We start from the raw sequence: 128,972 nt of genomic DNA on the forward strand, positions 1-128,972 counted from the left end.
AGCTCCCTCCTTGACCTCTAGCCATTGTTTGGGTGTTGTTGGGATTGTGTGCTGTGTTATAGGCTAGGTACCTCCCGTGGTGAATGCCCATCCTGACCCTGTCGGTATTGGTGGGGTAACCATGAGGTAACTGAGGAAGGCTAGACCCAGGACCAGGCGTTCTATGAATCCAGTCACCAGGCATTAGACGAGACCCTGAAGGAGAAGACAGACCTCCTGTTAGACTACCACCAGGGGGGTCTCCCACCAATCTCTCTGAAGGCTGAAGCACAGGGTGACCTGCTCTGATCATCATAGATACTGTGTTTGTATCATAGGAACAGGAGGGTCTATCTCTATCAGCCCCAGGCCCTGCTTCATCCCCGCACTGAGACTGTGAAGAGAAGGGTCTGGGCTGCAGACTGGATCCCTGATTGGAGCCTCTGTCTCTCTGATGACCACCAGGACTGAGGTTGTTCAGTCCACCTGTCCACTGATTGTGTTCTGTGTGGTGGTGGAGTCTCTGTCCCTCATGGTTTGGTCCCGGTTCCGACTCAGAAAGGAAGAGCGACGGCTCCTGTTCCAGCATTCTGATCCGTGACCAGGGTTTGTGACAAGACGATTTAGACGTCCAGTCTCTCCCTCCAGCAACCCTGGATATCAGCAGGTCCTCATGGACTGCAGACTGTAATAACAAATTGAACAGGAAAGTATAAAGGTTTATATAAGAAACTCTTTGTTGTACACACAGAAACATGACATTAAAATGTTTTAACCACAGTCAAGCCCATCTCTAACACTGATTCAAGTACCCAACAATATAGAGCGATTGGAGAGTATTATAAAAACATTCCCACGTGTTGATTCCAGAATTAAACACATTTTGGTTCGACTGAGATAAGGGAAGTCCACACAATGACACAAAAATAACAAGGGGGTCAGCACAGTCAATTTTGTATTTAATTTCAATAAAATGGTCAAACACTCACATAACGTGAAGTACAGTACGTTTATTGCACAAAATGATACGTGACAAGTACAAAAACTTCACTTCTCACTATGGTAACACCCTTTCTGTAAATCTGGTACCCTCGCTTTGATAAAATTTATTTTAGAATACTTTGGAAAAGGTTCAACATTACATTACACACATCTTCACTACTTCATGTAAAGTAAACATGAATTAAGGCACTATCATTTCCTCATTATAAAACACCAGCATCAAACTACAAGACATAGTTGTCACTTTTCATCAGTTAAGCATTTTTACAGACACCATCACACCAACGATCACCATATCATCAACTCTGTCTCATCACACCAACCATATCGACTCTGCCTCATCATACTCATTCTTTCCTCAGTTCACCTCATCCACTTCCCTACTACATCCAAAACCAGCAGAATGAATTTCAAACTAACTAGTACTACATGTGCATTTTCTGCTGGTGCATCCTGAGGTAGCTCCTCTCTGAGAATCTCTTCCCTCAGTGGTTACAGGTGCTCTCCCATGTGGACCTTCAGGTGCATCTTCAGCTGGTCCTGGCGTGAGAACCTCTTCTCACACTGGGGGCAGCTATAGGGTTTCTCCCCTGTGTGGACCCTCTTGTGCCTCTTCAGGTGGTGCTGGTGGGAGAATCTCTTCTCACACAGGTGGCAGCCAAAAGGTTTCTCCCCTGTGTGCATCCTCTGGTGGATCTCCATCTGTTTGGGGAAATTGAAGGATTTCCCACAGAATGAACACGGAAAGCGCTTCTCTTTGCCACCGGATCTACTGATAGCGTTAATACTACTATCATGTGTCAATGGGCTTGTGTAGCCATTAAGTGTTGAGACACAGGCATTGTCTGAGGTCTGGTTTAACATTAGGAGAGTGTGAGGAGGATGAAGGCCAGGGAGTGTCTGTGTCGACGCAGGGTCCATGTTCCAGTTGATAGATCCTATAGAAGGCAGGCTGAAGGCAGCATCTGTTTGGTGGTTAACCTGAGGCGCCATCAGTCTCTCTGAATCACAACTATAGGAGCAGGACGGAGCATCGCTGGCCGAGTCAGTGTCTGTTCTTTCCAGCCTCATACCAACACCACCCCGTCCATGCAGATCAAATCTTCGCCTCGCCCTGGTCTCAGCCAGTCTGTTGTCATGGAGCCTAAGTTCAGTTGTTGTTTTGTGTTCCACTGTCTGTTTCTGGTTGTGGTTAACAGTGTTGTTCCCCAGCCCAGAGTTGAGGACGCTGTTCCATCCACTGACCTCCACTATATCGCCACTGGTCCTGTCTTGCTCAGTAATGTTGTCCCCCAGGCCCTTGGCTGCACCCGTCTGGGTCTGGGAATGCAAGATGGCTGCCCAGTTTCCTCTGTTAGCCTCCAGCCAACCAACTGCAGGAAGAGGTTACAAAAAAGACTTTACAAACATGGCAGAGAAAACTATTTTTGGGGGGTCAATTACCTGGTCAAGATCATACATTATAATATGTGTTTTTGTATGTAAACATAAACTGTTCTGATCTCATTTTATTTTGATTTTTTTATTTCACCTTTATTTAACCAGGTAGGCTAGTTGAGAACAAGTTCTCATTTGCAACTGCGACCTGGCCAAGATAATGCATAGCAGTGTGAACAGACAACACAGAGTTACACATGGAGTAAACAATTAACAAGTCAATAACACAGTAGAAAAAAAGAGTCTATATACATTGTGTGCAAAAGGCATGAGGAGGTAGGCGAATAATTACAATTTTGCAGATTAACACTGGAGTGATAAATGATCAGATGGTCATGTACAGGTAGAGATATTGGTGTGCAAAAGAGCAGAAAAGTAAATAAATATAAACAGCATGGGGATGAGGTAGGTCAAATTGGGTGGGCTATTTACCGATAGACTATGTACAGCTGCAGCGATTGGTTAGCTGCTCAGATAGCAGATGTTTGAAGTTGGTGAGGGAGATAACGAAGAAATTATAATAGCCAGGCGCATCACTATTCCCATTGAAAATCTATTACTGTATGGAGGCTATATGTATTACTATTCCCATTGAAGATGTATTAATGTATGGAGGCTATATGTATCACTATTCCCATTGAAGATGTATTACTGTATGGAGGCTATATGTATCACTATTCCCATTGAAGATGTATTACTGTATGGAGGCTATATGTATTACTATTCCCATTGAAGATCTATTACTGTATGGAGGCTATATGTATTACTATTCCCATTGAAGATGTATTACTGTATGGAGGCTATATGTATTACTATTCCCATTGAAGATCTATTACTGTATGGAGGCTATATGTATTACTATTCCCATTGAAGATCTATTACTGTATGGAGGCTATATGTATTACTATTCCCATTGAAGATGTATTACTGTATGGAGGCTATATGTATTACTATTCCCATTGAAGATCTATTACTGTATGGAGGCTATATGTATTACTATTCCCATTGAAGATGTATTACTGTATGGAGGCTATATGTATCACTATTCCCATTGAAAATGTATTACTGTATGGAGGCTATATGTATCACTATTCCCATTGAAGATGTATTACTGTATGGAGGCTATATGTATTACTATTCCCATTGAAGATGTATTACTGTATGGAGGCTATATGTATTACTATTCCCATTGAAGATCTATTACTGTATGGAGGCTATATGTATTACTATTCCCATTGAAGATGTATTACTGTATGGAGGCTATATGTATCACTATTCCCATTGAATATGTATTACTGTATGGAGGCTATATGTATCACTATTCCCATTGAAGATGTATTACTGTATGTAGGCTATATGTATCACTATTCCCATTGAAGATGTATTACTGTATGGAGGCTATATGTATCACTATTCCCATTGAAGATGTATTACTGTATGGAGGCTATATGTATTACTATTCCCATTGAAGATCTATTACTGTATGGAGGCTATATGTATTACTATTCCCATTGAAGATGTATTACTGTATGGAGGCTATATGTATTACTATTCCCATTGAAGATCTATTACTGTATGGAGGCTATATGTATTACTATTCCCATTGAAGATGTATTACTGTATGGAGGCTATATGTATTACTATTCCCATTGAAGATCTATTACTGTATGGAGGCTATATGTATTACTATTCCCATTGAAGATGTATTACTGTATGGAGGCTATATGTATCACTATTCCCATTGAAAATGTATTACTGTATGGAGGCTATATGTATCACTATTCCCATTGAAGATGTATTACTGTATGGAGGCTATATGTATTACTATTCCCATTGAAGATGTATTACTGTATGGAGGCTATATGTATTACTATTCCCATTGAAGATCTATTACTGTATGGAGGCTATATGTATCACTATTCCCATTGAAGATGTATTACTGTATGGAGGCTATATGTATCACTATTCCCATTGAAGATGTATTACTGTATGGAGGCTATATGTATTACTATTCCTATTGAAGATCTATTACTGTATGTAGGCTATATGTATTTCTCCCATACCTTGCTCCCCCATCTTTACTCCACTCAGCAGGTCAATGCTCTCTGGTTCGTCTTCTATTGTCTCCTCTTTGACTAGTAGCAGATCAGGCTTCCCATCCTCCATGTCTACTGACTGTAAGAGATTACAGAGTGAGAGGATGTTGGACCAAGACATCTGATATGAGCACCCTGCTATGGAGCATCTTCTGATTGGGCAATGAGGGATTGCGATGAGTACTATGCAAACATGTTAGTTGATTTGATACTATGCAAACGTGCCGATCGAATATCTTTCCATATAAACTTATTCATTATGATTTAAAAGGTAAAACTGATCCTAGATCAGCACTCCTACTCTGAGAGGCTTTGTGGATATGGGCCCTGACCTAATGCAATGCAGACAGTTGTTTACAGTGGGCTCACCTCAGTGAGACTGTGTGTGGTCCTGTGCTGCTCAGCTGGTTCCTCTGTGGGTTCAGGAGGTGTAGTCTGGTTGTCCTCCATGACCATGTTCCCCTCAGTGTTCCCCAGACCCTCCTCCTTCACCAGCAGCACCTCTGGACCCTCCTCCTCCTGGAAGAGAGGTGATACAGATTATACAGATTACACAGACATACACTCCCTCGGGTACATACACACAGATAATAAAACACACTTTCAACATTGAGTGTATATCCATCCCCACTACGTTTGAGTCCTATACTGTAGTTACAGAATGACTTCATTGTTGTTAAATCCATCATGGTGGACATAAATACACTACCATTCAAAAGTTTGGGGTCACTTAGAAATGTCCTTGTTTTAGAAAATAAAGCACATTTTTTTGTCCATTAAAATAACATCAAATTTATTAGAAATACAGTGTAGACATTGTTAATGTAGTAAATTACTATTGTAGCTGAAAACGGAAGATTTTTTATGGAATTTCAACATAGGCATACAGAGGCCCATTATCAGCAACCATCACTCCTGTATTCCAATGGCACGTTGTGTCAGCTAATCCAAGTGTATCATTTTAAAAGGCTAATTGATCATTAGAAAACCCTTTTGCAAGTATGTTAGCACAGCTAAAAACTGTTGTTCTGATTAAAGAAGCAATAAAACTGGCCTTCTTTAGACGGGTTGAGTATCTGGAGCATCAGCATTTGTGGGTTTGATTACAGGCTCAAAATGGCCAGAAGCAAAGTACTTTCTTCTGAAACTCGTCAGTCTACTCTTGTTCTGAGAAATAAAGGCTATTCCACGTGAATAATTGCCAAGAAACTAAAGATCTCATACAGCGCTGTGTATTACTCCCTTCACAGAACAGCGCAAACTGGATCGAACCAGAATAGAAAGAAAAGTGGGAGGGCCCGGTAAACAACAGAGCAAGAGGACAAGTACATTAGAGTGTATAGTTTGAGAAACAGACGCCTCACAAGTTCTCAACTGGCAGCTTCATTAAATAGTACCTGCAAAACACCAGTCTCAACGTCAACAGTGAAGAGGCGACTCCAGGATGCTGTCCTTCAAGGCAGAGTTCCTCTGTCCAGTGACTGTGTTCTTTTGCCCATCTTAATCTTTTCTTTTTATTGGCCAGTCTGAGATATGGCTTTTTCTTTGCAACTCTGCCTAGAAGGCCAGCATCCCGGAGTTGCCTCCTTACTGTTGACGTTGAGCTGTCTGGTGTATGCAAAATAGGGTGAGATCAGATGTGATGTATACTGAAGAGAGTCTCAATGAAAGTCTTAGAACGAAAAGTCCCATTTTGTGTTTATTAACCATCCATATGAAAATTACACACACACAGCTCAACAAAATCTGCATGAACTTGATAAACTACATACATTTTCTCATTAAAAAGTATTGGGGGAAAAAAATGAAGCAAAAAAAGGAAGTTGTTGAATGGAAGTAATGAAACAGGCATTGTGAACATCTTATAGGCTACACAGTACAATGTTGAAGACATTTTATGCTTATAAACTGAACATAAAAATAAAAAAGCACCATGCAACTATTTCAACGACTTCACTGAGTTACAGTTAACATAAGGAAATCAGCCTATTGAAATAAATGCATTATGCCCTAATCTATGGATTTCAAATGAATGGGGTGCCAGGGGAGCCAGGCCCAGACAGTCGGACTGACTTTTACCCAACAAAAGGGCTTTATTACAGACAGAAATACTCAGTTTCATCAGCTTTCCGGATGCCTGGACTCAGATGATCTCGCAGATTAATTAGCCGGATGTGGAGGTCCTGGGCTGGCATCGTTACGCATCGTCTGTGGTTGTGAGGTCAGTTGTACTGCCAAATTCTCTAAAACGACATTTGAGCCAGCTTATGGTAGAGAAATGAACATTCAATTCCCTAGCAACAGTTCTGGTGGACATTCCTGCAGTCAGCATGCCAATGCACAAGGTGCACATTTGTAATGATAATGCCGTTTAATCAGCTTCTTGAATTTATTTTACCTTTATTTAATTAGGCAAGTCAGTCAAGAAAAAAAATACTTATTTACAGTAGTGACGGCCTACCGGGGAACAGTGGGTTAACTGCCTTGTTCAGGAGCAGAACGACAACTTTTTATCTTGTCAGCTCAGGGATTCGATTCAGCAACCTTTCGGTTACTGGTCCAACGCTCTAACCATTTGCCATACCTGCCAAGTGGATGGATTATCTTGGCAAAGGAGGAACATTCACCAACTAAATTTGAGAGAAATAAGATTTTTGTGCGTATGGAACTTTTCTGGGATCTTTTATTTCAGCTCATGAAACATAGGACCAACACTTTACATGTTGCGTTTATATTTTTTTCAGTATATATGCCTTATATCACACAATGTCTGGATGCAATATTCTACCCAGGAATATTCTAAAGTCAAATCTGTTACTCTCATTATTCCAAATGCATCTGTGGCTCTTGTATGCTGACAACAATGACAATTAATCTGTCTTTACTGCAGGGCTTGATCTAAACGTCAAAAGCTATTGAGTGGAATGGTTACTTTCTATTTTATGGAGTGGAATGGTTTTTCTGCTGGTGTATCCTGAGGTAGCTCCTCTCTGAGAACCTCTTCCCGCAGTGAGTACAGGGAAACAGCCTCTCTCCCGTGTGGACCTTCAGGTGCATCTTCAGCTGGTGCTGGCGGGAGAACCTTTTCTCACACTGGGGGCAGCTGAAGGGTTTCTCCCCTGTGTGGACCCTCTGGTGCCTCTTCAGGTTGCCAGCCTGGGCGAAGCGCATATCACATTGGGTACAGCTGAAGGGTTTCACCCCTGTGTGGACCCTCTGGTGGACCTCAACCTTCTGGGGGCAGCTGAAGCCTTTGTTACAGAACATGCAGAGGAACCGTTTCTCTTTACTATTGCCTGATGTGGCTCCTCCTCCCGGAGCCTCATCGTTTGAATTCAATACCTGATCAAAAAGTACACGGCCATGTGAATCAGAAGATGCCATCGACGTTGACACTGGGTCGCAATCCCTGAACATGTGTACAGGGGAGTGGGTCACAACATTTGTATTTGTCTCTAAGCTTCCCCTGTAATCTAAGAAAACTCTGCCCTGTGATTGTCCTTCCACTTGGTGACAATCTGCATTCCATGTGGGAGGAGCATCGCCCTCCACTTTCACCTCATCTACCACTACAACCTCCCCTTTCTTATCTAGACATGCTTTGGCGTATACACTACTACTGTACTGGTTCCAGTCACCTTGAGACAGATCAGTCTGTGTCTCTAAACCAAAGGGCATGTTGCCAGGGTCCATCTCTGTAGCGTAAGAACAAGACAGATCATCAACACCAGTGTCTAACGTGTCACCATCTCCACGGGAATTAACTGTCCTCTGGCTCTGGTGAAATACCGGTAAGTATTCCGAGACAGGAGCAGGAGGACAGACCAGTCTTCTCAGCACCAGTCTCTCAGGGTCTGATCTGTGGTCAGATCCTGTATGTAAGAGCCTGTGTTTTACAGTTAAAGTCTCTGTGTCGGTCTCTGACTTGATGACGGCGTTCGGCGCTCCACTGACCTCCGTGATGCTGTTTTGAGTCTTGGCCTGGGGCATGGCGGCAGTTGCGGTGTCCTCTGTGGCTATAGGGGGCGATCCAGTCTGGATGTCTCTGCTGTGCCGTGGGTCCTCCTCTCCTTCAAACGTCTCCTGCTTAACCCCAGGACATGCAGCCTCTGCATCTGCAGACTGACACAAGAAGAGGAGGTTATTGAATTGGAAAATAGGGAAGTAGGTAAGTCTCACAAGTAGGGCTGTTGCGGTGAGCGTATTACCGCCACACCGGTGGTTACGAGTCACAAAGGCAGTCCAATTGGTTTCTCCAAGCTCCGATGCTGCCGATGGTCATTAGTAGAATACCAAACTTGCTAACTGCCTGGTACTCAGCACTCTATTGTCCCTCTAATCACTCTGACACTAATGCTAGGCCTACTATATTTAATTCAGGTTTCCTAATATTAAGCACATTGTTTATCTTTACAACAGGAGTATAATCTACCTGGCTGGCATGAAAATGAACCACGGGACAATCGTCCTCCATTCGCTGTTTAAGTGCATAGATGACATGTATTTTTTCAGCTGCCCCTGTTGAGACAGGTGCATGATAATGGGTCCATTCTAAATCAGAACACATTTCACACATAAAGGGTCTGAATACTTTCCAAAGGCACTGACTTTTTCCACATTTTGTTAGGTTACAGCCTTATTCTAAAATTGATGAAACATTATTCCCTCATTAACCTACACACAATAGACCCATAATGACAAAGCAAAAATAGATTTTTAGAAATTAATGTTAATTTACAAAAAATAAAACAGAAATATCACATTTACATAAGTTCAGACCCTTTACTCTGTACTTTGTTAAAGTACCTTTAGCAGTGATTACAGCATTGACTCTTCTTGGATATGACGCTACAAGTTTGGCACACATGTATTCGAGGAGTTTCTCCCATTCTTCTCTGTAAATCCTCTCAAGCTCTGTCAGGTTGGATGGGGAGTGTTGCTGCACAGTTATTTTCAGGTCTCTCCAGAGATGTTCGATTGGGTTCAAGTCCGGGCTCTGGCTGGGCCACTCAAGGACATCGAGACTTGTTCTGAAGCCACTCCTGTGTTGTCTTGGCTGTGTGCTTAGGTTCGTTGTCCTGTTGGAAGGTGAAATTTCGCCCCCAGTCGGATCGCTTTGGAGCAGGTATTCATTAAGCATCTCTGTACTTTGCTCCGTTCATCTTTGCCTCGATCCTGACTCGTCCCCCAGTCCCTGCCGGCTGAAAAACATCCCCACAGCATGATGCAGCCAAACCCATGCTTCACCATAGGGATGGTGCCAGGTTTCCTCCAGACATGACACTTGGCAATCAGGCCATAGAGTTCAATCTTGGTTTCAGCAGACCAGAGAATCTTGTTTCTCATGGTCTGAGAATCTTTAGGTGCCTTTTGGCAAACTCCAAGCGGGCTGTCATGTGCCTTTTACTGAGGTGTGGCTTCCGTCTGGCCACTCTGCCATAAAGGCCTGATTGTTCTTCTGGAAGGTTCTCCCATCTCCACAGAGGAACTCTAGAGCTCTGTCAGAGTAACCATCGGGTTCTTGGTCACATCCCCGACCAAGGCCCTTCTTCCCCGATTGCCCAGTTTGGCCAGCTCTAGGAAGAGTCTTGGTGGTTCCAAACATCTTCCATTTAAGAATGATGGAGGCCACTGTGTTCTTGGGGACTTTCAAAGCTGCAGAATTGTTTTGGTACCCTTCCCCAGATCTGTGCCTTGACACAATCCTGTCTCTGAGCTCTACGGGCAATTCCTTCGACCTCATTGCTTGGTTTTTGCTCTGATATGCACTGTTAAGTGGAGGACCTTGTATAAACAGGTGTGTGCTTTTCCAAATCATGTCCAATCAATTGAATTTACCACAGGTGGACTCCAATTAAGTCGAAGAAACAACAAGAATGATCAAAGGAAACAGAATGCAACTGAGCTCAATTTCAAGTCACATAGCAAAGGATCTGAATACTTATGTAAATTAGGTGTCCGTGTTTTATTTTGAATACATTTGCAAAAAATTCTAAAAACCTGTTTTCACTTTGTCACTATGGGTAATGTGTGTAGATTGCTGATGATTCAGTTTAGAATAAGGCTAACGTAACAACATTTTGACAAATTCAAGTGGTCTGAATACTTTCCAAATGCACTGTATATTATTTAGTATACGTAATGACGAGATAAAATCAAAAATAGTGGGATGGGTGACAATATTAGCCTATCACTTGTGAATTATATTATCACTTGTGAATGATGCCCAGCATAAGGCAAAAGACAATGTTTTTCTTGAACTACTTTTTCTAATCATTGTCGCACAACTCATTTTTTATTTATTTTTCACCCCAATTTTGTGGTATCCAAGTGGTAGTAGTTACAGTCTTGTCTCATCGCTGCAACTCCCGTATGGACTCGGGAGAGGCGAAGGTCGAGAGCCACGCGTCCTCCCAAACACAACCCAACCAAGCCACACTGCTTCTTGACACAATGCACATCCATCCCGGAAGCCTGCCGCACCAATGTGTCGGAGGAAACACCGAACACCTGGCGACCTGGTCAGCGTATCACGAGTGCCAAATAACGTCTTAAAATGAAGCACATTAATCTGCTTTACAAGGGGTGTAGAGCCTAACTGACATACATAAGCAGCGTGAGAGTTTCAAGTTTGGGGGAGATCATTTTCACCATAAAAATGCACCTTTATAATAAAAGCATCATCTCATTTGCGGTCACTTTTGATAATGGTGTTTTCCCGCTAATGGAACATTTGCGCTTACAGCCTGCTGCAGTGTGCACATTGCTGCGCTTATGTGAAGAAATAGCCTAATAGTTTATCAACATTTAAAGCTGTTGCGTCAGCCACATTGTATAAAAAAAGTTGTTTTTTTTGCTAGTGGTTGTATTAATTTGGGATCTATCGCATCCCACAACTGTCCCAGACTACGTTTGGAATATTTATTTCTCGCACAGAATAGGTCAACTTTTGCACTATTGGTGATAGTAGATTGACATAGGCCTAACAAAACGGCAAAAGCACTAGCCTATTTATCTTGTTGGCTGACAAAGTAAATGTGGACAGTTCTTCCAAAATCTTTAATATGCACCTTGGAATTGGGTAAGAATTCACGCAGTTGCGTCCACGATGTCGGTTTTCATTTGTAGTCTATGACAAAGACCCAATCATGTGTTGGAGAGCCATGTGAGTGAGAGGTGCTTCGGATCGTGCAGCACTCAAGATGAAGGGCACAACGCAGCACTCGGGCCAAGGGCTCAACCGCCACTGGCCCTAAAAGGTATGGATTTTTTTCAAGGATGCATTATGGCCACACAAAGGGGATGCCGCGGTGAAATGAGAGACTGATAAAGTGTGTACTGCGCAAAAAAACTAAGTAGAGTTCATGCCTTTCAAGTGACTTAAAGAAAAAAATCATAGAGTCGCATCATGCAGCCTTACAATGTATTACAATTCAAAACATACAGCCCAACGTTTGTAGAACATCTAAAGTTATATTAATAACTCTAAATTAAGAATATAGGATTACTTACTTATTTGTTAACCGCTCAACACAGAATAGCCGCATGTGCGCACTCCATCAAATAGTTGAGAAAATATCCTTTCGATTTTATTCAGCTTTGTTCAATTGTATTGTTCATACTATAAAACGATGCCACGGAATCCTAAGCAAATCTTGTCTGCTAAATGAACTAGTGTAGCCCACAGCCATTTGGCAACCTCAGGAGGCTGAAGAAATTCGGCTCGTCACCAAAAGCACTCAAACTACTACAGATGCACAATCGAGAGCATCCTGTCGGGCTGTATCACCGCCTGGTACGGCAACTGCTCCGCCCACAACCGTAAGGCTCTCCAGAGGGTAGTGAGGTCTGCACAACGCATCACCGGGGGCAAACTACCTGCCCTCCAGGACACCTACACCACCCGATGTCATAGGAAGGCCATAAAGATCATCAAGGACAACAACCACCCGAGCCACTGCCTGTTCACCCCGCTATCATCCAGAAGGCGAGGTCAGTACAGGTGCATCAAAGCTGGGACCGAGAGACTGAAAAACAGCTTCTATCTCAAGGCCATCAGACTGTTAAAAACAGCCACCACTAACATTAATTGGCTGCTGCCAACACACTGACTCAACTCCAGCCACTTTAATAATGGGAATTGATGTAAAATATATCACTCGCCACTTTAAACAATGCTACTTAATATAATGTTTACATACCTTACATTATTCATCTCATATGTATACGTATATACTGTACTCGATACCATCTACTGCATCTTGCCAATGCCGCTCTGTACCATCACCCATTCATATATCTTTATGTACATATTCTTTATCCCTTTACACTTGTGTGTATAAGATAGTCGTTTTGGAATTGTTAGTTAGATTACTCGTTGGTTATTACTGCATTGTCGGAACTAGAAGCACAAGCATTTCGCTACACTCGCATTAACATCTGCTAACCATGTGTATGTGACAAATAAATTTGATGTGGATTTGATTTTGACTCACAAGCTCCCCTATGGCAGATAAATAACGATGTACTTGTAATCAAATTAATAGCTGTAGGTATAGGTGCCTGAGCAATGGAGCAGCTGCACCCCCACTTTCAAAATAGGGGTGCAAACTGGTGTTTTTGCGCACCCACTTTTATACCAGAAAATGAATTTGTTGTTTTCAATGATTAGTAACGTTTCTAGCTAGTCTGTATTAAAATAGATATACTAAATATACAAAAGTATGTGGACACCCCTTCAAATTAATGGATTCGGACAGTTCAGCCACACCCGTAGCTTACCGGTGTTTAAAATCGAGCACATCGCCATGCAATCTCCATAGACAAACATTGGCTGTAAAATGGCCCTACTGAAGAGCTCAGTGACTTTCAACGTGGCACCGTCATAGGATGCCACCTTTCCAACAAGTCAGTTTGTCAAATTTCTGCCCTGCTGCCCCGGTCAACTGTAAGTCCTGTTATTGTGAAATGGAAATGTCTAGGAGCAACAACAGCTCAGCTGCAAAGTGGTAGGCCACACAAGCTTACAGAACAGGACCACCGAGTGCCGAAGAGCAAAAAAATTGTCTGTCCTCGGTTGCAACACTCACTACCGAGTTCCAAACTGTTTGTCGGAGCTTAATGAAATGGGTTTCCATGGCCGAGCAGCCGAACACAAGCCTAAGATCACCATGTCAGCATAAGAACTGTTTGTCGGAGCTTAATGAAATGGGTTTCCATGGCCGAGCAGCCGAACACAAGCCTAAGATCACCATGCACAATGCCAAGCGTCGGCTGGAGTGGTGTAAAGCTCGCCGCCATTGGACTCTGGAGCAGTGGAAACTAGTTCTCTGGAGTGATGAATCATGCTTCACCATCTGGTAGTCTGATGGATATATCTGTGTTTGGCGGATGCCAGGAGAACACTACATGCCCCAATGCATAGTGACAACTGTAAAGTTTGGTGGAGGAGGAATAATAGTGTGGGGCTGTTTTTCATGGTTCGAGCTAGGCCCCTTAGTTCCGGTGAAGGGATATCTTAACACTACAGCATACAATGACATTCTAGATGATTCTGTGCTTCCAGCTTTGTGGAAGGCCCTTTCCTGTTTCAGCATGACAATGTCCCCATTCACAAAGCGAGGTCCATACAGAAATGGTTTGTAGGACTGGCCTGCAGAGAGCCCTGACCTCATCCCCATCTAACACATTTAGGATGAATTACAACGCCGACTGCAAGCAAGGCCTAATCGCCCAACATCAGTGTCCAACCTCACTAATGCTCATGGCTGAATGGAAGCAAGTCCCTGTAGCAATGTTCCAACATCAAGTGGAAAGCCTTCCCAGAAGAGTGGAGGCAGCAACGGGGGGGGGGGGGGGGGACCAACTCCATATTAATATCCATGATTTTGGAATGAGATGTTCGACAAGCAGGTGACCACATACCTTTGGCTATGTAGTTCATGTCCATGTTATATATAGGATATAATAGCTCACAGATGGCATTTTGCACCCCCTCCTCCCGTCGCCTCAAGATGAATGGTTTTGACCACTAAAGTTTTTGCTTCGTTTCCACGTGCCACTGTTTTGGTTCAGTGCAGTTAGAAAGCACTAGTTCCACCACTGGTGTTTAACATAAAAAGGAATCTGCAAAAGACAATTGTTTATCTATTTTGCTGTGCTGTTGTATCGTTGTTAGAGTAGGAGGCTACTAGTATGCAGTCTGTATATGAGTACATTTCTTTTCGTATGAAGTAGCATTTATGAATGAAAAGGCGATCTTTTTTTGTCACAAATAATGCAAATTTAATGTGCAATTTGACAATGTTTTTTATTAACCTGGCAAGTACAACATTTAAATCCTTACTGAATAAAACAATATCATTCCTCCCATTTTTGATTTCATTGTTATTCTTTATCCTTGACAGTTTGGCCTGTCAATCAATCACGGTGGGTGGGATTGTCAGGGGAGGAGCAGAATATTTGGAAGTCACAGGCTTGTTTAGGTTTCAGATCTGTCAATTAATTATTAGGGGTGGGATTTTCAGGGAAGGGAGAAGATGAGTACTAAAGTAATTAAAACACATTTTCAATATAAAACCTAAGAAAAATAGTTATGTTCTGTTCATATGTATTCCCCCTGTTAAGAAACAAAGTAGAATGGCAGGAATTATTTTTTTTAAATGCTAAGAATTTCTTGGAGAGATCCCCCAGACGCCAAAGCTTTTGCACTGTCACTTTCAGAAAAAGTCAGGCACCCATGGCTGAGGGGAGCATTTCTGAAATAAACGGGCCATGTTTGATTATCTGTCATTTTTTATGTCACACTATGACACTAACCTCTATCACGATAACCTGCTGAGTTGAGGTTCCACTCCCCTCATGTGGAGCTACGGGTTGGTCATCTCTCCACGCTGGTTTCACAAAGCTCCTGTGGCTTCCAGTGAGATGTCCTTCACCTGAGAGAGTGATTGAGGAAAAAGGAGTGGTTAAGTTAGGTACGGTCAATGCTCAAAGCTATATTGTACACAGTCTACAATTGGCAAAGATGTAAGGAAACACCTCATAACTTCTTGATACACTAATTATTGATTGACTTACTATGTTCCATGCTCACATTCTTTTGGGTATGACAATAGGACATTCAGTAAATCAATAATATTGTTAGAATATTATATTGTGTCTTTGTGCAATAATAAAAGTGTTCTTAATTGACCTGCCTGATAAAATAAATAAAAATGTGCAAGATAGCCAAGTAATCAGGGGAAGTGACCAGAAACTGACCAAGACCCAATTCTGGGTAACGCATCTGAACACGTGGTGAGGGTAACATGGCAACATCCCCCGACTTCTGCAAAATCAAAATGTACCTCTTGTCATTCCTTTGTATCGTTCGAGAATCTTGACACTATTGGGACGACTTGCGAGGACGCGCTCCCGTGCCACCTTCAGTTCCACTAGCTGTAGTTTCCTCCGCAATGCCCTGTTTTCTTTCTGGCTTTGAGTTATTTCCAAACGAAACACTGCATAGTCGTCGTCTACGAGTTTACAAATCTCTGCCACAGCTGAATTCGCTAGAATCTCCATGATGGAGGCTATTTGAGTGTGAAACACCATACAGTTAGCCATTGTTAGCAGCTACTAGCTAGCGTTATCGAGATAACATATATCAACCAAGTCGAACGCGAATTAAACAGTACATGGGGTACGTATGTGATGCTGTGCAGTTACATTAGTCATATTCTGAGTTCCAGGGTGTTAATAAACGTCTAAATAAAACCGCTAACGTGGAAATGGTTCTTGGTCACAGGTCGCTTCCGTTTACACTGAAGAGAAAGGATCTTATTGGGTGGCGTCATACGCCACAAAGGGTGTGGTTAAATAAATACAAAAATATGCGTACCCTGCTTTGAAATACGGTACTGCTTAAAATTGTAATTATGTTAAAAATCATTTTTTTTTGCGTTAGAATGGTGTGAACATATACCGGTCGTTAACATTTACGCGAGTAGCTCATCCTCTATAAGGAAATAGCAAGCTTTTTTAAACCTTTGATTGAGAAAAGTTTAAAGTGGGGTTTTAAGTGGTTTCTCAAATGTATGTTTTGGCCACAAATACGGTTATTCGAATATCCACAGTATGCGAATAGTTGTGAGTATAAATACATTAATTAAAACATCCGTCTGACAATGGGTGGGTATAATTTGTAGAACGTTGACCGGAATGTGTTCCAAAAACTTCGTATGTACAAGGTTGCCAACAAACAACACATAATACAGAGTAGATTTGCCAATTCACGTCGCAACTAGCTGCCGAATAGGCATCAAATCACCACGTAGCTTATTCTTAATGTTTGTCCATAGGCTACCAGAGTGAGGACATACATTTTTCGTAATAAACATGGTGAGTGAAAAATTAAATAGCAACTTTGTATGCGTTGTTTGTTGGCAACCTTGTTTACGAAGTTTTTGGAACTGTTGTAACGTTGCACAAATTATACCCACCCTCTGACAATCATTTTAAATTATTAATTTAATAAAACAAACTTTTCAATGTAGTTATGACGTGCGCCCCGTAAAGACCAGTAGCCAACGGGTAGACTTCACGTGTAGCTTGTTTATGTTGGCCAATCAAACTGGCAAATAGGCTCAATGTGTCTCAAGTACGTGACAGTTCACTACTGCAATGTACAATGGAATACAATTACGTAATTAAACGTTTTTAAAACGATTAGGAGTTGGCTACAACCAGCAACCAATAGGTAGTCTGTTGTTTACAGAATGGGGTTGAAGATAGCACCTCAATTAACCTACCTTGCCAAGCTGTCTAGGATACTCCAGTGAAGACAGGCAAATATGGGTGGTGTTTGTTCTTCACTGGTTGCCCTTTTCTTGTGGCAACAGGTCACAAATCTTGCTCCTGTGATGGCACACTGTGGTATTTCACCCAGTAGATATGGGAGTTTATCAAAATTGGGTTTGTTTTTGAATTCTTTGTGGATCTGTGTATTCTGAGGGAAATGTGTCTCTAATATGGTCATACGTTTGGTAGGAGGTTAGGAAGTGCTACTCAGTTTCCACCTCATTTTGTGAGCAGTGTGCACATAGTCTGTCTCCTCTTGAGAGCCAGGCCTGCCTACAGTAACCCTTCTCAATAGCAAGGCTATGCTCACTGAGTCTGTACATATGTAACATTATAACTTTAGACCATACCCGGGCGCGAACCACTGCACACATCAACAACAGTCACCCTCGAAGCATCGTTACCCATCGCTCCACAAAAGCCACGGCCCTTGCAGAGCAAGGGGAACAACGACTTCAAGGTCTCAGAGCAAGTGACGTCATCGATTGAAACGCTAGCGCACCCCACCGCTGACGAGCTTGCAGTTTCACATCCGTTACACATAGTCAAAGCTTTCCTTACGTTTGGGTCAGTCACAGTGGTCAGGTATTCTGGCACTGTGTACTCTCTGTTTAGGGCCAAATAGCTCTGTTTAAAAAATAAAAATCCTCTGTGTCAAGTAAATATATTTTAGTTTTCTCATGATTTGGTTGGGTTTAATTGTGTTCCCGTCCTGGGGCTCTGTGGGGTCTGTTTGTGAACAGAGCCCCAGGATCAGCTTGCTTTAAGGGACTCTTCTCCAGGTTCATCTCTCTGTTGGTGATGGCTTTGTTTATAAGGTTTGGGAATCGCTTCCTTTTAGGTGGTTGTAGAATTTAACAGGTCTTTTCTGGATTTTGATCATCTCTCTCTCCCTCCATCTGCTCGCTACCATCTCACCGGCCCCTCCGCAGCTGCAATGGAGAGCCATCGTCTCTTCCTCATTCAGCAGTATCCGTCCAAAATTCATACTATTCGAATAGTGAAATTATTTCAAACCCCCATCTCTAACGACTATAGGATGAGTCAACAACATTACCTGGGTATGGGCTAACATAAGGTTTCCCAAACTCGGCACGAATTGCCATTTTTACATGTAATGAATTTGCAAAACGTATGATATGTTACGAACTCCAATTTGTTGTCGCTAATGTTCGCTAGGCTAGGGGTCAGGAGTTTTGTTATTTATTTATTTTAATTTTACCTTTATTTTACTAGGCAAGTCAGTTAAGAAGAAATTCTTATTTTCAATGACGGCCTAGGGAAGGGTGAAGGGTTAGCTAAGTAGTTGCAAAGTAGCTCAAAAGTAGTATGTAGTTGTCCGTGATGAGATTCAAACACCCAACCTTTGGGTTGCTAATGTTTGTTTTATACTCCAACCCATCTTTAGTTTTTAGCCATAAGTAACCTTCTGTCTTATGTAACATACCAAATGAATATACTATATTGAACAAAAAATATGAACGCAACATGTAAAGTGTTGGTTTCAATAGCTGAAAGAAAAGATCCCTGAAATGTTCTATATGCATTTACATTACATTACATTTAAGTCATTTAGCAGACGCTGTTATCCAGAGCGACTTACAAATTGGACAAAGCTTTTTCTCTAAAACGTTGTGTACAAATTTGTTTACATCCCTGTTAATGAGCATTTCTCCTTTGCCAAGACAATCCAGCCACCTAACAGGTGTAGCATATCAAGAAACTGATTAAACAGCATGATCATTTCACAGGTGCACCTTGTTCTGGGGACAATAAAAGGCTACTCTAAAATGTGCAGTTTTGTCACACAACACAATGCCACAGATGTCTCAAGTTTTGAGGGAATGTGTAATTGGCATGCTGACTGCAGGAATGTCCACCAGAGCTGTTGCCAGATAATTTAATGTTGATTGCTGTATGATAAGCCTCCTCCAATGTCGTTTTAGAGCATTTGGCAGTACGTCCAACTGGCCAAACAACCGCAGACCACATGCAACCATGCCAGCCCAGGACCTCCACATCCGGCATATTCACCTGTGTGTCGTTTGAGATAAGACACCTGATGAAACTGAGGAGTATTTCTGTCTTTAATAAAGCCCTATATTATTAAGATTATGGAGGATTTTACGCACTTGCAAACTTCTGATTGGCGTGGCCGTGCGCCACAGTGGGTGGGCCAGTCTCCCAAGTGGGTGGGCCTATGCTGTCCTATGCCCACCCATGGCTGCGCCCCTGCCCAGTCATGTGAATCCATGGATCAGGTCCTCATGAATTGATTTAAATTGACTGATTTCTTGATATGAACTGTAACTCATTGAAATTGTTGATTGTTGCGTTTACATTTTTGTTCAGTATAATTTGAGTGTCCCGGATTTATGTTTACTATGTTACGTCTAGTCTAAGGCTTTTAAATATTTTGGACATTATTTTTGTCCTGCTTCTGTGAAAAGTTTGGACACATGTGCCATGCCCATTGCATGAAAGGTGTCAGTGGTTGCAGGAAGCCTGTTTAGGAACATCAAGCTATTTAAAATGACTGCTTGTTTTTTGTTTATTATTTTGTTTAAAAAAAAACATCCTCCACTTTCCCCTGTTGGACCAAACTGTCAAATCACAGGAATTTTGATCGCTGTCCGGGGTTCTGAATCCGCTTGAAGGCTATATTAGCATGTTTATTTATTGACCTTTAATGTGGCAAGTCACTACTGGCCATATCAATGGCAATGGTAGGATATATATATATGTATCTCACATGCAAACTTTTCACAGGAGCTGGAAAAAGATCCCGTATAAAGAGAGGGGGGAAATGTCAACTCACCTTTATACTGCTCATATATATTTATGTGTGTGTGTATTCTCTTTATACGGGATTTTTTTCCAGCTCCTGTGAAAAGTTTGCATGTGTGTAAAATCCTCCATAGTCTTTGTTATCTTAATAATATATGCCCAAGGGGAGCAATTATGGTGCCTGTAACTATTTAGACAACCTATTTAAAACAAGTTCCTGTCGTTTTATAAAAATTTGATTAGAATTATTCACTGTCTTTTCAGGTCCATGCCAATCAAAAATGGCACATGTAGAACTGACCCGAATTGCGGGCTGCAGTTGCACACTTCTACAATTCATCTTCTTAAAATCTAACATTAATCACACTGATAAATTATGCCTAACCTTAAATTAAGACCAACAATTAAAACAAAAGATTCATGAATGTTTACGATATGGCCCATTTGATTTGCCATTGCGTTACTTCCCCTGTCACAGCCGTAAGCACACTGTGGGCTACACTGGGAGCTGTGACATCCAAGTAATAAAATATCACAAGTGTTTGGAGATGCCCAACTCACCACAGCACAAATATCTCCTATAGTCAACCCTTTAAACAATGCCCAAGTGATCGCATACACCGCTAGGTAAACATAGCCCCTTGCTGCTATATGCCCGGGGGGGAGCTGGTCATATAACCGGATATCCCTGGACGTTCAATGTATGTGCATAAAGCTCTAAGGGGACACAGGGCACGTAACCGCTGTTGCTATTCAGAAGCAAAAGGAGGATGTGAAAAGGGAAAGAGCTATAAAAAAAACTAGGACATAGCCATGACTTTTGGGGCAAAGGTCACATTTGGACGCAATATCACCTTAAGAGTTCCCCAAGGCGAACTGAGTACAGGGAGGGTGTACAGATAACACGTGGAAGTCCCCAACACATTCAGCCGAAGCCATGAGCAGGGAGGTGTTTTAGGAGAGGATCTTCAGAACCATCAACTCCAAAGGCTCAAAGGGGGGCAGCACACAGTGCCTCCAAAACCAGCGCCAAGTCCCATGTGGGCAAATGGGTTTAGAAACCGGTCTGAGACGATGTACACCTTTTCAGGAACCTCACAATCGGGGTGGGCCCCCGGTGAGGCTCTGTCAATTCCCACGACACACTGAAATAGCAGCCATGTACATACAGTGCTTGCGAAAGTATTCGGCCCCCTTGAACTTTGCGACCTTTTGCCACATTTCAGGCTTCAAACATAAAGATATAAAACTGTATTTTTTTGTGAAGAATCAACAACAAGTGGGACACAATCATGAAGTGGAACGACATTTATTGGATATTTCAAACTTTTTTAACAAATCAAAAACTGAACAATTGGGCGTGCAAAATTATTCAGCCCCTTTACTTTCAGTGCAGCAAACTCTCCAGAAGTTCAGTGAGAATCTCTGAATGATCCAATGTTGACCTAAATGACTAATGATGATAAATACAATCCACCTGTGTGTAATCAAGTCTCCGTATAAATTCACCTGCACTGTGATAGTCTCAGAGGTCCGTTAAAAGCGCAGAGAGCATCATGAAGAACAAGGAACACACCAGGCAGGTCCGAGATACTGTTGTGAAGAAGTTTAAAGCCGGATTTGGATACAAAAAGATTTCCCAAGCTTTAAACATTCCAAGGAGCACTGTGCAGGCGATAATATTGAAATGGAAGGAGTATCAGACCACTGCAAATCTACCAAGACCTGGCCGTCCCTCTAAACTTTCAGCTCATACAAGGAGAAGACTGATCAGAGATGCAGCCAAGAGGCCCATGATCACTCTGGATGAACTGCAGAGATCTACAGCTGAGGTGGGAGACTCTGTCCATAGGACAACAATCAGTCGTATATTGCACAAATCTGGCCTTTATGGAAGTGGCAAGAAGAAAGCCATTTCTTAAAGATATCCATAAAAAGTGTCGTTTAAAGTTTGCCACAAGCCACCTGGGAGACACACCAAACATGTGGAAGAAGGTGCTCTGGTCAGATGAAACCAAAATTGTACTTTTTGGCAACAATGCAAAACGTTATGTTTGGCGTAACAGCAACACAGCTCATCACCCTGACCCCACCATCCCCACTGTCAAACATGGTGGTGGCAGCATCATGGTTTGGGCCTGCTTTTCTTCAGCAGGGACAGGGAAGATGGTTCAAATTGATGGGAAGATGGATGGAGCCAAATACAGGACCATTCTGGAAGAAAACATGATGGAGTCTGCAAAAGACCTGAGACTGGGACGGAGATTTGTCTTCCAACAAGACAATGATCCAAAACATAAAGCAAAATCTACAATGGAATGGTTCAAAAATAAACATATCCAGGTGTTAGAATGGCCAAGTCAAAGTCCAGACCTGAATCCAATCGAGAATCTGTGGAAAGAACTGAAAACTGCTGTTCACAAATGCTCTCCATCCAACCTCACTGAGCTCGAGCTGTTTTGCAAGGAGGAATGGGAAAAAAATGTCAGTCTCTCGATGTGCAAAACTGATAGAGACATACCCCCAAGCGACTTACAGCTGTAATCGCAGCAAAAGGTGGCGCCACAAAGTATTAACTTAAGGGGGCTGAATAATTTTGCACGCCCAATTGTTCAGTTTTTGATTTGTTAAAAAAGTTTGAAATATCCAATAAATGTCGTTCCACTTCATGATTGTGTCCCGCTTGTTGTTGATTCTTCATAAAAAAATACAGTTTTATATCTTTATGTTTGAAGCCTGAAATGTGGCAAAAGGTCGCAAAGTTCAAGGGGGCCGAATACTTTCGCAAGGCACTGTATTTATTGTGGAGAATGCCTACCTCTGCTCAAAAATCTCCATTAGGAACATAAGGATGTCCCTCACAGAGCACTGAAAAGGAACAAGTCCTTTATCTTGGTACCAGAGATCAAACATTTGCCACTTATACCATATAGACCTCTTGTGGAAGGTAGCAGACTGAATGGATTAATAACATTCAGCGGTAAACCTCTAGCCATCAGATTGGCCCTCTCAGGGGAAAGGCCTATAGGAACCAAATCTCCAGCCATGCGTGCCTGGTACAACAGGTCCCTCCCGGCACACCTTCTCCAATGTGGGCTGAATCAGAACCACTGGCGGAAACATTTAAAGGAGGGTCCGAGGCCACTGGTGTGCCAGAGGGTCCATTCCCAATTGGGGGAATGGGGTCACTCATTGCGAAAAATAGTCGACACTGCGCTTTTTCTCACGATGTGTAAAGATCTACGTCTGCCCTGGAGTCTCCACTCATGCCGTGACCACCTTGCGGGACAACACCTGAGAACTCCTTGCGACAGTAGCTGGGGATCCCTCCGCTGGAGGCATGTCGGGGACACCTGAAATGACCAGTTTAGGTGGTGTTGTGACTTTTGGCTAATTAATATTCAAGATAATTTACTGATTTAATTAATTGATCAGGTTTATTTGATGAATTTGGTTATCCAAATTAACTAATCATTTGTCAATTTACTATATTCTCATTCTCAACAGTTGTCGAGCTCTGAAACCTCAAGAACCAAATCGCTTACAAATTAACTCAATGTCACAAATAAGTCAAGGTTTTATTTGCTAGACTAAATGAATTGGAAAATTAGGTAGTTAAAGACACAATGTAAGACAGGGTACAATGGGGTACAACAGTTATTGAGGTGAGAAGCCCCACAGGTCTATATGAAATAGGTTTCCGTACTCAACCCAGACAAATACAACAGGACATTCACAGGACTTCTGAGAATGGCATGATCTTACTCATTGATGGAGAAAATGTCAACATAGGCTTTCGCAACTGTGAAACTCTAGAGCTCCCCAACCAGGAATCGACATGAACTAGGCTACCGATTAGCAGCTGACGTGGACAGTCCCGGGATAGTATTGACCATGGGTTTGTAAATTAGACCTACTGTCTTACAACACCCAATGACTTCCACCACTTTAAACATACAAAGCACCACTTTCAGAGGAAATTAATAATGCAATGGGGTAATTTACTTGTATGTTGCCTGCCCAGTAGGATTCCGTTAGGATAGGATGAAGCCGGGATAGAGACGAAAAAGGTGTGTTGTCCAAGACTCTTTCTCCCTCTCAGTTCTCAGTCCAGGAAACTAAAGTCTATGAGAGCTCTTCTGTGCAGTGAATTCTTCCTCTGCTGCCAGCTGGGATGGATAGCGAACTCGGTCAGTTAGTCTCAAATGCAAATAGTGCGTTCCTGCAATCACCCGCAGCAAAAGCGACATCGTTGATATATACAGAGAAAAGAGTCGGCCCGAGAATTGAACCCTGTGGTATCCCCATAGACTGCCAGAGGTCCGGACAACAGGCCCTCTGATTTGACACACTGAACTCTATCTGAGAAGTAGTTGGTGAATCAGGTTAACATATTGTTCATCAGGTGCAATGGAGAGATTAAAAATACTGATGGCCGAACCTACCAGCACCGCAAAAAGTCAGGTAAACAACCTTCAACCGCCAAAAGGACCAACAACATGTACAACTGCGAAAGTAAGTAAATATCATTTTACTCAACATTCTGGCTTGTAGAGACTACTGCATCTTTTGTAGGGTGACTTCAGTCAGACCAAAAAAGCCATGCAGTAACCATGGTAAGACAAGGTAGCTTCCAGCTTTAATTAAGCTAACTTTCCTTGCTAGTTTACAGCTGAATTTACTACCCTAGTTCTTTGTTTGTGATAATATGCAAACCATAATGCAAAATATGCTGATTTCAAAGACGATTGTCACCAAAAACGTTATTAATTCACTTTGTCTCCCTCGCCCCAAAAAATAAATGAACTTGTCTTCCTTCCTTTGTCTCCCATCTGGTTTCCATTCGATTCCATAGCAACAAACTCAGATTCTAGCCACATTCTGCCTACGAATGACATTAATTTCGTAGACAGTGCACGCTATTATAAAAGAAGAGATTGTTTCTTCTATGCAAATGTTGTTAATCAGTACAAGAAAATAATATTCTCTTAGCTCTTGCCAATAAAGTCCTAAATGGAAAGGAAAACAAGCTCAATTACTCAATGCATGCACACACTCCTATTGAATAATATGCATTCACCTGTATAGTGAATAGATCTAGGCTACATCTTGATTTACCCAGTGTATCAATACAGATTTTCCATTCAAATAAAGGATTATCATTATGTTGTTTTCTAGTTAGATTGGTAAAAAAAGTACATTTGAATATAATTGTTGAAATATAATGATATTGAACTCAAAAGATGCCCAACGATTGAACAGAGCAGTATCTGAGTTGATCTGACCGGATCAAGTGCCATTCTGTGACTTTGGCAAATACGCCTTTTTTTTGTGGTATCGTTTTGGTATCAAGTGTCGTGATACTAAACCTGGTATCGATGTCGAAGTCAAAATTCTGGTATCGTGACAACACTGAATGACATAATGACAAACTGAAAACATGTTTTTAGAGATTTTAGCACATTTATTGAAAATTAAATACAGAAATATGTGATTTACATAAGTATTCACATCCCTGAGTCAATACATGTTAAAATAACCTTTGGCAGCAATTACAGCTGAGTCTTTCTGAGTAAGTCTCTCAGAGCTTTACACACCTGGACTGTACAATACTTCCATATTATTCTTTTAAACTGTATCCAAGCTCTGTCAAGTTGGTTGGTGATCATTAAACAATGGATGGGACTAATCCTGGAAGCTGTTTAAATCTGCATTTTCAGTCTTTCCAGCTTCAGTTTGAAGTGATTGTGTTAGCTGTGTTGTTAGCTAGCTCCTCTGAACAAGTGTCCTCATGAGAGCACATTTTCTATGCCAGGTGAAATCGCGCCTCATTTAGCTCATTGTTATGGATGTATCCAAATAAATGTCACTAAAAGACAGCTTATGTAAATGCAGCTACTTTGTTGTTATTCTGCCTGCATTGTTTAATGTGACTAAGTTAGCCATAGTTGGATAGCTAGCAAGCAAGGGATAAGAACATTGAAAATATGAAGAGTGGTAGGTACTCAGTGATGTGTTGTTGGATTTGCCCCAAACATAACGCTTTGTATTGAGGACATAAAGTTTTTAAAAATGCCACATTTCTTTGCTGTTTTAATTTAGTCCCTAATTGCAAACAGGATGCATGTTTTGGAATATGTTGTATTCTGTACATTTCTTATTTTTACTCTGTCATTTAGGTTAGTTTTGTGGAGTAACTACAATGTTGTTGATCCATCCTCAATTCTCCAATCACAGCCATTAAACTATAGCTGTATTAAAGTCACCATTGGCCTCATGCTGAAATCCCTGAGCGGTTTCCTTCCTCTCCGGCAACTGAGTTAGGAAGGACGCATGTATCTTTGCAGTACCTGGGTGTATTGATACACCATCCAAACTGTAATTAATAACTTCACCATGCTCAAAGCAATATTCAATGTTTTTTTGTTGTTGACCTATCTACCAATAGGCGCCCTTCTTTGCGAGACATTGGAAAACCTCCCAGGTTTTGTGGTTGAATCTGTGTTTGAAGTTCACTGCTCAACTGAGCGACCTTACAGATAATTGTACTGGGTACAGAGAAGAGGTAGTCATTCAAAAACCATGTTAAACACTATTATTGTGCACAGAGTGAGCATGCAACGTACATGACTTGTTGAGCAAAGTTTTACTGCTGAATGTATTTAGGCCATAAGAAAGGGGTTGAATACTTATTTCAGCTTTTCATTTTTAATTAATTTGTAAAAATGTCTAAACTTAATTCCACTTTGACATTATGGAGTATTGTGTGTAGGCCAGTGACACAATCTCAATTTATTCAATTTTAAATTCAGTCTAACACAACAAATGTGGAAAAAGTGAAGGGGTGAGAACACTTTCTGACGGCATTGTACGTCTCAACAAAAACTCTGCATGAACTTGATAAACTGCCTTCATTTTCTCATTAAAAGTGTAGTTGAATGGAAGTAATGAAATAGGAATTTGTGAACATCATATAGCCTACACACACTAAGTAACTGGGTTTTTAGGCTTATATATATATATATATATATATATATATATATATATACACACACCTTCATAAATCACACAATTGCTGGATGCAGTATTCTACCCAGGAATATTCAACACTGAAATGTTACTCTCGTTATTCCAAATGCATCTGTGGATCTTTTCTAATAACAATAATGAAAATTCATCTTTGACTTTGAAGCAGGGTTTGATCTAAACGTCAGAAGCTATCTTGTGGAATGGTTACTTTCTATGTTGTAGAGTGAATGGTTTTTAAGCTGGTGTATCCTGAGGTAGCTCTTCTCTGAGAATCTCTTCCCACAGTGCGTACAGGCCAACAACCTTTCTCTCGTGTGGACCTTCAGGTGCATCTTCAGCGGGTTCTGGTGGGAGAACCGCTTCTCACTCTACTGGCAGCTGTAGAGTTATCCCCTGTGTGGACCCTCTGGTGCCTCTTCAGGCTGTACGAGTGGGAGAAGCGCATCTGACACTGGGTACAGCTGAAGGGTTTCACCCCTGTGTGGACCCTCTGGTGAGTCTTTACATTCTGGAGGCAGCTGAAGCCTTTGTTACAGGACATGCAGATGAACCGTTTCTCTTTACTATTGCCTGATGTTGCTCCCCCTTCCTGAGCCTGGGCCCTTTGGTCCTTTGAGTTCAATACTTGATAGAAAAGGATGCGGCCGTGTGAATCGGAAGGCCCCATCGACGTGGACACTGTATCGCGATCCCTGAGAATGTGTAAAGGGGAGTGGGTCGCAACATTTGGATTAGTCTCTAAACTTTCCCTGTAATCTAAGACATCTCTACCTTGTGAGTGTCCAAGTCCTAAGTGAGTCTTGTCTGCATTCAGTGTCAGAGGAACGTCGCCCTCCATTTTCACAGTCACTTCGTCTATGACTATAACCTCCCCTTTCTTATCTAGGAACCCTTCAGAGTATACACTACTACTGTACTGGTTCCAGTCCCCTTTAGACAGATCAGTCTGTGTCTCTAAACCCAAGGGCATGTTGCCAGGGTCCATCTCTGGTGTGTAAGAGCAAGGCAGATCATCAACACCAGTATCTAACGTGTCACAACAGGAATGAACTGTCCTCTGGCTCTGGTGAAATACCGGTAAGTATTCCGAGACAGGAGCAGGAGGACAGACCAGTCGCTCCAGTCTCTCTGGGTCTGATCTGTGGTCAGATCCTGGGTGTAAGAGCCTGTGTTTTACAGTCTCTGTGTTGATCTCTGACTTGAGGAATGCGTTCGGCGTTCCACTGAACTCCGTGATGCTACGTCGGGTACTGGGCGGCGCTGGGGCGGAGGTGGTGGGGACCTCTGTGGCTACATGGGGAGCTCCAGTCTGGATGTCTCTGATGTGTCGTTGGTCCTCCTCTCCTCCAGTCCTCTCCAGCTTGACCCCAAGACTTGCAGCCTCTGCATCTGCAGACTGACATAAGAAGAGAGGAGGTTATTACCGGCACATGAGACTAATTGGATAACAATGTCGTAGGGAAGTCTCACAAGCTATACTTTAGACCGTTTGCTATATCGGCATCGAACATGTCACCCTCCCTAGGAAAGGGGGTGACCTTGATAATTTATTGTTAAAATGAGAGGCTGCCTGGATCATTAATTTAAAGGTTCTTGCTCCCTTTCGCCCTAACATAAGAGTTTGATCTGAAACCATTCTTGTGATTGTGTTTTTGCTATCCATTATAAATAATGTTTGTAAGCCTGTGTCGCCAAATTACACTACGTGGTCAAAAGTATGTGAACACCTCTTCAAATGAGTGATTTGGCTATTTCAGCCACACCCGTAGCTGACAGGTGTATAGAATCAAGCACACATCCATGCAATCTCTATAGGCAAACATTGGCAGTAGAATGGCCCGTACAGAAGAGCTCAGTGACTTTCAATGTGGCACCGTCATAGGATACCACCTTTCCAACAAGTCAGTTCGTCAAATTTCTGCCCTACTTGAGCTGCCGCGGTCAACTGTGAGTGCTGTTATTGTGAAGTGGAAACCTCTAGGAGCAACAACGGCTCAGCCGCAAAGTGGTAAGCCACACAAGCTCACAGAACTGGACCGCCGAGTGCTGTAGCACGTAATAATCGTCTGTCCTTGGTTGCAACACTCACTACCAAGTTCCAAACTGCCTCTGGAAGCAGCATCGGCACAATAACTGTTTGTCGGGAGCTTCATGAAATGGGTTTCCATGGCTGAGTAGCCGCACACAAGCCTAAGATCACAATGCCAAGTGTCAGCTGGAGGGTGTAAAGCTCACTACCATTGGAGTCTGGAGCAGTGGAAACGCGTTCTCTGGAGTGATGAATCACGCTTCACCATCTGGCAATCCAATAGACGAATCCGGGTTTGGCGGATGCCAGCAGAACGCTACCTGCCCGAATGCATAGTGCCAACTGTAAAGGTTCGTAGAGGAGTAATAATGGTCTGGGGCTGTTTATCATGGTTCGAGCTTGGCCCCTTAGTTCCGGCGAAGGGAAATCTTAATGCTACAGCATACAATGGGGCGGCATGGTAGCCTAGTGGTTAGAGCATTGGGCTAGTAACCGGAAGGTTGCAAGTTCAAATCCCCGAGCTGACAAGGTACAAATCTGTCGTTCTGCCCCTGAACAAGGCAGTTAACCCACTGTTCCTAGGCCGTCATTGACAATAAGAATTTGTTCTTAACTGACTTGCCTAGTTAAATAAAGGTAAAATAAATAAAAACAATGTGATATTCTAGATTATTCTACACTTCCAACTTTGTGGCAACAGTTTGGGGAAGGCCCTTTCCTGATTCAGCATGAAAATGCCTCTGTGCACAGAGTGTGGTCCATACAGAAATGGTTTTTCGAGATCGGTATGGAAGAACTTGACTGGCATGCCCTGACCTCAACCCCATTTTACACCTTTGAGATGAACTAGAACGCCAAGCTGCGAGCCAGGCCAAATCGCCCAACATCAGTGCCCGATCTCACTAATGCTCTTGTGCTGCGGGGACTTGCTTCCATTCAGCCAATGTTCCAACATCTAATGGAAAGCCTTCCCAGAAGAGTGGAGGCTCTTATAGCATAAAAGGGGGGACCAACTCCATATTAATGCCCATGATGTTGGAATGAGATGTTCGACAAGCAGGTGTCCACATAGATATACACTACATGTAATCCATTCGTGCTTTTCATATAATTCACGTACCCATAGCAATAGTAAACATTAGGCCATAGCAATGCTACAAAAATAAACAGACATGCACACTCCCAAGGCAGGTGCATGTCTAATGGTGCTTAAGTAATACAAACATATGCTCCTAATGCACGTCTAATGTACCTCACTGGACTAGGTAATGGCTTCCCTTAGCCTAATGACCTAGACACATATAGAGTGCACTTATTCTGCTTACTACTCTAAGATGTATAATGTGTACACATGTACTGGAAAATTTCCAACACAACGTAAAGTAAACACTGCCCGGGGGAAATAATGTGAGGCTGTGCAGTTAAATTAGTCATATTTTGAGTTACATGGTGTTAACAAACGTCTAAACAACAACAAACGCTAACGTGGAAATTGTTATTGGTTCCTGGTCACTTCCGTATCGACTGAAGAGAAAGGCTCTTATTGATTGGCGTCATAGCTCAAAGGATGTGGTTAAATGAAGTATTTATGTGTATTGTTCTTTGAATGACGGTACAGCTTATTACATCAAATCTCCTATGATCAATATCTTTCAAGATGACAGGAGACTAGCTTAGAAAGAACAGTGTGATAGCGAGACAACAATAGAATGTAGATTCCATCTACGTCACCTCAGTAAGGTAAATATTCAACTGTCCTTGTGCTTCGGTCCTTCTTATGATAATTATTACAATACAGTGCGTTGGTAGTGATTACAGCGTTGAATCTTCTTGGGTAAGTCTCTTGAGAGCTTTGCACACCTGTATGCTAATTGTGCAATATTTGCCCAATATTTGCCCAATATTCTTTTAAATTCTTCAACCTCTGTCAAAGTGTTGGGGATCATGGCTAGACAGCAATTTCATGTCTTGCCCTAGATTTTCAAGCAGATTTAAGTCAAAAATGTAACTTGGCCACTCAGGAACGTTCACGGTCTTCTTGGTAAGCAACGTCAATGTAGATTTGGCTTTGTGTTGTAGGTTATTGTCCTGTTGAAAGGTGAATTCCTCGGAGTGTCTGGTGTAAAGCAGACTGAAGCAGGTTTTCCTCTGGGATTTTGCCTGTGCTTAGCTACATCCTGTTTCTTTTCATCCTGAAAAATCCCAGAATTTGCTGATGTCAAGCATACCCATAATGCAGCCACCAACATGCTTGAAAATAAGGAGGCAGTCACTCAGTGATGTGTTCTGTTGTATTTCCCCCAAACAGAAGGCTTTGCATTTAGGCCAAAACGTCCTTTGCCGTGTTTATTTTGTAGTATTACTTTAGTGCTTTGTTGCTTACAGGATGGATGTTTTGGAATATTTGTATTCTTGTCATTCTGTCATTACCTACAATGTTGATCCATCCTCAATTCTTCCATCTCAGCCCTTAAACTCACCAATGAGTTTTAAAAATCACCAATGGCCTCATGGTAACATCCCTGAGCAGTTGCATTCCTGTCCTGCAGCTCAGTTCAGAAGGATGACTATCTTAGATGTGTCTGGGTATAATTATGTCACACAGTGATTCCTTATGATCACATATGTGATTTGTCTAGAGAAATTTACTCCTGAACTCATTTAGGCTTGCCTAAACAAAGGGGGTGAAAACTTATGCAATGATTACTGTATTATTTTAGTTATCCAATTTGTATATTTAAAAAAATCTTCCACTTTGACAGAGTATAATGATTAAATTGTTGACGAAAAAAATTATAATTAAATCCATTTTAACTCCAGTTCGTAACAAAATTAGGAAAAGTCTAAAAGGGGGATGAATGTTTAGTTTACCCCTTATTTCGCTATAAGTTACCACAAAAATATGCAGAACATTTGATTGTATTGATATATTCTGATTTTAAAATACCAACCCAACAGGGTAGAATGAAGCACAACAGGGTATTTGGTATTTTATTAGGATCCCCATTAGCTGTTGCAAAAGCAGCACTTACTCTTCCTGGGATCAAGATGAAACATAATACAGAATGACATACCGAACATCAATAGACAAGAACAGCTCAAGAACAGAACTACATACATTTATAGAAAATGAAAGCAATAGGGTGGAACAAACAGCAATAATGAATAGATGATTTAAACAATGAAATATTTGATTTAAGGTCTGAACAAGGTCTGAACAAAAATAGTTTTAAAGATTTTACTGAGTTACAGTTCATATAAGGAAATTAGTCAATTGAAATAAATTCATTAGGCCCAAATCTATGGATTTCACATGACTGGGAATACCGATATGCATCTGATATGCATCAGTCACAGATACCTTAAAATAAGGTAGGGGCGTGGATCAGAAAACCAGTCAGTATCTGGTGTGACCACCATTTGCCTTATGCAGTGTGACACATCTCCTTCACATACAGTTGATCAGGCTGTTGATTGTAGCCTGTGGCATGTTGTCCCACTCAATGGCTGTGCGAAGTTTCTGGATATTGGCGGGAACTGGAACACGCTGTTGTACATGTTGTTCCCGAGCATCCCAAACATGCTCAATGGGTGACTTGTCTGGTGAGTATGCAGGTCATGGAAGAACCGGGGCATTTTCAGGTTCCAAGAATTGTGTACAGATCCTTGCGATGTAGGGCCTTGCATTATTATGCTGAAAAATGACGTAAAGGCGATAGATAAATGGACCACAATGGGCCCGACAGGATCTCATCACGGTATATCTGTGCATTCAAATTGCCATCGATAAAATGCAATTGTGTTCATTGTCCGTAGCTTATGCCTGCCCATACCATAACCCCACCGCCACCATGGGGCACTCTGTTCACAACATTGACACGCGACGCCATAAACGTGGTTGGCGGTTGTGAGGCTGGTTGGACATACTTCCAAATTCTCAAAAACAACGTTGGAGGTGGCTTATGGTAGAGAAATTAACATTCAATTATCTGGCAACAGCTCTTGTGGACATTCCTGCAGTCAGCATGCCAATTGCACACGCCCTCAAAATTTGAGACATGTGACATTGTGTTGAGTGACAAAACTGCACATTTCAGAGTGGTCTTTTATTGTCCCCGGCACAAGGTGCAACTGTGTAATGATCATGCTGATTACCATGACAAAGGAGAAATGCTCACTAACTGGGATGCAAACAAAGTAAGTTTTTTGTGTGTATGGAACATTTCTGGGATCTTTTATTTCAGCTGATGAAATATGGGACAAACACTTTACATGTTGCATTTTATATTTTTTGTTCAATGAATGAAATGGTTGAAAAATATTACACCTATAATAATAAATGAATATTGTGCATTAGTTTACTTTCTATTTATTTGATAAAATAAATAAACTTTTTAAACATTGTCAACCTGAGTTTGTAAAACATGAACAGATTTATTGTTGCTAGCCAATAACATTACTAATTACAATTATATATGCACATATCATTACTTACATTAGACTATGTAACTAATGAATCATTGTAATGTTATTAGCAAATGTATCTAAATATGTATAAAATATATTTTTCAAAGAGAAATGAATATTGACATTGGTCATTTATTTGCCATTTTTTCAGACAACATTTTACAACCGTTAGGATTATGCACCTAACAGGGTGGAACCTTAGAGTGGAATAATTTTGCTTTACACTGTTTTTCCCCCCACCAACAAATTATACTTCCTGAACATGGTGCCATTGTGGGAGGGGGCTGTTTTTTAAAGGGGGAATTCAGTTTTTCCTCTATATTAATTTAGCCACCTCCGCAAAAGATATGTACATTTAGTTTTTATATTTTTGGAGAGACAAGTTTTTAAATGGATAGTTGTTGGCCTAATGCCTGGAAGTTTACGGGAACAGTTAGCAAGTATTTGTGCTAATGCTAGTAGCGATGCATTCCACCTCCCGGCTAGGTTTACTCTGTAAAAATTAGGTATTTACACAAGCCTGTTTCAAATAACTTAAAAGGATTAATGAGGGGTATGTGGTTAATTACCCCCTTATCCTAAGACACTTCACATGATAACTATAATATTTAATCTAAATAACACTTCCAAGACATCCCCATTGTACATTTCAAGTTATATGATTTCTCTCAATTATTAGACACAACTATGTCTGATAAAGCTACTCCTGCAGTGCATACAGGGACACTGCCTCCCCCGTATGGACCTTCTGGTGCACCTTCATATTGTGGTGGTGGGAGAACCTCTTCGCACACTGGGGGCAGCTGTATGGTTTCTCCCCTGTGTGGACCCTCTGATGCCTCTTCAGGTTGGACGATCTGGAGAAACTGGCAGGGCAGAGATGGCAGCTGAACGCTTTCTCCCCCGTGTGCATCCTCTGGTGGACCTCCACCTGTTTGGGGAAACTGAAGGATATCCCACAGAACGAACACGGAAAGCACTTCTCTTTGGAGCTGCCACCTTTACTGATTCCGTCTCTACTACGGTCATGTGTCAATGGGCTTGTGTTGCCATTTAGTGTTGAGGCACGGGTATGTTCTGAGGTCTGGTTTAACATTAGGAGAGTGTGAGGAGGATGAAAGCCAGGAAGTGTCTGTGTTGTCGCAGGGTCCATGTTCCAGTTGATAGATCCTATAGAAGGTATGCTAAAGGCAGCATCTGTTAGGGGGTTAACCTGAGGCGCCATCAGTCTCTCTGAATCACCACTATAGGAGCAGGACAGAGCATCGCTAGCCGAGTCTGTGTCTGTTCTCTTCAGCCGCATACGGACACCTCCCAGTCCCCGCAGACCAATTGTACGCCTCGCCCTGGTCTCAGCCAGTCCTGGTCTCAGTTCAGTTGTTGTTTTGTGTTCCACTGTCTGTTTCTGGTTGTTATTAACAGTGTTGCTCCCCAGCCCAGAGTTGAGGACACTGTCCCATCCACTGACCTCCACTATGTCATCTCTAGTCCTGGCCTGCTCAGTGATGTTGTCCCCTGGGTCCTTGGCTGCACCGTCCTGGGAATCCAAGATGTCCGCCCAGTCTCCTCTGTTAGCCTCCAGCCAACCACCTGCAAGAGGTTACAAAATACTTTCCAAACGTGGAAGATAAAATGTAACGTTATGACTATAAATACTGTTCCCTGAAGGAGGGAAACAAGGTACAACATACTATGGGGAGTCGCACATTCGCCACTTCGATCGAAGGATCTACAATCCCGCCTGACAAGGACAATGAAATCCGCGTAACGCTGGACACCCCGCCTTCCACAGGATTCATTCCTTCCTTCAATTTAATCTCTCTCAAGGTTTGACAAACTTTTTTAGCCACAAGTAGTGCAGATGTTTTACTTGTTCGAAAGCAAACCTGCCCATATGCCTGGGACAACAGGACTCTGCGCAACGTGAGTTGTCCTCGCCTAAAGGGCAAATGATCTCCCGAACCAAGGCTGCCTGGGCCAACAGAGAGGCACAAGAATCAATGATAAGCCCTCCCAGCGCACCCTCTCCAACGTGGGCTGAATCAGAACCACTGGCGGAAATGCATAAAGGAAGGTCAAAAGGTCACTGGTGCGCCAGAGAGTCTTTCCCAACGGGGCGCTTGGGTCCTTCGTGCAGAAAGAAAGACGACAATACGCAGTGCAAGAAAATGCGCAAAGATCTATGTCGGCATTGCCGAACCTCTCCCATATCTGGGCAACCACCCAGGGGTGTAGTCTCCACCCTTGACGAAAAGGGGCCCCCCTGGATAGCAGATCCACCCGAGTTGAGGTAACCAGGAACATGCATCACCTGATGTGAGAGCAAATGTGCACAGCTCCACCACAACAGGGAGCGAGCCAAGGTGAGGAGGGGGAGGGTCCGCCCATGCCTGTTGATATATTATATATACATTTAAGTCATTTAGCACACGCTCTTATCCAGCGTGACTTACAAGAGTGAGAGCGCACATTTGTGTACCATTTTCATACTGGTCCCCCATGGGAACTGAACCAACAACCCTGGCATTGCAAGCACCATGCTCTTCCAACTGAGCCACCATCGTTAGATATGACCAACACACAGTGATGTAAAGTACTTAAGTACAAATACTTCAAAGTACTGCTTAAGTAGTTTTTGGGGGTATCTGTACTTTACTATTAATATTTGTGCCTACTTTTACTTTACTATATTCCAAAATAAAATAATGTACTTTTTACTCCATACATTTTCCTTGACACCCAAAAGTACAGGAAATGTGTCAAATTCACACACTTATCAAGAGAACATCCCTTGTTATCCCTACTGAGTCTGATCTGGCGGACTCACTAAACACAAATACTTAGTTTGTAAATCATGTCTGAGTGTTGGAGTGTGCCCCTGGCTCTCGTCAATTCAAATAAAAAATCAAATTCTGCCGTCTGGTTTACTTAATAAGAAATTTGAAATGGTTTATACTTATACTTTTGATACTTAAGTATATTTAAAAGCAAATACATTTAAACTTTTACTCAAGTAGTATTTTACTGGGTGACTTGTTATACTTGAGGAATTTTCTATGAAGGCATCTTTACTTTTCCTCAAGTATGACAATTTAGTACTTTTAACACCACTGCCCGCACATGTCTGACAATCAGAAGTTCCAGGTAATTGATATGCCGGGCTCTCTGCGACACCGTCCATACTTCTCGAATTCAGTAACCCTCGCACACCGCGCCCCGTCTGTCGTGATCTCCTTGCGGGACAACACCTGGCCCATGAGAACCCCTTGCGACAGTAGCCGGGGATCCCTGCACTGGGCCAGTGCCTGAAGGCATGTCGGGGAGACTGGAATTGACCGGTTTAGGTGGCGAGATGCATCCAAGCGTGTTGCTAGCACCCAGAATGACCACCATCCATAGAAGCATCCTCCCCAGTAGACGCAGGAACTGGTGAAAACATACAGGAACTGGTGAAAAACAAAATTGGGCCAAGCAGAGCTGGAAACCCAACAACCTCTCCGGGGATAGAAAAGTGCAATTTAAGGATGAGTCTAACTCGAGACCCAGGAATGGAATGTGCCGAGACAACTCTTTTTCTGGTTTACAATAAAACCTAGAGAATGAACATGGGGCATTAGCCTCGGTGTGTAACACTGCTTGTTCCTTTGACTGCCATCAGCCAATCATCCTGATAGGTCAACACACTCAGCCCCTGGCCCCTCATGGAGTACCAAAAAATGATGCTACTTTCATAGCGTGAGGAGGTGGCTGTCCCCAAACTAAGTCCTCTTCATCACCCGAGGAAACCCCCGGAAGTGTCCAGGGACACCATGGCGTCATCCGAACATGGGCCCTGTATGTCACTGAACCCACCGGCTCACCACCTCCCTGCTGGGAGGCTAGTTCCACCTTTTCCGACAACAGCCTCAAGCCCCTCTCCGCTTCCTGCACCTCGGTCCCAGCCAAGTTGCCGGATTCTTGGAAAGGAAAGTCGCAAAGAATGCTACATCGTCTTTCCAGGGTTTCCAGAGTTTTCACACATTATGTGCCAATGCGCACACAGACTGGTTCGCATAGTATAACCGCATGACTGGTGGCGTGATCGTGACCCTGACCCTGAACCCGGCTTAGCCATCGTCGTCTCGGTCGCTTTCTTAGCCATCTTACTCATTGCTCCAGAAAACGGAAGAATAATTAACTGTTTGGGATTAGGAAACTAACGATACCAAATACAAACTTCAGCACACAACGTCCAGGGAGGTGAGCACACTCTACCACAGTCTCATTTTCCAATTGTTTGTTTTAGTAACGTTACTTGTTCCTGTTCACACCAAGGTAAAGAGTGGAATAGTTGACGGAATAAATCCGAGCCTCGCGATTATCACCTGTGGAAGGACAGGGCTTCCAGCGAGGTACAGATTTCATTGGCCTTGTCAGGTGTGATTGTGGATCCTTCAACCAGTCATGAGAGTGCGACTCCTCATAGTATGTTGTACCGAAGTTGACTGGCTGACTGAAGAGGAACTCCAATACATTTTTCTGTCAATTACCTGGTGAAGTTCATGTTTTTGTATGTCAACATAAGTTGTATTCATTTCATTTTATGAATGAAGAAAGAATCATATACAGGCGCATCACTATTACCATTGAAGAGGGCTCTATGCTGACTTTATAATTTTAGAAGGAGTATGTAAGTTGAAAAATGTAGGCGCACAAAGAAATTTAGGAGTACAATTAAACATACTTCAGGTATTAAAGCTAGAATATTACATTTTTCTAGGCACACTGGTAGTAAATTAAAATTCCAGGTTTCAATACAAAATATTTAGACGCATATGTGAGTAAAATGGTCGCACTGTAGAACCCTGTTGAGGATCTATAGGTTATATGTATGTCTCTCTTACCTTGCTCCCCCATCTTTAGCCCACTCAGCAGGTCAATGCTCTCGGGTCCATCTTCTATTGTCTCCTCTTTGACTAGCAGCATATCAGGCTTCCCATCCTCCATGTCTACTGACTGTAAGATATACAGAGTGAGAGGATGTTGGATCAAGAAATCTGATATGAACACCCTGCTATGGAGCATTTTCTGATTGGGCAATGAGGGACTGCTATGAGTATTATGCAAACATGTTATTTGATTTGATTACTTGACACTCTTTAAAATGGTTTGATAATTCAGGCATGGTCCCACCCTTTTGACAAAATTAATCAAGACCTGGGCCAGTTTCCACAGTCTTAGTAGGAGTGCTGATCGAAGATCAGAACTCCTACTCTGATAGGCTATGTGGATACGGGCCCTGACCTAATACCATTCAGACAGTAGTTTACATTGGGCTCACCTCAGTGAGACTGTGTGTGGTCCTGTGCTGCTCAGCTGGTTCCTCTGTGGGTTCAGGAGTAGGTGTAGTCTGGTTGTCCTCCATGACCATGTTCCCCAGACCCTCCTCCTTCACCAGCAGCACCTCTGGACCCTCCTCCTCCTGGAAGAGAGGTGATACAGATTACACAGACATACACTCCCTCGGGTACGTACACACACACACACACAGATAATAAACCCACTTTCAACATGGAGTGTTTACCCATCTCCACTACGTTTGAGTCCTATACTGTAGTTAGAGAATGACTTCATTGTTGTTAAACCCATCATGGTGGACATACATAAATATGTTGTGGATAAATCAGTCAGCTATGATAAGTCAAAAGTCATCAGACAAACCTTAAACTATTTTGAAGTGTACAATAAGTATTTGACTTTCACAGTCACTTCATCTAGAATCAGATCCTCCCCTTTCTTATCCAGACGCCCATCAGAGTATACACTACTACTGTATTGGTTCCAGTCCCCACTAGACCGATCAGTCTGTCTCTAAACCCAAGGGCATGTTGCCAGGGTCCATCTCTGTAGAGTAAAAACCAGATGGTTCATCACCACCAGTGTCTAATGTCTCACCATCTCCACGGTAATGAACCGTTCTCTGGCGTTGGTTAAATACTGGGAAGTACTCTGGGCCCGGAGCAGGAGGATAGCCCAGTGGCCCCAGCCTCTCTGAGTCTGATCCGTGGTCAGATCCTGTATGTAAGAGCCTGTGTGTTCAAATCTATGTCTGTCTCTGACTTGAGGACGGTGTTTGGCGTTCCACTGACCTCCGTGATGCTGCGTTGGGTCCTGGGCCTGGGCGGTGCTGGGACGGTGGTGGGGTCCTCAGTGGCTTCATGGGGCACTCCAGCCACTCCAGTCTGGATGTGTCTGCTGTGCCGTGGGTCCTCCTCTCTTTCAGACCAGGCATCTGCAGGCTGACAAGAAGACAGGAGGTTATTACCGGCAGTCTAATTGGATAACAATGTTGTAGGAAAGTCTCACAAGCTCCCCTATGGCAGATAAATGAGGATGTACTTGTAAGCAAGTGAATAGCCAAGGGGAACGTTTCTGAAATATACTGCCCACATTTGTTGGACTGTAATTTTTATGTAATACTATTACACTAACTTCTATCACGATAACGTGCTGGGTTGAGGTTCCACTCCCCTCATCAACAGTGATTGGTTGGTCATCTCTCCATGTATTGTCTGTCACTGGCTTCACAAAGCTCCTGTGGCCTCCAGTGAAATGTCCTTCACCTGAGAGAGTGATTGGGGGAAAAGAATGGATTAGGTTGGTTACTGTCAATGGTCAATGGTATATTGTACACTATTGTTACTGTCTAGAATTGGCAAGGATGTAAGGCAACACTTCTTGATATACTATTTATTGATCAATGTATTAACCCATTTAATCACGAATTTTCCCCAGACATGAAAATATCCAAATCATGTGTCATTAGTAACCCTTTGAAGTAATCAATCATTTTTTTATTAAATTAGAATGGAAAAGTAGGTGATAAGGTCTGTTTTATGGTCGGTCACAATTGTGACCGGTGGGATAATGTTACGTATACTAAATGAACATATTTCTCCTATGCAGTTATCAATGTTCTTATAAATCCCAACCCAGTTATTCACACATTTACAACTCTGTCACTGGCAGTCCCCAGCATTGCTACTAGAATGCCCCGTAACATTCTAGTGTGACTATTTTACACATCAAAAACCCTAATACAACACGATATGAATACTGAGAGCAAAGACAAAAAAACAAACAACCATCAACGCATTTCAACATTGTTACTTTAGTGCAACATGTATTGAAACATTAATATTGTAACTTTACTGTAACATTTTGACTTGTACTTTAGTGCAATATTCATTGTAACATTGTCATTGTGACATTTTAGTGAAACATTCACTAACAACTGTATAGCAGTCGTGTGATTCATTTCCACTGAACATAAAGGTAACATTTAGGATAGAGGTAGCCTGTAGAATATACATTCAAATAGAGGCCTACACTGAACAAAATACAATATATATATATATTTAAAAAGCGCCACTGCACAATGAGTGCTTATATATATATATATATATACGCTTCAGATCCAAGTGCAAGATTAATTTGTGCATCACTGTCTTGGAACTATGATCAGTCAGTCCTGGTACATCTACTATCATACAGTATGCCTTGAATCAATTGACCTTTCTTTTCCAAAAACATTTCAGTCATTTTGATTGTCTTGATCGTCCACTTTTCTTTTCTTCCTAGTCTGTTGTACTGCTTCATCTCACCCTTTATCGACTTTTCTATTTTTCTTTTATTGTCTTTTTCAGCCCTTTTTCATTCGCTCTCATCTCCTTTTCTAATGTCCATGGTATATCTTGAAGCACTCAATGTGCAGTGGCGCTTTGCATTTCTCACATGCATAGGTAGTACGTCTGTCACAATGACGGCTTCTCCTGAACCGGAGCATCGTGTTGATTGGCCTTGGCTCTTTATTACCAACAATGGAGGGGATGGGGGAGGTTGTGGATGGGGGGGGGTCATAATCACTGATAACGTTGTTTCTGTCATGATCTGTTTGCATAGGTTCAGCATATGCATTCAACAACCTGGCTGGCAAATGGCCTGTCCATAGTCCATATCTGCCCCATCGCTATCACAATCACTCAGGACAGCATCTCATTTTGAGGGATAACTGCAATGTTGCATGCCTTGTTTGGGCAGTCACCAAGATCAAACATATCCAGAACTTGACTCAAAGTGAAACTAAAAGAAAGAACAGAGTAGAAAGTTAGTTATACACATACATAGTTCTTGTTTTACCTATGTGTATACCTAGATGCACTGTATTATCCCCCGGTCACTATTGTTGCCGTCAACATGTTTACACACTCTATGACCACACTGAACAAAGTTGAGTAATTGCAAATGCATATATCAATACGAGACACCTTAAAGATGATGTGTACCAAAACTCTTTGTCCTATCTTTATGTTAACATACTTTACTAACCTGTTGTTTGGGAGCCTTGATGCAGCCATCCTCTTCTCATGGTGCAACCAGGAAGTAAACAGCTCTGGTCATGTGACAATTTACAATAAACATGTGACACTGCACATCATTCATTGAGACCCTCGATTATTTCAATATTTGCTGTAAATGCATTGATAGATCATTCAGTAAACGTTTTAGAGCCTTATAACTGAAAACGTTTTTTTCCAGTCACAAAATGGGATTAAATAGGTTAAGTTTGATGCATCAAATTGTTTTTAATTAGTAAATAATAGGAAAGGCAGTACATCAAATATTTAGTTAGAATATGATATGTTGTCTTTATGCAAGATAGCTAAGTAATCCGGGGTAACTCTTGCATACTATCCAAAAACTGACCAAGACCCAATTCTAGTTAACACAGTTTCCAAAACTTGGTCCTAAGAGATGCACTTTTTTCCCCCCACCAACACTGCAAAGCTGATTTAAATGATCAAATCTTGATGACTAGTTTACTATTTGTATCAGATGTGTAGTGCTAGGGCAAAAAAAAAAAAACCTGCACCCTTTAGGGTCTGGAGGACCGAGTTTGGGAAATGCTGAGTTAACACATCTAAAGTCACACATGTGCATAGGATAACGGGGCGACAAGCCCCGCAGCCTCCGTCTTCTGCAAAACGTACCTCTGGTCATTCCTCTGTTTCGGTTGAGGATCTTGACACTACTGGGACGACTGGCGAGTACGCGCTCTCGCATTGTCCTTTCTGCGCGCTCCCGTGCCACTTTCAGATCGAGCAGCTGTAGTTTCCTCCGCAATGAGCTGTTTTCTTTCCGACTTTGAGTTATTTCCAAACGAAACACTGCATAGTCGTCGTCTACGAGTTTACAGATCTCTGCAACGGCTGCATTTGCTAGCACCTCCATGATGGAGGCTATCTGAGTGTGAAAAACCATACAGTTAGCCATTGTTAGCAGCTAGCTAGCGTTAACTAGATAACATCGATCAACCAAGTCCCGTCTCCAACGAGAATTAAACACTACCTGGGAAAAGTATGTGATGCTGTTCATTTAAATGTCATGAGTTCCACTGCGTTAATAAACGTCTTAATAAAAACGCTAACGTTGAAATTGTTCTTAGTCAATGTTCACTTCCGTTTAAACTGTAGAGAAATGATCTTATTGGGTGGCGTCATAGCTCAAAGGGTGTGGTTTGAATAACGGTCCTGTTTTACGTTACGCATCAAATCTCATATGATCGAGTATCTTTTAATACCTGTGTTTGGTTTGCTACATGTTTGATGAAGCAATGTAAGTTGATTTTTGTATTATGAATAATAAAAAATAAAATATATATATTTTTTAAACTTAAACAAAAAAAAAGTATCTTTCAAGCTGAGAGCAGACTAGTTTAGAAAGAGCATTGTGTTAGCAAAAATAGAGTAGAAAATAATAGAATCACTTCAGTAAGGTAAATATTAATCTGTCCGAGTTCTGTTTAGTTGACTGCTTCTATCTCTACAAGTTACCACAAAATATACACAACGTTTGGAATAGTTAAATTATGATTTTAAAATACCTACCCAGGTAGCTAGCTAGCACTCACCTGGCTAACTTGTGTGCTGTCATGAGGGACGCCCAACAATATGACTTTTTTCTAAGTATTGAGAACGCTTGGAAGCAGGCAGTGTTGAAAACTCATCTTCAGACATGTTGTACAGTGCCTTGCGAAAGTATTCGGCCCCCTTGAACTTTGCGACCTTTTGCCACATTTCAGGCTTCAAACATAAAGATATAAAACTGTATTTTTTTTGTGAAGAATCAACAAGTGGGACACAATCATGAAGTGGAACGACAAACTTTTTTAACAAATCAAAAACTGAAAAATTGGGCGTGCAAAATTATTCAGCCCCTTTACTTTCAGTGCAGCAAACTCTCTCCAGAAGTTCAGTGAGGATCTCTGAATGATCCAATGTTGACCTAAATGACTAATGATGATAAATACAATCCACCTGTGTGTAATCAAGTCTCCGTATAAATGCACCTGCACTGTGATAGTCTCAGAGGTCCATTAAAAGCGCAGAGAGCATCATGAAGAACAAGGAACACACCAGGCAGGTCCGAGATACTGTTGTGAAGAAGATTAAAGCCGGATTTGGATACAAAAAGATTTCCCAAGCTTTAAACATCCCAAGGAGCACTGTGCAAGCGATAATATTGAAATGGAAGGAGTATCAGACCACTGCAAATCTACCAAGACCTGGCCGTCCCTCTAAACTTTCAGCTCATACAAGGAGAAGACTGATCAGAGATGCAGCCAAGAGGCCCATGATCACTCTGGATGAACTGCAGAGATCTACAGTTGAGGAGGGAGACTCTGTCCATAGGACAACAATCAGTCGTATATTGCACAAATCTGGCCTTTATGGAAGAGTGGCAAGAAAAAAGCCATTTCTTAAAGATATCCATAAAAAGTGTCGTTTAAAGTTTGCCACAAGCCACCTGGGAGACACACCAAACATGTGGAAGAAGGTGCTCTGGTCAGATGAAACCAAAATTGAACTTTTTGGCAACAATGCAAAACGTTATGTTAGGCGTAAAAGCAACACGGCTCTTCACCCTGACCACACCATACCCACTGTCAAACATGGTGGTGGCAGCATCATGGTTTGGGCCTGCTTTTCTTCAGCAGGGACAGGGAAGATGGTTAAAATTGATGGGAAGATGGATGGAGCCAAATACAGGACCATTCTGGAAGAAAACCTGATGGAGTCTGCAAAAGACCTGAGACTGGGACAGAGATTTGTCTTCCAACAAGACAATGATCCAAAACATAAAGCAAAATCTACAATGGAATGGTTCAAAAATAAACATATCCAGGTGTTAGAATGGCCAAGTCAAAGTCCAGACCTAAATCCAATCGAGAATCTGTGGAAAGAACTGAAAACTGCTGTTCACAAATGCTCTCCATCCAACCTCACTGAGCTCGAGCTGTTTTGCAAGGAGGAATGGGAAAAAAATGTCAGTCTCTCGATGTGCAAAACTGATAGAGACATACCCCAAGCGACTTACAGCTGTAATCGCAGCAAAAGGTGGCGCTACAAAGTATTAACATAAGGGGGCTGAATAATTTTGCACGCCCAATTTTTCAGTTTTTGATTTGTTAAAAAAGTTTGAAATATCCAATAAATGTCGTTCCACTTCATGATTGTGTCCCACCTGTTGTTGATTCTTCACAAAAAAATACAGTTTTATATCTTTATGTTTGAAGCCTGAAATGTGGCAAAAGGTCGCAAAGTTCAAGGGGGCCGAATACTTTCGCAAGGCACTGTAAGTATGCGCCCGCAACCCATGTTCTCCGCAAAATGCTCTCATGGTCAACAGAGCTGATCATGGACTGTTGGATATCAGACAAACAGCAGCAATACATAATTGCAAATCTATTGTTTTGTAACTAATTACAGAATACAAGTCACTGATACACTTCACAATAATTAGTAAAGGCTGAGTCACCTTAGAAGCTTAGACATAAGAGAATGTACATGAAAACAGCATACAATACGTGTACTGGACAATTTATTGCTTGCCGTGCATTAGCATTATCAATGACAATGTGTTCAGAATTGTATGAATTGATCAGACAATTATTTGATCATTTACAATAGGCCAGCATAGCTGATATATTGAGCAACATGAACACTCATGAGAAATAAAGGTGAAAAATAATGGCGAGACAACTGACAAACAGTGTGCAGGAACCCATTGACTCGTACAAATTGTAACACTCATCTCCTGTCCAAATGCTTGGAAAAACAATACAAAGGAACATGTGATGTCACCTAAAAGTGAATAAGTTATGCTTTAGGAAATGCAAACAACTGCAGAGATTGATGGGGAGGGCAGCGGGAGAGGTGGGTGACCCATGTACCCCGCTTCAATCAAGCAGGCTTCAGTCACCTCCAAGATTAAAGCGGGAGACAAATCCAGCCATGGCTTCCTCCTTGTCAGGCCTCTCACACTGGGCAGATGGGTCCTGGGATGGACAGCTCACACAGCTTCCCCACATAGAGCGCTGGATCAAGGGTGATCTTGTTGAAGAGGAGATCCAGGAGCCTGTCTACATAGCCTGTAATGTTTTTGAAAAATGGGTAGTGTAATGCAGTAATGCTTGTTAAATGGCTAGTGAATTTCATTTACATTTATTTACTGTTCTGATTTATGATGCTATTAATTTGTTGATGTAGTGATCTATCCATTCTACAATGTGTTTTCTTGTGTATTTGGTGTTTCTGATATAGATATTACTGAGTTGGACCAAGCCATTAAACAAATGCCTATGCCAAAGAAGGACACTCTTTACCTGGACAATTGGAGACCAATCACATTGTTGGCAACTGACTATAAATTACTAGCCAATGTCTATTCCAATAGGCTGAAAAATGACCTTGATAATATAATCAGTGAAACTCAATCAGCCGCTATTAACATAAAAAAGTCTATTCTGTTATGTTTAGATTTGTTTTGAGGAGTAAAACATATTATATTCAGAATCACAATTAGTGAAAGGCTTTAATCGTGGAGGTTTTGTTAATGTAATTTATATGTTTAAATTAATGATTAGAATATTCCACCCTGAAACCATATAATTGTATAAAATTGAGTAGTCAGTAAAATTATATATCTGTGAGTGTAGTTTTAGTCAGAATTAGGGTAAAACAATATATCTACAATATGTCTTTATAGTATCTTAAACAGACTGTCTGAGCAAAATTCGGTGCCGATTTGACTAGAGATTTGTGAGAGGACAGGGAGTACGTCTCAAGGTCCCAAAGTCTCCCTAATCTCGGCTGGGTAGTGAGACAGTATGTGAGTATGATACCTTCTGTTTGTGTGTGAAAGTATGTGCGTAAGGAGTCTGTTTGTGTGTGAAAGTATGTGCGTAAGAGCCAGTATAAAAGGAATGGTTTTGTACAACGAACCAGCGCTCTCGTAATTAAACTTTCTGACTATCGTAGCTGGGCCTCCGTCTGTTTCATTCAACCAGTATCTTACAGATTCTGGGTTGCAGGCTGAGTAGTTTAATTGAATTGTGTTATGAACACTGAGAACATAATTCTCATGACAGGTTTACAAGCTATTGATTTTGAGTCGTTAGTGGGAGCTTTTAGAATTAAATGGTTGAAATGATGTCTGTCTAATCCTACTTCTATGTAGCATCATATCCCTAACAGTCTGTTTAATAAACTTGGTGGACTTGAATTCCTAATGAAATGTGATTTTGACCCTCCAAAATTACCTGCGAAATTGTTTAAGTTTCACCAGCAAATGTTATTTTTCTAGAAAATGATATTCAACCACAATTTTTCCCCCTACAAAACATTGATTTGGAATAATAAGAGTTATTCAAATTAATAGGAAATCCATTTTCAAATGCCTTTGGTTTGACAAGGGTATTAAATTTGTATGTGATTTGGTAGACAACACTGGGGAGTTTGAGTTCATTGGTAAATTTCAGGTTAATATTACTCAGAGAATATATGAAGGTTTTGCAAAGCAATTCCACTTTCTTTACTTGGATTTATTAAGAACACTTTGTTATATTGTGAGGTTGTTCTCTCTTTTCCAAGTTTACAAATTAATAACTTGAATCTATTGGATAAAAAATGCAACAATAAGTGGATATGATTGGCAGTTAATTAAGTCCTTTTTTGGTGATTATAATTCAATATACTGCTATGAAAGTGACCAACCCATGCTATGGTCAAAAGCGACTACCTTTTCCCTCACTTGTCCAGTTATCCCAAAAGTTAAAGAAACTAATTTTAAAATATTTTCTTCCATCTACCCTCTTAATGATTTCTTGCACAAAAGATTCCATTTTGACAAAATGCCTTGTGTTTTTTGTTCCTCTGATTCAGAATTAATAGAGCATTTATTTTTTACATGCCACTATTCTAGTAAACTATGGATTGAAGTTCATTAATGGTTGTGTATAAAATCTCCAGAAATACCTATGTTTACCTTTGATGATGTTGAATGACATTATGCTATCCTTGTAATTCCGATCATAAATATTTTATTAACATTATTATTCTCTTGTCCAAATATTATATTCACAAATGTAAATGGGGTGGAAAAATCCCCTATTTTGTAGTTTTTTTCCATTGAACTGTTACAATTTTATAAATCTCTCAAACTTGTGAAACTTAAAAAGTTGGAAAAATTATTAGAAGTCATGACTCTGAATGTCTGTTAATGTCTCATTGCCTTGTCATATATTAATGATGTCCGGAATTATTATTATTATATATACACTGCTCAAAAAAATAAAGGGAATGCTTAAACAACACAATGTAACTCCAAGTCAATCACACTTGTGTGAAATCAAACTGTCCACTTAGGAAGCAACACTGATTGACAATACATTTCACATGCTGTTGTGCAAATGGAATAGACAACAGGTGGAAATTAGAGGCAATTAGCAAGACACCCCCAATAAAGGAGTGGTTCTGCAGGTGGTGACAACAGACCACTTCTCAGTTCCTATGCTTCCTGGCTGATGTTTTGGTCACTTTTGAATGCTGGCGGTGCTTTCACTCTAGTGGTAGCATGAGACGGAGTCTACAACCCACACAAGTGGCTCAGGTAGTGCAGCTCATCCAGGATGGCACATCAATGCGAGATGTGGCAAGAAGGTTTGCTGTGTCTGTCAGCGTTGTGTCCAGAGCATGGAGGCACTACCAGGAGACAGGCCAGTACATCAAGAGACGTGGAGGCCGTAGGAGGGCAACAACCCAGCAGCCGGACCGCTACCTCCGCCTTTGTGCAAAATGACCTCCAGCAGGCCACAAATGTGCATGTGTCTGCTCAAACGGTCAGAAACAGACTCCATGAGGGTGATATGAGGACCCGACGTCCACAGGTGGGGGTTGTGCTTACAGCCCAACACCATGCAGGACGTTTGGCATTTGCCAGAGAACACCAAGATTGGCAAATTCACCACTGGTGCCCTGCTCTTCACAGATGAAAGCAGGTTCACACTGAGCACATGTGACAGAGTCTGGAGACGCCGTGGAGAACGTTTTGCTGCCTGCAACATCCTCCAGCATGACCGGTTTGGCAGTGGGTCAGTCATGGTGTGGGGTGGCGTTTCTTTGGGGGGCCGCACAGCCCTCCATGTGCTCGCCAGAGGTAGTCTGGCTGCCATTAGGTACCGAGATGAGATCCTCAGACCCCTTGTGAGACCATATGCTGGTGTGGTTGGCCCTGGGTTCCTCCTAATGCAAGACAATGCTAGACCTCATGTGGCTGGAGTGTGTCAGCAGTTCCTGCAAGAGGAAGGCATTGATGCTATGGACTGGCCCGCACGTTCCCCAGACCTGAATCCAATTGAGCACATCTGGGACATCATGTCTCGCTCCATCCACCAACGCCACGTTGCACCACAGACTGTCCAGGAGTTGGCGGATGCTTTAGTCCAGGTCTGGGAGGAGATCCTCAGGAGACCATCCGCCACCTCATCAAGAGCATGCCCAGGCGTTGTAGGGAGGTCATACAGGCATGTGGAGGCCAAACACACTACTGAGCCTCATTTTGACTTGTTTTAAGGACATTACATCAAAGTTGGATCAGCATTTAGTGTGGTTTTCCACTTTAATTTTGAGTGTGACTCCAAATCCAGACCTCCATGGGTTGATACATTTGATTTCCATGGATAATTTTTGTGTGATTTTGTTGTCAGCACATTCAACTATGTAAAGAAAAAAGTATTTAATAAGAATATTTCATTCATTCAGATCTAGGATGTGTTATTTTAGTGTTCCCTTTATTTTTTTGAGCAGTGTGTATATATATATATATATATATTTATATTTATTTTTTCACCGGGCATTGCCTGGTGTTTTATTTTTTATTGTATTCACCGGAATGTCCCTGTATTGATGTGTAATATTGTTATTATTGTTGCAATACATTTAAAAAAAATATGGATAAGTCAACGTACAAGTGTAAGTAAAAACAAATTCTAATAATTTAGAAATGGTGCTACTAATGCACACGACGGCACAAACATGTCTCGTAAAAAGTAAAAATGTTTCTGTTTGGCTAATTTTTGGAAATTGCAGAAAGAAAACATTTTCTTGCTTAAGAAGTTCCAGCTGGGCAGGCTAACGTTAGTTAGCTAATTAATTTGCTAGCTATCATACAGTAGGCGTATATTAATAATTATATAGTTAATGAGTAGAAATTGACATACAATCATAATTGACTGTTGCGCATATAAAGCAACCACTAGCTATCGTGGCTGAAAACACAATCATCGCGAGATGAACGAGTGACGAATTTCTGGGCAAGGGCGGTCCATTTAAAAAACATTCTTCCTCTCTTGCCCTGCAAGTGTATACTCGTCAGACGTTATCAGAAGTGTCCACTTAATTTGTGGGCTGAGGGGATAGGGTGTGTCTTTTAAGTGTTTGGAATGGAGCTGAGATTTCAGTCTTTGAGGTGTGTTTCCTGACCGATTCCGCATTTGGTTAATAAATGTCCCCCATGAAACACTGTAGACGCGGAATCCTATTTCACGTCCTCAAAATCCCCAGAATGAATCTAACTAAGATAACAACAAAAAATCTTTAATTCATTTTGACGTTTTAGTTGCACAATTTTACATAATCTAATGAGCTACTCTACTGGGCATGTCTGTCTCACTGTCTATCTATGCTATTGGATAGAACACAGCCACTGCAGCTGTAAACCCCATGTTAGTGGGCAAATGGACCGTGTCAAATCAAAACCCAACCTTCATTTACCTGTTGTGATGCACTGATGTTCCAAATGCCGTTTTAGAAGAGACGGACTTTATGACCAAAATAATCCTATTTACACCATGTAGTAAATTTGGACAATAGTATAATGTTTTTTTGACTCATATCGATGCCACATAGGCCGTTTTCAAAATGAGTCATTGCTTTTTAATGGCAGTCGCTCTTGAACTCTTACCCTATGTGGTCTGGAGCCTGCTGGTTTTCTGTTTTACCTGATAATTAATTGCACACACTTGGTGTCCCAGGTCTAAATTAGTCCCTGATTTAGAGGGTAACAATGAAAAGCACATTGGAACTGGCTTCGAGGTCCAGACTTGAGTTTGAAGGGCCTATATTATGTTCTGTATATGTACAGTCACCTCCATAATTATCATCACCCTTGATTAAGATGAGCAAAAAAGACTCCAGTTAATAATTAAAATATTGAGCTACAGTGAATTCATAAAGTATTCACACTCCTTGACTTTTTACTTTTTTGTGTGTTACAAAGTGGGATTAAAATTGTTGTAAATCATCATTTTTTTGTCAAAGATCTACACAAAATACTGTCAAAGTGGAATAAAAATGCTAACTTTTTTAAATAAATGAAAAAAACAACAATAATATATCTTGATTAGATAAGTATTCAACCCCCTGAGTCAATGCATGGTAGAATCACCTCACAGCTGTGGGTCTTTCTGGGTAAGTCTCTTAAGAACTTTGCACACCGCGATTGTACAATACTTGCTCATCATTCTTTTTTAAATTCTTCAAGCTCTGTCAAGTTGGTTGTTGATCATTGCTTGATAGCCATTGTCAAGTCTTGCCATAGATTTTCAAGCTGATTTAAGTCAAAACTCAGGAACATTTAATGTCGTCTTGGTAAACAACTCCAGTGTATAGTTGGCCTTGTGATTTAGGTAATTGTCTTGCAGTGTCTGTTGTAAAACAACTAAATCAAGTTTTCCTCTAGGATTTTGCCTGTGGTTAGCTCTATTCTGTTTATTTTTATCCTAAAAAACTCCCTAGTCCTTGCTGATGACAAGCATGCCCATAATATGATGCAGCCACCACCGTGCTTGAAAATATGAAGAATGGTACTCAGTAATGTGTTGTGTTGGATTTGCCCCAAACATAATGATTTATATTCAGGACAAAAAGTACATTAATTTGCCATATTTTTTTCAGTATTACTTAAGTGCCTATTGCAAACAGGATACATGTTTTGGAATATGTTTTATTCTGTACAAGCTAACTTATTTTCACTTAATTTATGTTAATATTGTGGAGTAACTACAATGTTGTTGATCCATCCTCAGTTATCTCCTATCACAGCCATTTAACTCTGTAACTGTTTTAAAATCATCATTGGCCTCATGATGAAATCCGGGTTGGTTTCCTTCCTCTCTGGCAACTGAGTTAGGAACGGCGCCTGTATCTTCAAAGTGACTGGGTGTATTGATACACCATCCAAAGAGTAATTAATAACTGCACCATGCTCAAACAATATTCAATGTCTACTTTAAAAAAAATCCTTCTACCAATAGGTGCCCTTCTTTGCAAACCATTGAGATTGTGTCACTGATCTACACATAATACCCCATAATGTCAAAGTGGAATTGTGTTTTTATACATGTTTAAAAACCAGTAAAAATGGCAAATTATATTATTTTATGTAAACACAACTGGTCAGAGAATGAAAAATACTAAAAAAAGATAGGTGCCAAAATATTGTCACCCCTGTTTTCAATACTCCAGCACCCTCCCCTTGCAAGGACAATGACACTGGGCCTTTTTCTAAAATGTTTTATGAGACTGGAGAACACATTGGGAGGGATCTTAAGACCATTCCATAAATAATCTTTCCAGATCCTTGAAATCCTTTGTCTGCGCTTATGGACTGCCTTCTTCAATTAAACTATAGGTTTTCAATGGTCGGGAGACTGAGATGGACATTGCAAAATGTTGATTTTGTGGTCAATTTACCATTACTTTGTGGATTTTGATGTGTGCTTGGGTTATTATCTTGCTGGAAGATCCACTTGCGGGCAAGTTTCAGCCTCCTGGCAGATGCAACCATGTTTTTGGCTAAAATGTCCTGGTACTTAGTGAAGTTCATGATTCCGTGGACCCTAACAAGGGCCCCAGGACCAGTGGAAACCAAGCAAATTAGCCCCATAACATCAAAGATCCACCATCATATTTTACAGTAGGTATGAGATTAGGTTGTCTTCTACATATGCTTTATTTTCAAGTCATCTCACCATAGCACCGCCTGGAGTTTGCGGAACGGTATTGGTACTTGGATTGAAACTGGTGCTATGAGTGGGAACGAGCATCAGAAGACTATATGATTTCTGTCATACCTTGCTCCCCCATCTTTAGTCCACTCAGCAGATCAATGCTCTCTGATATGTCTTCTATTGTCCCCTCTTTGACTAGTAGCAGATCAGGCTTCCCATCCTCCATGTCTACTGACTGTAAGAGATACAGAGTGAGAGGATGTTGGATCAAGAAATCTGATATGAGCATCCTGCTATGGAGCATCTTCTGATTGGGCAATGAGGGATTGCTATGTGTACTACGCAAACATGTTAGTTGATTTTATACTATGAAAACGTGTTAGTTGATTTGATTACTAGACACTCTTTTAATAGTTTGATCATTCAAATGCATGGTCCCACACGTAAGACAAAATTAATCAAGACCTAGGCCCATATCCACAAAGAGTCTCAGATTAGGAGTGCTGTTCTAAGAAACGAAGGAATTCACATGGTCCACACACACCCACACGGTTGTGAAGCGGGCACGACAGCGCCTATTCCCCCCAGGAGGATGAAAAGATTTTCAGGAGGCACTCAGATCTACAGCTGTATATCACTGGGACCGAGCTCTCTGCCATCCAAGAACTCTATATCAGGTGGTGTCAGGGAAAAGTCCAAAAACTTTTCTTGTTCAAATATTTTTTATTGAACACACACAAGAATGGTGTATAGGTATAAAAGACAAGTATACAATTGTTATCTAAACATAAAAGAGCAGACAGAAACTACAAGACCCAGAGTTCTGGGTACAATTTTTTTTTATACAGAACACGACATACAGAACAAGGACAGGTAGAAAGAAAGAGGGTAGATGCCCCCCCCCTACTTATTCCCCTTCTGACTGCTAGGGGGGCGGGGCCAGCACATGCTGCTCAAAGGTAGATTAAAATATTACAATTGAGAGTGCATAAAAATGTAAAAATTCACAGCGCCAACTGGTCCAAGTAAGAGAGGAAAGGTTACCAGATTTGATCAAATGTTGATAATTTATTGTTCAGAATATATATAATTCTTTCTACGTGTACAGTGTTTGCCAATTCGCTGAGCCATATTTTGGTAGAGGGCACTTCCCTCCTTTCCAAAACAACAAGATTATTTTTTTTTGCCGAAATGAGACTAAGAGATGAGTTGTTTTGGGGGGCTGGTTAATCCGTTTAGGGAATCAGACACTCCCAGGAGGATCAGAAGTGGGTCTGGGCCTATTGAAGTCTCCAGAACTTTAGAGAGGATCCTAAAGATTCCACACCAATAACCATACAAGCTAGAGCATAGGGCAAAGCAGTGGAATAGTGCACCCTGCGCAGCCTGACATTTATCACACATAGGGGATGTATCAGGTATCTGAAAAAGTGACGTCTGGAGGTCCAGAAACTTTTCAAACACTCCAGCCACCCAAGACATTGACAGTTCTCTCTGCTGCCGAACGGCCAGTGGTGGAAAAAGTACCCAATTGTCATACTTGAGTAAAAGTATAGATACCTTAATAGAAAGTTGCTCAAGTAAAAGTAAAAGTCACACAGTAAAATACTCCTTGAGTAAAAGTCTAAAAGTATTTGGTTCTAAATATACTTAAGTATCAAAAGTAAAGTAGAAGACTAAATCATTTGAAATTCCTTCTTTTAAGCAAAGCAGACGGCACAATTTTCTTGTTTTTAAAAGGTATGAATAGCCAGGGGCAGACTCCAACACTCAGACATAATTTACAAAAGATGCATGTGTTTAGTGAGTCCGCTATATCAGAGGCAGAAGGGATGACCATGTGTTGTCTTGATAAGTGCGTGAATTGGACCATTTTCCTGTCTTGCTAAGCATTCAAAATGTAACAAGTACTTTTGGGTGTCAGGTAAAATGTACGAAGTAAAAAGTAAATTATTTTCTTTAGAGATGTGGTGAAGTAAAAATATAAATAATAAAGTAAAGTACAGATACCCCCCCCCAAAAAAAAAACTTAAAAAAAAACTACTTTAAAGTAGTTTTACTTAAGTACTTCACACCACTGTGCACAGCAAGTGGTACCAGTGCACCAAGTCTGCAACCAGCAGGACCAGGGTTGGGCGATATGGCCTAAAAATCATCTCTCTATTTTTTCCAAACCAATTCACGATATACAGTACACCTACTCATTCAAGTGTTTTTCTTTATTTTTAATATGTTCTACATTGTAGAATAATAGTGAAGACATTAAAACTATTTTTTTTAAACATATGGAATCATGTAGTAACCAAAATAGTGTAAAACAAATCAAAACATATTTCAGATTTAGATGCTTCAAAGTAGCCACCCTTTGCCTTGACAGCTTTCCACACTCTTGGCATTCTCTCAACCAGCTTCATGAGGAATGCTTTTCCAAGTCTTGAAGGAGTTCCCACATATGCTGAGCACCTGTTGGCTGATTTTCCTTCAGTCTGCAGTCCAACTCATCCCAAACTATATCAATTGGGTTGAGGTCGGGTGATTGTGGAGGCCAGGCCATCTGATGCAGCACTCCATCACTCTCCTTCTTGGTCAAATAGCCCTTACATAAGCTGGAGGTGTGTTTTGGTTCATTGTCCTGTTGAAATAAAATTATAATCCCACTAAGTGCAAACCAGATGGGATGGTGTATTGTTGCAGAATGCTGTGGTAGCCATGTTGGTTAAGTGTGCCATGAATTCTGATTAAATCCCTGACAGTGTCCCTGACAGTGTCACCAGCAAAGCATCCCCACACATCCTCTTCCATGCTTCATGGAAACGCACATGAGAAGAACATCTGTTCACCTACTCTGCGTCTCACAATGAAACGGTGGTTGGAACCAAAAATCTCCCATTTGGAATCATTAGACCAATGGACAGATTTCCAACGGTCTAATGTCCATTGCTCATGTCTCAAGTCTCTTCTTATTATTGGTGTCCTTTAGTAGTGGTTTCTTGGCAGCAATTCGACCATGAAGGCCTGATTCACCCAGTCTCCTCTGAACAGTTGATGTTGAGATGTTGATTACTTGAACTCTGTGAAGCATTTATTTGGGCTGCAATCTGAGGTGCAGTTAACTCTAATGAATTTATCCTCTGCAACTAACTCTGGGTCTTCCATTCCTGTGGTGGTCCTCTCGAGAACCAGTTTCAACATAGCGCTTGATGGTTTTTGCGACTCCACTTGAAGGAACTTTAGAAGTTCTTGAAATCTTCCGGATTGACTGGCGTTCATGTCTTAAAGTAATGATGGACTGTCATTTCTCTTTGCTTATTTGAGCTGTTTTGCCATAATATGGACTTGGCCTTTTACCAAATAGGGCTATCTTCTGTATACCACTCCTACCTTGTCACAACACAAAGAAAGAACTTACACACATTAACTTTTAACAAGGCACACCTGTTAATTGAAATGCATTCCAGGTGACGACCTCATGAAGCTGGTTGAGAGAATGCCAAGAGTGTGCAAAGCTGGCATCAAGGCAAAGGGTGGCTATTTGAAGAATCTGAAATTTATTTTGATTTGTTTAACACTTTTTTGGTTTACTACATGATTCCATATGTGTTATTTCATAGTTTGTCTTCACTATTATTCTACAATGTAGAAAATAGTAAAACAAATGAAATAACAAACCTTGAATAAGTAGCTGTTGTAAAACGTTTGACCGGTAGTGTATATTAAATAACTTTATAGTAAGAAGAATAAATCAACATAGCAGAATAAAATAGAAAGGATATTTCTATCTCATGATTCACTAGCCAGTGCTCACATGGAGCAGCTATTCTGTGTTGAATGTAAAAAGTGATAATTTAAAACAGGTCCTATACTTAATTTAAAGTTATTTGGCTACTTTAGTTGTGATACAAACCTCTGACAAATCAAAACATATTGGCTGCATGATGCAACTTTAGTCTGATGATTTGAAAGTCGCAAAAAAAAGGTAATGCTCTCAGTTTCTTGCCTAGACTGTGTACACTGTTCATTAGTCTCTTATTCTGTGAATTCAAATTGTCATCGATAGTATAGCCTTAATATGCTTGTACTGGACAGTGTTAATGAAATACGAGCGCTATAATAGGGGTGTTGGAAAAATGAAAAATCTCCTGACCCTCATCATTCATTCATTATGAATATGATTTATTTGATTTCATTCTTCATTAATGTAACCACAATGTTCAGTTGAAATGACAGATGCACTCACCAACAATAGGGACATCTTATTGATAAAATATATAACAAATGTACTTGGGCTAATTCACCATCTGATGAAGTGGAAACTCAAAGGGGCAGATTCAGACTTGGAAATGTACGACTTTCCTATGCACTTCTGAAGCCTCAAATCAGACTGACAGCTAATTACATCAACGCCGCGTAATACATTCTGCAGTCAAACATTTTTCAATATGTAATCCAACATGTTTAGTGGATGTGTGCATCAAAAATTCAACATTCACCTTTTCCTACTATTTCTGTGAAGTCTAGCATACAATTTGATGCATACATTGGTTTGTACCACACAGAACGCACTGAAACTGCAAGGCAAACGCAGCATTCCATTGGAAATGAATATACCTCTGATGTACCAAAACGCAATGATGCTGTCGATGTCCGTATTTGGTATTCAGAGTTACCTTATTCAGTCGCGTAACGTGCTCTGCAGGTGCGGTTCCCTTGCATGCTCTAAATACATTTCATTCAACCGCTGAAAACCCTTCCACTTGCTGTCCAACAGATTTTCTTGTGGAGTTGCCATTCAACAGGGTTTTCAGTATATGTATTTTAAGCAATCCCTTTAAATACGCTGTACCTTTTTTGTTAGAACTTTGTCAACAGACTCACTAGAATATATCGACAGAACGGGTTCAGAATATTAGGGATCAATGAAAGAAAGCCATCTAAATATATGCATATTCGCCTCCGTTTCAGCACCAATTGGTAGATTTAAAAAATACTCTGATCTTGTAGATTATTTAGGGTAAGGAAAGTATTTATTAATCACAAAAAAACAGGTTTGGAGAGCCTTTACGCGCTAAATATTGATCATAAAAGTTGCCATATTCAAGTTCAATCAATGAGATATTGGAAGGTGAGAAAATTGTACAATAGGGGATCAAGAATATTCCTATAAATACATTATCCCTCACTAATCATGGAATTGTAGCCTAATGACTGGTCCAGTAATCATGAACAAGGCTCCAGGTTTAAACTGCTAAGTGTGGTCTCAGTTCCATAATGATTTAAATAGGCTACATGATCCAAATGATTGTAGAATGTAAGCCTAATATGAGCCACTACTGCTAGTGACTCTCTGGAACCATTTACAAGGACGTGACAGAGGAAAGAAAGGTAAATAGAATGGCACTGGAAGGATGTGAAACGTAGGCTACAAATTGAAAGAAACTAACACTAAAGTGACAGTTATAAATTAATGTGGGTATTACTGGCAGTGGCTCCCAATGTAATGGATAATATTTAACATTAGAAACTGTAAAAATTAAAAATAAACTGAGAAAAGCCTAGGCATATAATTAAAACCTTCTATAGCGCATAAATCAACTTGGTAGGTTCAGCGCTCAGAAGCCTAAAGCTTGGGTCACCAAGCTAATCTAACATTAATCTAACAGTTAATGTAATGTCTTAAACTTTGCAGCATACCCAATGATGTCTATAGGCTTACGCAATCACTGCAAATGGCAGATGTGCGCTTCAGGCGCACCATTCCGTATAAGCTATATCTCAAAGCCATAGCCTACCAGATAGTTTGGTTAAAAAACAATGATCCAGCAGTTCATATTGAGAGTTGAGAAATAAATGTAATACCTACGGAAAGCTGAGACCCTCATCTCTCCAACAGTCACAACAGTGGGCCTATTTGCTTTTAAAACTGTCATTTTTCCGCAATTGCAATTTGATTTGCATTTCACTCTCCTCTCCCATTCACTCAGAGTCCAGAGAGAGAGAGTGTGGTTTAGAGGATGGATGAGATGTTTCGGATAATAGCAGCGAGTCTATTTAAATATAAAAATGTGGAACTTGAAATTGAATGTCATTGTCAATACACCTGCGTTTTCAGAATGCAACACTTTATAATTTTAACTAGAGCACTGAGTATCAGGTTATTAGCGAATTGAAGGCCGTTAGCAAGTTTGGCAGGCTTATAATGCCCATCAGCGCCATTCATTTACAGAGCACAGTTTTGGAGTAGCCAAGTTACCGTGAGTCACGTGGAATTAAACTGAGGTCATGACTCGTGACCGCTAGTCTGGGGGTAATACTGGGCCCTCTCTCCCGTGTGGACCTTTAGGTGCATCTTCAGCTGGTGCTGGTGGGAGAACCTCTTCTCACACTGGGGGCAGCTGTAGGGTTTCTCCCCTGTGTGGACCCTTTGGTGCCTCTTCAGGTTGCAAGTCTGGGCAAAGCTCATGTGACACTGGCTACAGCTGTAGGGTTTCTCCCCTGTGTGGACCCTCTGGTGGATCTTCAGGTTCCAAGCCTGGGAGAAGCGCATTTGACACTGATTACAGCTGAAGGGTTTCACCCCTACGTGGACCCTCTGGTGGATCTCCACCTTCTGGGGGCAGTTGAAGCCTTTGTTACAGAACATGCAGAAGAACCGTTTCTCTTTAGTTCCGCCTGATGTTGCTTCCCCTTCCCCAGCCTGCACTCTAGCCTTGTCGTTTGAGTTCAATACCTGATCGAAAAGGATGCGGCCGTGTGAATCGGAAGGTGCCATCGACGTGGACACTGGGTCGCGGTCCCTGAGCACGTGTAAAGGGGAGTGGGTTGCGATATTTGGATTTGGCTCTAAACTTTCCCTGTAGTCTAAGAAGTCACTAGTGTTGCCCTGCGACTGTCCTTCTCCTAAGTGAGTCTGGTCTGCATTCCATGTCAGAGGGTCGTCACTCTCCTCTTTCACAGTCACCTCATCTACAACCAGACCATCCCCTTTCTTATCTAGGAACCCTTCAGAGTATACACTACTACTGTACTGGTTCCAGTCCCCTCTTAATGGATTAGTATCTAAGCCCACAGGCACGTCACCAGGTATAATCTCTGTCTCTGTAGCGTATGAACAGGTCGGATCATTGCCAGTCTGTAACGCTTCACCTGAATCCCGATGGGACAGAACCGTCCTATGGCTCCGGTTACCGTAAAGTAAATACTCTGAGCGGGGAGTAGGAGGACAGCCCGGTCTCCTCAGCCTCGTTAAAGTCTCTGTCTCAGACTTGAGGACGGCGTTCGGCGTCCTACTGATGTCCCTGGGCTGCGCTGGGGTGGTGGTGGGGTCCTCTGTGACTACATGGGGCGCTCCAGTCTGGATGTCGCTACTGTGTTGTGGATCCTCCTCTCCTTCAGACCTCTCCTGCTTGACTCCAGGACCTGCAGCCTCTGTATCTGCAGACTGACACAATAGGAGAGGATATTATCGTTACATGAGTTGAATTAGATAAAAATGTCATAGGAAAGTCTCAAGCTCCTATGGACAGGACCATGCACAGACCCCCCAAAATACCTCTGTAGCAGAAATAAATAAATAATGAACATAAGCCTATTTATTTCTGCAACAACTGAATCATCACAAATTGTAAGCAAGCTAGTTACAGTAACTCCTAAAGAGATGACTGGCATCGGGAAAAGAGGTTGGGCTATCAGCTGATTATTGGTGTTGATGATTGATGTAAATCTGCTAGTTAGCAGGCTCGATTTATTTTACTGATTGTGATTAACCTCTGTATTTCTGCCTCTCTCTGCTGCTCGTATCAGCCAACCAAATATTGACGAATATTGACAATGATGTAGGCTAAATCATGTGTGATCAAGTGTTAATCAAGTGTTAATAAAATGTTATGCTGCTGTGGCAGCACTGTTGATATTTAATAGCAATCTCCATACAGGGCAGACTGGGAAATAGACGCAACCGGGCGTGCGCAAGCTCTGTACAGGGCAGATCAACAGGCGCAACCAACAGGGCGTGGGGAGGGGGGTGGCGAGCTTGACAACAACTTGCGGTCAATGGGTTCCCGAACAACAATGACAAAAAAATATTTTGGAGGAAATTATACCACCACCCAAAAGGACACCTTGGATACTGGAAGGGCAGCCCTGTTTTCTTTCTGGCTTTGAGTTATTTCCAAACGAAACACTGCATAGTCGTCTACGAGTTTAGAGCCATATCTGTGCACATGCCTGCTTATGGCAGATACATGAGGATGTACATGTAAGCAAGTGAATAGCCGAGGGGAGCCTTCCTGAAATAAACGGGCCACATTTAATTGACTCATTTTCAATTCAACATTATTTCACTAACCTCTATCACAATAACGTTCTGAGCTGAGGTTCCACTCCCCTCATCAACATTGATTGGTTGGTCATCTCTCCATGTATTGTGTCTCGCTGGCTTCACAAAGCTCCTGTGGCCTCCAGTGAGATTTCCTTCACCTGAGAGAGAGTGATTGGGAGGAAAAGAGGTGGTTAGGTTACTTACATAGTGGATGTAATGTAACACTTCTCATAAGTTCTTTATATAGGCCTACTATTTATTGATATATGTATTATGTTCCATGCATCATATAATTTTCATTGAGTAAATAATGGGGAAAACAGTAAATCAAGAATCTGGTTAGAATATGATATTATGTCTTTGCGCAAGTTAGATAGTAATCAGGGGACTGGGGGAATTATTGCATACTTTCCAAAAACTGACCAAAACTAAATTCTGGGTAACACATCTGAACACATGTGTAGTAGGGAGCGGAGTGACAAGCCCCGCAGCATCGGCCTTCTGCAAAATGTGCCTTTGCGAAATGTACCTCTTGCCATTCCTCTGTATCGGTCGACGAGCTTGACACTACTGGGACGACTGGCGAGGACGCGCTCCCGTGCCACCTTCAGTTCTTGTAGCTGTAATTTCCTCCGCAATGCCCTGTTTTCTTTCTGGCTTTGAGTTATTTCCAAACGAAACACTGCATAGTCGTCGTCTACGAGTTTACAGATCTCTGCCACGGCTGCATTCGCTAGCACCTCCATGATGGAGGCTATTTGAGTGTGGAAAACCATACAGTTAGCCATAGCTAACCTTAGCAGCTAGCTAGCGTCACCTATATACTATCTATCAACCAAGTCCTGTCTCCAACGCAAATTAAATACTACATGGGGTAAGTATGTGATGCTGTGCAGATAAATTAGTCAAATTTTGAATTCCATGGTGTTAATAAACGTCTAAATAACAACAAGAAAAACGCTAACGTGGAAATAGTTCTTGGTCATGGTTTACTTCCGTTTACACTGAAGAGAAAGGATTTTATTGGTTGGCGTCATAGCTCAAAGGGTGTGGCTAAATGAAAAGAAGGTGCGTGCTGTTCTTTTGAATTACGGAAATGTTTTACATTGCACATTAAATCTCCTATTCATGATCAGTATCTTTAAAGCTCAGAACAGAAAAAAATGACTAGCTGGAACTCGTCTGAGCGGTCGGCCATGAATGCCCGCACCCACTAGTACTAAAGTTGTATTGATTTCATTTTATGAATGAAGAACAGTAATAAAACAATATAGGCGGGTGCATCACTACTCCCATTGAAGATATATTACTGAATGTAGGCTATTTCTACCTGACCTTGTTTTCCCATCTTTTGTCCACTCAGCAGATCAATGCTCTCTGGTCAGTCTTCTATTGTCTCCTCTTTGACTAGCAGCAGATCAGACTTCCCATCCTCCATGTCTACTGACTGCAAGAAATACAGAGTGAGAGGCTGTTGGATCAAGAAATCTGATATGAGCACCCTGCTATGGAGCATCTTCTGATTGGGCAATGGGGGACTGCTATGATTACTATGCAAACATGTTAATTGATTTGATACTTTGCAAACATGTTAATTGATTTGATACTTTGCAAATGTGTTAGTTGATTTGATTACTTGACACTCTTTAATGGTTTGATCATTCAAAGGCATGTACAGACTTAAGACACATTTAATCATGACCTGGGCCCATATCCACAAAGTATCTCATAGTAGAAGTGCTGATCTAGGATCAGGTTCCCCATCTGTCTGCATAGTCTTATTTATTATTATCTAAAGGCACTCCTGCTCAGAGTTGTTTCTCTATTAGTCTACACCTACTGTTTATGAAGCATGTGACAAATTACAATTTATTTTATTTTGAGTTCATAGTGGACTCACCTCAGTCTGTGGCCCTGTGATGCTCAGCTGGTTCCTCTGTGGGTTCAGGAGGAGGTGTAATCTGGTTATCCTCCATGACCATGGTCCTCTCAGGGTTCCCCAGACCCTCCTCACTCCCCTCCTCCTTCACCAGCAGCACCTCTTCCTCCTGGAAGAGACAGGTGATACAGATTACACAGGACAACACTCCCTCAGGTACGTACACACACACACAGATAATAACCACACTGTCAACATGGAGTGTTTACCCATCCCCACTAGTTTTGAGTCCTATACTGTTACAGACTTCATTGTTGTTAAACTATCATGGTGGACATAAATATGATGTTGTGGGTAAATACGAGTCAGCTAATGATGAGTCAAAAGTCATCAGACAAACCTGACTATTTATGTATACAGTAGGTGTTTGTTAATGTGTGGATATGTGTAGGTACATTTAGTAAGTGTATAATGGTTGTTGAGTGTATGCAGAATAGGGTGAGATCAGATGATGTATACTAAATAGTTTCAATTTAGTCTTAGAATGAAAAGTCCCATTTTGTGATTATTAAACATAAACAAGTGTTAAATACACCATATGAAAATCACACATACACATCTCAATTTAAAATCTGCATGAACTTGTTAAACTGCATTAATAGGCATGAAATCTGAAAATATAGGCATTTGTGAACATCGTATAGCCTACACAGTACAAACACAATATTTAACAGACTTTTTAGGTTTATATAGAATTCCTAAATGCAACATTCTACCCAGGAATTTTCAACACTAAAATCTGTAAATCCATTATTCCAAATGCATCTGTGAATCTGTATAGCACTTTATGACATCTGTTGATGTGAAAAGGGTTTTATAAATACAGTTGGTTGATTGATTCTGCTGACAACAATGCAAAATATTGGTTCTTTTAAGGGGAATTGCTAAATGTATGTAGATCAAAACATGTAATGTTTTGGGTGGCAGGGTAGGGTAGTGGCGGCAGGGTAGCCTAGTGGAGTGTTGGACTAGTAACCGAAAGGTTGCAAGTTCAAATCCCCGAGCTGACAAGGTACAAATCTGTCGTTCTGCCCCTGAACAGGCAGTTAACCCACTGTTCCTAGGCCGTCATTGAAAATAAGAATTTGTTCTTAACTGACTTGCCTAGTAAAATAAAGGTAAAATAAATAAAAAAGTAATAATAAAAACATGTTTGTGAAATGATTACTTACAGGCCCTTCTCAACATTGCAGAGAATAATAATATAACAAGTATTTGGAATAAATACAAAATGAGTAACAAGATATTCTAAACTAAGTGTTTTGATAGCTTTCAAATGTAGTATCAGGCCCATGTAGAATAAATAACCCTTTAAATAATATCAAATAGCATTTGATTTGTCATGTGTCAAATATAACAGGTGTAGACTTTACTGTGAAATGCTTACTTTACGAGCACTTTCCCAACAATGGGAACAATGGGATAAAAATGGAGAACATTTTGAAAAAAAAGAAATGGCAACACAATAAAACAACAGCGAGACTATATATAAGGAGTACCGCTACTGAGTCAATGTGCAGGGATATGAGGTAGTTGAGGTAATATGTAGGTAGGGGTAAAAGGGACTAGGCTAGATGGACAAGGATAGATAATAAACAGAGTAGCAGCAGCGTATGTGAAGAGTGTAAAAGTGTTATTTTGTGTTGGAGTGTCAGTGTAGTTAATGTCAGTGTAGTATGTGTCAGTGTGTGGGTAGAGTTCAGTGAGTGTACATAGAGCTGGTGCAAGAGAGTCAGTGACTGAGTGCAGATAAAAAGGTGTCAATGCAAATAGTCAGGATATGGAAAGATAAACAAAGTGCTCGATCCTCGTATATAATCCAATGAACAGAAATAGGACAGCACTCTGGTAAATAAGTAGGAGAGGAGATGTTGCTAAGTTACTTCTCCAAAGAGAGACATATTGGATAGTCCACTTGGGCACTCTTGCCCCAGCAGGCCTGAATGAAGAAAGTTATTTTTCATTGTATGTTTTTGTAGTAGTATATAAATAGGCCAAACATTTAGGTAATGACATCGTTACTGAAGAAGGGCTCATACCCGAAATACTTGTGCTGCAATAAAAACTGTCAGGGTAGCCATTTGATTAACTGTTCAGCAGGGCTTGTGATGTACTAGGCCGTACGCACTACCCTCTGTAGGTGGGATGCCAAGAGGTTGCTTGGGCGATATGTAAATCAGAGTGGCTCCATGGTGCCTGGGATGATGATGTGAGCAATGACCAGCCTTTTAAAGCATTAGGAAGTGATCTTCGTGGTTACAATTAGGAATGGATGTGAATGGCAGTTGAACTGTTGTGGTTTTACAAGACAAGAATATGCACAACTTGTGAACAGTAGTTAAAGCGTTATAAATATGCAATATAAATAGGATATATACACATGAATGAATAACCATAGCATTACACTATTATAACAACTATAAACAGGGCTATAAACATAGCCGTATAACATTAACTTAAATAATAAACACTAGAGAGAGAAACCAATTACTAAGACAGACAAGAGAAAGATTTCTGGCATTCTCTCCAGCCTGGTGAAGCTGTCATCTGAATCTGCTTGGTTAAAGATCTGATCTGCCTGGCGCCACAGAGTCGTAAATTACAGTGCACAACAGCTACAGTAAGTGGCTACATTGAGAAGCGTCACGGTAGCATGCTCATATGACACTCTATTTACCAGTACAAGCAATAACAGTGCAATTGTGCATAACCCCCTGTGCAACCAATGCAGTAGCAGGCACTTACACTGAACAGAAACATAAAAGCAACATGTAAAGTGTTGGTCCCATGTTTCATGAGCTGAAATAAGATCACCAAAATTTTCCATGTGCACAAAACGCTTATTTCTCTCAAATTTTGTGCAGAAATTTGTTTACATCCCTGTTAGTGAGCATTTCTCCTTTGCCAAGATAATCCATCCACCTGACAGGTGTTGTCATGTCTTGTTATGTCTGTTCCTGTCCTTTCTCTTCACTCTGTCTCTCTCTGCTGGTCTTTTTAGGTTACCTTCTCTGTCTCTCATTCTTCAGCTGTTCTACATCTCCCCTAACTAGCTCATTCACTCTTTCTCACCTGTTCTCTCTTCCCCCTCTGATTAGGTCTCTATTTCTCTCTCTGTTCCTGCTACTTTCAGTGTCTGATTATTGTTTGTGTTTTTGATGCCAGAAGCAAGCTGTCGTCTCGTTTGCTTCCACCTTGTCCTATCCTGTCGGAGTCTGCCTGGCAGGTGCATCCTGCACTATACTACGTTCTTTTTGTTCCATTGTCAACGTTGGAAGAGGATTTATGCCATTCCTGTTTTTCATTAAAGAACTCTGTTTTCTGTTAAAACCGCTTTTGGGTCTTCACTCAAGTACATAACAGAAGAATCAGACCAAGAATGGACCCAGCGGCTCCGGACCCTTTTCACTCCGCCGTCGAGATCCAGGGAGCGATGCTAGGCAGACACGAGGAGGAATTGTCTGCTGCTCGACATGCCGTTGAGACCCTGGCCGTCCAAGTCTCCGACCTCACAAGACAGGTTCACCAACTCCACCTCGATCCACCGCCCACTTCCAGGGTTTCCGAGTCTCCGGAGCCCAGGATCAACAACCCGCCCTGTTACTCTGGGGAGCCCACTGAGTGCCGCTCATTCCTCACTCAGTGTGATGTGGTGTTTTCTCTCCAGCCCAACACTTACTCCAGGAGCGCAGCCCGCATCGCCTATGTCATTTCTCTCCTTACCGGACGGGCGCGTGAGTGGGACACGGCAATCTGGGAGGCGAGGGCTGAGTGTATTAACCAGTTTCAGGACTTTAAGGAGGAGATGATACGGGTTTTTGACCGTTCTGTTTTTGGGGAGGAGGCTTCCAGGGCCCTGTCTTCCCTATGTCAGGGGAATCGATCCATAACGGATTATTCTATTGAGTTTCGCACTCTCGCTGCCTCTAGTGACTGGAACGAGCCGGCTTTGCTCGCTCGTTTTCTGGAGGGTCTCCTCGTCGAGGTTAAGGATGAGATCCTCTCCCGGGAGGTTCCTTCCAGTCTGGACTCCTTAATAGCTCTCGCTATTCGCATAGAGCGACGGTTTGATCTTCGTCGCCGAGCTCGTGGAAAGGAGCTCGCGTTCTCCGTTGCTCCCCTCTCCACATCACTGCCACCTGCCGCATCACTGCCACCCTCCTCCGCCGGCTCGGATGCTGAGCCTATGCAGCTGGGGGGTATCCGCATCTCGGCCAAGGAGAAGGAACGGAGAATCACCAATCGCCTCTGTCTCTACTGCGGCTCCGCTGGTCATTTTGTCACCTCATGTCCAGTAAAAGCCAGAGCTCATCAGTAAGGGGAGGGCTACTGGTGAGCGCAACTACTCAGGCCTCTCCTTCTGGATCACGCACTACCTTTCCGGTCCATCTCCGCTGGCCCGGTTCATCTGCTTCCTGCAGTGCCTTGATAGACTCTGGGGCGGAGGGCTGTTTTATGGACGAGACCTGGGCTCGGGAACATGACATTCCTCTCAGACAGTTAGGGGAGCCCACGGCTTTGTTCGCTTTAGATGGTAGTTCTCTCCCCAAGATTCAGCGTGAGACGCTGCCTTTAACCCTCACTGTCTCTGGTAATCATAGCGAAACCATTTCTTTTTTAATTTTTCGTTCACCTTTTACACCTGTTGTTTTGGGTCATCCCTGGCTAGTGCGCCATAACCCTTCTATTAATTGGTCTAGTAATACTATCCTATCCTGGAATGTTTCTTGTCATGTGACCTGTTTAATGTCTGCTATCCCTCCTGTTTCCTCTGTCTCTTCTTCACAGGAGGAGCCTGGCGATTTGACAGGGGTGCCGGAGGAGTATCACGATCTGCGCACGGTGTTCAGTCGTTCCAAGGCCACTTCTCTCCCTCCACACCGGTCGTATGACTGTAGTATTGATCTCCTTCCGGGAACTACTCCCCCGGGGTAGATTATACTCTCTGTCGGCTCCCGAACGTAAGGCTCTCGAGGATTATTTGTCGGTTTCGCTCGACGCCGGTACCATAGTCTCCTCCTCCTCTCCCGCCGGAGCGGGGTTTTTTTTTGTTCAGAAGAAGGACGGGTCCCTGCGCCCATGCGTGGATTATCGAGGGCTGAATGACATAACAGTTAAGAATCGTTATCCGCTTCCTCTTATGTCTTCAGCCTTCGAGATCCTGCAGGGAGCCAGGTTTTTCACCAAATTGGACCTTCGTAACGCCTACCATCTCGTGCGCATCAGGGAGGGGGACGAGTGGAAGACGGCGTTTAACACTCCGTTAGGGCACTTTGAATACCGGGTTCTTCCTTTCGGCCTCGTTAACGCTCCAGCTGTCTTTCAGGCACTAGTTAACGACGTCCTGAGAGACATGCTGAACATTTTTGTTTTCGTTTACATGGACGATATCCTGATTTTTTCACCGTCTCTCTCGATTCATGTTCAGCACGTGCGACGCGTCCTCCAGCGCCTTTTGGAGAACTGTCTTTATGTGAAGGCTGAGAAGTGCACTTTTCATGCCGCCTCTGTCCCTTTTCTCGGTTCCGTTATTTCCGCTGAGGGCATTAAGATGGATCCCGCTAAGGTCCAGGCTGTCATTGATTGGCCCGTTCCTAAGTCACGCGTCGAGCTGCAGCGCTTTCTGGGCTTCGCTAATTTCTATCGTCGTTTCATCCGTAATTTCGGTCAGGTGGCAGCTCCCCTCACAGCCCTTACTTCTGTTAAGACGTGCTTTAAGTGGTCCGTTTCCGCCCAGGGAGCTTTTGATCTTCTTAAGAATCGTTTTACATCCGCACCTATTCTTGTTACACCTGACATCTCTAGTCAGTTTGTTGTTGAGGTTGACGCGTCAGAGGTGGGCGTGGGAGCCATTCTTTCTCAGCGCTCTCTCTCTGACGGCAAGGTCCATCCTTGCGCGTTTTTCTCTCATCGCTTATCGCCGTCAGAACGTAACTATGATGTTGGTAATCGCGAACTGCTCGCCATCCGCTTAGCCCTAGGCGAATGGCGACAGTGGTTGGAGGGGGCGACCGTTCCTTTGTCGTTTGGACTGACCATAGGAACCTTGAGTACATCCGTTCAGCCAAACGACTTAATGCGCGTCAGGCTCGTTGGGCTCTGTTTTTCGCTCGTTTTGAGTTTGTTATTTCTTATCGTCCGGGCTCAAAAACACCAAGCCTGATGCTTTATCTCGTCTCTTCAGTTCTTCTGAGGTCTCCACCGACCCCGAGGGGATTCTCCCTGAAGGGCGTGTTGTCGGGTTGACTGTCTGGGGAATTGAGAGGCAGGTAAAGCAAGCACTCGCTCACACTCCGTCGCCGCGAGCTTGTCCTAGGAACCTTCTGTTCGTTCCCGTTCCTACTCGTCCGGCCGTTCTTCAGTGGGCCCACTCTGCCAAGTTAGCCGGCCACCCCGGCGTTCGGGGTACGCTCGCTTCTATTCGCCAGCGTTTCTGGTGGCCCACTCGGGAACGTGACGCGCGTCGATTTGTCGCCGCTTGTTCGGTCTGCGCGCAGACTAAATCTGGGAACTCTCCTCCTGCCGGCCGTCTCAGACCGCTTCCCATTCCCTCTCGACCGTGGTCTCACATCGCTTTAGATTTTATCACCGGACTGCCTTCATCAGCGGGGAAGACAGTTATTCTTACGGTTGTCGATAGATTCTCTAAGGCGGCTCATTTCATTCCTCTCGCTAAGCTCCCTTCTGCTAAGGAGACGGCTCAGATCATTATCGAGAATGTTTTCCGAATTCATGGCCTTCCGTCTGACGTCGTTTCCGACAGAGGCCCGCAGTTCACGTCTCAATTTTGGAGGGAGTTTTGCCGTTTGATTGGGGCTTCCGTCAGTCTCTCGTCCGGCTTTCATCCCCAGTCTAACGGTCAAGCCGAACGGGCCAATCAGACTGTTGGTCGCATTTTACGCAGTCTTTCTTTTCGTAACCCTGCGTCTTGGTCAGAACAGCTCCCTGGGCAGAGTACGCCCACAACTCGCTTCCTTCGTCTGCTACCGGTCTATCTCCTTTTCAGAGTAGCCTCGGGTACCAGCCTCCGCTGTTCTCATCTCAGCTCGCCGAGTCCTGCGTCCCCTCCGCTCAGGCTTTTGTCCAGCGTTGCGAGCGCACCTGGAAGGGGGTCAGGTCGGCACTTTGCCGTAATAGGGCGCAGACTGTGAGGGCCGCTAATAAGCGTAGGACCAAGAGTCCTAGATATTGTTGCGGTCAGAGAGTATGGCTCTCCACTCAGAACCTTCCCCTTAAGACAGCTTCTCGCAAGTTGGCCCCGCGGTTCATTGGTCCGTTCCGTATTTCTCAGGTCATTAATCCTGTCGCAGTGCGACTTCTTCTCCAGCGCTATCTTCGTCGCGTTCACCCGGTCTTCCATGTCTCCTGTGTTAAGCCCGTTCTTCGCGCCCCCGCTCGTCCCCCCATCCTTATCGAGGGCGCACCTATCTACAGGGTTCGTAAGATTTTGGACATGCGCCCTCGGGCCGTGGTCATCAGTACCTAGTGGATTGGGAGGGGTACGGTCCTGAGGAGAGGAGTTGGGTTCCCTCTCGGGACGTGCTGGACCGTTCGCTGATCGATGATTTCCTCCGTTGCCGCCAGGTTTCCTCCTCGAGTGCGCCAGGAGGCGCTCGGTGAGTGGGGGGTACTGTCATGTCTTGTTATGTCTGTTCCTGTCCTTTCTCTTCACTCTGTCTCTCTCTGCTGGTCTTTTTAGGTTACCTTCTCTGTCTCTCATTCTTCAGCTGTTCTACATCTCCCCTAACTAGCTCATTCACTCTTTCTCACCTGTTCTCTCTTCCCCCTCTGATTAGGTCTCTATTTCTCTCTCTGTTCCTGCTACTTTCAGTGTCTGATTCTTGTTTGTGTTTTTGATGCCAGAAGCAAGCTGTCGTCTCGTTTGCTTCCACCTTGTCCTATCCTGTCGGAGTCTGCCTGGCAGGTGCATCCTGCACTATACTACGTTCTTTTTGTTCCATTGTCAACGTTGGAAGAGGATTTATGCCATTCCTGTTTTTCATTAAAGAACTCTGTTTTCTGTTAAAACCGCTTTTGGGTCTTCACTCAAGTACATAACAGGTGTGGCATATCAAGAAGCTGATTAAAAAGTATGATCATTACACAGTTCTGGGGACAATAAAACACCACTCTAAAATGTGCAGTTTTTTCACACAACACAATGCCACAGATGTCTCAAGTTTTGAGGGAGCATGCAATTGGCATGCTGACTGCAGGAATGTCCACCAGAGCGGTTACCAGATAATTTAATGTTAATTTCTCTACGATAAGCCGCCTCCAACATAGATTTCGAGAATCTTGCAGTATGTCCAACTGGCCTCACAACCGCAGACCTGGTGTAACCACGCCAGACCAGGACCTCAACATCTGGCTTCTTCACCTGCGGGATCGTCTGAGACCAAAAACACGGACAGCTGATGAAACTGTGGTTTCACACAACCAAATAATTTTTGCAGTAACTGTCTCAGGGAAGCTCATCTGTGTGCCCGTCGTCCTCACCAGGGTCTTGACCTGACTGCAGTTTGGCGTCATAAGACTTCAGTGGGCAAACGGTCACCTTCAATGGCCACTGGCGCGCTGGATGAGTGTGCTCTTCCCGGCATTAACTGGGAATTGACTGGTTTTCTAATCCATGCCCCTACCTTTTTTCGGTATCTGTGACCAACAGATGCAAATCTTTATTCCCAGTCATGTGAAATCCATAGATTAGGGCCTAATGAATGTATTTAAATTGACTATTTTCCTTATATGAACTGGATCTCATTAAAATCTTTGAAATTGTTGCATGTTGTGTTTTATATTTTTGTTCAGTGTATATATATCTATAGACAATATGCATAGCAGTATTCGCAACACACTTACATTACAGTTTGGTAGTATAGTAGAAAATATGTCTGCAAGCTTATCAAAATAACTTTAAGTAATTAGTGGTAATTATTATTACACAGCACGTCAAACCCCCCAATAAGAACCCATACAACTTACATTTCGATGCACACACGACATTCAGGTATTCTGGTTAATGTCCACAATAAAAACTCCACATAAAAACATGTCTTCTTCCTTCGCACATTGATAACACTCTTTTGGATACTGGAACATCTTCACTGTAGCCAGGTCAGTATCAGGCAATACGAAGGACCATGAAAAGAAAATGGTCTGAAAAAACAAAATCTGAGCAGTTGGCTGTGAGTGCCCTCATCCGCTAGTACTTAATGCTGATTAAGGATCTGACTCACTACAGGCTGTCCGGCAAGAACAAGGCAGATGTTTTATTGGCTCTTGGCCACAACAACACATTACCACACAAGCACAGACTAAAAGTGATCATCATGGTTACAATTAGGAATGGACAGCAGTTGAACTGTTGTGGTTCTTTTAGGCAAGAGTGTGCACAACATGTAAACGGTATTAGTTAAAGCGTCATAAATATGCAATATAAATAGGCTATATACACTAGTCATTCAGAGTAACAGTTATTCCAAGATCCATTGTAAATAACTAAAGTGTGTGTGTGTGCTAAATGTGTGGTGGTGATGAAGAAAATGAATAAAAACCCTGAAAGGAGAGGCGAAGCATTCACCTTGTTCTTAACGAGCATCCGGTAGAGCAGTGGTTCCCAAACTTTTTATAGTTCCGCACCCCTTCAAACATTCAACCTCCAGCTGCACCCCCTCTAGTACCAGGGTCATCGCACTCTCAAATGTTGTTTTTTGCCATCATTGTAAGCCTGCCACACACACACTATACAATACATTAGAATGAGTGTGAGTTGGTCACAATCCAGATTGTGGGAATTGACAAAGGACCAGGGCATTTTGCTCTTTACTTTGCCATTTTACATATAAAACCTTATTAGTTCATCAAAAATTGTGAACAACTCACCACAGGTTAATGAGAAGGGTGTGCTTGAAAGGATGCACATAGCTCTGCAATGTTGGGTTGTATTGGAGAGTCTCAGTCTTAAATCATTTTCCACACACAGTCTGTGCCTGTATTTAGTTTTCATGCTAGTGAGTGCTGAGAATCCACTCTCACATAGGTACGTGGTTACAAAGGGCATCAGTATCTTAAAAAGCACGATTTGCCAAGGCAGGATACTCTGACTGCAGCCCAATCCAGAAATCTGGCAGTGGCTTCTGATTAAATAAAATTTTCAACAGAACGGCTTGTTGCAATTTCGATGAGGCTCTCTTGTTCAGATATCGGTAAGTGGACTGGAGGCAGGACATGAAAGGGATAACGAATCCAGTTGTTTGTGTCATTTGTTTCAGGAAAGTACCTGCATAATATGGTGGAAATTACAAGATTATGTTATAATGCTGTTATTGCATCAAATGGTTGTTTAATGCAACAGAATAAGGGGTTGTTAGAACACTCATTTGTGTGTGTTCTACCGAGGATGGGACTCTTGAAGATTTACAATGTATTTGGGTGATACGGCATTCCAGAACATGAGTTAATGTTTCTGTACTGGGGTACCAGGGGGAGATGGCTCCAGTATGGAGTTGGGGGGCCAGACACTGGTCTCTACACAATGAGAACTGTTTTTACAGCAGATACTGTCTGCTGTGAATTATAAGTATCTTTCATACAGATCTTAACCTTGTGACCCATTCCATACATATGTTGTTTGTCATGTAGACTGAAGGAGGATGGACTTTGCTATAAAATGCTGTGGCTCAAACCAGCTCGTTGAGAACGCAGTGATCACCTCCAGGGGTGATTACCGACCAGCCCCATTACTGCAGTAATTAAATAATAAAGTTGGATTGTTTTGAAGAAATCTAAGTCTCTCCTTTTAATGACAATAATTACACCACAGTAATTGTGCAAACAACTCACTCAGGTGCTTTGCTAAATCACATTTGACATTATCCGTAAGCTTGCGTTCATTTGCACACAAAAAAATCATACAATGATGGAAAGACCTGTGTGTTGTCTTTGTTAATGAGGACAGAGAAGAGCTTCAACTTCTTAATCATAGCCTCATTTTTGTCCCACACATTGAATATAGTTGCGGAGAGTCCCTGTAATCCTAGATTCAGATCATTCAGGCGAGCAAAAACATCACCCAGATAGGCCAGTCATGTGAGAAACTCGTCATCATGCAAGTGGTCAGACAAGTGAGAATTATGGTCAGTAAAGAAAAGTTTAAGCTCATCTCAATTCAAAAAAAATGTGTCAATACTTTGCCCCTTGATAATCAGCGCACTTCTGTATGTTGTAAACGTGTTACATGGTCGCTGCCCATATCATTGCATAGTTCCGAAAATACAAGCGTTCAGGGGCCTTGCTTTAATGAAAAAAATAAAGTTTTATATCTTTATGTTTGAAGCCTGAAATGTGGCAAAAGGTCGCAAAGTTCAAGGGGGCCGAATACTTTCGCAAGGCACTGTATATATATATTTATTAGGCTAAACACCAGTCATGTTTGACAAATACAATGTAGGATCATTATTACTATCTAAAGCCTTGATTCTGTCAAATACTTGAGACATTGTTCATTTCAACAGGAGAGAAAGGCCACTGCCAGTGCACTGCAAGTTACCCAACTTGCAATCTGTATATTATTTTGAAACTATTTAACTGTAAATGGAACTGTTTGAAACCTGGACATTTTTTGTCATTTTATGAGGCATGTCTTAACATTCCTATGGTTGGAAAATGGTAAGGGGGATTATTTTCTAAACACTGCCTCATATCCCATTGAAACCAGTAGGGTCTATTTTTCTCATGTTCTCAACTTTCTTTCCTTGTCCTACAGCCAAAAACACATTCCTAGTCATATTAACAACCCATGCTTGTTGTTACATCTTTAGATCTTCCCTCTTTCTAAAGGATTTTTGAAGGATATTTTCATTTCTGTCATGTGAAACCGCTCGCATTTGCAGTGTACTTTTGAGAATGGTGTTTTCCTGCTAATTGCATTCTGGAACATTCATGCTTATAAGCCTACGCAGTGCTGCATTCATAATGTAAAGAAATGGCCTAATAGTTTAGCAAGATTTTAAACTAAACTTTCTGATCTGTTGCATCAGCCTCATTGCTTTTAAAGGGGTTTTTGATGTACAGGGGTTGTATTCATTTGGGATCGATCACGTCCCACAACATATTCGGAATATATATTTCTCGCACAGAAGGACAAGCTGACCCGTATAATACTTTAGTACTATGGGGGATAGTAGATTGACATAGGCTGTTCGTTGGGCCTACTCATCTTGTTGGCTGATGATCACCATATCATCTACTCTGCCTCATCATTGGGGAGAAGTGCCTTGGTCAGCGAGGTGACCAAGAACCCGACGGTCACTCTGGCAAATCTCTAGAGTTCCTCTGTGGAGATGGGAGAACCTTCCAGAAGGACAACCATCTCTGAAGCACTCCACCATTCAGGTCTTTATGGTAGAGTGGCCAGACAGAAGCCACTCCTCAGTAAAAGGTACATGACAGTCAGTTGTACAACTAAATGAATGAAGTGAAAATGTGGCATTTAACCCAACCCCTCTGAATCAGAACACACAACAAGGTAAACAGGTACAGTGCTTCATTCGAGCCAGATCTGGAACCTCTCGGTTTAAGACTGTTTTGTCCCGGAACCTATTTGTCAGGATCCAGTAACTATTTTGACATGGATTCCTCTCTCAATTGCCTCTGTTTATTCTCCTTCCCCCACAAAAAAGCTAATGTGAAAAAGTACATTTTCAGGAGGGGTCTAATATTCTAATATTTGATTTGGGCCGGACCGGGTTTAGAGTTTGTAACCTATGTTTGAGACCAACGCTTGGCGGTGGCTGTGAGAAGCGCGCCTGTATCTAACTAGAATGAGATTCACTTTCTATGATCTTTCGCTCTCTGCTCTGATATAAGTTGCAGGCTCATGTCTCTCTCCAGCGTTGCACGTCATCATTTATTTCCTTATTAGAATCATAGCTACGCAAAGGGTTCTGGAGGAACTGCAGCCCCCCTGATAAATTGAAACACATTTGCCTAAGTTATACAATTACTGATGTTTGTTAAAAAAAAACAAAATCATTCAGAATAGTCTACTACACCATGACAATTACTATAATTTAGCAACAGAGGACCATTGGCTTCTTTTTTAAATAGCCTAGTTTTGGATTGTACCCCAATAACAAGGGATAGCCTATAGTCGGGAACGCGCGGCAAATCTGTCAGTGAAAAATCAGCACGCAGACCAAACAGCAATATTTCAAATACAATCGAGGGGAAAAACACAGGTTGGAAAGCAATGGCTCCTGCTGAAAAGAGAATAATTTTCTGTATGCTACCAAAATATTTGATCAACTTCCAAATACTGTTTTACAAAAAGAGAGAGAGGCTTTTGGCATGAGCGCAACGACAATCACCAGCGAGTGACCTGCGCATCGTTGGGTGACTCAATGAAACTGGAAAGCAATTTTAGGACTATAATTTCCTCCTCATATTGTAGCCTACATATTGTTGCCTATATACACACCTAGACTATTGATGGATTCAAGACAAGGTGGTTTTTATTGATCTCAGATTCTCGGTTTGAAAGTGAGAAAGTAACCTGCCATTTAGATAATTTCTGCAGAATAAAAAATACAAAAATAAAAGATTCTGCCAAAGTCTCCAGTCATGTAAATGACCTAGAATTGCATGAAATGCTTTTATAAAAGGCCAACATTTTCTTGGACCCTAGTCTACTAAACATGTTCCCCGTGTGTGCAACTTCTAAGTGCTTCTACTCTACTGCTCTATGCCACTACTCAAATGTGATGATATGCATGCAATGCTTTATTATAAAGGTGATTTTTTTTCTCATGTATTCTGGTACCTTAGAACACCCCAGGTCACACCCCCTCTCGGGCTCACTTTGTTCTGGTACCTCCCAATTTACAAAGTAAGCACTGAACACTATTCTACTATTGGGCTGTCTTATTTTGTTTTAATAATAACATTACATGGAAAAAAATAGTAGCACTGGAAAGTAACATCCTGAGTGATAATTTAGAGGCTTTGAATTACTTTGCCAGCAGCTACAGTAAGCTACACACCACTGTCTGAGTTGAGAGCGCTGCTGAGGTGCCCTTTACAGACCATTTCATCCCTTCCATCTGAACATTGACGTGTCATCAACAATCATGCATCTCAGTTCAGTGCACACAGTTTAACAGAGAAAATGCGATATTTGGGAATATATTTCATAGAACAATCATGCTGTATTAGGCTATGTCATCTCTAAACCAGAATCCATATGACTGAAATCCATGGCAGTGACTGAGAACTTTATGGAGCTAAAGTTATACATGGGCCATGTGCTTTTCTGCTGGTGTATCCTGAGGTATCTCCTCTCTGAGAACCCCTTCCCGCAGTGCGTTCAGATGAACGGCCTCTCTCCAGGTTCATCTTCAGCTGGTGGGAGAACCTGTTTTCACACTGGGGCAGCTGTAGGATTTCTCCCCTGTGTGGACTGTCTGGTGCCTCTTCCGGTTGGAAAAGTGGGAGGATTTGGCCCTGCACAGATGGCAGCAGAATGGTTTCTCCCCCATGTGCATCCTCTGGTACATCTCCACCTGTTTGGTGAAACTGAAGGCTTTCTCACAGAATGAACATGGGAAGCACTTCTCTTTGCCACTGGATCTACTGATAGCATTACTACTACTGTCATTTGTGTAGCACTTTGGTGTTGAGGCACTGGCATTGTCTGAGGTCTGGTTTAACATTAGGAGAGTGTGAGGAGGACAAAGGCCAGCAAATGTCTGTATTGTCGCAGGGTCCATGTTCCAGTTGATGGATCCTTAAGGCGGCAGGCTGAAGGCAGCACCTTTTAGTGGGTTAACTTGAGGCGCCGCCAGTCTCTCTGAATCACAACTATTAGGAGCAGGATGGAGCATCTTTAGCCGAGTCAGTATCTGTTCTCTCCCCCTGCATACGGACACCTCCCCGTCCTCACAGACCAAATCTACTCCTCGCCCTGGTACTCAGCCTGTCTTTTGTCATGGAGACTAAGTTCAGTTGTTGTTTTGTGTTCGACTGTTTCTGGTTGTGGTGTTGATACCCAGACCAGAGTTGAGGACGCGTACTTATCCACGGACTCCCACTATGTCGCTTCTGGTCCTGTCTTGCTCAGTGATGTCCTCCCCCAGGCCCTTGGCTGCACCCATCTGGGTCTGGGAATCCAAGATGGCCACCCAGTCTCCTCTTTTAGCCTCCAGCCAACCACCATCAGAGAACTCTACATATACAGTTTTGAGTCAATGTTTGTTTTAGTATCTAAACAAGTTTTATTAATTTCATTGTATGCCCATTAGTAATATAATAGTAATAACATATGCCATTTAGCAGACACTTTTATCCAAAGTGACTTAGTCATTCGTGCATACATTTTATGTATGGGTGGCCCTGGGAATTGAACCCACAACCATGACTGTGCAAGTGCCATGCTCTACCAACTGAGCCATACATACAGTGCTTTCAGAAAGTATTCATACTGCTTGACTTATTGTGTTACAGCCTGAATTCAAAATGTTTTAATATATTTATTTTCTCTTTATTATCTACGCACAATACCTCATAATGAATGACAAAGTGAAAACTGTTTGCAAATATATTGAAAATGAAATACAAAAATCTAATTTACATAAGTATTCACACCCAAGTCAATATTTGTATAAGCACCTTTGGCGGCGATTACAGCTTTGAGTCGTCTTGGGTATGTCTGTATCAGCCTTGTTTTTTATTTTACCCCTTTTTCTCCCCAATTTCACGGTATCCAATTGCTTAGTAGCTACTAACTCCCATACGGGCTCGGGAGAGACGTAGGTTGAAAGTCATGCGTCCTCCGATACACAACCCAACCAAGCCACCCTGCATCTTAACACAGCGCGCATCCAACCCGGAAGCCAGCCGCACCAAAGTGTCGGAGGAAACACCGTGCACCTCTCAACCTTGGTTAGCGCACACTGCGCCCGGCCCGCCACATGAGTCGCTGGTGCGCAAGGATATCCCTACCGGCCAAACCCTCCCTAACCCGGACGACGCTAGGCCAATTGTGCGTCGCCCCACGGACCTCCCGGTCGCGGCCGGCTGTGACAGAGCCTGGGCGCAAAACCAGAGTATCTGGTGGCACAGCTGGCGCTGCAGTAACCACTGTGCCATCCGGGAGGCCCTCTTGTTGTAGATCTTCTAAAGCTCTGTTAAGTTAGATGGGGAGCGGCCGTGAACAGCAATCTTCAAGTCTTAACACAGATTTTCAAATGTGATTCAAGTCTGGGCTTTGGCTGGGCCAATCAAGGACTTTCACATTCTTGTTCTGAAGCCATTACAGTGTTGCTTTGGCTGTATGCTTGTAATTGTCCTGTTGGAACGTAAATCTTCGCCTCCCAGTCTAATTTTTTTGGCATTCTGAAGCAGGTTCTCATCAATGATTTTCCTGTATTTGGCTCCATTTATTGTTTTCTCTATCCTTACCAGTCTCTCAGGTCCTTCCGCTGAAAAGCATCACCACCATGCTTCATGGTAGGGATGGTGTTAGAGGGGAAGAGTTGTGCCTGGTTTTCTCCAAACAGCAGCGGGTGTGCTGTCATGTACCTTTTTCTCAGGAGTGGCTTCCATCTGGCCACTCTCCCATAAATCCCAGATTGGTGAAGTCCTATAGAGACTGCTGTCCTTCTGGCAGGTTCTCCCTTCACAGCCAAAGAACTCTGTAGTTCTGTCAGAGTGGTCATTGGGTTCTTGGTCACCTCTCTGACCAAGGTCCTTCTTACACGATTGCTCAGTTTGGTTGCACGGCCAGCTCTAGGCAGAGTCTGGGTACTTCCATATGTGCTCTTGAAAACAATCAACACTCTAGAAACTGTTTCATAACCTTCCCCAGGTATACGCCTCATCACAATTCTATCTTGGAGATCTACGGGCCGTTCCTTGGAAGTCATGGTATAGTTTCCGCTCTGACATGCACTGTCAACTGTGGGACCTTACACTGAGTGTACGAAACATTAGGAACACCTCTTTCCATGATATGGACTGACCAGGTGAATCCAGTTGAAAGCAATTATCCCTTATTGATGTCACCAGTTAAATTGACCTCAATCAGTGTAAATGACGGGGAGGAGACAGGTTAAAGAAGGATTTTTAAGCCTTGAGACATTAATTGTGTATGTGTGCCATTCAGAGGGTAAATGTGCAAGACAAAAGATTTAAGTGCCTTTGAAAGGGGAATGGGAGTAGGTGCTAGGCGCACCGGTTTGAGTGTGTCAAGAACTGCAACGCTGCTGGGCTTTTCACACTCAGCAGTTTCCCGTGCGTATCAAGAATGGTCCACCACCCAAAGGACATCCAGCCAACGACAGGTCATTGATGAAACGGGACAAAGGAGGAGGCTGACAAATTGTGCAGCGCAACAGATGGGCTACACTGAGTCAACTGACAGTCCAGTACAACATTGGTGCCCAAAGAACCACAAAATAATAAACAGCTCATAGTACTTTGACACAAACGGTTAATGGCAGCCGACAACCTTACAGAGTTCCACTTCTCTCAGCAAAAAACAAGAAACTGCGGCTGCAGTGCAGTAAGGAACAAAAACACTGGACACTGGAGAATTGGAAAAACATTGCCTGGTCTGATGAATCCCTGGTTCCTGCTGTTTTACACTGATGGGAGGACTACGGTACGGAGAAAACATGCATCCATCATGCCATGTGTCAACATTGCAGACTGGTGGTGGTGTGATGGTGTGTTTTCATGGCACACATTTAGGCACTTGATAAAAGTGGAGCAACGTTTGAATGCCACAGGATATCTGAACATCGTCGCCAATCAGGTGCATCCCTTCATGGCAGCAGTGTATCCATCTGTGAATAGATTTTTTTTCCAGCAGGATAATGCCCCATGCCACAAGGCTAGGATTGTCCAGGAATGGTTCCACGAACATGACAGTGAATTCAGCTTACTGCAGTGGCCTGCCCAGTCACCAGATCTCAATCCAAGTGAGGATCTGTGGGATGAGATGGAACGAGCTATTCAGAGTAGAGATCCACTACCAGCCAACTTGACACAACTGTGGGAAGCATTGGAGTCTACATGGGCCAGCATGGAACGCTTTCGACACCTTGTAAGTCCATGCCCTGACGAATTGAGGCTGTTCTGAGGGCAAAAGGGGGTGCAACTCAGTATTAGGAAGTTATACTGTTTTGTACACTCAGTGTATATAGACAGGTGTGTTTCTTTTTAAATCATGTCCAAACAATTGAATTGGCCACAGGTGGACTCCAATCATGTTGTAGTGACATTTCAAGGATGATTGAAGGAAATTGGATGCACCTGAGCTCAATTTGGAGTGTCATAGCAAATGGGTGTGAATACTTATGTAAATGAGATATTTCTGTATTTCACTTGAAATAAATGTGAATAATACTAAAAACATGTTTTTGTGGAATGTGTGTCAATGTGGAATAAGTCAAGTGGTATGAATACTTTCTGAAGACACTGTACATTAAGTTCTGTATATGTATTTCTCCCTTACCTTGCTCCCCCATCTTTAGTCCACTCAGCAGGTCAATGCTCTCTGGTTCATCTTCTATTGTCTCCTCTTTGACCAGCAGCAGATCAGGCTTCCCATCCTCCATGTCTACTGACTGTAAGAGATACAGAGTGAGAGGATGTTGGATCAAGAAATCTGATATGAGCACCCTGCTATGGCACATTTTCTGATTGGGCAATGAGGGATTGCTATGAATACTATGCAAACATGTTAGTTGATTTGATTACTTGACACTCTTTAATGGATTGATAATTCAAGGGCATGGTCCCACACTTAAGATAAACTGGGCCCATATCCACAAAGTGCTGATCGAGGATCAGTTCCCCACCTGTCAATAGTCTTATTCATTATGATCTAAAAGGCTACATCTATCCTAGATCAGCACTCCTACTTTGGAGAGACTTTGTGGATACGGGCTCTGACCGAATACCATTCAACCAATAGTTTACAGTGGGCTCACCTCAATGAGACTGTGCTGCTCAGCTGGTTCCTCTGTGGGTTCAGAAGGAGGTGTAGTCTGTCCTCCATGACCATGGTCCCCACAGGGTTCCCCAGACCCTCCTCACACCCCTCCTCCTTCACCCACAGCACCTCTGGACCCTCCTCCTCCTGGAAGAGACAGGTGATACAGATTACACAGACATAAACTCACTCAGTTACGCACACACATAATAAACACACTTTTCAACATGGAGTGTTTACCCATCCCCACTACATTTGAGTCCTATACTAAAGTTACAGAATTACATAATTGTTGTTAAATCCATCATGGTGGACATAAATATGCTGGGAATAATAAGTCAGCTATGATAAGTCAGACAAACCTGACTAAACTATACAGTAGGTGTTTGTCAGTGTGTGTGAGCAGGTAGGCATATTTAGTGTATATTGGTTATAAAGCGCTGTCAGGATGCAGAATAGGGTGAGATCAGTTACTGTCTTACCTCAATTAGCCACGAAATCCCTAGTTTGAAAGCGACAAACAGTTTTCTGGAAGCTGTGCTGCGCCATTTTCCCTACATTTCTCCCCACGTGGACCAGCCCCCTAGCAATTCGAGTTCCAGCCAATGACATTCACCCCCTCGACGTTTGAGTGATAGCTAGCAAGAATCACACACAGCAGAGCAAGAGAGAGAGCAATGACATGAATTGAACATACACTATATATACAAAAGTATGTGGACACACCTTCAAATTAGTGGATTTGGCTATTTCAGCCACACCCGTTGCTGACAGGTGTATAAAATCAAGCACGCAGCCATGCACTCTCCATAAACAAACATTGGCAGTGGAATGGCGTTACTGAAGAGCTCAGTGACTTTTATTGTGGCACCGTGATAGGATGTCACTTTTCTAACCAGTCAGTTTGTCAAATTTCTGCCCTGTTAGAGCTTCCCCTGTCAACTGTAAGTGCTGTTATTGTGAAATGGAAACGTCTAGGAGCAACAACGGCTCAGCCGAGAAGTTGTAGGCCACACAAGCTCACAGAACGGGACTGCTGAAGCACGTAAACATTGTCTGTACTCGGTTGCAAACACTTACTAATGAGTTCCAAACTGCCTCTGGAAGCAACATCAGCACAATAACTGTTTGTTGGGAGCTTCGTGAAATGGGTTCCCATGGCCGAGCAGCCACACACAAGCTTAAGATCACAATGCGCAATGCTAAGCGTTGGCTGGAGTGGTGTAAAGCTTGCCGCCATTAGACTCTGGAGCAGTCGAAATGCGTTCCCTGGAGTGATGAATCACGCTTCACCATCTGGCAGTCGAACGAACGAATCTGGGTTTTGGCGGATGCCAGGAGAACGCTACCTGCCCCAATGCACAGTGCCAACTGTAAAGTTTGGTGGATGAATAATGGCCTGGGACTGTTGTTCATGGTTCGGGCTGGGCCCCTTAGTTCCGGTGAAGGGAAATCTTAATGCTACAGCATACAATAACATTCTAGACACTTCCAAATTTGTGGCAACAGTTTGGGAAAGGCCCTTGCCTATTTCAGCATGACAAAGCGAGATCCATACAGAAATGGTTTGTTAAGATCGGTGTGGAAGAACTTGACTGGCCTGCATAGAGCCCTGACCTCAACCACATAGAACACCTTTGGGATGCAGACTGCGAGCCAAGAATAATCACCCAACATCAGTGCCTGACTTCACTAATGCTTGCAGCTGAATGGAATTAAGTCCCCGCAGCAATGTTCAACATGGAAAGCCTTCCCAGAAGAGTGGAGGCTGTTATAGTAGCAAAGACGGGACCAACTCCATATTAATGCCCATGATTTTGGAATGAGATGTTCGACGAGCAGGTGTCCACGTAATTTAGGTGATGTGAGGTAGTACGCAATTTTTGGGGACCATTTTTGGCTCGTGGGCTACTTTCAGAAGAACTGGCTAAAAAGAATAATGAAAGTCTTAGAATTAAAAGTCCCATTTTGTGTTTATTAAACAAACAAGATCTAAATAATCCATATGAAAACCACAAATACACGTCTCAACTAAAAATCTGCATGAACTTGATAAACTGCATACATTTTCTCATTAAAAGTGTCTTGGCGAAAAAATTAAGTAGTTGAATGGAAGTCATGAAATCGGCATTTGTGAACATCATATAGCCTACACCAGGACTCTCCAACCCTGTTCCTGGAGAGCTATCGTCCTGTAGGTTCACTCCAACCCTAATCTGGCGCAACTGATTCTAATAATTAGCTGAACCAGGCTCGATATAAGTAGGGTTGGAGCGAAAACCTACAAGAGACCCCTGGCCTACACAGTACAAACACAATATGTAACAGACTTTTTAGGGTTATAAACTGTATGCCTTATATAATCACACAATGTCTGGATGCAATTTTCTACCCAGAAATATTCAACACTGAAATGTGTTACTCTTGTTTTTCCAAACCCATCTATGGATATTTTCTGCTGACAACAATGAAAATTAATCTTTGTCTTTAATACAGGGTTTGATCTAAACGTCAGAAGCTATCGGGTGCAATGGTTACTTTCTATACTATAGAGTAGAATGGTTTTTTTGCTGGTGTATCCTGAGGTAGCTCCTCTCTGAAAAACTCTTACTACAATGCGTACAAGCAAATGGCCTTTCTCCCGTGTGGACCTTCAGGTGCATCTTCAGCTGGTGCTGGCGGGAGAACCTTTTCTCACACTGGGGGCAGCTGTAGGGTTTCTCCCCTGTGTGGACCCTCTGGTGCCTCTTCAGGTTGCCAGCCTGGGCAAAGCTCATGTGACACTGGGTACAGCTGAAGGGTTTCACCCCTGTGTGGACCCTCTGGTGCCTCTTCAGGTCACCAGCCTGGGCGAAGCGCATGTGACACTGGGTACAGCTGAAGGATTTCACCCCTGTGTGGACCCTCTGGTGGATCTCCACCTTCTGGGAGCAAGAGGAGTGGGTCGTGACATTTGGATTTGTCTCTAAGCTTTCCCTATAATCTAAGAAATCTCTACCCTGTGAGTGTCCTTCTCCTGAGGGAGTCTCGTCAACATTCCATGTCAGAGGAGTGTCGCCCTCCACTTTCACAGTCACCTCATCTACGACTATAACCTCCCCTTTCTTATCTAGGCACCCTTCAGAGTATACGCTACTACTGTACTGGTTCCAGTCCCCACTAGACAGATCAGTCTGTGTCTCTAAACCCAAGGGCATGTTGCCAGGGTCCAACTCTGTTGTGTAAGAACAATCATCACTGCCAGTATCTAACGTGTCGCCATCTCCACAAGAATGAACCATTCTCTGGCTCTGGTAAAATACTGGTTGGTATTCTGAGCCAGGAGCAGGTGGACAACCCAGTGGCCCCAGCCCCAGTCTCTCTGGGTCTGATCTGTGGTCAGATCCTGTGCGTAAGAGCCTGTGTTTTACAGTTAAAGTCTCTGTGTCTGTCGCTGACTTGAGGATGGCTTTCGGCATTCCACTGACCTCCATGATGCTGTGTCGGGTCCTGACCTGCGGTGCGACGGAGGTGGTGAGGTCCTCCGTGGCTACAGGGAGCGCCACTCCTGCTGCTGTGCCAGTCTGGATGTCTCTGCTGTGTCTTGAGTTCTCCTCTCCTTCAGTCTTCTCCTGCTTGACCCCAGGTCCTGCAGCCTCTGCTGACTGACACAAAAAGAGAGAAGGTTATTACCGGTACAGTGGAATTGGATAACAATGTCGTAGGGCTCTCACATCCTGAGGATGTGCATGTAAGCAAATTAATAGTTGAGGGAGCCTTTCTGAAATAAACGGGCAATGTTTGACTGTTATTTTCAATGTTACACTATGACACAAACCTCTATCACGATAACATGCTGGGTTGAGGATCCACTCCCCTCATCTATAGCTATGGGTTGGCCATCTCTACATGCGTTGTGTTCCGCTGGCTTCACAAAGCTCTTGTGGCCACCAGTGAGATGTCCTTCACCTGAGAGAGAGTGATTGGGGAAAAAGGGGTGGTTAAGTTAGGTACTGTCAATGCTCAACACTATATTGAACACTGTCTACAATTGGCAAGGATGTAAAGTAACACTTCTCATAAAGTCAAGTTAATACTATTGATGGATTGATTATGTTCCATGCATCACATTATTTTAATTGAGTATGATAATTGGAAACTCAGTAAATCAAGAATCTGGTTAGAATATGATATTGTCTTTGTGCAAGAATAATTTGTTCTTCATTGACCTACCTGGTAAAATAAAAGCTAGATAATCAAGGGAAGTATTGGATACTATCGAAAAATGTTACAAGACCCAATTCTAGGTAACACATCTGAACACATGCACTGAGGGGAAAGGGGCGATAACCCCTGCCATCTGCAAAATGTACCTCTTGCCATTCCTCTGTATCGGTCGAGGGACTTGTCACTACTGGGACGACTGGCGAGAACGCGCTCACGCATTGTCCTCTCTGCGCGATCCCGTGCCACCTTCATTTCCAGTAGCTGCAGTTTTCTCCGCAATGTCCTGTTTTCTTTCTGGCTTTGAGTTATTTCCAAACGAAACACTGCATAGTCGTCGTCTACGAGTTTACAGATCTCTGCAACGGCTGAATTCGCTAGAACCTCCATGATGGAGGCTAATTGAGTGTGAAAAACCATACAGTTAGCCATTGTTAACAGCTACTAGCTAGCGTTACCTAGATAACATCTATCCACCAAGTCCTATTTCCAACGCGAATCAAACATTACCTGGGGAAATTATTAATCATATTTTGAGTTCCAGGGTGTTAATACAGGTCTAAATAACAACAGTAAAAACGCTAACGTGGAAATTGTTCTTGGTTACTGTTCTCTTCCGTTTACACTAAAGAGAAAGGATCTTATTGGTGAGCGTAATAGCTGAAAGGGTGTGGTTAAAGTGAAACGTACCCTCGCTGTTCTTTGAAGTACTGTACTGGTTATTACCTAATGGCGTCTTTCTGCAAGCACACATTCAGCCATGTTGGTCAAAGCCCAAGGTGAAAGTGTAGGAATTTTGGATAAACGCGAAAAAAACATCATGTTCGTGGTAAACACAGGTTTAGGAGATCTTATACGTCTTCTATGAGATATTCTTAATCAGCCAACGTAACTTTTTGTGAATTCTGAAGCATTTGAGACGTTAAAACATTTATGTAATCAATGCACGCACATAAAAGACTTCATAATTCATAAAGGTCATATTAACTGACTGATATGATCTCAGGGGTCGTTCCATTTCATTTCAGCAAGCCATTTTAGGCTGTCCTGAAATCGTTTCTGTAGTTAGAAACATTATTTTGATGAAATATCATTTGAAATGAAAGCAATTGATGGCACCCAAATTGTCAATTTTAATATATAGGACTCATATAATATTCAATAAACATAGTACCTAACATCCAATTTGAACCAAACTTTTTTTGTAACTCTAACCACGTTTCCCTCCACAGTTGTATGCGAGTAAAATCCTACCATATAAAAAAAATCACAACAGCTGTGATGGAAACAGGAAGTTTCGGTACAATTTTATAATTACCGACAGATCATTTGTTCGTTTAACATGGTATCTTTTTGTGTCATTAAAATTAATTATACTAGGAAATGCGGTGGAAACAACTTCATGCGCAAATATTAATATAATAACTATCTTAACGAAGTAAATTTGGAGTCACGCGATGATATGGTGTGTGGTCTTCCCACTACGACTCGGGAAACCATGCAGTTTATTAAACTACAGATTAAATAAATTATACTGAACTTCACAGGGTGGTGAAAGTGCACAGTAAATTTGAATAACAAATACAAATATTCTGGCTCTTATCCATAATAATCTCATCATATAGACTCACTAGCCTACTCGCACTGTACGTAAATCGGAGACACTCCAATTAGTATGAAACGTTACGTTTCTTATGGTATGTATTCATGTGTGGATTTCCATCACCCATTCCGTATGATATGTTATGAATGACATGTTATGAATTTGCAAAAACGTACACTACCGGTCAAGAGTTTTAAAACACATTAATTCAAGGGTTTTTCTTTATTTGTACTATTTTCTACATTGTAGAATAACAGTGAAGACATCAAAACTATGAAATAACACATATGGAATCATGTAGTAACCAAAAAAGTGTTAATCAAATCAAAATTGATTTTATAGTTGAGATTCTTCAAATAGCCCCCATTTGCCTTGATGACAGCTTTGCACACTTTTGGCATTCTCTCAACCAGCTTCATGAGGTAGTCACCTGGAATACATTTCAAGTAACAGGTGTGTTTAATTTAAAGTTCATTTGTGGAATTTCTTTCCTTCTTAATTGCGTTTGAGCCAATCAGTTGTGTTGTGACAAGGTAGGGGATATACAGAAGATAGCCCTTTTTGGTAAAAGACCAAGTCCATACTATGGCAAGAACAGCTCAAATAAGCAAAGAGAAATGACAGTCTATCACTACTATAAGACATGAAGGTCAGTCAATACGGACAATTTCAAGAACTTTGAAAGTTTCTTCAAGTGCAGTCATAAAAACCATCAAGCGCTATGATGAAACTGGCTCTCATGAGGAACGCCACAGGAATGGAAGACCCAGTTACCTCTGCTGCAGAGGATAGGTTCTTTAGTTACCAGCTTCAGACATTGCAGCCCAAATAAATGCTTCACAGAGTTCAAGTAACCGACACATCTCAACATCAACTGTTCAGAGGAGACTGTGTGAATCAGGCCTTCATGGTCGAATTGCTGCAAAGAAACCACTACTAAAGGACACCAATAATAAGAAGAGACTTGCTTGGGCCAAGAAACACAAGCAATGGACATTAGACTGGTGGAAATTTGTCCTTTGGTATGGAGTCAAAATGTAAGATTATTTGGTTACAACTGCCTTGTCTATGTGAGATGCAGTGTGGATGTTCTCCGCATGTGTATTTCCCACCGTAAAGCATGGAGGAGGAGGTGTTATGGTGTGCGGGTGCTTTGCTGGTGACACTGTCGATGATTTATTTAGAATTCAAGGCACACTTAATCAGCATGGCTACCACAGCATTCTGCAGTGATATGCCATCCCATCTGGTTTGGGCTTGGTGGGACTATCATTTTTTTTCAACAGGACAATGACCCAAAACACACCTCCAAGCTGTGTAAGGGATATTTGACCAAGAAGGAGAATAATGGAGTGTTGCATCAGATGACCTGGCCTCAACAATCCCTCAACCTCAACCAAATTGAGATGGTTTGGGATTAGTCGTATCGCAGAGTGAAGGAAAAGCAGTCAACAAGTGCCCAGCATATGTGGGAACTCCTTCAAGACTATTGGAAAAGCATTTCAGGTGAAGTTGGTTGAGAGAATTCCAAGTGTGCAAAGCTGTCATCAAGGCAAAGGGTAGCTACTTTGAAGAATCTCAAATATAAAATATGTTTGATTTGTTTAACACTTTATTGTTTACTACATGATTCCATATGTGTTCTATAATAGTTTTAATGTCTTCACTATTATTCTACAATTTAGAAAATACTAAAAATAAAGAAAAACCCTTCAATGAGTAGGTGTTCTAAAACTTTTGACCAGTAGTGTACATGTTACAAATTTCCTAAACGTACAATATGTTACGAATTTGCAAAATGTATGATATGCTCTGTTACAAATTTTGGCTAGCTGTATTACGTTAGGTAATGTTAGGGTTACGTTTATGAGTTAGGTTAAAAGGTTAGGGAAAGGGTTTGCTAACATGCTAAGTAGTTGAAAAGTAGCTAAACATTATTAAGTCGTTGAAAAGTTGCTAATTAGCTAAAATGCTAAAGTTGTCTGTGATAATATTCGGGTTGCTAGACGTTCTGGTAATATGCCCACCCATTTCCTTAAGTAACCATCTGTCGTATGTAACCCTCCAAACGTAACACATCATACTAAATAGTGTCTCTGATTTACTTACAGAATAATACAAAACGCTCTGAGACCAGATACATTATCAGTTCTCTATGTCTTACAAGTAGTATGAAGTTACGGCATGGAGTAATGTTTCTTCATCCTATGTAATGTATAACTGAATTTGTTGATGTTTTTTTCCCCCTCTTCTGAGAAATTAATCAATAGCCACATTTCCATCCAACCATTTCATGCAGATTAATTACCTGATGCATGAAAAAGGAAACGACAGGGCTGATGGGAACATTAAATGCTGAAACAATTTTATTAATGCTGACAGACAATTTATTTGTTCAACACGGTGGGATCTTTTTGTGTCAGGTAAATAAATGTGAGAAATGGCGGTGGAAACGCCTTTATGTGCAAATATTGATATAATAATATATTAAAGTAAACTTGGAGTCATGCGATATGTTGTGTTGTTCTCACAATTACTTGAGTAAAAGTCTTCATCGACATCACCTCAGCAAGGTAAATATTCAACAGTCTTTGTTCTAGCCTAGGTTTACTGTCTCTGTAAAAACAGGTATTTGTTTCGGCCTGTTTCAAATGACAAGCTAACAAAGTGTTAATAAGGGGTATGTGGTTAATTACCCAAATACTTATTTTCCACCATAATTTGCAAATAAATTCATTAAAAATCATACGTGATTTTCTGGATTTTTTTTCTCATTTTGTCTGTCATAGTTGAAGTGTACCTATGATGAAAATTACAGGCCTCTCTCATCTTTTTAAGTGGGAAAACTTGCACAATTGGTGGCTGACTAAATACTTTTTTGCCCCACTGTACATCTCAAGCCACACTGCTTCAATGTATCCCCATTGTGGACTCTCCTATGTCTGATAAGGTTACTCAGGAAGGAGAAGCTCTTGTAACATAGTTTGCACTTGAAGGGCCTCTCCTTGGTGTGAACGGTCTGGTGCTTATTTGCAGTACACCTCAGTAAAGTGCTTACCAAAAGAGGGGTAGGCGTACAGCTTGTCGGCGTCCATCCTAATGCTCGACCTCCCACGTTGTGACCCAATGACACCAGAGAGAGAAGCAGGAGCCACCACCCTCAGGTGGTTAGTCTTTGTGCTCCCTCTAGACATTGTTGTGGGTGTTGTTGGGATTGTGTGCTGTGTTGGAGGCTAGGTAACTTTCGTGTCCATGTGAATTAAATACACTGCTCAAAAAATAAAGGGAACATTCAAATAACACATCCTTGATCTGATTGAATGAAATATTCTTATTAAATACTTTTTTCTTTACACAATTGAATGTGCTGACAACAAAATCACACAAAAATTATCCATGGAAATCAAATTTATCAACCCATGGAGGTCTGTATTTGGAGTCACACTCAAAATTAAAGTGGAAAACCACACTACAGGCTGATCCAACTTTGATGTAATGTCCTTAAAACAAGTCAAAATGAGGCTCAGTAGTGTGTGTGGCCTCCACGTGCCTGTATGACCTCCGTACAACACCTGGGCATGCTCCTGATGAGGTGGCGGATGGTCTCCTGAGGGATTTCCTCCCAGACCTGTACTAAAGCATCCGCCAACTCCTGGACAGTTTGTGGTGCAACGTGGCGTTGGTGGATGGAGCGAGACATGATGTCCCAGATGTGCTCAATTGGATTCAGGTCTGGGGAACAGGCGGGCCAGTCCATAGCATCAATACCTTCCTCTTGCAGGAACTGCTGACACACTCCAGACACATGATGTCTAGCATTGTCTTGCATTAGGAGGAACCCAGGGCCAACCGCACCAGCATATGGTCTCACAAGGGGTCTGAGGATCTCATCTCGGTACCGAATGGCAGTCAGGCTACCTCTGGCGAGCACATGGAGGGCTGTGCGGCCCCCCCAAAGAAATGCCACCCCACACCATGACTGACCCACCGCCAAACCGGTCATGCTGGAGGATGTTGCAGGTAGCAGAACGTTCTCCACGGCGTCTCCAGACTGTCATGTCTGTCACATGTGCTCAGTGTGAACCTGCTTTCATCGTGGCGAATTTGCCAATCTTGGTGTTCTCTGCAAATGAAAAATGTCCTGTACGGTGTTGGGCAGTAAGCACAACCCCCCCTGTGGACGTCGGGCCCTCATACCACCCTCATGGAGTCTGTTTCTGACCGTTTGAGCAGACACATGCCTGCTGGAGGTCATTTTGCAGGGCTCTGGCAGTGCTCCTCCTGCTCCTTGCACAAAGGCGGAGGTAGCGGTCCTGCTGTTGGGTTGTTGCCCTCCTCCACGTCTCCTGATGTACTGGCCTGTCTCCTGGTAGCACCTCCATGCTCTGGACACTACGCTGACAGACACAGCAAACCTTCTTGCCACAGCTCGCATTGATGTGCCATCCTGGATGAGCTGCACTACCTGAGCCACTTGTGTGGGTTGTAGACTCCGTCTCATGCTACCACTAGAGTGAAAGCACCGCCAGCATTCAAAAGTGACCAAAACATCAGCCAGGAAGCATAGGAACTGAGAAGTGGTCTGTTGTCCCCACCTGCAGAACCACTCCTTTATTGGGGGTATCTTGCTAATTGCCTATAATTTCAAACTGTTGTCTATTCCATTTGCACAACAGCATGTGAAATTTATTGTCAATCAGTGTTGCTTCCTAAGTGGATAGTTTGATTTCACAGAAGTGTGATTGACTTGAAGTTACATTGTGTTGTTTAAGTGTTCCCTTTATTTTTTGATCAGTGTATGTTTCGGTTCGACTGAGAGGGGAAACTCAGCACAGAGTTAATGTTGTATTTAACGTAAACCAAATAGTCCTACACTCATAACGTGAAGTTCAGTACTTTTATTGCACAAAATGACAAGTTTAATAACTGTTCTCACTATGGTAACACTTACCGTACATCTAGCACCCTCGGCTTTAATAAAATACATTTTAGAATACTTTGGAAAAGGATAAAACATTACATTGCACAAAAACAGGACAAGGTTATCACTTTACATCAGCGAAGCACTTTTACAGACACCATATCATCTACGCTGCCTCATCACACTCATTTCCTCAGTTTACCTCATCCGGTTCCCTACTACATCCCAAACTAACTAGCACTAAATAATCAAATCAAATTATATTGGTCACATACGTGTTTAGCAATGTTATTGCAGGTGTAGCAAAATGCTTATACTACATTACATGTCCCTATACGGTAGACATGGGTCTTGTGCATTTTCTGCTGGTGTATCCTGACGTGTCTCCTCTCTGAGAACCTCTTCCCGCAGTGCGTACAGGCGAACGGCCTCTCCCGCGTGGACCTTCAGGTGCACTTTCATATTGTGCTGGTGGGAGAACCTCTTCTCACACTGGGGGCAGCTGTAGGGTTTCTCTCCTGTGTGGACCCTTTGATGCCTCTTCAAGTGGGTCGATCGGGAGAAACGGGCACGACACAGGTGACAGCCGAATGGCTTCTCCCCCGTGTGTATCCTCTGGTGGATCTCCACCTGTTTGGGGAAACTGAAAGCTTTCCCACAGAACGAACACGGGAAGCGCTTTTCTTTACTGATTCCGTCTCTACTACTGTCATTTGTCAATGGGCTTGTGTAGCCATTTCGTGTTGAAGAATTGTCTGAGGTCTGGTTTAACATAAGGAGAGTGTGAGGAGGATGAAGGCCAGGGAGTGTCTGTGTTGTCACAGGGTCCATGTTCCAGTTGATAGATCCTATAGAAGGCAGGCTGAAGGCAGCATCTGTTAGGGGGTTAACCTGAGGAGCCATCAGTTTCTCTGAATCACAACTATAGAAGCAGGACGGAGCATCGCTAGCCGAGTCTGTGTCTGTTCTCTCCAACCGCATACGGACACCTCCCCGTCCCTGCAGACCAAATCTACGCCTTGCTGTCGTCTCAGCCAGTCTGTTGTCATGGAGACTAAGTTCAGTTGTGGTTTTGTGTTCGGCTGTTTGTTTCTGGTTGTGGTTAACAGTGTTGATCCCAGGCCCAGAGTTGAGGACGCTGTCCCATCCACAGACCTCGACTATGTCGCTACTGGATCTGGCCTGCTCAGTGATGTTCTCCCCTGGGCCCTTCACTGCACCGGTCTGGCAATCCAAAATTGCCACCCAGTCTCCTCTGTTAACCTCCAGCCAACCACCTGCAGGAAGAGGTAACAAAACAGACTATAAGAATATATAGAAGATAAATACACAACGCAGAGGATGCGAGGACGAGAGTAAATAGTTGGTCTTCAGTTCAACAGCTGTTTAGAATCTGTGGAATGTCAGTCCTGCACTCAGTGCTACAAGTGCCACATTTTCATTGGTCTGTACATTGAGTCTGGAGCAGGATACTTGTTATTTGGCCATTGGCCCAGTTGTACTGCAAGGACTTCTGATTGGTCAACCGCATGCTAGGGTGGAAGGTTATGAATGGCATCCTGTTCCTTTGTTCTGTGGAGAAAAGCTGAGGACAGGGGAGACTGAACATCTACCTCCCAGCATAACATCTATGATTGGTCCTCTTTGAATAAACCTATTTTTCTCCCTGATTTACTTTGGAGTTTGTGTTATTGAAGAATAACATCAACTGCTAACAAGACTTTACAAACATGCCAGAGAAAACATAACGGTATGACTAGAACTACTGTTCCCTGAAGGAGTGAAACTGGATTTATTCCATAAATGTAATACCGCTCTTCACCAAGTCCAGGAATGGGCAGCGCAGGGCCAAATGGGTGTTGTACCTAATTTCTCTCCTTCAGGGAACAGTATTATAGACATAACATTACGTTCCCTTTCAGTCAGTCCAATTCAGAATAGCCTACCATGGGGAACTATAATCACGCCCTAAGCCGACCCCAACGGATACTAAATGAAACAGCCCATGGAAGACCACCGACAGTGTGCTGCCTAGTTATTTCCCATCCCAGCCATAAGCACATTGTGGGCTACACTGGAGCAGTGACATCCAAGCGATTAAAACCTTTGAAAAAAATGTGTGGTGATGCCCAACTCGCCGCGGCACAAATATCTCCTCCAGTCAACCTTTTAAACAATGCCCAAAATGCTGCCAGACCCCTTGTGAAGTAGGAGATGCCACAGCTAGGTAACCCTTGCCGCTATATGCCAGGGGAGAGAGAGTGTTTAGAGAGCGCCCTGCGCCCCACCATGACACCGTCCATTCTTTCCGAATTGAGTAACCCATCTTGCGGGACAACAACTGGGCCATGAGAACCACTTGCGACAGTAGCTGGGGATCCCTCCACTGGGCCAGTGCCCGAAGATATGTCGGGGACACTGGAATTGACTGGTTTAGGTGGCGAGATGCTTCCAAGCGCGTTGCTAGCACCCAGCACTGGAACAGCCGCATTAATAATAGTTCCAGGGGACTGACCACCATCATAGAAGCCATCATCCCCAGTAGGCGCAGGAACTGGTGAAAACATACTGTGCTGCTCAACCGAAATTGGGTCAAGCAGAGCTGGAAGCTCTTTCTCTGGTGTACAATAAAACCTAGAGAATGAACATGGGGCACTAGCCGCGGTGTGAAACACTGCTTGTTCCTTTGGCTGCTATCAGCCAACTGTCTAGGTAGGCCAACACCCTCAGCCCCTGATGGGTGCCAGAGCCGCCTCCACCACCTGTGAAAAAGACGAGAGGCGAGAGAGACAAGCCGAATGGGAGTACCAAAAACGTGTCGGCTATCGCCTTGTAATGGAACCTCAGGAACTTTATGTGACTGGGGTACATGGGCACACGAAAGTACGCATCCTTTAGGCCGATAGTGGATGAACCAATTTCCTGGACACATGGACAGTAACAGCCGCTGGTTTGTGAGCATTTTGAACTTGCGAACTCTGAGATGCTTGTTCAGGGCAAGCATGTCTAGAATAGGGCTTAAACCACCGTCCCTTTTCGAAACCAGTAAATACAGACTGTACCAGCTCTCCTGGGCTTCCAACAGAGGAACCATTCGTTCTGCCTGTTTCTGAAGCAGGGAGGATATTTCCTCCGTTAATACTGGCAGAGGCCAGGGGAACAGTTGACGTGATGATGCCGCAAAAACGTGGGGGGGGATTCGTACAATGAATTGTAGCCTGACATCACTGTTCGCATGATCTAGGGCAGATCAGGCAGCGAGTCTCCTGTAAAGTGCCATCTGAGGAGGCATGACGCCCCCAGTAGTGGCCTGGGAAAAATATGTTTCCACCACACTCAACAAACTTGTATGTGCTTCTACACCTGCATTGCTTGCTGTTTGGGGTTTTAGGCTGAGTTTCTGTACAGCACTTTGAGATATCAGCTGATGTTCGAAGGGTTATATAAATGAATTTGATTTGATATCTGAATGTGGAGAGACATGTTTTAGTGAACTCACATGTGGAATACACAACACTCTTAACATCCGCAAACAATGGGGTTGAAACAATATGTTTAGGTGGAAACGTTTGCCCGAAGTCTCCTTTCCTGTGCCGTAGCAGGACCATGTCGCCCCTGGAAGCGGTGGGGTGCTTGTGCCAGGCAGATTGGCGTTGTGCCTGTCAATCAGGCCGGTTGGACCTGGTGCTGGGCCGGGCCCCTGGGACAGCCCGTTTAGCCGGCCCAGCATCAGAGGTACATTTCTCTGTCCCGCTCTCTCTGAAAACGTCAAAGATGGCAGTGTGCCACCACAGTAGCGACCCTGCTCTTGCCGAGTGCCAGAACGGTACACCGGGACGTGAACAGAATGAAGTTGGCCGTAACACGAATCTCATCCAGGAGCTCTGTGTGGGACTCTCCTGCAGCCAAAGCCATGCCAAGCTCCGGCAGCAACTCTTGTCTAGTAGACCTGCAATACAGTTATCGACAACAGGGATCAGCCATCCCCTCTGTGCAATACACCTTATCCAGCCGAGCAGCTGAAAAGCGACAGTGCTTGTTAGGGAGCATAGGATCCGCATTAGCCACACCCTTGTGAGTCAACAGGCTAAGTAGCCAGGTAACTTGCTATAGACTGGAGGCGTGTGCACCAGCCCCGCCCAATCCATCCCCTCCAGATCCATGAAGGGGGCACACCAATGCAGCATCAGCTGAGCTGAATGCGGGTTGGACCAGGTTGTCATCAATTCTTCGACCAAATCCAGAAACAGGGATAGGTGGTGCTTGACTGTGGCAACCACAGGGGGCTGATACTTCCCACCGAGCCTGGACTTTGCCACGGGTGTGAACATGGCCACTTCAACTCCAAAATGTATAGCCACCCTGTGGCACAATTCTATGAACAATGCATTGGATACCAGGGTTTACCCCGCTACTCACATAGTGTTAGGGGGTGGCTGTCCGGGAACTAAGTCCTCTTCCGAGAAACTCCTGGAGCGTCCAGAACACCATGTTGTCATCCGAAACCTGTGTCCTGTATGTCATCATGGGAGACAAACCAGCCGGCTCACTATCTCCTAGCTGGGAGGCTAGTTCCACCAAAGCCCCAAATCTCTCTCTGTTTCCTGCACCTCATTCCCAGGCGAGATACCGGCATCCGGGAAAGGAAAGTTGCCATTGGTAACTCCAAGCTTTCACAAGAATGCGAGACGTCTTGCCAGGGAGTTTGCACGCAGTATGTGGCAATGCTCACACAGACTGGTTCAAGTGAGGGCCGGCTGAGCGTGTTCAAAGCCGAGACAAAATACACATAAATCGTGAGCATCTTTCAGAGAAATAGTATAACTGCATGACTGGGTGAATGAACACATCGTCGCCTCGGCCGCTTTCTTAACCGTTTTAATCATTTTCTTCCAGCAAATTGTGGATTAGGAAACTTGTGAGAGCAAATACAAACTAAGCACACAACATACAGAGGGTGAGCACGCTCTACCACTATGGGACAGTTTAGTTGGCCCAACGTAATTCTCGTTATCCAATTGTTTGTTTTATTAGCGTGAATCGTTCCTGTTCACACCGAGGTGAAGAGCAGAATAATTGAAGGAAGGAATCTGTGCCTCATGCTTATCACCTGTGGAAGGCGGGGCTTCCAGCGAGGCACGGATTTCATTGGCCTTGTCAGGTGAGATCTTGCAGCCAAAGTCGCGAGAGAGTGCAATTCCCCATAGTATGTTGTACCGAAGTTGACTGACTGAAGGGAAACTCATACATATTTTGAGTCAATTAACTGGTCAAGTTCATACATTATAATGTGTGTTTTTGTATACAAACATAAGTTGTATTAATTTCATTTTATAAAAGAATAGTAACCAGTTGCATCACTATTCTATTTTGTATCTAGGCTATATGTATCACTATTCCCATTGAAGATGTATTACTGTATGGAGGCTATATGTATCACTATTCCCATTGAAGATGTATTACCTTATGGAGGCTATATGTATCACTATTCCCATTGAAGATCTATTACTGTATGGAGCCTATATGTATCACTATTCCCATTGAAGATGTATTAATGTATGGAGGCTATATGTATCACTATTCCCATTGAAGATGTATTACCTTATGGAGGCTATATGTATCACTATTCCCATTGAAGATCTATTACTGTATGGAGGCTATATGTATCACTATTCCCATTGAAGATGTATTACTGTATGGAGGCTATATGTATCACTATTCCCATTGAAGATGTATTACTGTATGGAGGCTATATGTATCACTATTCCCATTGAAGATCTATCACTGTATGGAGGCTATATGTATTTCTCCCTTACCTTGCTCCCTCATCTTTACTCCACTCAGCAGGTCAATGCTCTCTGGTCCATCTTCCATTGTCTCCTCTTTGACCAGTAGCAGATCAGACTTTCCATCCTCCATGTCTACTGACTGTAAGAGATACAGAGTGAGAGGATGTTGGATCAAGAAATCTGATATGCGCACTCTGCTATGGAGCATCTTCTGATTGGGCAATGAGGGATTGCTATGAGTACTATGCAAACATGTTAGTTGATTTGACACTATGCAAATGTATAGTTAATTTAATTACATGACGCTCATTAAAATGGTTTGATAATTCAAAGGCATAGTCCCACACTAATTTTGCCCCACACAACAAAATTAATAATGACCTGGGGCCATATCCGAAGAGAGTCTCAGAATAGAAGTGCTGATCCAAGATCAGGTCCCCGCCTGTCTACATAGTCTTATTCATTATAATCTAAAAAGCAAAACTGATCTTAGATCAGCACTTGTACTCTGAGAGGCTTTGTGGATGCAGAGAGTAGTGCGCACGGCCCAGTATATCACTAGGGCCAAGCTTCCTGCCATCCAGGACCTCTATACCAGGCTGTGTAGGAAGGCCCTAAAAGTTGCCAAAGACTCCAGCTACCCTAATCATAGACTGTTCTCTCTGCTACCGTACTGCAAGCGGTACTGGATAGTATAGGTCCAAAAGGCTTAACTGTTTCTACCCCCAAGCCATAAGACTCCTTAACAGCTAACAGGACTGTTGGCATTGACCCCCCCCATATTACCTCAATTACCTCTACTAACTTGTGCCCCCACGCATCGACTCTGTACCGTTACCCCCTGTATATAGCCTTGTTACTGTTATTTAATTGTTGCTCTTTAATTATGTTAGTTTTCCAACAAACAAAAAAATCATTTTTATTTATTTATTGTTTACTTCAGTTTATTTAGTAAATACTTCAACTTCTTTTTTTCTTAAAACTGCATTGTTGGTTAAGGGCTTGTAAGTAAGCATTTCACTGTTGTATTCGGTGCATGTGACAAATAGAATTTGATTTGATCTAATACCATTCAGATAGTAGTTTACATTGGGCTCACCTCAGTGAGACTGTGTGTGGTCCTGTGCTGCTCAGCTGGTTCCTCTGTGGGTTCAGGAGGAGTTGTAGTCTGGTTGTCCTCCATGACCATGTTCCCCTCAGTGTTCCCCAGACCCTCCTCCTTCACCAGCAGCACCTCTGGACCCTCCTCCTCCTGAAAGAGAGCCATGATACAGATTACAGACATACACTCTCTTAGGTACGTACACACACACACGCACAGAAAATACACACTTTAATGATGGATGGGCCATACTTGTGAACATTAGAAACAGTTTAAATTCAATTTAAAAAATGCTCATCAGCCAATTAAAATCATCAATTGACTTGCAAGTGATAGAACAAACACACAGATAATAAACACTCTTTCAACATGGAGTGTTTACCCAGCCCCATTATTTTTGAGTCCTTATACTGTCGTTACAGAATGACATAATTGTTGTTAAACCCGTCATGGTGGACATAAATATGATGTTGTGGGTAAAAGTAAGTCAGCTATGATAAGTTAAAATTCATCAGACAAACCTGACTAAACTATTTTGAAGTGTACAGTAGGTGTTTCAGACCACTTGCAAATGTATTAAAAATAAAAAACTGAAATCACATTTACATAAGTAATCAGAGCCTTTACTCAGTACGTTATTACGGCCTCAAGTCTTCTTGGGTATGAAACTACAAAAATGTGTTTTTTTTCTCTCTCATTCATCTCTGCAGACCCTCTCAAGCTCTGTCAGGTTGGCTGGGGAGCGTCGCTGCACAGCTATTTTCAGGTGTCTCCAGAGATGTTCGATCGAGTTCAAGTCTGGGCTCTGGCTGGGCCACTCAAGGACATTCAGAGACTCATGCCAAAGCCACTCCTGCGTTGTCTTGGCTGTGTGCTTATGGTCGTTCACCTGTTGGAAGGCGAACCTTCGCCCCAGTCTGAGGTTCTGAGCGCTCTGCAGCAGGTTTTCATCAAGGATCTGTCTGTACTTTGCTCCGTTCATCTTTCCCTCGATCCTGACTAGTCTCTCAGTCCCTTTCTCTGAAAAACATCCCCACAGCGTGATGCTGCCACTACCATGCTTCACCATGGTGCCAGGTTTCCTCCAGATGTGACGCTTGGCATTCAGGTCAAATAGTTCAAATCTTGGTTTCATCTGACCAGAGAATCTGGTTTCTCATGGTTTGAGAGTCCTTTAGGTGCCTTTTGGCAAACTCCAAGCAGGTTGTGATGTACCTTTTACTGAGGAGCGGCTTCCATCTGGCCACTCTACCATAAAGGCCTGAATGGTGGAGTGTTGCAGAGGTAGTTGTCCTTCTGGAAGGTTCTCCCATCTCCACAGAGGAACTCTAGAGCTCTGTCAGAGTAGCCATCAGCTTCTTGGTCACTTTCCTGACCAAGGCCCTTCTCCCCTTACAGCTCAATTTGGTCAGACGGCCAGCACTAGGAAGAGTCTTGGTGGTTCCCAACTTCTTCCATTTAAGAATGATGGAGGCCACTGTGTTCTTTGGGACTTTCTATGCTGCAGACATTTTTTGGTACCCTTCCCCAGATCTGTGCCTCGACACAAAACTGTCTCTGAGCTCTACGGACAATTCCTTTGACCTCATGGCTTGATTTTTGCTCTGACATGCACTGTCAACTGTGGGACCTTATATAGACAGGTGTGTGCCTTTCCAAATGATGTCCAATCAATTGAATTTACCAGAGGTGGACTACAATCAAGTTGTAGAAACATCTCAAGGATGACTAAATGGAAACAGGATGCACCGGAGCTCAATTTCAAGTCTCATAGCAAAGGGTCTGAACTCATACATAAATAAGGCATTCATTTTTTCTATTTTTAATAAATTGGCCAAAATTTCTAAAAACCTGTGTTCGCTTTGTCATTGTGGGATATTGTGTGTTGATTGTGTTTAAATTTTTAAAAAAAATCAATTTTAGAATAAAGCTGTAAATAACAAAATGTGGAAAAAGCAAAGGGGTCTGAATACTTTCTGAATGCACCCTATATTGTGAACTTCCTGACGAGCAGTCCCCAGGTGGCGAGGGTAGGCACATCCGCCACGCTGAACCTCACACGGGGCCATGCTTAGTCCCCTCCCATACTCCCTGTTCACCCACGATGGCACGGGTGCGAACTACTCCAACACCACCATTAAGTTTGCTGACGACATGATGGTGGTAGGCCTGATCACCTACGATGAGACAGCCTATAGGCAGAAGGTCAGTGACCTGGCAGTGTGGTGCCAGGACAACAGCCTTTCCCTCAATGTCAGCAAGACAAAGGAGCTGATCGTGGACCACAGGAAACGGAGGGCCGAGCACACCCCCATCCACATCGACAGGGCTTTAGTGGAGCGAGTCAAGAGTCTTAATCTTGGTGTTCACACCACTAAGGAACTAACATGGTCCACACACACACCAAAACAGACGTGAAGAAGGCACAACACCATTTCCCCCTCAGGAGGCTGAAAAGATTTTGTAATGGGCCCTCAGATCCTCAAAAAGTTCTACAGCTGCACCATTGAAAGCATCTTGACTGGCTGCATCAAGGCTTGGTTAGGCAACTGCTTGGCATCCAAGCAAAAGGCGACACAGAGGGTAGTGCGTACGGCCCTTCACATCGCTGGACCCGAGCTCTCTGCCATCCAGGACCTCTATACCAGGTGGTGTCAGAAGAAGGCCCTAAAACTTGTCAAAGGCTCCAGCCACCCAGGACTGTTCTCTCTGCTACCGCTCGGCAAGTGGTACTGATGCACCAAGTATGGAACAAACAGGACCCTAAACAGCTTCTACCCCCAAGCAATAAGACTGCTGTTACCTTGTACCCCTGCACATTGACTCGGTACTGGTACCCCCTGTATATAGCAAAGTTATCACTACTCACTGTGAATTTATTCCTCATGTTATCATCTTTCTATTATTTGTAAATGTTTCTTTCTGCATGGGAAGGGCCCATAAGTAAGCAATTTACTGTTAGTCTACACCTTTTATTTACGAAGCACATTTAATGTGACAAATAACATTTGATTTGTAGGTATATATAGTAGGCCTTATGTGTAATGGTTATAACGCGCTGTTGGGTGTATGCAGAACAGGGTGAGATCAGATGTGATGTATACTAAAGAACAGTGGTGTAAAGTACTTAAGAAAACATACTTTCCGAATGCACTGTATATTGTGAACATCTCTCCTCTCCTGGACTTCCTTACGGACAGTCGCCAGGTGGTGAGGGTAGGCACATCCGCCACGCTGACCCTCAACACAGGGGCCCCTCAAGGGTGTATGCTTAGTTCCCTCCTATACTCCCTGTTCACCCATGATTGCGCGGGCGATTTTTTGCTTATCTGCACTTTACCATTTATATTTGACATCTTTTACTTTAACTCTACAACATTCCTAAAGAAAATAATGTACTTTAACTCCATGCATTTTCCTTGACACCCAAAAGTACTCGTTAGCAGGACAGGAAAATAGCCAAATTCCTACATTTATCAAGAGGACGTCCATGGTCATCTCTTACTGCCTTTGATCTGGTGGACGCTCTAAATACATGCTTTGTTTGTAAATTACTTTTGAAACATAAGTATATTTAAAACCTAATACTTTCACTCAAGTAGTGGGTGACTTTCACTTGAGCCATTTTCTATGAAGCTATCTTTACTTTTACTCAAGTATGACATTTAGTGCCTCCCGGGTGGTCTAGGGCACTGCATCGCAGCGCTAGCTGTGCCACCAGAGACTCTAGGTTCGCGCCGGCTGCGACCGGAAGGTCCGTGGGGCGACGCACAATTGGCCTAGCGTGTTCCGGGTTAGGGAGGGTTTGGCCGGAAGGGATATCCTTGTCTCATCGCGCACCAGCGACTCCTGTGGCGGGCCGGGCGCAGTGCACGCTAACCAAGGTATGACATTTGGGTACTTTTTCCACAACTGCTAAAGAGAGCCTCATTGAAACTCTTAGAACGAAAAGTCCCATTTTTGTTCATTAAAAATAAACATTTTGAAAACACCACATGAAAACCACACATATAGAGTCTCTGGTGGCCGTTTTGTCACACCGAACAAAAATATAAACTCAACTTGTGTTGGTCCCGTGGTTCATGACCTGAAATAAAAGATCCCTGAAATGTTTCATATGCACACAAAGCTTATTTGTCTCAAATTTTGTGCACAAATGTGATTACATCCCCTGTCAGTGAGCATTTTTCCTTAGCCAAGATAATCCAGGTGTGGCAAATCAAGAATTTGATGACAAAGAATGATCATTACAAAGGTGCACCTTTTGCTGGGGACAATAAAAGGCCACTAAAATGTGCAGTTTTGTCACACAACACAATGCCACAGATGTCTACATTTTTTGAGGGAGAGTGCGATTGGCATGCTGACTGCAGGAATGTCAACCAGAGCTGTTGCCAGATAATTTAATGTTAATTTCTCTACCATAAGCCGCCTCCAACATTGTTTTAGAGAATTTAGCAGTCCATCTAACTGGCCTCACAACCACAAACATTGCCAGCCCAGGACCTCCGTACCTGGCTTCTTCACATGCGGGATAGCCTGAGAACAGCCACCTGGAAAGCTGATGAAACGGATGAGTGTTTCAGTCTGTAATAAAGCCCTTTTGTGGGGGAAAACTAATTCTGATTACCTGGGCCTGGCTCCCCAGTGGGTGGGCCTATGCCCTCCCAGACCAATCCATGGCTGCGCCCCTGCCCAGTCATTTGAAATCCAGACTAATTTATTTATTTAAAATTGACAGATTTCCTTATATGAACTGTAAGTCAGTAAAATCTTGGAAATTGTTGCCCTAGTATTGAATGGATCAAAGAAATAAGCATTTGTGAACAACATATAGCCTACACAGTACAAACACAACATGTAACATACTTGTTATGCTTAAATATATCACACAATGTCTGGATAAAATATTATACCCAGGAATATTCAACACTGAAATCTGTTACTCTCATTATTCCAAAGGTATCTGTGGATCTTCCCTGTTGACAACACTGAAAATGATTCTGTCTTTAATGTAGGGGTTGATCTAAATGTCAGAAGCTAATGAGTGGAATGGTTACTTCCTATGTTATAGAGTGGAATGGTTTTTCTGCTGATGTATCCTGAGGTAGCTTCTATCTGAGAACCTCTTTCCGCAGTACATACAGGCAAATGGCCTTTCTCCCGTATGGACATTTAGGTGCATCTTCAGATGGTGCTGGTGGGAGAACCTCTTCTCACACTGGGGGCAGCTGTAAGGTTTCTCCCCTGTGTGGACCCTCTGGTGCCTCTTCAGGTTGCATGCCTGGGCGAAGCGCATGTGACACTGGGTACAATTGAAGGGTTTCACCCCTGTGTGGACCCTCTGGTGGATCTCCACCTTCTGAGGGCAGCTGAAGCCTTTGTTACAGAACATGCAGAGGAACCGCTTCTCTTTACCGCCTGTTGTTGCTCCCCCTCCCTGAGCCTTGGCCCTTTGGTCCTTTGAGTTCAATACCTGATCGAAAAAGACGCTGCTGTCTGAATCGGATGGTGCCAAGGACGTGGACACTGGGTCACGATCCCTGAGTGCGTGTAAAGGTGAGTGGGTGGCGACATTTAGATTTGTCTCCAAGCTTTCCCTGTAGTCTAAGAAGTCACTGGTGCTTCCCTGTTTTCCTAAGTGAGTCTCGTCTGCATTCCATGTCAGAGGAACATCGCCCTCCACTTTCACAGTCACCTCATCTACGACCAGACCCTCGCCTTTCTTATCTAGAAACCCTTCAGAGTATACACTACTATTGTACTGGTTCCAGTCCGCTCCCATTGGATTAGTCTGTGTATCTAAGCCCATAGTCATGTCACCAGGAATCATCTCTGTCCCTGTAGCGTATGAACAGGACGGATCATTGCCAGTCTGTAACGTGTCACCTGAGTCCTGATGGGACAGAACCGTCCTCGGGCTCGGGTTACCATCAAGTAAATACTCTGAGCGGGGAGCAGGTGGACAGCCCAGTCGCCCCAGCCCTGTTAAAGTCTCTGTATCTGTCTCTGACTTGAGGATGGCGTTCAGCGTTCCACTGACCTCCGTGATTCTGCGTCGGGTCCTGGGCAGCTCTGGGGCAGTGGTGGGGTCTTCCGTGGCTACAGGGGGGGTTACTCCAGTCTGGATGTCTCTGCTGTGCCGTGGGTCCTCCTCCCGTTCAGACTTCTCCAGCTTGACACCAGGACTTGCATCTTCAGACTGACAAGAAAAAAGTAGGTAATTACCGATACATGAGTAGAATTTGATAATAATGCCGTAGGGAAGTCTCACAAGCTCCCTTATGGCAGATAAATGAGGATGTACATGTAAGCAAGTGAATAGCCGAGGGGAGCCTTTATGAAATGAACTGCCCACATTTGATATACTGTAATTTTGATGTAATCACGGTCTAAAATTAACACCCACCAATTGCGTGTAGATTGACATTGGCGGGTAAGAATGCCTAATTCACCTACTACGTTTTTGGGTGGTCACACATAGGGCTCTACAGTGCAAGCATTTCATAAAAATAGTCAAGTGAAGTATGGGCACAAGTGCAAGTTGTGATATATAGCTAAATAAATGCTGCAGCAGCTGTTTTGAAAGTATTTCTGCAGTTTTGTTTCATATCTGGTAATGTGCAAAGAAATCGGAATTCAAACGTTATAGCTACCCCACCTTGCAAAGCAACACTGCCTGTGCTGTGGGCGAAGTCTTGAAGGATTTATTTTTAGAAGCAATGCACCCAGCCTTAAATGTTGGTCTAATTTTCTCAAAAGTCTACTAAAATGAGACTTTGTTCTTGTGTTTCTTGTCTATTAACATTGCTTTGTTCACAAGCTAGGTTGCTTTCAATGTTTGAGTTTGCTTCCACTGCTAGCAAAAAGAGACATGGTATGGTCACAGGCAAGTGTCCCTGTTATTAAGGTAACCTTAAAGGGGCAGCTAAAAAAAATTGCCTCAACTATGCATGCTCATGTTTTTATTTATTATGGCGGCAAAAATATTTTGTCTGGTAAAAACAAAATCTGAGTGGCTGTTAATTAAAGCTATAATCATGATATTTTTTTACCTACCTGCCACAGTGCCTGGTATACAAAAAATAGTATGTTTACACAGACATACACTGGATGTAATAGTATTACACTAACCTCTATCACGATAACGTGCTGGGTTGAGGTTCCACTCCCATCATCAACAGTGATTGGCTGGTCATCTCTCCATGTATTGTGTCCTGCTGGCTTCACAAAGCTCCTGTGGCCTCCAGTGAGATGTCCTTCACCTGAGAGAGTGATTGGGGGAAAAGAGGTGGTTAGGTTAGCTACTGTCAATGCTCAATGCTATATTATACACTGAATCTACAATACATTAAGAACACCTTCCTAATAATGAGTTGCACCCCCTTTTGCCCTCAGAACAGCCTCAATTCATTGGGGTATTGACTCTACAAGGTGTCTAAAGCGTTCCACAGGGATGCTGGTCAATGTTGACTCCAATGCTTCCCACAATTGTGTCAAGTTGGCTAGATGTCCTTTGGGTGGTGGACCATTCTTGCACGGTGTGTCAACAGACTCAATTATTAATTAGATAAAAATGTAATATCTTAATTTAAGATGATACTAAATGAAGCAAACTCAGATTTGTACAATAATCACATACAGTACCGTTCAAACGTTTGGGGTCACTTAGAAATGTCCTTGTTTTTGAAAGAAAAGCAATTTTTGTTTGTACATTAAAATATCAAATTGATCAGAAACAGTGTAGACAGTCACAACATTAACAATTGTAGCTGGAAACGGCATACTTTTAATGGGATATCTACATAGGCGTACAGAGGCCCATTATCAGCAACCATCACTCCTGTGTTCCAATGGCACGTTATGTTAGCTAATACAAGTTTATAATTTTAAAAAGGCTAATTGATCATTAGAAAACCCTTTTGCAATTATGTTAGCACAGCTGAAAAGTGTTGTTCTGATTAAAGAAGCAATAAAACTGGCCTTCTAGTTGAGTATCTGGAGCATCAGCATTTGTGGGTTCGATTACAGGCTCAAAATGGCCAGAAACAAAGGACTTTCTTCTGAATCCTGTCAAGTCTATTCTTGTTCTGAGAAATTATGGATATTCCATGCGAGAAATTGCCAAGAAACTGAAAATCTCGTACAACGCTGTGTACTACTCCCTTCACAGAAACACGGTGCACAACTGAGCAAGAGGACAAGTACATTAGAGTGACTAGTTTGAGACAGACGCCTCACAAGTCCTCAAATGGCACCTTCATTAAATAGTACCGGAAAAATACCAGTCTCAACGTCAACAGTGAAGAGGCGACTCCGCGATGCTGGCCTTCTACTTGCACAGTACAGTTTGGGTTGGCCTGATATTGAAAGACCAATATGGGTTTCATGATTTTAGGTAATTCAGAGTGTGTCACGGTTTCTCAATTTTTCACACAAGGGCGTCTTTCCTTCGCTGGGTGGGCCGTTTGGAAATGTTTGGGCAAATTTTAAGTATACCCACTTCTCCAAGCACCACTACACAACTGGAGATAATATTTATAGATTGAGTGATTATGTTCCATGCATCATTGTTTTCAATGAGAAAATAATATGAAATGCAGTAAATTTGAAAGTGTCTTTGTGCAAGCTAAGTAATCAATAGAATTATTGCATACCATCTCAAAACTGACCAAGACCAAATTCTGGTTAACACCCCCCCCTCCCCTCCGCAAAATGTACCTCTTGCCATTCCTCTGTGTCGGTTGAGGATCTTGTCACTACTGGGACGACTGGCGAGGACGCGCTCTCGCATTGTCTTCTCTGCGCGCTCCCGTGCCACCTTCAGTTCGATGAGCTGAAGTTTCCTCCGCAATGCAGTGATTTCTTTCTGGCTTTGAGTTATTTCCAAACGAACCACTGCATAGTCGTCGTCTACGAGTTTACAGATCTCTGCCACGGCTGCATTCGCTAGCACCTCCATGATGGAGGCTATTTGAGTGTGAAAAACCATGGCCATTGTTAGCAGCTAAGTTAGCGTTACTTACTAGATAACGTTAACATCTACCATCCAAGTCCTGTCGCCAACGCGAATGAAATATTATCTGGGGTGTTTAGTGCTGTGCAGTTAAATTCGTCATATTTTGAATGGTTGTTGGTTGTTGGTCCATGGTTGTTAAAATGTCTAAATGACAAAAACCCAAACGTGAAAATTGTTCTTGACCATGTTTACTTCCGTTTACTTAGTCCTTGGAATTTGGTTGGCGGACACCACCCAAATTGTAGGTGCTTACACCGCCACCTACAGTCCTGGAGTGTGAGGCCAATCACAGCCTACCAACATAAAATTATCTTAATTAGTTCTGGTCCTATAAGAAAGTTACATATAGCCGTAGACACCTACACTCATTAAAAACCCATTGCCCCATTCCACTACTTTTACCCTATCATATCCTGCACCATACCAACGGACTGGGAGGATGGGACACCACCCCTCAACACACCCAGTAAAACTCTTATGAAGTCAAATCGTATACCCAAATACATCTCTGCAGCTGCCACCACATCCATTTTTATGAGATTTACTTTCCATTTCTGCGGTACAGTTGATAACCATTGCTAAGAAGCCAACCTTACTGAAGCATAACTCGTTACCCTATCCCTATCCCTCTGTACTGGTTTACCCACTGGGATCCTCTCAGGACCCTCACCTGTGACCCATCCTCCTCCAATTTCAAAACTGCCTCAGCATACTACACCCTCTGCATTAGTCTGACTCTGGCCACTTCAATTTGCCTCTCTCGCACCGGACACATCCAAACCCCAGCAAGATGGGCACTCCTACAGTTAACACACACAACTGCACAATCCTCTGTCCCATGCCCTCCTGCATACTTCCCACATCTTGGAATCTCCCTCCTACACACTGCTGCACCTGAGACAATGCAGTGGATTTGGCACAAAAGCTCTAACAGGATAACTGATATATCCTAACATGACTGCCGGGTAGACTGACTCAACACTCAAAAATGGACTGACGGTGACTCCTCTTTCACCACCGGGTCTGCGACACACCAAATGGGGGGCATCACAAACACAAACTTCAATTGCTACCCCAGAAATCACTCCTTTCTATAAGACAGTAGTTTAGGAATTGTTAGTTAGATTACTTGTTGGTTATTACTGCATTGTCGGAACTAGAAGCATTGTCGGAACTAGAAGCACAAGCATTTCGCTACACTCGCATTAACATCTGCTAACCATGTGTATGTGACAAATAAAATTTGATTTGATTTGATCTATGATGCCCTCTTCCTAAGAGCAAAGCAAGAAACTGATCTTGACCCAAGTTGCATGATACGGAGTGCCTGCTCCCTCTGATCAGAAGAAACACAAACAAATATCACAAGTTCACTACAGGTTACCTTCACTGATTCAACTGCACCCAACTACTTTTACACTGAAGAGAAATGCTCTTATGGGTTGGCCTCATTGCTCAAAGTGTGTGTGGCTAAATAAAAAGTAAAGCACGCTGTTCTTTGAAATACGGTACTGTTTATTACAATAAAGTGGTGATCCTAACTGACCTAAAACAGGGATTTTTTACGAGGATTAAATGTCAGGAATTGTGAAAAACTAAGTTGAAATGTATTTGGATAAGGTGTATGTAAACTTCTGACTTCAACTATATACTAACAGCCCTATGAAACCCTTTTAAAGACAGAATAACACAATCCAAAATAAACAAGGGCAATTTTATATGCAAATGTTATTACGGCAGCCATATTGGATTTTGGACACCATATTGGATTTGAGGCTAAATCTATGGAGGCCCCAAAGATAATCTTTGGTGGCTTAACTTAATTACAAGACTAGGAGCTAAAGATACAAAATCCTTCAAGCAACCTCACACCCAACAAAATCTAATTCCGATGTCTAAACCCAATTGTTTTGAGCAGATTACAATAGCCCAAACATTTAAAAAATAAAATAATTCAAAACGTAACTGTCTTTTTGTCAGGCAGGACCATACATGAATGAGAGCACATATGACTTGGAAGGTCTATTAATCAGCTACAAAAAAGTAATGCTTACATTCATCATACATATTCATAGTTGACATTTCCATCTATTGCATCTCTGTTTACAGGTCTATATTTCCTAGATGCATTAAGATATCTTAATGCTGTTTGTATGTAGGTAGAACTACTATGTAAAAAATGTGGGGGCTTGCCACTAGCCTATTACATTTATTATAATCTAAAAGGCTAAACTGATCCTAAATCAGCACTCAGAGGCTTGGTGGATACGGGCCCTAACCTAACACCATTAAGACACTAGTTCAGTGGGCTCACCTCAGTGCTGTTCAGCTGGTTCCTCTGTAGGTTCAGGAGGAGGTGTTCCCAAGACCCTCCTCACACCCCTCATTGACCAGCAGCACCTCTGGACCCTCCTCCTGGAAGAGACAAGTGATACAGATTACACAGACATACACTCCTTCAGGTACGTACACACAGATAAAACACACTTTCAACATGGAGTGTATACCCATCTCCACTACGTTTGAGTCCTATACTGTAGTCACATAATGACTTCATTGTTGTTAAACCCATCATGGTGGACATAAATATGTTGTGGGTAAATATGAGTCAGCTATGATATGTCAAAATCATCAGACAAATCGTAAACCATTTTAATGTTTACAGTAGGTGTTTGTTAGTGTGTGGGTATGTGTAGGTATATTTAGTAAGTGTATATTGGTTATAAAGCTCTGTTGTGTGTATGCAGAATAGGTTGAGATCAGATGTGATGTATAAAGAGAGTCTCAATGAAAGTCTTAGAATGAAAAGTCCCATTTTGTCTTTATTAAACACAAGTGTTAAATGCACAATATGAAAACTACAAATGCATGTCTGCCAGGCACACAGAGAAACATCTCAGCTTAATGTTGGCGCAGCACCTCAAGCGCAACAAGAAGGAGCTGAGGAAGGCCTGCCCGCTCCAAGACCTCTCCATCACGGTTGACAACACCACAGTGTCCTCCTAGAGTGCAAAGAACCTTGGTGTGACCATGGACAACACACTGTCATTCTCTGCAAGGCAGTGACTCGCTCCTCGCAGGTTCATGCTCTACAACATCCGTAGAGTACGACCCTTCCTCACACGGTGCAGGTCCTAATCCAGGCTCTTGTCATCTCCCGTCTAGACGACTGCAACTCTTTTGGCTGGGATCTATCAAACCCCTGCTATTTATCCAGAGCACTGTAGCCTGCCTGTGTTCAACCTTCCCAAGTTCTCCCATGTCACCCTGCTCCTCCAGTGGCATCCTGTCAAAACTTGCATCCACTAAGACTATGGTGCTTGCCTACGGAGCAGCAAGGGGAACTGCTCAAACCTTACATCCCAACCTGACCACTCTGTTCTGCCACATCTTATATCTAGGCCGTCCCACACCTACGAGGGATCAGCTCCCGCTCAGCCCAATCAAAGCTAATTTCTGTCCTGGCACTCCAATGATTGAACCAGCTTCCCCCTGAAGCTAGAACAGCAGAGTCCCTGCCCATCTTCTGAAAATTTCTGAAACCCTACCTCTTCAAAGAGTATCATAAATGAATCCCATCTTAAATTAAGTGTTTAACATATCAAAATATATTTATATTTGACATTCTTCAAAGTAGCCACCCTTTGCCTTGATGACAGCTTTGCACACTTTTGGCATTCTCTCAACCAGCTTCATGAGGTAGTCACCTGGAATGCATTTCAATTAACAGGTGTGCCTTCTTAAAAGTTAATTTGTGTAATTTCTTTCTTTAATGCGTTTAAGCCAATCAGTTGTGTTGTGACAAGGTAGGGGAGGGAATATTTGGTAAAAAGAATATATAAATGGCAAGAACAGCTCAAATAAGCAAAGAGAAATGACAGTCCATCATTACTTGAAAGACAAAGATTAGTTGATCTGGAAAATTTCAATAACTTTTTCTTCAAGTGCTGGAAAATATTAAGAAAGTTTCTTTCAAGTGCAGTTGCTAAAACCATCAAGCACTATGATGAAACTGGCTCTCATTGGGACCCAGAGTTACCTCTGCTGCAGAGGAGAAGTTCATTAGAGTTAACTGCACCTCAGATTGCAGCCTAAATAAATGCTTCAGAGTTCAAGTAACAGATACATCTCAACAACTGTTCAGAGGAGACTGCATGAATCAGCCCTTCATGGTCTAATTGTTGCAAAGAAACCACTACTAATAGGACACCAATAAGAAGAAACATGAGTAATGGACATTAAACCTGTGTAAATCTGTCCTTTGGTCTGAGCCCGAATTTGAGATTTTTGGTTCCAACTGCCGCATCTTTGTGAGACGCAGAGTAGGTGAACGGATGATCTCCGCATGTGTGGTTCCCACCGTGAAAAATGGAAGAGGTGGTGTGATGGTGCTTTGCTGGTGTCACTGTCAATGATTTATTTAGAATTCAAGGCACACTTAACCAGCATGGCAACCACAGCATTGTGCAGCGATATGCCATCCCATCTGGTTTGGGCTTGGTGGGACTATCATTTATTTTTCAACGGGACAACGACCCAAAACACACCTCCAGGCTGTGTAAGGGCTATTTGACCAACTATGACAGTGATGAGTGCTGTGTCAGATGACCTGGCCTCCACAATCACCCAACCTCAACCCAATTGAGATGGTTTGGGATGAGTGAGACCGCAGAGTGAAGGAATAGCAGCCAACAAGTGCTCAGCATATGTGGGAACTCCTTCAAGACTGTTGGAAAAGCATTCCTCATAGTGCTGGTTGAGAGAATGCCAAGAGTGTGCAAAGCTGTCAAGGCAAAGGGTGGCTACTTTGAAGAATCTCATATGTTTTGATTTGTTTAACACTTTTTTGGTTACTACATGATTCCATGTGTTATTTCATAGTTTTGATGTCTTCACTATTTGTTCGAATAATGCAGAGAATAGTAAAAATAAATAAAAAATCTTGAATGAGTTGGTGTGTCCAAACTTTTGACTGGTACTGTGTATGTTTATATATGCCGTATATATCAGACAATGGCTGAATGCAATATTGTACCCAGGAATATTCATCACTGAAATGTGTTACTTTTGTTATTACAAAGGCATCTGTGGACCTTCCTGCTGACAATGAAATTAAAATTAATCTTTGACTTTAATGTAGGGTTTCAGGTATAGAGTGGAATGGTTTTTCAGCTGGTGTATACTGAGGTAGCTCCTCTATGAACCTCTTCCCGCAGTGCGTACACATGAACAGCCTTTCTCCCGTGTGGGCCATTCAGGTCCTTCTTCAGCTGGGAAAACACATTTTCACACTGGGGGGCAGCTGAAGGATTTCTCTCCTGCGTGGATCCTCTGGTGCCTCTTCAGGCTGGACGAATGAGAGAAGTGCATATGACACTGGGTACAGCTGAAGGGTTTCACCCCTGTGTGGACCCTCTGGTGGATCTTTAGGTTGCCAGCCTGGGCAAAGCTCATGTGACACTGGGTACAGCTGAAGGGTTTCACCCCTGTGTGGACTCTCTGGTGGATCTCCACCTTCTGGAGGCAGCTGAAGCCTTTGTTACAGAACATGCAGAGAAACCGTTTCTCTTTACTACTGCCTGATGTTGCTCCCCCTCCCTGAGCCATGGCCCTTTGGTCCTTTGAGTTTAATACCTGATCGAAAAGGACGCGTCTGTGGGAATCCGAAGACCCCATTGATGTGGACATTGTATCGCGATCCCTGAACGCGTGTAAAGGGGAGTGGGTGGCGACATTTGGATTAGTCTCTTTGCTTTCCTTATAATCTATGAAATCTCTGCCTTGTGAGTGTCCTTCTCCTAATTGAGTCTGGTCTGCATTCCATGTCAGAGGAACATCTCCATCCACTTCATCTACGACTATAACCTCCCTTTTCTTATCTAGGCACCCTTCAGTGTATACACTACTACTATACTGGTTCCAATCCCCACTAGACAGATCAGTCTGTGTCTCTAAAGACAAGAGCATGTTGCCAGGGTCCATCTCTGTAGAGTAAGAACAAGACGGATCATCACCACCAGTGTCTAACGTGTCACCATCACCACGGGAATGAACCTGGCTCTGGTGAAATACCGGAAAGTACTCTAGGCCGGGAGCAGGAGGACAGCCCAGTGTCCCCAGCCTTTCTGAGTCTGATCCGTGGTCAGATCCTGTATGTAAGAGCCTGTGTGTTACAGTTAAAGTCTCCTTGTCTGTCTCTGACTTGAGGACGGCGTTCGGCATTCCACTGACCTCCGTGATGCTGGGTTGGGTCCTAGGCGGTGCTGGGGCGGTGGTGGAGTCCTCCGTAGCTATAGGGGACACTCCAACCACTCCAGTCTGAATGTTTCTGCTGAGCCGTGGGTCCTCCTCTCTTTCAGCCTTCTCCAGCTTTACTCTAGGACCTGCAGCCTCTGCATCTGCAGACTGACAAGAAGAGAGGAGGTTATTACCGCCCCATGAGTTTAATTGGATAACAATGTTGCAGGGAAGTCTTCCAAGCCTCCCTATGGCAGATAAATTAGGATGTACATGTAAGCAAGTGAATAGCTGATGGAAACATTTCTGAAATAAAAAGGCCATACTTGATGATTTTTATGCAACACTATTACACTAACCTCTATCATGATAACATCCTTGGTTAAGGTTCCACTCTCCTCATCAACAGTGATTGATTGGTCATCTCTCCATCTATTGCGTCCCGCTGGCTTAACAAAGCTGCTGTGGCCTCCAGTGAGATGTCCTTCACCCGAGAGAGTGTGATTGGGGGAAAAGAGGTGTTTAGGTTAACTATTGTCAATGCTCAACACTATATTGTACACTATTGACATTGTCTAGAATTGGCAAGGATGTAAGGTAACACTCTGGAAACTTCTTGATATACTAATCATAGATCGATTTATGTTCCATGCATCATATCGTTTTCAATTAGTAAATAACAGGGAATGTAGTAAATCAAGAAAGTCGTTAGAATATGAGTGTCTTTGCGCAAGATATTTAATTAATCAGGGGAATTATCCAAAAACTGACCAAGACACAATATTGGTTAACTCATCTTAAGTCACAAATGCGCAGAGGGGAAAGGGGCGAGAAGCCCCGCAGCTAGGCCCTCTGAAAAATGTACCTCTTGCCATTCCTCTGCTTCGGTCGAGGATCTTGACACTACTGGGACGACTGCCGAGGACGCGCTCCCGTGCCACCTTCAGTTCTAGTAGCTGTAGTTTCCTCCGCAATGCCGTGTTTTCTTTCTGGCTTTGAGACATTTCCAAACGAAACACTGCATAGTCGTCGTCTACGAGTTTACAGATCTCTGCCACGGCTGCATTCGCTAGCACCTCCATGATGGAAGTTATTTGAGTGTGAAAAACCATACAGTTAGCCATTGTTAGCTAACGTTAGCAGCTAGATAGCGTTACCAAGATACCATCTATCAACCAAGTCCTGTCTCCAACACTAACTAAACACTACCTGGGGAAATTATGTGATGCCGTGCCGCTAAATTAGTCATATTTGGAGTTACATGGTTTCAATAAACGTCGAAATCATAACCAAAAAACCGCTAAGGTGGAAATTGTTCATGGTCAATGTTCACTTCCGTTTAAACTAAAGAGAAGTGATCTTATTGGTTGGCGTCATAGCTCAAATGGTGTGGTTAAATGAGAAGGTTACTACGCGCGCTGTTCTTTGACTTACAGTGCTGCATATAGACCGTGACGCCGTCATGAAAAATGCGCGTTTCCATGGGGCAAAAGTCATCCTGTTGTTATTCAGGATGGCCAGATTGCTAGCAAGAATGACAAGAAACTGCTAATTGTGGAATCATAAGTGGCTCGTTTCAGCTTGTTCTTAATAGCATGCCTTGTTTTGAGGTGTTTTGAATGATTTCATGTCGATACTAATATGGCTAAAATCTGTTTTGCTCCATTATTGTGCATATCGGTTTTGGTGCTAAACAACCAACCCATCTATTACATTACACATCAAATCTCCTAAGATCACTATCTTTCAAGATGAGAGCAGACTTGTTTTAAAAAAGTGTGTTAGCAATAATATAGTAGAAAATAATATTACTTTATTCCATCTACACCTCAGTAAGGCAAATATTAAACTGTCCTTGCTCTAGCCTAGGTTTACTGTCTCTAAAAACAGGTATTTATACAAGCCTGTTTCAAATGACAATTTAACAAAGGGTCGATAAGGGGTATGTGGTTAAATGTCCTCTTACCCCAAGACACTTCACATGATAACTATAATATGTCAGATAAAGAATGGTTACCAGATATCCCCTGTGTACATCTCAGGCCACACTGCAACAATTTCTCCCTGTTGTGGATACGCCTATGTCTGATAAGGGTACTCAGGAAGGAAAAGTTATTGTGTACATAGTTTGTACTTGAAGGGCCTCTCCTTGGTGTGAATGGTCTGGTGTTTCTTCCTATAGTTCTCATCAGTGAAGCGCTTTCCACACATGTGGCAGGCTTATCGGCGTCCGTCCCAATACTCACCCTCCCATGTTGTGACCAAATGACACCAGAGGAGGTAGAAGCAGGAGCCACCACCCTTAAGTAGTTAGTCTTTGAGCTCCCTCCTTGACATCTAACCATTGTTTGGGTGTTCTTGGGATTGTGTGCTGTGTTATAGGCTAGGTACCGCTTGTGGTGAACGCCCGTCCTTAGCTTGTCTGTATTGGTTGGGTAACTCTGAGGTAGCTGAGGAAGGCTTGAACCAGGCCCAGTCTTTGTATGAACCCATTCACCAGGCATGAGGTGAGATCCTGAAAGAGAAGACAGACTTCCTGTTAAGTCTCCCACCACTCTCTGTGAATCCTGAAGCCCAGAGTGACCTGCTCTGTTCATTGTGGATACTGTGGTGTTAATATCGTAGTACCAGGAGGGTCTATCTCTATCAGCTTCCTCCCTCCACTGACCGTGAAGAGAAGGGTCTGGGCTGCAGACTAGATCCCTGATTTGAGCCTCTTGGTATATCTATTTGAATTCAATCCCTTTTTGATTGAAATGAAATCTTCCATACATATTTGCCCAATGTAGAAGTACTCAGAAAGTGACTTTTTGGACCTGAATGCCAAAACGTTCAAGAGGTTTGGAACCAGTTCAGAGAACAGAACCGAAAACCGTAAAAGAACGAAACAGAACCGGGAACAAAAGTGATCTCTAGTGTTCCGGGACAGAACAGTGATCTAGGGTTCTGATTCGTCTGAGCTCAGTCCCTGCAATGATACAAAAATGACCATGTCAGTCAGCACAGAGTCAATTTTGTATTAAACTTTTACAGACACCATCACACCAACCATCCCCATGTCATCTACTCTGCCTCATCATATTCATTCTTTCCTCAGTTCACCTCATCCAGTTCCCTACTACATCCAAAACCAACAGAATTAAGTACAAACAAACTACCTAGTACTACATTACATTACTATACTCTATACATGGGCCATGTGCATTTTTGCTGGTGTATCCTGAGGTTGATCTTCTCTGAGAACCTCTTCCAAGTGGGTACAGGCAACGGCCTCTCCCGTGTGGATCTTCATGTGTTTCTTTAGAACCTCTTCTCACACCGGGGTCAGCTGTAGGGTTTCTGTCCTGTGTGGACCATCTGGTGCCTCTGAGTGGGTGAAACAGTCCGGGCACAAGTGGCAACCGAATGTTTTTTCCATCGTGTGCATCCTCTGGTGGATCTACACCTGTTTGGGGAAATGGAAGACTTTCCCACAGAATGAACACAGGAATCATTTCTCTTTGGCGCTGCCACCTTTACTGATTATTTCTCAACTACTGTCATTTGCCAATGGGCTTGTATAGCCATTTGGTGTTGAGGCACTGGCATTGTCAGGTCTGGTTTAACATAAGGAGAGTGTGAAGAGGACGAAGGCCAGGAAGTTTCTTTGAGTGATTGCAGGGTCCATGTTCCAGTTGATAGAACCTATAGAAGGCGGACTGGTCATGGTCTCTACCAGTCTGTTGTCATGGAGACTAAGTTTGGATGTTTTGTGTTTGACTGTCTGTTTCTGGTTGTGGTTAACAGTGTTGTTCCCCAGCCCAGAGTTGAGGACGCTGTCCCATCCAATGACCTCCACTATGTCGCCACTAACCTCCAGTTCTGGTCCGCTCAGTGATGCCGTTCCCTGGGCCCTTGGCTGCACCCGTCTGGGTCTGGAAATCCAAGATGGTCACCCAGATGGCAAGAATCGTGCAAGCAAACAGGCTGGCCACAAATAAACAAATAACAGCGCAGTACAACAGTGGTGTGCAGAACGACATCTTACAATGCAATGCATAACTCGTCGATCCTTGTCACAGAGTGGCTATTGCAGCACTTGGTTCCACTCTTATCAGCTAAAAACAAGAAGATGAGGATCCAGTGGGCACGCGATCACCAACACTGGAGGAGGGAAAAACATTGCCTGGTCTGACTAATCCCGGTTCCTGTTAAATCATGCTGATAGCAGAGTCAGGATTTTGCACAAGCAGTATGAGTCCATGGACCCATCCTTCCTGGTGTCAACGGTATAGGCTGGTAGCGGTGGTGTAATGCCGGCCAATTTGCAACAGCTGCGCGATGCCATCGCGTCAGCATGGACTAATATCCTTGTGGACCGTTTCCAACTTGTAGAATCTGCGCCCCAAAGAATTCAGGCTATTCTGGAGGCAAAAGGGGGCCTGACCTGGTACTAGATGGGTGTACCTAATTAACTGTATGTCTCCCTTTCCTTGCTCCTCCCATCTTTTGTCAACTCAGCAGATCAATACTCTCTGGTCAGTCTTCTATTGTTTCCTCTTTCACCAGTGCAGATCAGGCTTCCCATCCTCCATGTCTACTTCATCTGCCCTTGACCCAGGCACTGAACCCTAATTGCTCCTCAATTTGAAGCTACAGCAACAAGATGTCAATTCGTTTTTGCTGTTCTCCAAATTGCATTTTAGAGTTTTAAATTGTGTTGAAATGCAGTAAATAAGCTTAAATGTTATAGAAATTCCATGACCATGGTTCCCCAGACCCTCCTCACATCCCTCCTCCTTCACCAGCAGCACCTCTGGACCCTCCTCCTGGAAGAGACAGGTGATACAGATTACACAGACATACACTCCCTCTGGTACGTACACACACAGATACGTTTCCACTACGTTTCAGTACTATACTGTAGTTACATTATGACTTCATTGTTGTTAAACCCATCATGGTGGACATAAACATTGCTGTGGGTAAAAATAAGTAAGCGGTGATAAGTCAAAAGTCAGACCAACCTGACCAACTATTTTGACGTGTACAGTAGGTTTGTTAGTATTATTTCGTAAGTTATTTGCTTATAAGCACTGTTTTGTGTATGCAGAATAGGGTGAGATCATATATATGTATGTTAAAGGGAGTCTCAATGAAAGTCTTAGAATTTAAAAGTCCCATTTTGTGTTTATTAAACATAAACACGTTTGAAATACACCATATGAAAACCACGTCTCAACAAAAAATCTGCTTGAATTTAATAAACTGCATACATTCTTATTAAAAGTGTCTTGGGGAAAAAACTAAAGTAGTTGAATGGAAGTAATGAAATAGGCATTTGTGAACATTATATAGCCTACACAGTACAAACACAATATATAACAGACTTTTTCGGCTTATACATCTACTATGTCTGGATGCAATATTCTACCCAGGAATATTTAACACTGAAATCTGTTACTCTTGTTATTCCAAATGAATCTCTGGATCTTTTCTGCTGATAACAATGAAATTGTATCTTTGTCTTTAATACGGAGTTTGATCTAAATGTCTAATGAGTGGAAAGGTTACTTTCTATGTTCTAGAGTGGAATGGTTTTTCTGCTGGTGTATCATGAGGTAGCTCCTCTCAGAGAACCTCTTCCCGCAGTCCGTACAGGCAAACGGCCTCTCTCCCGTGTGGACCTTCAGGTGCATCTTCAGGTTGCCAGCCTGGGCGAAGCGCATGTGACATTGGGTACAGCTATAGGGTTTCTCCCCCGTGTGGACCCTCTGGTGCCTCTTCAAGTCACCAGCCTGGGCGAAGCGCATGTGACACTGGGTACAGCTGAATGGTTTCACCCCTGTGTGGACTCTCTGGTGCCTCTTAAGGCTGGACGAGTGGGAGAAGCGCATATGACACTGGGTACAGCTGAAGGGTTTCACCCCTGTGTGGACCCTCTGGTGGATCTCCAACTTCTGGAGGCAGCTGAACCCTTTGTTACAGAACATGCAGAGGAACCGTTTCTCATTACTATTGTCTGATGTTGCTCCCCCTGCCTGAGCCTTGGTCCTTTGGTCCTTCGAGTTCAATACCTGATTGAAAAGGATGTTGCCGTGTGAATCGGAAGGCCCCATTGTCGTGGACACTGGGTCGCGATCCCTGAACGCGTGTAAAGGGGAGTGGGTGGCAACATTTTGATTTGTCCCTAAGCTTCCACTGTAATCTAACAAATCTCTGCCCTGTGAGTGTCTGTCTCCTAGATGACTATCTGCATTCCATGTGGGAGGAGCATCGCCCTCCACTTTCACAGTCACCTCATCTACCACTATAACCTCTTTTTTCTTATCTAGGCACCCTTCAGAGTATACGCTACTACTGTACCGGTTCCAGTCCCCTCTAGACAGATCATTATGTGTCTCTAAACCCAAGGGCATGTTGCCAGGGTCCACCTCTGTATTGTAAGAACAAGACGGATCATTGCCAGTCTCTAACGCGTCACCTGCATCTCGATGGGAATGAACTGTCCTTGGGCTCGGGTTACTGTAAAGTAAATACTCTGAGCCAGGAGCAGGAGGACAGCCAAGTGGCCCCAGCCCGAGTCTCTCTGGGTCTGACCTGTGGTTAGATCCTGTGTGTAAAAGCCTTTGTGTTACAATTAAAGTATCTGTGTCGGTCTCTGACTTGAGGACAGCGTTCAGCGTTCCACTGTCCTCTGTGATGTTGGCTTTGGTCCTGGGCTGGGGCGAGGCGGTGAGGTACTTTGTGGCTAAAGGGGATGCCACTCCAGCCGCTGCTTCAGTCTGGATGTTTCTGTTTTGTTGTGGGTCGTCTTCTTCAGTCCTCTCCTGCTTGACCAGAGACGATCCTCCAGGACCTGCAGCCTCTACAACTACAGACTGACACAAGAAGAGAGGAGGTTATTATCGGTACATGAGTTGAATTGGATAACAACGTCATAGTGAAGTCTAACAAGCTATAAATTAGGATGTACATGTTAGCAAGTAAAAACATTTTTTTTTACCTTTATTTATAAGCAAGTCAGTAAACAATAAATTCTTATTTACAATGATGGCCTATTTGATGTACTGTAATTTTTTTTATGTTACACATCCTATCCAAGATGGCATAGCAGTTCAGATGTCTTTTGTCCTCGTCTTGTCGTGCCCCGTATATATATATAACTTTTTTCAAATACATTTTTTTACATTTTCCATAAACTCATCTTCAAAACACTCTCCTGCAACCCGCCTCACCAATTTATATTTATAAAAAAGTATTATTTACCTCAAATCTGTAATCCTCCAAGAAGCTAGCCAGAAACTCCAAGAAGCTAGCCAGGAGCTAGCCAGAAGCTAATCCAGAAGCTAGTCCAGAAGCTAGTTCAGAAGCTAGTTCAGAAGCTAGTTAGCTTCTTTACTGGCAAATCCTTAGTATTCAGCTAACCACGGTTTGTGGTCATCAGCTATCCTTTAGCTCGAAAATCTATTGCCAGTTTTGTACGGTGCAGCGCAGTGCGGCTCGGAACGGAACATACCGGACCAATTTCTCTCTCCATGTCCCTAGATTTCAACCGCTAACTGGACATTCATACCTGGATCTCACAGCTAGCTAGCTGCTATCCGTGTGACTATCGGCTTTCGTCGATTCCAGAGCAAACATCAATTATTCCGGAGCTAGCCAGCTGAAGAGTTCCATCAATCACTCCTGGGCTGCAGTCACCTATCCGGACCCGTTTTACTGCCTATGCGGAGCCCCACCGGACCTTCACAACTGGACTGCCGACGTTATCTACCCGAAGGAGATATCCGGCTGGCTCCTCCGTCACGACGTTACGGCGGTCAAACGACCTCCGCTCATCACTGTAAAACGCTCCCTGAAACACTTCAGCGAGCAGGCCTTTCTAATCGACCTGGCCGGGGTATCCTGGAAGGATATTGATCTCATCACGTCAGTAGAGGATGTCTGGATATTTTTTTTTAAATGCCTTCCTAACCATCTTAAATAAACATGCCCCATTCAAGAAATTTAGAACCAGGAACAGATATAGCCCTTGGTTCTCCCCAGACCTGACTGCCCTTAACCAACACAAAAACATCCTATGGCGTTCTGCATTAGCATCGAACAGCCCCTGTGATATGCAGCTGTTCAGGGAAGCTTGAAACCATTATACACAGGCAGTTAGATAAGCCAAGGCTAGCTTTTTCAAGCAGAAATTTGCTTCCTGCAACACTAACTCAAAAAAGTTCTGGGACACTAAAGTCCATGGAGAATAAGAACACCTCCTCCAAGCTGTCCACTGCACTGAAGATAGGAAACACTGTCACCACTGATAAATCCACCACAATTGAGAATTTCAATAAGCATTTTTCTACGGCTGGCCATGCTTTCCACCTGGCTACTCCTACCCCAGTCAACAGCACTGCACCCCCCACAGCAACTCGCCCAAGCCTTCCCCATTTCGCCTTCTCCCAAATCCGTTCGGCTGATGTTCTGAAAGAGCTGCAAAATCTGGACCCCTACAAATCAGCCGGGCTAGACAATCTGGACCCTTTCTTTCTAAAATTATCTGCCGAAATTGTTGCCACCCCTATTACTAGCCTGTTCAACCTCTCTTTCGTGTCGTCTGAGATTCCCAAAGATTGGAAAGCAGCTGCGGTCATCCCCCTCTTCAAAGGGGGGGGAAACTCTTGACCCAAACTGCTACAGACCTATATCTATCCTACCATGCCTTTCTAAGGTCTTCGAAAGCCAAGTCAACAAACAGATTACCGACCATTTCGAATCTCACCATACCTTCTCTGCTATGCAATCTGGTTTCAGAGCTGGTCATGGGTGCACCTCAGCCACGCTCAAGGTCCTAAACGATATCTTAACCGCCATCGATAAGAAACATTACTGTGCAGCCGTATTCATTGATCTGGCCAAGGCTTTCGACTCTGTCAATCACCACATCCTCATCGGCAGACCCGACAGCCTTGGTTTCTCAAATGATTGCCTCGCCTGGTTCACCAACTGCTTCTCTGATAGAGTTCAGGGTGTCAAATCGGAGGGTCTGCTGTCCGGACCTCTGGCAGTCTCTATGGGGGTGCCACAGGGTTCAATTCTTGGACCGACTCTCTTCTTTGTATACATCAATGAGGTCGCTCTTGCTGCTGGTGAGTCTCTGATCCACCTCTACGCAGACGACACCATTCTGTATACTTCTGGCCCTTCTTTGGACACTGTGTTAACAACCCTCCAGGCAAGCTTCAATGCCATACAACTCTCCTTCCGTGGCCTCCAATTGCTCTTAAATACAAGTAAAACTAAATGCATGCTCTTCAACCGATCGCTACCCGCACCTACCCGCCTGTCCAACATCACTACTCTGGACGGCTCTGACTTAGAATACGTGGACAACTACAAATACTTAGGTGTCTGGTTAGACTGTAAGCTCCCCTTCCAGACCCAAATCAAACATCTCCAATCCAAAGTTAAATCTAGAATTGGCTTCCTATTTCGCAACAAAGCATCCTTCACTCATGCTGCCAAACATACCCTTGTAAAACTGACCATCCTACCAATCCTCGACTTTGGCGATGTCATTTACAAAATAGCCTCCAATACCCTACTCAACAAATTGGATGCAGTCTATCACAGTGCAATCCGTTTTGTCACCAAAGCCCCATATACTACCCACCATTGCGACCTGTACACTCTCGTTTGCTGGCCCTCGCTTCATACTCGACATAGAGCCGGTGGGTTTGGCGACATCTACAAGACCCTGCTAGGTAAAGTCCCCCCTTATCTCAGCTCGCTGGTCACCATAGCATCTCCCACCTATAGCACATGCTCCAGCAGGTATATCTCTCTAGTCACCCCCATAACCAATTCTTTCTTTGGCCGCCTCTCCTTCCAGTTCTCTGCTGCCAATGACTGGAACGAACTACAAAAATCTCTGAAACTGCAAACACTTATCTCCCTCACTAGCTTTAAGCACCAACTGTCAGAGCAGCTCACAGATTACTGCACCTGTACATAGCCCACCTATAATTTAGCCCAAACAACTACCTCTTTTCCTACTGTATTTTATTTATTTTGCTCCTTTGCACCCCATTATTTTTATTTCTACTTTGCACATTCTTCCACTGCAAATCTACTATTCCAGTGTTTTACTTGCTATATTGTATTTACTTTGCCTTTACCTCCCTTATCTCACCTCATTTGCTCACATCATATATAGACTTGTTTATACTGTATTATTGACTGTATGTTTATTTTACTCCATGTGTAACTCTGTGTCATTGTATGTGTCGAACTGCTTTGCTTTATCCTGGCCAGGTCGCAATTGTAAATGAGAACTTGTTCTCAGCTTGCCTACCTGATTAAATAAAGGTGAAATATTTTTTTTTTAAATAAAATATTACTAACCTCTATCACCATAATGTGCTGGGATGAGGTTCCACTCCCCTCATCAACAGTGATTGGTTGGTCATCTCTCCATGTATTGTCTCTTGCTGGCTTCACAAAGCTCTTGTGGCCTCCAGAGAGATGTCCTTCACCAGAGAGAGCAATTGAGGGAAAAGAGGTGGTTAGGTTAGCTACTGTCAATGCTCAACGCCATATAGTACACCATTGACAGTTGACAGTGGGTGTGTCCGAATTCCCATACTTGCATCCTAATAAGTATGCCGTTTGAGTATGCAAAAACAAAGTGTAATAGTATGCCACATTTCAAAAATCTAGTATACTTTAAATACTAATTTTGCCTTTGACAACAGCTGATCAATTAGATAAGGGGATGCGCTACCGAAATCAACGAATAGCGTCGTGAAAAAACTCAATCGCGCATGATGCATTCTCAGTATGCGAAAATAGAATTGTGAATTTTCGATGATCGAGATGGTTTAAATGCCAGGATGTTATACTCATCTCAGCTCTTCATCTCGTAGAATTAGATGCACACTTTCCCACAATGCATTGGAAGAGGTGAGCTGCGAGTGATTTGCCCTATTTCTCTTTGAGTAGCCAAACAACAAGTAGGCTACTTAATTGGGAAATGTAGATTTTGTTCTCAAAATAATTGAGTATTGAATCGTAAGCACTACATTGTTGAAAACAGAAGTTGTTTGTTTTTTTCACCCAAAGAGGATTTCTGTTTTCTCATTGAAAAGTGTTTCTTGTTTTCTTGGCCTTCGTCAGAGCTTTTTAACGAAATACTACACCATATTTTGATATATCTGAACGTGTCAGCACAGGGGATTCGGGATGTGGCTGCGTTATTGATGTCATGTTAATCAGGCCATTTGATTTTAACCTGGATTGTTTTAGTTTTGCAGGCTAGGCTACCTATTTAACGATTTAATGTATGGATGAAGCCTTACCATTGATTCTGATCTCGTTCCCAATGATCAGTGCTTTAATTTTATGTTGCTGTCCAGGGGTTCTGAATTTGCGATGCATCCGACTGTCCACGTTTTTCTGTGAATTTGATGTGTGTACTAGGTTATTTGATTTAATTTATATACAGTGCATTCGGAAAGTATTCAGACCTCTCAACCTTTTCCACAATCTACACACAATACCCCATAATGCCAAAGCGAAAACAGGTTTAGACATTTCTGCAAATGTATTACAAATAAAACTCCCAAAGGTGCTTCAACAAAGTACTGAGTAAAGGGTCTGAATACTTATGTAAATGTGATATTTCAGTTTTTTTTATGGATTTTCAAAACAATACCTGTTTTTGCTTTGTCATTGTGTGTCGATTGATAAGGGGAAACAAACCCCAATTTAATCAATTTTAGAACAAGGTAGTAACGTAACAAAATGTGGGGTCTGAATACATTCTGAATGCACTGTATGTTACAGCAATTTTGTTTCACTAATAAATATTACGTTTTAAATAGGATAGATGGGCTATGGCAGGGGTAAGCAACCCTGTTCTTGAAGTGCTGCAGATACTGATATGTTACGTTTCGTATGGTATGTGTTCATTTGTGGATGTCGTTTTGTTGCTAACCTTACTTTGCTACCTGCCAATTTTACGTTTTTTAACTTTTTAATTACCGTTTATATTTTTAGTTTTTCCTTCACGCAACTTTTTTCATTCAACTTTTCACTCCGGACGCTTTATCTGTACATGGTTCATCAGGACCTCCACCAGCCGAAGCTAAAAGAAGTAACATTAACATGATGCCTTCTAATTGCAGTCGCTGTTCTCATAATATACAGGAGAACGATCGCCTTACGGCGAGGATAGATGTGCTGCAAGCCCAGCTTCAGACGCAATCATTAGACAAGGGTCATTTCAGTGTAGGAAAGGATGAAACAGCGTCTGTGCCACCAGTAAGTACAGATAGTAACATTAGTATAAATCCCCGCAGCCAGACAATTTTCTCATGGCTTCTGGAAGGAAATGCTGTAGGAATGCTCAACCGGTGTCGCTCATTCAGCCGACAGAAACTTTCAACCGGTTCTCCCCATTAATCAGAGTCAGAGGCCGAGCCTTCTCTGGTCTCTACTCCTCCCGTTACGGGATCTGAGACGCCGAAGGCTCCCACCATTAGCTCTGACAAATTGAAAACCCTAGTAATTGGCGACTCCATTACCTGCAGTATTAGACTTAAAAGGAATTATCCAGCGATCATACACTGTTTACGAGGGGGCAAGGCTACCTACGTTAAGGCTAATCTGAAGATGGTGCTGCCTAAAGCTAAAACTGGCGAGAGTATAGGGATATTGTTATCTACTTCGGAACCAACGATGTTAGGATGAAACAGTCAGAGCTTCAGCGTGTAAATCAGCTAGAAAGATGTGTCGGCATCGAGTAATTGTCTCTGGCCCCCTCCCAGTTAGGGGGAGTGATGAGCTCTACAGCAGTCTCACAACTCAATCGCTGGTTGAAAACTGTTTTCTGCCCCTCCCAAAAGATCTAATTATCTACAAATGCTACCTCTTTCTGGGACTTACCCACAAACAGGACCACGCCTGGCCTGTTGAGGAGTGACGGACTCCATCCTAGCTGGAGGGGTGCTCTCATCTTATCTACAAACATAGACAGGGCTCTAACTCCCCTAGCTCCACAATGAGATAGGGTATAGGCCGGGTAGCAGGCTGTTACATTTACATTTAAGTCATTTAGCAGACGCTCTTATCCAGAGCGACTTACAAATTGGTGAATTCACCTTCTGACATCCAGATTCACCTTCTGACATCCAGAGGACAAAAATCAGTTAACCACCCAACTGAGCCAGCCTGCCAGCTTAGTGGAGTCTGCCACTAGCACAGTCAGTGTAGTCAGTTCAGCTATCCCCATTGAGACCGTGTCTGTGCCTCGACCTCGGTTGGGCAATTAAACATGGCGGTGTTCGCTTTAGCAATCTCGCTGGAATAAAAACCTCCTCCATTCCTGCCATTATTGAAAGAGATTGTGATACCTCACATCTCAAAATACGGCTACGTAATGTTAGATCCCTCACTTCCAAGGCAGTTATAGTCAATGAATGAATGAATCACTGATCATAATCTTGATGTGACTGGCCTGACTGATACATGGTTTAAGCCTGATAAATTGACTGTGTTAAATGAGGCCTTACCTCCTGGTTACACTAGTGACTATATCCTCCGCGCATCCCGCAAAGGTGGAGGTGTTGCTAATATTTATAATAGAACATTTCAATTCACACAAAAATAAACAATGTTTTCGTTTTTTTGAGCTTCTAGTCATGAAATCTATGCAGCCTACTCAATCACTTTTTTTTATAGCTACTGTTTTACAGGCCTTCTGGGCCATATACAGCGTTCCTCACTGAGTTCCCTGAATTCCTATCCCACCTTGTAATAATGGCAG

General features: G+C 42.8%; 5 protein-coding genes across 13 annotated transcripts in view; all 5 read right to left on the bottom strand.

Annotated features, from left to right (window-relative positions):
* Nucleotides 1-925: 925 nt before the first annotated feature.
* On the bottom strand, nt 926-43,169 carry LOC135507608 (gastrula zinc finger protein xFG20-1-like). Of its 5 annotated transcripts, none has more exons than XM_064927162.1 (7): nt 42,696-43,169; nt 40,138-40,268; nt 39,795-39,944; nt 38,987-39,127; nt 38,550-38,661; nt 34,496-35,256; nt 6,180-7,730 (listed from the first exon to the last, which is right to left on the bottom strand). In XM_064927162.1, exons 1-7 carry the CDS (start codon nt 42,976-42,978, stop codon nt 7,455-7,457), a joined length of 1,854 nt encoding a protein of 617 aa, XP_064783234.1. In that variant the 5' UTR covers nt 42,979-43,169; the 3' UTR covers nt 6,180-7,454. The 5 variants fall into 5 exon arrangements, with proteins under 5 accessions (XP_064783231.1, XP_064783233.1, XP_064783234.1 ...); XM_064927158.1 differs by lacking the exon at nt 6,180-7,730 and adding an exon at nt 25,596-28,566 and having other exon boundaries at nt 35,135-35,256; XM_064927159.1 differs by lacking the exons at nt 6,180-7,730; nt 34,496-35,256; nt 38,550-38,661; ... (2 more) ...; nt 40,138-40,268; nt 42,696-43,169 and adding exons at nt 926-2,354; nt 4,482-4,593; nt 4,884-5,033; ... (1 more) ...; nt 15,333-15,451; nt 15,863-16,314.
* A 14,036-nt stretch (nt 43,170-57,205) lies between these two features.
* LOC135507617 (zinc finger protein 583-like) lies at nt 57,206-81,931 on the bottom strand. 2 transcript variants are annotated; one of them, XM_064927174.1, is made up of 5 exons: nt 81,824-81,931; nt 63,271-63,418; nt 62,706-62,817; nt 61,398-61,528; nt 57,206-60,491 (listed from the first exon to the last, which is right to left on the bottom strand). In XM_064927174.1, exons 3-5 carry the CDS (start codon nt 62,716-62,718, stop codon nt 59,331-59,333), a joined length of 1,305 nt encoding a protein of 434 aa, XP_064783246.1. In that variant the 5' UTR covers nt 62,719-62,817; nt 63,271-63,418; nt 81,824-81,931; the 3' UTR covers nt 57,206-59,330. The 2 variants fall into 2 exon arrangements, with proteins under 2 accessions (XP_064783246.1, XP_064783245.1); XM_064927173.1 differs by lacking the exons at nt 62,706-62,817; nt 63,271-63,418; nt 81,824-81,931 and adding an exon at nt 61,900-62,678.
* Nucleotides 81,932-84,257: 2,326 nt separating this feature from the next.
* Nucleotides 84,258-109,150, bottom strand: LOC135507618 (zinc finger protein 662-like). Of its 4 annotated transcripts, XM_064927177.1 has the most exons (7): nt 108,643-109,150; nt 107,056-107,186; nt 105,965-106,123; nt 99,919-100,071; nt 98,847-98,958; nt 93,569-94,307; nt 84,258-85,132 (listed from the first exon to the last, which is right to left on the bottom strand). In XM_064927177.1, exons 1-7 carry the CDS (start codon nt 108,917-108,919, stop codon nt 84,850-84,852), a joined length of 1,854 nt encoding a protein of 617 aa, XP_064783249.1. In that variant the 5' UTR covers nt 108,920-109,150; the 3' UTR covers nt 84,258-84,849. The 4 variants fall into 4 exon arrangements, 3 of the variants coding, with proteins under 3 accessions (XP_064783249.1, XP_064783248.1, XP_064783247.1); XM_064927175.1 differs by lacking the exon at nt 84,258-85,132 and having other exon boundaries at nt 92,993-94,307; nt 108,948-109,150; XR_010450676.1 differs by lacking the exons at nt 93,569-94,307; nt 98,847-98,958; nt 99,919-100,071; ... (1 more) ...; nt 107,056-107,186; nt 108,643-109,150 and adding exons at nt 86,121-86,251; nt 86,656-87,149 and having other exon boundaries at nt 84,258-84,506; nt 84,585-85,947.
* Nucleotides 109,151-111,674: 2,524 nt separating this feature from the next.
* Nucleotides 111,675-117,003, bottom strand: LOC135507620 (zinc finger protein 329-like). Its single transcript, XM_064927178.1, has 3 exons — nt 116,043-117,003; nt 115,537-115,661; nt 111,675-115,345 (listed from the first exon to the last, which is right to left on the bottom strand). The coding sequence occupies exons 1-3, from the start codon at nt 116,299-116,301 to the stop codon at nt 114,227-114,229; spliced, it is 1,503 nt and encodes a 500-aa protein (XP_064783250.1). The 5' UTR covers nt 116,302-117,003; the 3' UTR covers nt 111,675-114,226.
* A 3,329-nt stretch (nt 117,004-120,332) lies between these two features.
* The window catches only part of LOC135507609 (zinc finger protein 662-like), a 16,558-nt gene continuing 7,918 nt past the window's right edge, over nt 120,333-128,972 (bottom strand). The window contains exons 2-3 of the mRNA XM_064927163.1: nt 125,552-125,676; nt 120,333-122,037 (exon numbers count right to left, since the gene is read on the bottom strand). Of these exons, the coding sequence (XP_064783235.1) occupies nt 120,727-122,037; nt 125,552-125,676 (1,436 nt within the window). The 3' untranslated portion in view covers nt 120,333-120,726. The remainder of the gene's footprint in view (nt 122,038-125,551; nt 125,677-128,972) is intronic.

Source organism: Oncorhynchus masou, chromosome 21 (assembly GCF_036934945.1).
Source record: "Oncorhynchus masou masou isolate Uvic2021 chromosome 21, UVic_Omas_1.1, whole genome shotgun sequence".
Classification (NCBI taxonomy): domain Eukaryota; kingdom Metazoa; phylum Chordata; class Actinopteri; order Salmoniformes; family Salmonidae; genus Oncorhynchus; species Oncorhynchus masou.

What these genes read in the sequence shown, in the direction of transcription:
- LOC135507608 (XM_064927158.1), bottom strand. Translation starts at nt 42,978, where the DNA reads ATGGCTAACTGTATGGTTTTTCACACTCAGATAGCCTCCATCATGGAG. An exon ending in AGCACGTTATCGTGATAGAA is followed by an intron (nt 39,945 to 40,137) that starts GTTAGTGTAATA and finishes TCTTCTTGTCAG; the next exon opens with CCTGCAGATGCCTGGTCTGA. An exon ending in CTAGAGATGACATAGTGGAG is followed by an intron (nt 28,567 to 35,134) that starts GTCAGTGGATGG and finishes TTCTTATGTCAG; the next exon opens with TCTGCAGATGCAGAGGCTGC.
- LOC135507617 (XM_064927173.1), bottom strand. Translation starts at nt 62,158, where the DNA reads ATGGCTAACTGTATGGTTTTCCACACTCAAATAGCCTCCATCATGGAG. An exon ending in ATACAGAGGAATGGCAAGAG is followed by an intron (nt 61,529 to 61,899) that starts GTACATTTCGCA and finishes ACTCTCTCTCAG; the next exon opens with GTGAAGGAAATCTCACTGGA. An exon ending in AGAACGTTATTGTGATAGAG is followed by an intron (nt 60,492 to 61,397) that starts GTTAGTGAAATA and finishes CTATTGTGTCAG; the next exon opens with TCTGCAGATACAGAGGCTGC.
- LOC135507618 (XM_064927177.1), bottom strand. Translation starts at nt 108,919, where the DNA reads ATGGCCATGGTTTTTCACACTCAAATAGCCTCCATCATGGAGGTGCTA. An exon ending in CCCGACGCAGAATCACGGAG is followed by an intron (nt 100,072 to 105,964) that starts GTCAGTGGAACG and finishes GCTCTCTTTCAG; the next exon opens with GAGGAGGAGGGTCCAGAGGT. An exon ending in CCACACACAGTCTCACTGAG is followed by an intron (nt 98,959 to 99,918) that starts GTGAGCCCAATG and finishes TATCTCTTACAG; the next exon opens with TCAGTAGACATGGAGGATGG.
- LOC135507620 (XM_064927178.1), bottom strand. Translation starts at nt 116,301, where the DNA reads ATGGCTAACTGTATGGTTTTTCACACTCAAATAACTTCCATCATGGAG. An exon ending in AAGCAGAGGAATGGCAAGAG is followed by an intron (nt 115,662 to 116,042) that starts GTACATTTTTCA and finishes TCTCGGGTGAAG; the next exon opens with GACATCTCACTGGAGGCCAC. An exon ending in AGGATGTTATCATGATAGAG is followed by an intron (nt 115,346 to 115,536) that starts GTTAGTGTAATA and finishes TCTTCTTGTCAG; the next exon opens with TCTGCAGATGCAGAGGCTGC.